The sequence below is a fragment of the Coregonus clupeaformis genome, unplaced genomic scaffold, assembly GCF_020615455.1.
Source record: "Coregonus clupeaformis isolate EN_2021a unplaced genomic scaffold, ASM2061545v1 scaf0180, whole genome shotgun sequence".
Taxonomy (NCBI): domain Eukaryota; kingdom Metazoa; phylum Chordata; class Actinopteri; order Salmoniformes; family Salmonidae; genus Coregonus; species Coregonus clupeaformis.
In genome coordinates this window covers 356149-495104 of record NW_025533635.1, presented here as the reverse complement: position 1 = coordinate 495104, position 138956 = coordinate 356149, and the positions used below count along the sequence as shown (strand labels likewise).

The 138956-nt window shown below is 43.1% G+C and overlaps 1 protein-coding gene and 1 pseudogene across 4 annotated transcripts; one reads left to right on the top strand and one right to left on the bottom strand.

Moving 5' to 3' along the window:
• Positions 1 to 35906: 35906 nt before the first annotated feature.
• On the bottom strand, positions 35907 to 127330 carry LOC121573308 (activating molecule in BECN1-regulated autophagy protein 1). Of its 4 annotated transcripts, XM_045214006.1 has the most exons (20): positions 127089 to 127330; positions 126510 to 126673; positions 126138 to 126335; positions 125961 to 126019; positions 125675 to 125858; positions 124011 to 124183; positions 123774 to 123840; positions 122167 to 123689; positions 118203 to 118289; positions 110418 to 110600; positions 106585 to 106665; positions 105852 to 105955; positions 94113 to 94223; positions 73420 to 73608; positions 64071 to 64225; positions 61425 to 61564; positions 48104 to 48214; positions 47229 to 47431; positions 42221 to 42355; positions 35907 to 40051 (listed from the first exon to the last, which is right to left on the bottom strand). In XM_045214006.1, exons 3-20 carry the CDS (start codon positions 126267 to 126269, stop codon positions 39420 to 39422), a joined length of 4269 nt encoding a protein of 1422 aa, XP_045069941.1. In that variant the 5' UTR covers positions 126270 to 126335; positions 126510 to 126673; positions 127089 to 127330; the 3' UTR covers positions 35907 to 39419. The 4 variants fall into 4 exon arrangements, with proteins under 4 accessions (XP_045069941.1, XP_045069939.1, XP_045069943.1 ...); XM_045214004.1 differs by having other exon boundaries at positions 126138 to 126673; XM_045214008.1 differs by having other exon boundaries at positions 122167 to 123686; positions 126138 to 126673.
• A 4830-nt stretch (positions 127331 to 132160) lies between these two features.
• LOC121574492 lies at positions 132161 to 133299 on the top strand (annotated as a pseudogene).
• The last annotated feature ends 5657 nt before the right edge of the window (positions 133300 to 138956 follow it).

Genomic DNA, 138956 nt, shown 5'->3' with positions numbered 1-138956 from the left:
TGTTGGAAGGTGAACCTTCACTCCAGTCTGAGGTCCTGAGTGCTCTGGAGCAGGTTTTCATCAAGGATCTCTCTGTACTTTGCCCCGCTCATCTTTCCCGACTATTCTCCCAGTCTCTGCCGCTAGAAAACATCCCCACAGCATGATGCTGCCACCACCATGCTTTACCGTAGGGATGGGGCCAGGTTTCCTCCAGATGTGACGCTTAGCATTCAGGCCAAAGAGTTCAATCTTGGTTTCATCAGACCAGGGAATCTTGTTTCTCATGGTCTGAGAGTCTTTAGGTGCCTTTTGGCAAACTACAAGCGGGCTGTCATGGCTTCCGTCTGGCCACTCTACCATAAAGGCCTGATTGGTGGAGTGCTGCAGAGATGGTTGTCCTTCTGGAAGGTTCTCCAATATCCACAGGGAAACTCTGGAGCTCTGTCAGAGTGACCATCGGGTTCTTGGTCACCTCCCTGACCAAGGTCCTTCTCCCCCGATTGCTCAGTTTGGCCGGGCGGCCAGCTCTAGGAAGAGTCTTGGTGGTTCCAAACGTCTTCCATTTAAGAATGATGGCCGGACGGTATTCCAGGGAACGTTCTCAGAGCTTGCGCAGACCAGCTGGCAGGCATCTTCACAGTAATTTCCAACCTCTCCTTGTCCTAGTCTGTAATCCCCACGTCTCAAACTGACCACCATAATTTCTGTTCCCAAGAACTCTAAGGCTACCTGACACAGTGACTACTGCCCTGTAGCACTCACATCTGTAATCATTAAGTGCTTTGAAAGGCTGGTCATGCCACACATCAACTTTATTGTCCAAAACACCCTAGACCCACTCCAATTTTTTTATACCGCCCTCAACAGATCTACAGATGATGAAATCTCAATTGCACTCCACACTTCCCTCTCCCCCCTGGACTAGTGGAATACCTATGTGAGAATGCTGTTCATCGACTACAGCTCAGCGTTCAACACCATAGTGCCCTCCAAGCTCGTCACCAAGCTCGGGACCCTGGGACTGAACACCTCCTTCTGCAACTGGATCCTGGACTTCCTGACGGGCCGACCCCAGGTGATGAGAGTAGGCAACACCTCTGCCACACTGACCCTCAACATGGGGGCCCCCTGGGGTGTGTGCTTAGCCCCTTCCTGTACTCCCTGTTTACCCATGATTGTGTGGCCATGCACGGCTCCAACTCCATCATCAAGTTTGCTAGATGGTGGTAGGCCTGATCACCAAAGGCGATGAGACAGCCTACAGGGAGGTCAGAGACCTGGCAGTGTGGTGCCAGGACAACAACCTCTTCATCAACGTCAGCAACAGGGGTCGGCAGGGGGGGTGCCCACCCCCATCGACAGGACGCAATGGATAGTGTCAAGAGCTTCAAGTTTCTCTGTGTCCACATCACTGAGGACTTTACATGGTCCTCTCACACCAACATAGTCATGAAGGCACGGCAGCGCCTCTTATCCCTCAGGAGGCTGAAACGATTTGGCATGGCCCGTCAGATCCTCAGGAACATTTACAGCTGCACCACCGAGAGCATCCTGACTGGTCGTATCACCATCTGGTATGGCAACTGCATCCCCCTCGACCGGAAGTCCCTACAGAGGGTGGTGCGGACGGCCCAGCCATCCAGAACATACATGTCAGGCGGTGTCTGAGAAAGGCCCGAAAAATTGCCAAAGACTCCAGCCACCCAAGACATGGATTGTTCTCCAAGCTCCCATCAGGCAGGCGGTACCGGTGAATCAACGCTCAGACCAACAGGCTACTAAACAGCTTCTATCCTTGGCCATAAGACTATTAATTGGCTAGCAACTACTGCTCTCCCTCTCCCACAGATTATATGCTCATCCACAGTTCTCTACCACTCAGAGACACACTGTCACTCTTACTCACATACACACACTCACATACACCCTCATTCACACCCTCATTACTGATGCCACACACTTACATCCACACACCCCTTCACACCTAAACTGCTGCTAAAATGATTATTGATTAGATGTATTATTACCATTGCGCTGCTGTTCATTGGTTATTGATTGCCATTACCGTTAGTACCCATCTATTTATCCTGCTACTGGTCGCTATTACGCCTGTTTACATGTATATATTACCATTAGTGTATTACCATAAGTATTTATATATTCCTGATACCAGTCACTTTTCAGCCCTGTTTACATGTACTGTATATCCACCTTTCACGCCTACACTGACACTCTTTCACACACTAACACCCACACATATACTGTACACTCACAAACCCACCCACCACTTATGCTGATGCCATATTATTTATTATTATTAATCCTGCTACCAGTCACTTTCTCCTATTCCATGCCTACATGTACATACAGTACTCAATTACTGCAGTATCCCTGCACATTGTGCTTTTTGTACTGGCACTGACCCTGTATAAAGCTCACATTCTGTTTTTTTCTTCCTCTTATTTCTCGTGTTTTTTAGTTTATACTATTTTGATTTGGAATACTGCACTGTTGGGAAGGGCTTGCAAGTTAAGCATTTCACTGTGCATATGACAACTAAAACTTGAAACATTTTAACCTTAAAATGAGTAACACATCCATGTCCACATTTTGAGTTTACTGTAACTAAAGGTCTTCTGATGCAATCATATAAAGCGTGCATTTTCAAGATAGCATGCAGAGATCGTCGCAGGTCTGTGGAGATCTTCACAATTGCTGAAATCATCTGCGCAGAATCTCAAACGGCATTGCTCACCTGCACCATGTACTTTTAATGTAATCTCAACTGCAATTCAGGTCATTTGATTCTGCTATAAGATAAAGCACAGTGACAACACATTCTGTCGTATAAATGAACAAAATATCTGACATTGTATTCCCATTTGAACTTTGCTGTGCTTTTAAATGGTTGAAAATGCAGTGATAAATATTTGGGTGACAACTAAACCAAAAATGTGACATTGTTTTTCCATTGGAATTTGGCTGTGCTTTTAGATGGTTGAAAGCACAGTGACCTCGACAACTTATTGTTAAAACGAGAGGCTGCCTGGATCTTTAATTTAAAGACCCTTGCTCCCTTCGGTCTCAACGTAGACTTTGATTTGAAGCCATTCTTGTGATTTTGCTATTCCTTGTAAATGTTGTGGGCCTATGTAGCCAAGTATCTATGATCACATGCTATCCATGTTTTTTGTATGTTGTTTTTATCTGTGAATTGGCCAATGCTATTAGGCCACACCCGGCCATGATTACAGACACCTGCGTGTGTCCTTTCACACTATATAAACTAGTGACCCGCAGTGTTTGTCATTATACCCTGATGAAGACAGATTGTCTGTCGAAACGTTGGTTATTAGGATATTAAATTATTGCATCTGAGCTCCTAGAGTGTGCGGCTTTCCATTTCTTTTTGAAAGCACAGTGATAACAGATTGGAAATTCAACTAACTTTTGTCTGTCTTTTTGAGTGGGTAAAATAGGTTGTAAACTTATTGATCAACGTCTCAATCAAATATTACCCAATTATCCACGTTAAAAGTACGTGGTGTGCCCAGTGGGACATGCTTTCAATATACCTTGTATCCCTCAATTACGCAACTGTTTCCTTTATTTTCTCACTTACCTCTACTTTTGTAGTAAACGTTTGGCTTTGACGTCAGACCGGAATTAAACATAACATGCGTTAAACATGAAACTAGTGGGTAAACAAAATATTAATATGACATGCACAGTGGTAGAGTTGGGGGGTAGGCCTACCAGAGGAGGCTGGTGGGAGGAGCTATAGGAGGACAGGCTCATTGTAATGACTAGAATGGAATAAATGGAACGGATATGGTTTCCATATGTTTGATGTTTTTGATACTGTTCCATTATTCCATTCCAGCCATTACAATGAGCTCTTCCCACCAGCCTCCACTGAGGCCTACCTTTTAGTCTTTGACTTCATAGGATTCAGAGGGCATCCTGATTGTATGCAACACTTATTCATCCTCAATTTCTTGGCGGGTATGTTGAGAGCTTTCAACGAATTTCACACTAATCCAAACCCTCCCTGGTAGCGACTGATGAGGTGTTTCATTGCACCTGACCGAGCGAGAGAAGCATTTAGTTTGAGCACTGAGAATAATTATTAACACTGACAACTAGAACTGTAAAAGATTAAAACGTTCACTCAATTACTAATTTAGGTTGATTTTTATTTGTGACACAATAGTGATCAAGTTGAAGAAGAGAGGTTTCAAAACAAATGTGATGAGCCTTGGGTATAGGTGATGTAAATATTATGTATAGGATGACGTAAATATTTTCATGATGGTCTATTGCACAAGGCTCTCTGAACAAAAAGAATGGATGGAAAGCATTCTCTTACTCAAAAGGTACAGCATAATCATTTGAACACTTCATAGACAGAGATGTGAAATTGTGCCACTTGGTTCCTGTGGCTTCCATCACTGAATTTAGCAGTATCCTAATGTAAGATGACAATGTTTTAGCATGGGCCAACCTAAAGTAGATGGGAACCTCTGGATGATCTAACAGTATTAGGCAGGATCTGTGGGGTTCTATCTAACAGACAGAGGAAGGAGAAGGGATTGTTTAGGGGGTTAACACATAGCAACTTAAATACTCGTTTGTTTCTTAGTGAACCAGTGTTCCATTTAGAGGGTCAATGCATGGTTTGACACAAAGCTATACTTTGACAACACAAGAGACACTGTTTGTGTGTTTGATCCATTGAGTGGCTCTGTTAACCCATTTGAAACACTCAAGAGACTGGTCAGGATGTGTCCAGAAGGGATTGTTTCCACACCATTTACAGAGGCTACATGAGAGGAGGACAATGCTGCTTTAATTGGTGGGTGGGTTGTCTTCACACACATACTGGAAACTGCAACTGGATCTGGAAAAGAAAAAAGAAAACCTAATTTATGTCTCTTCTGAAATGACATCCTTTTGTGATTCATGAAATACACAAGGTGCATAATGGAGCTACACATCATTGACATTGTTGCAGAACATTGTTTACACACGCGCGGATGCACTGATCTAGATAGTAAACACCCCTGTAGTCAACACATCCAGTAGACAACATGGATCTCTGCAAATGCTTCTGTTTTCACTCCCATTAACAGTTTGTAGCTCCGATTACTCTAGGGTTACATTAACAGTCTTAGTCATTCTAGGAATACAAATAGGCTATTAATAGATGCAATCAATTTAAGATTCTATTTTTGTAAACCCTAATTGCAGCATGTTTAGAGAGTAAAGATGACAGAGGTTATCATGTTTATTTAATGACCCTTATTTTACCAGGGAAGATGACTGAGAACATATTCTGTTACAGCAACGACCTGGTGAGTTACAGCGGGGAGGAGAGGGGATGAATGAGCCAATTGGAAGCTGGGGATGTTTAGGTGGCCATGATGGTATTTTACCTTTTCCTTGTCTAATAGTAGCAGGAATCTTTGAAGATTTGTCAGAAGTCTTATGACTTATGGGAGCCATACTTGCGAACATTAGAAACAGTTTGAATTTAAACAGTTTCTCTGTCCCAAAACCAGTTGACAGTGATTATTTCCTGGAACAAAATTCTGCATCAGCCAATCAAAGATCTTAAACTTTATATCCACCAACCAATGGAATTTCTTTAAATAGATCAACCCTGGCCACCAGAAATATATTTTATTGTTTCCTTTATATTAAAATGCAAATCCATTTATAACATTTTTGACATGCGTTTTTCTAGATTTTGTTGTTGTTATTCTGTCTCTCACTGTTCAAATAAACCTACCATTAAAATTATAGACTGATCATGTCTTTGTCAGTGGGCAAATGTACAAAATCAGCAGGGGATCAAATACTTTTTTCCCCTCACTGTATTTACAATACATTAGTGCAACAATGTTATCATTATCAGCCAAAGTGATCACACCAACGCACTTTCTCTCCTCAACTATGCTGTAGGCCTGTTTTACGTACAGCAATTAGCAACAGCAAGCCTGCTTGTTTCCTCAAATAGGCTATTAGGCTTAGTATAAAAGACAAATGTCCTCAATCACTCACTTCACAAGGCTTGGCGGGGTGGCACACTGTAGGCTAAGTCTACCATTCAAATCTAGGCCTACATACAGTATTAGGCCTACGCTAATTGTGGTAGTGTGTTGTGAAGAGAAAAAAAGTTGCAGACAACCTTGTAAATTAAGATTAAGAATACATTTTATGAGGAGCTTCTTGTTGCAGTCGCTCTTGCAGACCGACACATAGGCTACTGGCACTGCTACATAAATAATTATAAAATTATATTTCTGGTGGCCAGGGTTGATCTATTTTAAGACATTTCATTGGTTGGTGGATATAAAGTTTAAGATCTTTGATTGGCTGATGCAGAATTTTGTTCCAGGAAATAATCACTGTCAACTGGTTTTGGGACAGAGAAACTGTTAAATAAGTATTTGACCCCTCTGCAAAACATGACTTAGTACTTGGTGGCAAAACCCTTGTTGGCAATCACAGAGGTCAGATGTTTCTTGTAGTTGGCCACCAGGTTTGCACACATCTCAGGAGGGATTCTGTCCCACTCCTCTTTTCAGATCTTCTCCAAGTCATTGAGGTTTCGAGGCTGACGTTTGGCAACTCAAACCTCCAGCTCCCTCCATAGATTTTCTATGGGATTAAGGTCCGGAGACTGGCTTAGGCCACTCCAGGACCTTAATGTGCTTCTTCTTGAGTAACTCCTTTGTTGCCTTGGCCGTGTGTTTTGGGTCATTGTCATGCTAGAATACCCATCTACGACCCATTTTCAATGCCCTGGCTGAGGGAAGGAGCTTCTCACCCAAGATCTGACGGTACATGGCCCCGTCCATCGTCCCTTTGATGCGGTGAATTTGTCCTGTCCCCTTAGCAGAAAAACACCCACAAAGCATAATGTTTCCACCTCCATGTTTGATGGTGGGGATGGTGTTCTTGAGGTCATAGGCAGCATTCCTCCTCCTCCACACACGGCGAGTTGAGTTGATGCCAAAGAGCTCCATTTTGGTCCAATCTGACCACTACACTTTCACCCAGTTCTCCTCTGAATCATTCAGATGTTCATTGGCAAACTTCAGACGGGCCTTTATATGTGCTTTCTTGAGCAGGGGGACCTTGCGGGTGCTGCAGGATTTCAGTCCTTCACGGCGTAGTGTGTTACCAATTGTTGTCTTGGTGACTATGGTCCCAGCTGCCTTGAGATCATTGACAAGATCCTCCCGTGTAGTTCTGGGCTGATTCCTCACTGTTCTCATGATCATTGCAACTCCACGAGGTGAGATCTTGCATGGAGCCCCAGGCCGAGGGAGATTGACAGTTATTTTGTGTTTCTTCCATTTGCGAATTATCGCACCAACTGTTGTCACCTTCTCACCAAGCTGCTTGGCGGTGGTCTTGTAGCCCATTCCAGCCTTGTGTAGGTCTACAATCTTGTCCCTGACATCCTTGGAGAGCTCTTTGGTCTTGGCCATGATGGAGAGTTTGGAATCTGATTGATTAATTGCTTCTGTGGACAGGTGTCTTTTATACAGGTAACAAGCTGAGATTAGGAGCACTCCCTTTAAGAGTGTGCTCCTAATCTCAGCTCATTACCTGTATAAAAGACACCTGGGAGCCAGAAATCTTTCTGATTGAGAGGGGGTCAAATACTTATTTCCCCTCATTAAAATGCAAATCAATTTATAACATTTTTGACATGCGCTTTTCTGGATGTTTTTGTTGTTATTCTGTCTCTCCCTATTCAAATAAACCTACCATTAAAATTATAGACTGATCATGTCTTTGTCAGTGGGAAACGTACAAAATCAGCAGGGGATCAAATACTTTTTTCCCTCACTGTATTAGCTCTGACAAAGTTCCTAGCCTGGAGATAGTGGAAGAAGTGGGATAATGAGAGGAAGCTAGTGACCGGCAGTGGGATAAGATGGAGGGAGATGGATTTTGGCTGACATTCTGCTAATTTTCTCATCGATGAAACATTTGATCTCAATACAGTTCTGTTCCCAAAACTACCATCTGCTACGAACAGAGTGGACTAAGTTTTGTAGACTTTACCCATTGCCAAAGTTTTTAAAAATGGCATTGTTTAGAAGGAGTGCAAGGGCGAATTGAGTTATTGCACACGCGCAATCCACAGAGTAGGCGTTCCCTAACGGAAATATGCAAATACATACAGGAGTGCAGACAGGATCAGGACAGGCAGAAAGGTCAGAACTGGGAAGACTAGGAAAAACTAGAGCACAGGGACCGCGCTGGTAGGACTTGAAGGAACAAGATGAACTGGCAACAGACAAACAGAAAACACTGGTATAAATACACAGGGGATAAATGGGAGACACCTGGTGGGGGGTGGAGACAAGCACAAGACAGGTGAAACAGATCAGGGCGTGACACTCACCAATGAGGGTTCGAGTCCGTACTTGCAATAAACTTCTTAAATAACTAACACTGTTATTGCAATACTGCCATCTGTAGGATGATAACGAAAGTGCTGGACTTTGTTAAGGACGCTCTTATGGAAAAGTGTTTGTTCATGTCCATCTATGTCAGGGATCAGCACCTAGATTCAGCCACAGGCTGATTGTTTCTTGAGAGGATGGTCGGGGGGCTGGAACATAATTACAAATAATTTGTAGACTGCAAATTGACCGCAAGAAGCCCGAACAGATATAATGTTTGACTAATACCTAATCATTTCAAATCTTGCTTACATTTGTATACGATCATGTGTCTCTTTATTATGTGTGGGAATACATAGAAACATATTTATTCAATTAAAATCACTTGGAGCTGATTTCCTGGTGTTTTTACAGTCTTTTATGTGCAATAATAAAAACTTGGGGGTCCAAATAAAACCACCCACGTGCCGCCAGTTGGGGAACCCTGATCTACATCAACATTTGTCATTGGCTGATACAGAACTTGTTCCAGGAAATAATCACTGTCATCTGGTGAGGTTAGTATAGGGTTAAGGTGTGCCAGGTTATCTGATGGGACCAGCTACAATGTAGCGTTCTATCACGTGCAAGTAAGTCAACGATTTTAATTGGCTGATGCGCATTTTGAGAAAGAGAAACTGTTTAATGTATACTGTTTCTAATGTTCTCAAGTATGGCCCCAGTATGTTCAAGTACCCACCTTGCTAATATAAGACACTACACAGTAAATCAAGGATAGTTGAAATCACAGTGTTACATATTTGGGGGTTAAATTGACAATACTTGGAGTTATCATAAACCTCAATAGAGTGATATGCTCCCTGGAGTTAGTGTTGATAACTGGAGTTCATTGGGACAGAGTACTTTTAACTGCATTAAGAGTAACCAGAGACAGTGAGTTCAATCTATGGAGTTATCCACAGATGTGGGAGGGGCCTCATTGTCATATTTCCCAGAATGCTCTGTTGCAGGTTGATTTTTGAAATGACTGTGTACCTGGACAGTCATCTTTTGGAAATGAGCATCATTTTATATGCATAATACACATTTTGACATGCATGGCAACTCATGCTGAAAGTGAAATTTGCTTGTCAAGCCTCTGGGAAGAGTTAGATATACTCTGTTCAGCGGTTGGGAGAAGTATGTCTGAGATACAATGTCAGATCTTATTTCAATTGTCTGCTCATCTAGCACTGACAGTATTTAAATTAACTAAATTATACACAGTAGCATCTCATAAAAACCAGTCATATACACTGGACTGGGTTTGGTTTGTCATGATGAGAAGACAAGATAATCAGACTTTGTTACTGAAAATCAAGTATTTCATAAAAATTCTCACCACCTGCCTTTCACAGTTGGTGGTGACTAAAACATAATGATATTGATCAAACTGAACACTATTTATTCTGTTGAAAAACCAACAGGGTGAATATTTCACCTTTTGTTCAATTTGCTTTTACTCATTATCAAGGGTCACAGCCTGATTGAAATGTGCTATAAAGAACAGCTAATTTCCCTCTGTGTTTTAATGGCATCAGGGATCCATGGGGAGAGGAATTTAGAGTCAACAAACATCAGCTATGCATGACACATTAGAGGGTGAATATCAACACTCTTATGAAATAGCCCTCCATTGTGGGTTCACAGTCATTTTGCAATTAGTTCTTTGTAATTAGCTATACCATTGCTGCACTCAGATGTTATTAATAATTATGTGAGTCAAAGGCCTACTATCAATGATGATGGACATGAAGGGGGAGGATGATTACTGTGGGCAAAGCATTATTATGCAAAAAACTTTCACCATCCAGGTCAAATAAAGTCATTTCACACAGAAAATATGGCAAATATGCATACAACTTTGGTTTCAGCAGTGAAGTCCCTTTGGGTCTTGTAATTCACACTCTTACATAACCTTTATTATATCCTTGACTCTTCAATACATAATACTGTAATTGAAATTCTTAATGTGTGCTCAGTAATACCATAGAGTTTAAATGTCTTTGTTGACCCCCTATTGCATTTTTCATAGGCTTCCATCCCATGCTATATTAAATAGAATTGAATAGACACAGATGAAAAGCCATGACTCAATCTTTTTTTTTTCTCACTCCGGCAAAAGGGCTGATACTTGCTTCAGCAAATCAAAGGGTTTCTGAGCACATTCCCCACCCTTCACTCTCTCAATCTGAACACACACTCTCCTATTGATTAATAAAATATCAAAGACCCTCACCTCCCAGAAAAATCCCACAGGCTTTCTACTGAAAAGGGAGAGAAAAGGAAACTCCCACATGCAAACACACGGTCTGATTGGATAATCCCCAAACAGCATACGTACCTGCTCACTATTTCTATGCCTGCTCAAGCAATATGATCCAACTTCTATTTAATGGATCTAACTTCCAACTTTTTCTGCATTTCTACTGGAGATGATTTTGAACTGTTATCCAAATCAATCTTGGTATCTGTGTTTATGTGTTCGACAAATTGAACAAACCAAAGCATCAATATTGCAGTGTCTTTGTGACAACATAATGAACTCCAAAAGTTGGAGATCAGTCAACCCCTAAGTGTCATTTCTATGGCCATCCACAAATTCCACGTCTCTCCTGGCTTTGATGCGCTCACAGAACAGTTTGCTGCATCCTTTTAGACAGATACTGTAGAGGAATTAGTCTTACGGTCTTATGAGAGCTTTGGAAAAACCCCAAGGTGTTTTGTCTGAATAATAACCACTGTTGTTCTAACCCCCAAAGGGCCCCTCTTATCTAGTCATATGACCAGGCAGACCCAATCAAGAGCAATAGCCGCCTATTACAGATGGCATATGCTTCCTAAAAGTCCACCCTGCCATAATTATACCCGTGCAGGACAGCCTCCTGAGAGGAGGATAATCGGCTCTGATGAGATTATACATTCCCTTGGGGCATGTTGGGAAAGTGAGGGGATGACGGAGACATGAGGCAGTTTACTTTTGGAGGAGAGTAGCTGGGTTTTGTGGAACCACTGCACCACTCGCTGTCTAATGTGGAGTCCTCACAGTTGTTTTTACTAATGACACCTAATTTCATGAGGTTTAATTGTTATTTGCACAGTGTATGACTGTTGGTCAATGATGTTACTCAAAGAAAACACTCACAAACTTCTATACATCTTATAGGGGTTGGTTTGCTTGTTGACATGGATTTTGATGCTGATGATAAAAGAGAATGAAGTTGGTTTTCTGCCCTCATACTTAGCAGCCGTCTCTTTGGCTGCATTTACACAGGCAGCCCAATACTGACATTTTGCCACTAATTTGACTTTTGACCAATCAGATCAGATCTTTTGCCCAATTAGCTCAGATCAGATCTTTTGCCCATAATTGGGCAAAATATCAGAATTGGGCTGTCTGTGTAAATGCAGCCTTTGAGCCAGATGCTGAAAATAAGCAATGTTCTCATTAAATGGTGTGCTGGCAGTTGATTAAACTTTGCATTTCTTGCTGATACAATATTCACAGTATTGTTTTGATTTGTTACCTCACTTCACCAAACAATTGCCTGTTTCAGAGAAACATAATAAAATCTCACATGCTGACACAGCTTCTCACATAAAATGGCAGCAAATTCACAAACAAAAAGCTCTGTAGCTTTTTTCAACAGTCTACAGAACATGATCTTGAAAACCGAGGAAAAAAACAGGTCTCTGTGGTATTGTCCACGTTTAGACTCACACACCACCAGCATTCCTCTCAGAGGCAAGCTATGTTCACCAATCAACTTTGAGTCAAGGTTGCATCAAGCGTTTTGACAGGAAATGTCAAAGTGAGACAAATTAAGCCTGGTCACAGACTGTTGGGCTGGGCGGCCATTGCTTGAACAGGGTTCATATCATTCTATAAATTGAACTTCTGAAGTGATATTATTGTAAATTAATGTTTAATGTTTAATGAATAGAAGGAAATGTCCTGACACAGAATGTGAAATATGTTGGTTAACATGGTTTGTACTGTCCATAAATGTGCTAAACGATCATATGATCTGAATTAGCAAACTGAAAGGAATAATATCATACTAAAAAAATTGGTCCCATACCTACTTTATGAGTCCCTTCAAAGGTACACAATGTGCTGCAATAAATAAATAACAAGTCAGTGAGCTCGACAGCAGTGCATCATTGTATCTGTGTGGAAGAGGTTTAAAAAGGCACACAATCAAAGATATGCCAGGTAGCCTGTCAGCTTTCCTGGGGCTTTTACTGAACACACTCTCTCTCGCCCCCTCTCCCTCCTACCTGCCCCACAACACCCCTCCCTCCCCCATCAGAGGGAAAGGCCACAGTGCTCACGGCAGGGTCAGCTAACCCTGTGTTTATGCTGCCAGGGAAACAGCTTCCTCCCACCTCTAAATTAAAACAGCGTCGGCACCTTCTGAGGCGCTTTACCCAGCTCTCTTCCCTCCACATGCTCTCCGTGACTCCCACCTGCCCCTGAGACAACCAGTCAGATGGGGCCTGGCGCTTAGCGAGCATACGAGACAAGCAGTGCCAGTAGAGGTCTTGCTAATTGATTCCTATACACATGGTAGCTCATTATTTTCTTCACAGAACTCATGGAACAATGTAGTGGCATTCAGGAATAAATCCGCCACAGCGCATGGTATTTTTCTTCCTTCAAACCACATTGTAAATTACTAAAGTTTAGAGTCAAGGTTAATTATGGGTGTAACAGCACTGTAATTATCACTGATGCAAAATAACTGTGTAATATTATTTGTCATTGAATTATCTTCACTTGACAAAAACGCTGGTGGTAACTCGATAAACGAAAACCCAAGGATGCACAACATTGTCACTGCAAGATTTGCTATTTTTTCTTTGAGGTTATCTGTAGTTTTCATGAGCAATGGAGCTGATCACATTGGATCAATGTCTCAACAGTGGAGCTCTACATTGGGATGAATCCCACAGGGGAACACTTGTACTTGAGTCTTTCCTGGCAGAGCTAGCCTGAGGGCTTCTAGGTAACTTAAGGCCTTTCTGACATGCTGTACATCCAAATGAGAAGGCTGCACACCGAGTTGTGATGTTCAAGTTCAAAACTCATGCGCTCCAGACACAAAGTAAAGCTGTCGTAACTGTTAAATAATTCCACATGAGTCGGCCCTCTGGTCATCCATTAGGAGGGGATGGGAGGTTTGTTAGCTAGGCCTAAGGCTCTTAGCTAAGGTAATGAGGAGTGAGAGACTGCCAGTGGACTACTCACAATGATAGCATTTATGTTTCCTTCATTTGGCTTAATCAGTACATAACAGGTTGAAATGTAATAAATCGTTTCATATTACAGGGGGGAGAAGGGCATAAAAATATGTAATCCTTACTGGCACAATTCCAAGGTGCAATAGAATTACATGAAGTATGAGGAGGGAGCTCACTGAGCCCAATAGACTCTTTACAGGAATCCAAAGTCATTTTGTAAGAACTAAACTCCATGACGTCTTCTTTACTTACTCTGTAATGTGTTTCCCAGGCCTAGCAGTGACCGATGTAGGCTCATGAGACATCACTGTACATTGTATCCGCAAGAAGTTTCATCCAGAGTTGACAGTAAATCTACCACAATCCCTACACGATCAATACGGAGTTAAATGGCCAGTACTGGCTGCAGTCTCAGTGATGACAGTGGGGGTGGGGTGGTTATTGAAGCAGGTTCAGAGATGGGGACAGACACAAACTAAAGACCCTGCTGAAATAATAGCTTTCTCCTATAACCACACAGTCTATTCTCTGACTTGCTCTGACTTGTACTGGAGGTTTTTATTTGATCTTGTCCAGTACCTCTTCCGCTGATGTTGGTGGGGTGCAAAGATAATTGGGATTTTGCTGTTATTATCATAAGTCATGTCGAGTGTATGATCTCAAAAGACAGATGAAAGGAGTCTCACTGTGTATACAGATCCTTTGCACTGATATGTGTTATAAGGCAATCTTCACCTTGTTACATATATACTGTAGGCTTGATCAAAACATAACGCAAAGGAAATTAAAGCAGTATTTGTTGTTTAGTTTCAGTAGTAGAATTTCCTTTCAAACCATGTTTTTCATCACATGTACCATCTAATTTACCATGCAATTAAAAATCATATTACATTTGGCATTTTATCGCTTCATAAATGAAAATCATTCATTTTACAGCATTGATGAAAGAGTTTACATCTCATGTTACATACTGTAGGGATGGTACAAATAAGCTCCATGAGAACAGCAGCAGTTTAAATGGATCTGAATGGATTCCTGCTGCCTTTCCGATAAAGACAGAGACCAGACAAAGCAACAACTAAAAATAACAATTAGTGGGAAAATGCTGGACTGTATTACTGCAAAGAGATCAATACAAACTGGTGAAAATACCATGATGTATACCACAATATATTGTATTGTTTGGTCTTAGCTGTGATTACATGCCACTCTGTCCATGTACCCGATGTTGGGAAAGAGATGGAAAAGTTTTGAAGCAAATGCAAAGAGTCAAAAGTTTAAATACAATTAAATAGTCATACTACACAGCGATGCTTTTTGAGATGTGTAACATTACATGTACATACATTATTATTTCATGCAGATGCAGTGTTTATATATTTAAAAAATGATTATGATTGAATACACAACATTAACAAAACTGATACTAGTACCTGTCAACAATCATCCCTGAATTGATGGTTTTGGGAATGTCTAATTGAAATCACTCTAACTCATGAAACAGTGTGTGTCTGATTTGACACTGACACCCTTTTGAAGCTGTATGAACATGTTTAACATGCTGAAACAGATTGCAGGTATGAGATTCTTCAACGAGACAGATGGGCACGGCAGCGGAAAAAGCTCCTTGTAAGGACTACTCCTTGTGAGTGCTTCTTTTTAGGCTACAAAAATGCTTTTTTCACAGGAATCATGCAGAAACGGATTTCACCATTTAATTTCTACCTGAATTACTACTAGGCATACTGAATGTTCAAACCCTTTCAATATCTTTCACCAAACAAGTCCTCATTACATTAATACAGGCCAGTATTCTGCAGGTTTAGGATAAATAAGTAGTGTGTATCTTCCAGGGCAATGAAGTAGCCACTAGCCATCATTGGTCAACAAAACCTCAATCAGAACAAGTGTCACTGTCACGACTTCCGCCGAAGTTGGTGCCTCTCCTTGTGCGGGCGGCTATCGGCGGTCGTCGTCACCGGCTTTCTAGCTGCCACCGATCTACACACCTGGTTCCCATCACGTTAATTTGTTTCCCCATTTAACCCTCTGGTTCCCTCATGGTGTTGTGCGTGATTGTTCCTTGTTTGGTGTTTATACTGCTGTGAGCTGATGTATTTCCCTGCGTGGAAATTAGATTTGTTGTTTTTTCGAGTAACGTTTGTCTATTACTCAGTTCTGTGTCCTGCGCCTGACTCCATCCTACCGCTGCACACTGACACCTGACAGAATCACGCACCTATTATGGAGTCAGCAGGTGCACCCAGTCTTCCGTTACCGGTGGAGGAGCGCGTCCAGCAGCACGTGACGATGCTCCACAATCTGGGCACAGCCATGGATCGCGTGCTGCACACCATGGAACGATGGGAGAGAGAGGGTTTTCAACACAACCCCATTATCTTCACCTCAACCCACACCGCTGTTCACCCCTCCGTCACCTGGACCCAGTGGGATTCGGCTCTCGCTCCCGAAGGCCTATGATGGGACGGCTGCCGGGTGTCAGGGGTTCCTGCTCCAGGTGGAGCTCTACCTGGCAACCATCGACCTGGCTCCCTCGGGATACGAGAGAGTGTCCGCCCTCATCTCCTGTTTGTCTGGGAAAGCGCTGGAGTGGGCCAACGGCGAATGGGGAGGGATAGACGCTACGTTGGTTCGCTAAGAGGATTTCACCCGCCGTTTCCGGCCGGTTTTTGATCATCCGCCTGAGGGGAGAGCGGTGGGGGAACACTTGTTCCATCTCAGACAGGGGAAGAGGAGAGCACAGGACTTCGCACTGGACTTCAGGACCCTGGCTGCCAGCGCGGAATGGAATGAGAGGGCCCTGATTGACCATTACCGGTGTAGTCTACGGGAGGACATTCATCGGGAGCTGGCCTGCAGGGACACCACCCTTACACTCGACCAGCTGGTGGATTTATCCATCCGGCTGGATAACCTGTTGGCTACCCGCGGACGTCCGGATCAGGGTCCGTCCATTCCATCCACCAGCACCTCCGACCCTACCCCTATGGAGCTCAGAGGTGCTGCTCTAAGGGTGACCGGAGGGGGGGCCGTTTCCTGCACCAAGTGTGGCCGCAGAGGGCACACTGCTGGTCGGTGCTGGGGAGGTTCCCCAGGGAGTCGAGGCAGCAGGCAGGGCACTGGTGGATCATCCCAGGTGAGTAGGCACCCGACTAACCCAGAGCTCCCTGTTGCGCACATGTATGTCTGTATAAAGTTTCCTGAGTTTTCCCCGCATTCCCAGCATAAGGCGCTAGTAGATTCCGGCGCAGCTGGGAACTTTATTGACCGTGCATTTGCACTTAGATTAGGGATCCCTATTGTTCCTGTTGATGTGCCCTTTCCTGTACATGCCTTAGATAGTCGTCCTTTAGGGTCGGGCCTGATTAGGGAGGTCACAGCTCCACTATGTATGATAACGCAGGAGGGTCATGAGGAGAGTATTAGTCTCTTCCTGATCGATTCTCCTGCGTTTCCTGTGGTGTTGGGGCTTCCCTGGTTGGCCCATCATGACCCCACTATTTCGTGGCAACAGAGGGCTCTGAAGGGATGGTCACGTCAGTGCTCAGAGAGGTGTGTAGATGTTTCCATAGGTGCAACTTCAGTGGGAAGTTCAAACCAGGTCTCCCCCATGCACATTCCCCCCGAATATGCTGATTTGGCTCTCGCCTTCTGTAAAAAGAAGGCGACTCAATTACCACCCCATCGACGGGGGGATTGTGCGATAAATCTCCAGGTAGACGCAGCACTTCCCAGGAGTCACGTGTATCCTCTGTCACAGGAGGAGACGGCGGCTATGGAAACATATGTCTCCGAATCTCTGGGACAGGGATACTTTTGGCCTTCCACTTCACCTGCCTCCTCAAGGTTCTTTTTTGTGAAGAAGAAGGATGGAGGTTTACGCCCGTGCATTGACTATCGGGGTATAAATCAGATCACGGTGAAGTACAGTTACCTGTTGCCTCTCATAGCCAGTGTGACCGAGTCATTGCACGGTGCGCGCTTCTACACAAAACTGGATCTCAGGAGCGTGTACAACCTGGTGTGTACAACCTGGAGTGGAAGACGGCATTTAGTACCACCTCTGGGCACTATGAGTACCTCGTCATGCCGTACAGGTTGATGAATGCTCCATCAGTCTTCCAATCCTTTGTAGACGAGATCTTCAGGGACCTGCACGGGCAGGGTGTAGTGGTGTATATAGATGACTTTCTCATATACTCCGCTACACGTGCCGAGCATGTGTCCCTGGTGCGCAAGGTGCTTGGTCGACTGTTGGAGCATGACCTGTACGTCAAGGCTGAGAAATGTCTGTTCTTCCAACAGTCCGTCTCCTTCCTAGGGTCCCTCCTGTCCGAGTCAGGGGTGGAGATGGAGAATGACCGCATTTCAGCCGTGCATAATTGGCCGACTCCAACCACGGTAAAGGAAGTGCAGCGGTTCTTAGGGTTTGCCAACTACTACCGGAGGTTTATCTGGGGCTTTGGTCAGGTAGCGGCTCCCATTACCTCCTTGCTGAAGGGGGGACCGGTGCGACTGCAGTGGTCAACTGGGGCGGACAGGGCTTTTGGTCACCTGAAGGCTCTGTTTACCTCGGCTCCCGTGCTGGCTCATCCGGATCCCTCCTTAGCATTCATAGTAGAGGTGGATGCGTCCGAGGCTGGGATAGGAGCTGTGCTGTCTCAGCGCTCGGGTACGCCACCAAAGCTCCGCCCCTGTGCTTTCTTTTCGAAGAAGCTCAGCCCGGCGGAGCGAAATTATGATGTGGGGGACCGGGAGCTGTTGTCAAGGCTCTGAAGGCGTGGAGACATTGGCTTGAGGGGGCTAAACACCCTTTCCTCATTTGGACTGACCACCACAATCTGGAGTACATCCGGGCAGCGAGGAGACTGAACCCTCGCCAGGCAAGGTGGGCCATGTTTTTCACCCGTTTTGTTTTCACCCTATCAATCAATCAATTTTATTTTATATAGCCCTTCTTACATCAGCTAATATCTCGAAGTGCTGTACAGAAACCCAGCCTAAAACCCCAAACAGCTAGTAATGCAGGTGTAGAAGCACGGTGGCTAGGAAAAACTCCCTAGAAAGGCCAAAACCTAGGAAGAAACCTAGAGAGGAACCAGGCTATGAGGGGTGGCCAGTCCCAGAACGCTAAGGCAGAACGCCTACAGACCAGGTTCCCAGAACGCTAAGGCAGATGCTCTGTCCCGGATGTATGACACAGAGGAGCGGTCCACGGATCCCACTCCCATACTTCCGGCTTCTTGCCTGGTGGCACCGGTGGTATGGGAGGTTGATGCAGACATCAAGTGGGCGTTACGTATGGAGCCCACTCCCACCCAGTGTCCAGTTGGGCATCTGTACGTTCCATTTGATGTCCGTGAGCGATTGATCTGTTGGGCTCAAACGTCACCCTCCTCTGGTCATCCTGGCATCGGTCGGACAGTGCGCTGTCTTAGTGGGAAGTACTGGTGGCCCACTTTAGCTAAGGACGTGAGGGTTTATGTTTCCTCCTGCTCGGTGTGCGCCCAGTGCAAGGCACCTAGACACCTACCCAGAGGGAAATTACAACCCCTACCCGTTCCACAATGGCCGTGGTCACACCTATCGGTGGACTTCATGACGGATCTTCCTCCGTCACAAGGTAACACCACGATCCTGGTCATTGTGGATCGGTTTTCTAAGTCCTTCCATCTCCTTCCTTTGCCCGGTCTCCCTACGCCCCTACAGACTGTGTCTTCCGGCACTACGGGGTGCCTGAGGATATAGTGTCTGATCGGGGTCTCCAATTCACATCGAGGTTCTGGAGGGCGTTCATGGAACGTCTGGGGGTCTCGGTCAACCTGACCTCAGGGTTTCACCCCGAGAGTAATGGGCAGGTGGAGAGAGTAAACCAGGATGTGGGTAGGTTTCTGCAGTCCTATTGCCAGGACCGGCCGGGGGAGTGAGCGGCTTTCATCCCCTGGGCAGAGATGGCCCAAAACTCCCTCCGCCACTCCTCCACTAACCTGTCTCCGTTTCAGTGTGTACTAGGTTATCAGCCGGTCCTGGCACCATGGCATCAGAGCCAGATCGAGGCACCTGTGGTGGAGGAATGGTTTTGGCGCTCGGAGGAGACATGGGACGCTGCCCATGTGCGCCTGCAACGGGCCATTAGGCGACAGAAGGCGAGCGCCGACCGCCACCGCAGTGAGGCCCCGGTGTATGCACCGGGGAACCGGGTCTGGCTCTCGACCCAAAACCTGCCCCTTCGCCTGCCCTGCCGGAAGCTGGGTCCGCGGTTTGTGGGGCCATTTAAAGTCCTGAGGAGACTGAACGAGGTATGTTATAGGTTACAGCTCCCCCTGATTACCGTATTAACCCCTCGTTCCATGTGTCTCTCCTCAGGCCGGTGGTGGCTGGTCCGCTCCAGAAGTCTGAGGTACGGGAGGTTCCTCCGCCCCCGCTGGACATCGAGGGGGCCCCGGCGTATACTGTGCGAGCCTTCATGGACATCAAGACGTCGGGCGAGGGGCCTTCAGTACCTCGTGGAGTGGGAGGGGTACGGTCCGGAGGAGAGATGCTGGGTGCCGGTGGAGGACATCCTGGACCCTTCCTTACTGCAGGAATTTCACCGTCTCCTCCCGGATCGTCCTGCGCCTCGTCCTCCGGGTAATCCCTGAGGTCAGTGTCAGCGCGCTGCTGGAGCCGCGCGTCAAGGGGGGGGTACTGTCACGACTTCCGCCGAAGTTGGTGCCTCTCCTTGTGCGGGTGGCTATCGGCGGTCGTCGTCACCGGCTTTCTAGCTGCCACCGATCTACGTTTCTGTTTTCCATTTGTTTTGTCTGTATTGTACACACCTGGTTCCCATCACGTTCACCTGGTTCCCTCATGGTGTTGTGCGTGATTGTTCCTTGTTTGGTGTTTATACTGCTGTGAGCTGATGTATTTCCTTGCGTGGAAATTAGATTTGTTGTTTTTTTGAGTAAAGTTTGTCTATTACTCAGTTCTGTGTCCTGCGCCTGACTCCGTCCTACCGCTGCACACTGACACCTGACAGTCACTCAGCCTTTATCTTCATCTGATCCCTCAGAGGTAAATGTCAGCCCCCCCTCCCCTCCTCCATGGCCACGTCACAGTGTCTACAGTGGTGGACATCAGTCTCACAGCAACAAATGACAACGCTGCCTCAAAAGAACAAGATTATGTTGCCACTAAAGTCAATGACATTCAAGAAAGTCCCCTGTGAAAGGTCACCGCTGTCCTTCCATAGATATTTCCTCTCAATAGAGTCCACTTCATTTGGAAATGATGCATGGACAGTGAAACGAACATGAAATCCATCCTATTGGGCTACTACTGACATGAATCTAGCTAATCACTCCCAAATGTCTGGAACTAAAAAAGAGGACTTGTTTTTTTAATGCGTTTACATTTTAGAGTTGAGTGAATCATGTATTTTAACGTTTCCTTGGGTTTTCACCTAGAAAGGTTCTTCCTAGAGCCAAACTGAGCAATCGGGGGAGAAGGGCCTTTGTCGGAGAAGGTGACCAAAGACCCGATGGTCACTCTGACAGAGCTCTAGTTACTCTGTGGAGATGGGAGAACCTTCCAGAAGGACAACCATCTCTGCAGCACTCCACCAATCAGGCCTTTATGGTAGAGTGGCTAGACGGAAACCACTCCTCAGTAAAAGGCACATGACAGCCCGCTTGGAGTTTGCCAAACGGCACCTAAAGACTCTCAGACCATGAGAAACAAGATTCTCTGGTCTGATGAAACCAAGATTGAACTCTTTGGCCTGAATGCCAAGCGTCACGTCTGAAGGAAACCTGGTACCATCCCTACGATGAAGCATGGTGGTGGCAGCATCATGCTGTGGGGATGTTTTTCAGTGGCAGGGACTGGGAGACTAGTCAGAATCAAGGCAAAGACAAATGGAGCAAAGTACAGAGAGTTCCTTGATGAAAATCTGCTCCAGAGCGCTCAGGACCTCAGACTGTTGCGAAGGTTCACCTTCCAACAGGAAAACGGCACTAAGCACACAGCCAAGACAACGCAGGAGTGGCTTCGGGACAAGTCTCTGAATGTCCTTGAGTGGCCCAGCCAGAGTACGGACTTGAATCCGATCGAACATCTCTGGAGAGACCTGAAAATAGCTGGAGAGGATCTGCAGAGAAGAATGGGAGAAACTCCCCAAATACAGATGTGCCAAGCTTGTGGCGTCATACCCAAGAAGACTCAAGGCTGTAATCACTGTCAAAGGTGCTTCAACAAAGTAAAGGGTAAATTATTTGATTTGATTTGATTTGAGAGGACAATGCAGATGAATATGGGTCTGAGGATGTAGAGATTAAGCCCATTTGGGATGTGGTACATTTCTCAGATATTCACCTCTTGTTACCAAAATCAACTACAAAGAAGTTTTGAAAGACACTTTAAAGATGTATTTATTCAACACATTATCAACAAATGATTACCTTCTCAACTCTCCAGGCAGTTCTGTGTTCATAGGCATTTAAAAAATCTGCAGAAACATTAGAGGAAAAGCCTGTCAGTGAAAAAGGAAACTGAGAAAGATGTTATTTTGATCTAATTGCTCAGAAGCAGGGAGGTAGAGCGATCAGTGCAGAATACAGTTTGTATTTGCTCTGCTTTTTGTGGGCTTCCCACAAGGATTACTGGGTCATTAGCTTCCATAATCCCCCCTGTGTCGACCTTGTCACAAATTGGCCTATTTGAACCGTGACACATCTGACAAACAGAAGGGAAGATGTGAAAACACAGACTCCATTGCCAAACGCTATCAAAACAACTTTTGGTGGGTGTTGGGAGGTTAAGGGCTAGCTTTTTAGGAGCAGATCTGATCTATGAACAGATCTACATTCAACCCAGTCTTCTGTGAACTGTAGTCTGCTAATCACCAAGTCAAGTATCTATGATACAAAGAAACAGACCCCATACCATTGGCTACATTATTAGCCATTGGAAAATGCATTGGAGGTAGTTCTACTGTATGCTGATGATATTCAGAAACCGTAAGCAGTATTAACATCATAGACTAACATGGTACTGTAGAGAAGCTATGCAACAATTAACCTTATCCTCCTAAGCCACAGTATCTCATGATTTCTCTCTACAAACAATACGCCATAGACGTGACCTTTAGAAGGTCTGTTAGATTTTTTGCTGTCAATCAATATTTTGATTAATAATCTAAATTCAATTTTTTTTGCATCCATTTGTCCCCTCACAACACGTGGAGCACTATGGATGTCTTAGTGAATGAGCAAGATGCACAATGGTAATAGCACAATTAGAGTGAAGATGACACACTCAATGTGGGTGATCATGCATGTATTGTGGCATTTAGTCTTTTCAGAGAGTTAATATTTTTTTAATGTGTGTGTATATTGTGTGTTTGCTGCTGTAGTTCTGAAGGTTGTTTCAAACTAAAAGGTTTCCTATGTGAATTAAGATGTCCTGTTGCTTTAAGGGTGTTGGATGTTTCACAACTTATAGTACATCCTCTTCATTGTCTATTACTCAGGCTTAGTGTTGAAAATACAAAATACAGTGGGGAGAACAAATATTTGATACACTGCCGATTTTGCAGGTTTTCCTACTTACAAAGCATGTAGAGGTCAGAAAATCACATTGTATGATTTTTAAGTAATTAATTTGCATTTTATTGCCATAAGTATTTGATCACCTACCAACCAGTAAGAATTCCGGCTCTCACAGAACTGTTTGTTTTTCTTTAAGAAGCCCTCCTGTTCTCCACTCATTACCTGTATTAACTGCACCTGTTTGAACTCGTTACCTGTATAAAAGACACCTGTCCACACACTCAATCAAACAGACTCCAACCTCTCCACAATGGCCAAGACCAGAGAGCTGTGTAAGGACATCAGGAATAAAATTGTAGACCTGCACAAGGCTGGGATGGGCTACAGGACAATAGGCAAGCAGCTTGGTGAGAAGGCAACAACTGTTGGCGCAATTATTAGAAAATGGAAGAAGTTCAAGATGACGGTCAATCACCCTCGGTCTGGGGCTCCATGCAAGATCTCACCTCGTGGGGCATCAATGATCATGAGGAAGGTGAGGGATCAGCCCAGAACTACACGGCAGGACCTGGTCAATGACCTGAAGAGAGCTGGGACCACAGTCTTAAAGAAAACCATTAGTAACACACTACGCCGTCATGGATTAAAATCCTGCAGCGCACGCAAGGTCCCCTGCTCAAGAATGACCATCTGGATGATCCAGAGGAGGAATGGGAGAAGGTCATGTGGTCTGATGAGACAAAAATAGAGCTTTTTGGTCTAAACTCCACTCGCCGTGTTTGGAGGAAGAAGAAGGATGAGTACAACCCCAAGAACACCATCCCAACCGTGAAGCATGGAGGTGGAAACATCATTCTCTGGGGATGCTTTTCTGCAAAGGGGACAGGACGACTGCACTGTATTGAGGGGAGGATGGATGGGGCCATGTATCGTGAGATCTTGGCCAACAACCTCCTTCCCTCAGTAAGAGCATTGAAGATGAAACGTGGCTGGGTCTTCCAGCATGACAACGACCCGAAACACACAGCCAGGGCAACTAAGGAGTGGCTCCGTAAGAAGCATCTCAAGGTCCTGGAGTGGCCTAGCCAGTCTCCAGACCTGAACCCAATAGAAAATCTTTGGAGGGAGCTGAAAGTCCGTATTGCCCAGCGACAGCCCCGAAACCTGAAGGATCTGGAGAAGGTCTGTATGGAGCAACACAGACTCCCTCCAAAGATTTTCTATGGGGTTGAGATCTGGAGACTAGCTAGGCCACTCCAGGACCTTGAAATGCTTCTTACGAAGCCACTCCTTCGTTGCCCGGGCGGTGTGTTTGGGATCATTGTCATGCTGAAAGACCCAGCCACGTTTCATCTTCAATGCCCTTGCTGATGGAAGGAGGTTTTCACTCAAAATCTCAGGATACATGGCCCCATTCATTCTTTCCTTTACACAGATCAGTCGTCCTGGTCCCTTTGCAGAAAAACATCCCCAAAGCATGATGTTTCCACCCCCATGCTTCACAGTAGGATCTGGAGAAGGTCTGTATGGAGGAGTGGGCCAAAATCCCTGCTGCAGTGTATGCAAACCTGGTCAAGACCTACAGGAAACGTATGATCTCTGTAATTGCAAACAAAGGTTTCTGTACCAAATATTAAGTTCTGCTTTTCTGATGTATCAAATATTTATGTCATGCAATAAAATGCAAATTAATTACTTAAAAATCATACAATGTGATTTTCTGGATTTTTGTTTTAGATTCTGTCTCTCACAGTTGAAGTGTACCTATGATAAAAATTACAGACCTCGACATGCTTTGTAAGTAGGAAAACCTGCAAAATCGGCAGTGTATCAAATACTTGTTCTCCCCACTGTATGTGTTTAAAAAAATAAGGGAAGGGAACTGCCGCTACCTCGCTCTCCAACCAAGGTGCATGAATTGAGGAGCAAACTGAAGTGCAGAGGAAATTCAGCAACTCTTGGAAGACATTGGAAGTTGATAAAATAGCTTCTTTATTGTTAAAACTAAAACCAATGTGTTTCGTCCCTTGACCTTAATCAGGGTTTTTCTGAGAAAAAGCAGAATTTCCTCTTGCACAAATAAAAATATCAAGGATAGAGATCGCTTTCACATGATTTAGCGCTAGGAGAAGAGAGAGTGAACAGTGGGAAAATACAAGCTGCAGCATGAAGAGATGGATTAACTAGAGAGGAAAGCACTAGGGCCTTGAGTCTGATCCTAGAAGCAAGCAACCAGGAACCAGTACAGTGAGATAAGCACTGTGATGACAGGAGAGAATTTAGGGATATCACAGACAGCAGCATTCTGAATGATTGGATAATTGACTCAGTGATTTCATGAGAAATAATACTGTAAACATATGTGCTTTATCTAACAAACGGTTCTTGATGTTGAAAATGAAATGTTGATGCCGGTTCAGGGTCTATTTTCCTGTCCCAGAAATAACTGAGCAAATTTTACCAGAGCAGATTCAAACACCAAAGAAATCCCAGTAGCTTGAAAGAAGGCACAAAATGAACCATTATGGCAACATCCTTAAAATAGCTTGCACTGACAAAGTGTGAGCCATTTATTTTTGAAGATTTTGTTTTCTTGCCAATGGTTGTAGTAAAGTACTGTAAAAGAACAGTACTAAAAGAGCATTAGGGGCATCATCTATAACAAAAATACTGAGATAAACAAAATATCGTCAAACCAGTGCTATTCGTGTCCATCGGTTTGAATGAAGGGTAGTATAACATAAAGAACCCTGTGAAAGTCCTTGATATGGATACATGAGTGCCTTAACATTTCCTTACAAAAGATTTCAGCCGGTGTCAGTGTGAAAAGGTGAAAAACACTTCTCTGAAAGGTCTATGAAGCCATAACCACACTTCATAAAGCACACTATTTACTAAACATTTTGATGGTGTTGCAGAAAAGGCCACCAGTATTTCAGTGCCCTTTATACCCTATAACTTTATATCTCTACCTTTTACTCCTTTCTCACCTCCCATGTGTCCTGCACTTTTAGAAAAAGGGTTAAAAAAATGACAGCCAAATAACCCTTTATGGTTCTAGGGGTAGCACCTTTTTTTCTAGTGTGTATGTACAGTGGGGAAAAAAAGTATTTAGTCAGCCACCAATTGTGCAAGTTCTCCCACTTAAAAAGATGAGAGAGGCCTGTAATTTTCATCATAGGTACACGTCATCAGAAAATCACATTGTAGGATTTTTTATGAATTTATTTGCAAATTATGGTGGAAAATAAGTATTTGGTCAATAACAAAAGTTTCTCAATACTTTGTTATATACCCTTTGTTGGCAATGACACAGGTCAAACGTTTTCTGTAAGTCTTCACAAGGTTTTCACACACTGTTGCTGGTATTTTGGCCCATTCCTCCATGCAGATCTCCTCTAGAGCAGTGATGTTTTGGGGCTGTCGCTGGGCAACACGGACTTTCAACTCCCTCCAAAGATTTTCTATGGGGTTGAGATCTGGAGACTGGCTAGGCCACTCCAGGACCTTGAAATGCTTCTTACGAAGCCACTCCTTCGTTGCCCGGGCGGTGTGTTTGGGATCATTGTCATGCTGAAAGACCCAGCCACATTTCATCTTCAATGCCCTTGCTGATGGAAGGAGGTTTTCACTCAAAATCTCACGATACATGGCCCCATTCATTCTTTCCTTTACACAGATCAGTCGTCCTGGTCCCTTTGCAGAAAAACAGCCCCAAAGCATGATGTTTCCACCCCCATGCTTCACAGTAGGTATGGTGTTCTTTGGATGCAACTCAGCATTCTTTGTCCTCCAAACACGACGAGTTGAGTTTTTACCAAAATGTTCTATTTTGGTTTCATCTGACCATATGACATTCTCCCAATCCTCTTCTGGATCATCCAAATGCACTCTAGCAAACTTCAGACGGGCCTGGACATGTACTGGCTTAAGCAGGGGGACACGTCTGGCACTGCAGGATTTGAGTCCCTGGCGGCGTAGTGTGTTACTGATGGTAGGCTTTGTTACTTTGGTCCCAGCTCTCTGCAGGTCATTCACTAGGTCCCCCCGTGTGGTTCTGGGATTTTGGCTCACCGTTCTTGTGATCATTTTGACCCCACGGGGTGAGATCTTGCGTGGAGCCCCAGATCGAGGGAGATTATCAGTGGTCTTGTATGTCTTCCATTTCCTAATAATTGCTCCCACAGTTGATTTCTTCAAACCAAGCTGCTTACCTATTGCAGATTCAGTCTTCCCAGCCTGGTGCAGGTCTACAATTTTGTTTCTGGTGTCCTTTGACAGCTCTTTGGTCTTGGCCATAGTGGAGTTTGGAGTGTGACTGTTTGAGGTTGTGGACAGGTGTCTTTTATACTGATAACAAGTTCAAACAGGTGCCATTAATACAGGTAACGAGTGGAGGACAGAGGAGCCTCTTAAAGAAGAAGTTACAGGTCTGTGAGAGCCAGAAATCTTGCTTGTTTGTAGGTGACCAAATACTTATTTTCCACCATAATTTGCAAATAAATTCATTAAAAATCCTACAATGTGATTTTCTGGAGAAAAAAAAATCTAAATTTGTCTGTCATAGTTGACGTGTACCTATGATGAAAATTACAGGCCTCTCTCATCTTTTTAAGTGGGAGAACTTGCACAATTGGTGGCTGACTAAATACTTTTTCCCCCACTGTAGGTGTACTGTATATGAAATGCAAACTAATTATTATTATAATTACCAGCAATTATTCATATGGTGTCAAAAGGTTTTGGTTCAGTTTCATTTAAATGAGTAGGAAGTTATCAAGGACTTCTTGTTACGTTGACCTTTACCTGTTGTGTGTGGGACTTTGTAACAGTGGGTATCATACATTTTCACCCCCCTTGGATTTCTTCGCATTTTACTGTGTTACAAAGTGGGATTAAAAGTAATGACAAATGAAACATTAATATACCTTGATTAGATAAGTATTCACCCCCCTGTGTCAATACATGTTAGAAACACCTTTGGCAGTGATTACAGCTGTGAGTCTTCTGGGGTTAATCTCTAAGAGCTTTGTACGTCTGGATTGTGCAATATTTGCCCATTATTCTTTTTTAAATTCTTCAAGGTCTGTCAAGGTATTGGGGGTCATGGCTACACAGCAATTTTCAAGTCTTGCCATAGATTTTCAGATTTAAGTCAAAACTGTAACTTGGTCACTCAGGAACATTCACTGGCTTCATGGTAAGCAACTCCGGTGTAGATTTGGCCTGGCGTTATAGGTTATTGTCCTGCTGAAAGGTGAATTTGTCTCCCAGTGTCTAGTAGAAAGCAGACTGAAGCAGGTTTTACTCTATCCTGTTTATTTTTATCCTGAAAAACTGCTCAGTCTTTGCCAATGACAAGCATACCCATACCATGATGCAGCCACCACCATGCTTGAAAATAACGAGGCAGTTAATCAGTGATGTGTTGTGATGGATTTGCCCCAAAGATAAGGCTTTGCATTTAGGCCAAAAAGTGTATTCCTTTGCCGTGTTTTCTCACAGTATAACTTAGTGCCTTGTTTCGTAAAATACTGAACAAAAATATAAATGCAACATGCACAATTTCAACGAGTTTACTAAGTTACAGTTCATATAAGGAAATCAGTCAATTGAAATATATTCATTAGGCCCTAATCTATGGATTTCACATGACCGGGCATAGGCCCATCCACTTGGGAGCCAGGCCCACCCACTTGGGAGCCAGACCCAGCCAATCAGGATGAGATTTTCCCCACAAAATACCTTTATTACAGACAGAAATACTCCTCAGTTTCATCAGCTGTCCGGGTGGCTGGTCTCAGACGATCCCGCTGGTGCAGAAGTCGGATGTGGAGGTCCTGGGCTTGCGTGGTTACAAGTGGTCTGCAGTCGTGAGGCCAGTTGGACGTACTCCCAGGCCCACCCATGGCTGCGCCCCTGCCCAGTCATGTGAAATCCGTAGTTTAGGCCTTAATTGATTTATTTAAATTGACTGATTTCCTTATATGAACTGTAACTCAGAAAAATCGTTGAAATTGTTGCATGTTGCGTTTATATTTTTGTTCAGTATAGTTGAATCTGTGTTTGAAATTCAATACTTGAATGAGGGACCTTACAGATGTATGTATGGGGGAAAGAGGAAGGCGGAGTCATTTAAAATTCATGTCAATCTGTATTATTTCATGTAATTTATTATGTGATTTGTTAAGCCAAATCTGACTCCTGAACTACAGTAATTTAGGCTTGCCTAAACAAATTGGGTGAATCACTTTAAGGGATAAATTATCTACTTAATGCATAAGGTTATCTGACACAGAAAGTTGTAAGTTGACTCAGACACAATGTTGTTTTGTGAAAGTTGTGTTGTGAAAAACATGGATATATTGACATTATACAATTGCTTCACGTCAATATACACTGCTCAAAAAAATAAAGGGAACACTTAAACAACACATCCTAGATCTGAATGAATGAAATAATCTTATTAAATACATTTTTCTTTACATAGTTGAATGTGCTGGCAACAAAATCACACACAAATTATCAATGGAAATCTAATTTATCAACCCATGGTCTGGATTTGGAGTCACCCTCAAAATTAAAGTGGAAAACCACACTACAGGCTGATCCAACTTTGATGTAATGTCCTTAAAACAAGTCAAAATGAGGCTCAGTAGTGTGTGTGGCCTCCACGTGCCTGTATGACCTCCCTACAACGCCTGGGCATGCTCCTGATGAGGTGGCGGATGGTCTCCTGAGGGATCTCCTCCCAGACCTGGACTAAAGCATCCGCCAACTCCTGGACAGTCTGTGGTGCAACGTGGCGTTGGTGGATGGAGCGAGACATGATGTCCCAGATGTGCTCAATTGGATTCAGGTCTGGGGAACGGGCGGGCCAGTCCATAGCATCAATGCCTTCCTCTTGCAGGAACTGCTGACACACTCCAGCCACATGAGCTCTAGCATTGTCTTGCATTAGGAGGAACCCAGGGCCAACCGCACCAGCATATGGTCTCACAAGGGGTCTGAGGATCTCATCTCGGTACCTAATGGCAGTCAGGCTACCTCTGGCGAGCACATGGAGGGCTGTGCGGCCCCCAAAAGAAATGCCACCCCACACCATGACTGACCCACCGCCAAACCGGTCATGCTGGAGGATGTTGCAGGCAGCAGAACGTTCTCCACGGCGTCTCCAGACTCTGTCACGTCTGTCACGTGCTCAGTGTGAACCTGCTTTCATCTGTGAAGAGCACAGGGCGCCAGTGGCGAATTTGCCAATCTTGGTGTTCTCTGGCAAATGCCAAACGTCCTGCACGGTGTTGGGCTGTAAGCACAACCCCCACCTGTGGACGTCGGGCCCTCATACCACCCTCATGGAGTCTGTTTCTGACCGTTTGAGCAGACACATGCACATTTGTGGCCTGCTGGAGGTCATTTTGCAGGGCTCTGGCAGTGCTCCTCCTGCTCCTCCTTGCACAAAGGCGGAGGTAGCGGTCCTGCTGCTGGGTTGTTGCCCTCCTACGGCCTCCTCCACGTCTCCTGATGTACTGGCCTGTCTCCTGGTAGCGCCTCCATGCTCTGGACACTACGCTGACAGACACAGCAAACCTTCTTGCCACAGCTCGCATTGATGTGCCATCCTGGATGAGCTTTACTACCTGAGCCACTTGTGTGGGTTGTAGACTCCGTCTCATGCTACCACTAGAGTGAAAGCACCGCCAGCATTCAAAAGTGACCAAAACATCAGCCAGGAAGCATAGGAACTGAGATGTGGTCCGTGGTCACCACCTGCAGAACCACTTCTTTATTGGGGGTGTCTTGCTAATTGCCTATGATTTCCACCTGTTGTCTATTCCATTTGCACAACAGCATGTGAAATGTATTGTCAATCAGTGTTGCTTCCTAAGTGGACAGTTTGATTTAACAGAAGTGTGATTGACTTGGAGTTACATTGTGTTGTTTAAGTGTTCCCTTTATTTTTTTGAGCAGTGTATGTTGCCGTCTTGGAGTTTTCCACTAAAATGGAAAATCATTATCCTTCAAAGTTCCGAAATAAAATATGACATTCCCAGATGTCTTATAATATTACACGCTTTAGATGGAGGTTTGACCGAAGCTTGAAGAGGCTAAATGGGATGTCTTGTGTTCTCATTCTATAAATCATACCTTCATTTATTAGTGAGAAAAAACCCCAAACATATTTTTCTGAAACATTTTGCACAGCCTTCTATGCTGTATACGTCTCCTACTGGCTGACCATGCCGATGGCCCTTCCACTCTTCACTGATGCCCATCACCACCACAACATAATACAGGTTTGTCGAACTTGATTAGCTCTAAACGTGCTGATAAAATAGGATTTTAATTCCCAATGAATATCCATTAGACATGACTCACTAAAGCAGAATCTGACTGCACATATCAAAAAGTATTATACAGTATGTAAATCTGTCATGTGCGAATGCATCGACACTGGTGAAGATAAATAAATACTAGCTACGGAAGTTACAAGACATTCCTTATGACTTTTTGCAAGGTCCTTTGAGGACTGGTTTTCCTTAGACTGTGCCTCTGATGCAATGCGTCGTTATTTGGAATGCAAAAAAAAAGCCACGCAGCTTAACTGGATTGAGACGGTCTTAAAGGGCCGTGTCCTGTGCCTCGCAGCTTTAAATCATCTCCTCCTTCCCATAAGCACACACAAATACACAGAGGGAATTTATTCTCTCCTCCATGTAAGCATATGGCTTATACAAAATGGTTTCTGGCTGATAATGATAAAAAAATTGTAAACGTATAGTAAAAAAACATAAGCTAATCAACCCAAGAGGAATTTCTACATGTTGTGCCTCTGGAATGCAGTGTTACAAAACCCTATGTCAACAAAATAGAACATCTGATAAAATCAGGTTGTCCAGAAAATCCAAACGTGGTATGGAATGGTCAGTCAAGAGCCTTCGACAGCAGGTTAAAGATAATTAATTATGTATTGATTAAAGCATCAGAATTTTGTCCGAATTCCACTGGAGGTTGACCGCATGGGGCGTTATGGAAGGAGACTAACACCCCGGTGTTAAGCCTGTAAGGAACTGGCGTAAAACTCTAGCTTTATAAAGTCATTCACCCAGAAAAGAGAGAACCATGGCTCAGTTATCTCAGCATGGGGAGATTTCCTGCATCACGACACAGGTCAACAAACACATAAAGATACCACATGGATCAAGGTGGAAACTATGTGAGATGAGCTAGTTAATGTAGCCTGGAGGCCAGTGCCTTTTGTCTATCCATTCTTTAACTACCACTCAACCCTCTATGTCTCAGTCCATTTGTTTTCTCTACCACCCTCTCCTCTCTGTGACCCTGCCCTAGAGCTGTCCTGTCATAGGCTATGTGGGTGAGTGGCAGTGTGGTAGATACGCTACATCTAGCCAATAAAATCCTTTTCCATGTTTATATCCTTGTGTAAATGTTGGAGTTGGCTGGAATCTGAATCCTATAACATCTCTGTAATGTTCAGTAACTGACAAAGGATAGGTAGTCATATTTCAATGCATATTACATGGACTTATTCTTTATTCCCACTATCATTTTATTTATTAATGTTCCTCCTTTCGCAATCCCTTGCAACATAGTGATGTGCCACAACACTGTCATTTTCCTATTCTCTCGTGTTTCACCCAATGATATATCAAATACACCTTTCATGAGGTCCCCTACTCCCCAGCCATTGAGACCTACCCACCTGCTCTGCTACACTTCAGTATATAGCATACTCTACCCCTGTTATCGTTGCACAAGAACCTTCATTTCTTCAGCACAAAATGGTATGTAGTAAATGTAGTACAGTATTATGATTTGTGCGTTGTCCTTTATTATGTACCATAATTCATACAACAATAAAGCACACTTATTACATTAGAATCACACTATTTGAAGCTAGAGGGAAGATTTACACTAATGTAATAAAGCAGATAAGCTTGAATGTATATGAGAGAGAGAATAAGATAATGACCCTTACTCTCAATAGACCATTAACAATGCATCTCACCAAAACCTCAGTCTTCTGCGATAGTTCATGTATTGGAAAGATAACAACGATGATTCATCATTATGAGATGCTTTTGCTCCATCACATTTTGCAGCTCCTAGTTGTGTGAGGACAACGAAACTGTATCAGGAACAATCCCTGACTAGTTCTGCTGCTCAACTTCCCCTGTAGTAGTAGACATTTAGTGTAGCTTTTACAGCATTCATTATTCTACCAGCAACAGCGTGGCTGCAGCAAAGCCAGCTGGTGTGTGTGTGTGTTTGTTTCTAGAACAAACTCCACACCCATTTAAAAAGTCCTAAAGCAGTTTTCTGTCTTCATGTTTACTCTGATAAAAAATGCGCCCCAATTTAACCACAAGGGGAGTATTTAGGAGCTGGGACGGGGCTGATATTTTTTACATCAAGCTTTTTTTGCAACAGTTAATTCATTTAGAGGGGTTCTGAGGCTAAAAGGCAGTCAAGCACTTTGTGGTCTTCCTATGAAATGTGTATGTTGACCTAATTCGCTATTTACTCATTTGCAGGTTGCATGCGTTACTCGAACATGTGGTGATGCATGACTATAAGCAGGAACTCATTGAAGACAAGACACACACGTCGATAACTAAAGTAGTGCAAGTACCTGGTGTCTTTACAGAGTTCACCCGAACGTCCCCAGGCCCCACTTATGGAGTGGCGGAGTATGGGTAATGGCTTCCTTTTCCCATACCACCTCTGAGGACACCCATCATCCACCCTGCTACCCTCTCTCCTGAACGGTAGGTGCCCTCCTAGAACTGCCTCTCACCAAATTGGATTAATTAAAAGCATTTCTTTGAAGTGACAGGGGCTCGAACACTGAAGTGCCAGACTCTTATTCACAGGAGACTGGGCAGGAGGGGCATGCAACAATTATAATGGGAGTGGAGAGACCATGGGTAGGGTGATAAGAGGGGGAGGAAAGAGAGCATCTGTGGAACAGAGTGGGGGGAGATGGGAAGGAAGAGGACGAGTGAGGGAGAAGGAAACCTTGAAAGAGAGCGACAGAGAAAGGTGGCAAACAAAAGGAGGGAGAGGAGATAAAAGTGGGAGGAGGGCTTTGTCTCTTTCTCTCCTCAAAACATCTTACTTTGAGCAGTATTTCCCCAGAGCACCTGGCATACAATTAAACACATCGACTCCCCCACTGAAGCCTCTCCTCGTCAAGAACATGAGCAGCCATTGAAGATGGACCGCAACTCAGTTGGACTCCTGGGAGAAAGTTTTGGGGCTGGAAGATGGCTACTGCAACAAGAGTGGTATAACTTGAGCTCTAGCGTCCAATTAGTTCCGCCACCTATCTTGACTCAATATTCGGATGATTGCGCTGGATCAGAGGCTAGTCTGTGTAGGTGCTGAAGAGGGAGTATCCATTCACAGACGAGCATACTGTAGTTATGTAAGTTCTCTGTTCGGTGCCGCCTCCACCTCAGCAATATTCACAGGGGCAAAGGGAGGGATTCTATGGGCAATCAGACTGGCCCTGTAGCCAACCACTTGCTCAACTATGCCAGGTCTTATCCTCAGTCACTCTCAGCAGCACTTTCCAGGGTAATTTATAAATTGCAACGCTTTCATCAATTTCCCAGTTCTAATTTCCATCCATTTACAGCGTTATGTAATCCCCTCTGTTGATATAGAGGCACGGCTTTGTTTGTTTTCCCTCTACCTCTATGCACCGGTCTGAATCTTCATCTCTAGTATAAACACATACACCCTCAGTTGTACAGGTGGGCCAACACTAGATAAAGCTCGACCTCTTTAAACCCCCAGAGCATCCGTGTGTCGGATCATTGTGGGACCTTTTGGTCAGATCTGATATAGCAGAGCAGTGATTGTGAGGAATCCAATGATTCGGTTGATTTTATATCTCCCCTGAGTAGTTTCATCAAGAAAATATGAATAATTCAGCTGATTAGAAATAGTTATCCTTTTGGGTGAAGTAAAAAACAAATAAGGATGCAGTTTCATGATTAAAAAAACGTCATTTCTCATGGAGCAAATGATTCTGGAAGACATGAAAACCCCCAAGCGGAAAACAATCCTAATATTTGTTCATTTTGATTACTCTCGTTATTTTTGCTCAAGGCCTGGCTTTGCTGGCCAAAAGTGAGTCTTTCTGTAGGAGGGGATGTGGGTTGTTTACCAGAAACATTTGCCATGAATAAACCCACAAAGATGTGATAAGCATAAAGGGAGGAAGCAAAATATCCGTAGAAAGATAAATATTTCTATCCAATGTTACCACTAGGTCCAAGCTCTCAAGAGCAGGTCAGTCTTGAAGATCCTGTGCACAGTATTCTGTACTGTGAACATCACCGCCCAATGATATTGCATTGTTCAAATTACTGAACACAAAATGTTCCAGGTTTATAAACAGCTGGCAGGAGATGTTGCTGTTATGCACTCAATTAATGCATTATTTATATGATAAATTGTCTTGAAATTCTCATACTGTAAAATACCAAGGGAGAGAGACGATGACAAGGTTTCAAACAAGTCATAACAGCTCACCATATAAGAGAACCACTTCTTACTAGCGCGGATGGGAGGAAAATCTATGATATCGTCTTTCACCCTTGAGTGAATATAAAATACAAATCAGAGCCTCAGAATATGTATTGTTTCTTAGTTTTACATTTTTATTTGTATTTGTTTATGATCAACATATATTTTCTAGGATCTTTGGTGTTCCCACAGCACTTAGTTGCACATTGACTACTGTAATATACTGCATTTTGCCTTTTAAAGTAGATAGAAAACCACAATCACAATCTCCTACAAAAAACAGGTACACTGAAGACACTTCCTTGTTGAGTTCACGTACACTCAGCAGATCACATACTGATAAAATGTGAGAAAAAGACACTATGGTGAGTCAGTGACAACAGAACAAATACACTCATGACCTTTAGAATTTTCCTGAAAGCAATCGTATAGGAAGCTCATTATCCTCAATTTATAAACACATTTCAGACTTACAAATACATTAAAAAAACTCCAAAACAGAACTGATCCAAATTTCAATCATATCCAGGTCACATACAGTTTTATTCTGCTGCACAAACATGTGAATATCACCTGTATGAAAATATGGCAGTGTAATGTCTTGACTACAATGATTTTGTGATGATCTGTGAACAGTTGTGCAGTTTGATTATTGTTATGTTATGTGGTCAGTGTAAAGCATTATAACTAAATCTGTTGAGTATGTAATGTGATTACATATTGCCCTTAACTGCACAGAAAATAAAAACCCTGGAAGTCTCAAAACGTCCTGGGCTGTGGAAATTGATCAGCAGAAAAACTGTGGAGACCTGTATGTGGAGATCTCTACTGTATATACTGTAGTTACACTATTTAACTATGGTCTTGATTGAATTGATACACAAGCTGCTGATTATTGTATGTTGGTGAACTGAGTAATAAAGAGCACAGATAGAAGGTGAAAGCTGAAATAGATGAGCATCAAGGTGACCAAATCAACGCTGCGGTTTCGCTTACAGTTTTTCTCCCACTTCAAACCTAGCAGGACTGGAGCCCACAGGGATCAGCATTCAGCTCTACTGCTCCATTTCCATTTCTCTCTTCATCTCACCCAACAGTCACCATGAGGCCACTGTAAGCTCGTGCCTTCTGTTTAGAACACATTTCCATTATCCTCCTGAGCAACAGGACAATAGAATGCAGTCAATCATATCCTCTTCAAATACAACAGAAAACGGTTGAAAGAAAACAGTTAATTCCACAAGTTCAAAAACCAGAGACAACAAAAACATGAGATGAGTGTGCTCAAAAAGAAATAAAAGCAGGAAACAAAAGAAAACAGTGTCAGACGTCTGCTTCAGTTTCCAAAGGGGAGGGGGATCTTTTCAGGAGCAGAGAGTCTGACAGATCTCGGTTATCCTGAACCATTCTGATGCCTGATGGGTCTCTAGGTTTGTATGTCGCAAACACTCTCTCATTCTACCCCTTTCTACACCTACCCAGATCACTCCGGTATCCCAACCCAAGAACTGTAAATGAGCCTCCGGTCTCCTGCTCTTTCCAAGGGTCGTCGGGTAGAAGTTGTTATAAACAGATTATTTTTGTATAAAATCAGAAGGGTATTGTCTTTCATGGATCACGCGCTAACACATCAATGCTTGAACAACAAGCATATATTTGTCCAAAATCTAATTTCACTCAGACCCTGACGCTATGAGGGGTAATCTAGTATTTACCATAACCTTCCTGGAGTCATTACAAGCCATAATGGGACCCCTTAATTGAGGACAAATTAAAACGAAGATCAGCACAGTAGAAGTGAATGGTCAGTCATACAGTATAGGAAAACACTGGGAAGATGAGACAATTTCACAATAAGATAAACAATAAACAAAACATATTTCTCTTTTTGACAATGAAAAATTCTGAAGTTGTTTGGAGTCAGACCAGCATATGAACCGACAAATGGTGCATTGATCTCCTAGAGGTGATCTGAACAACAGAGACAGACAGTGCTGCGACAAGGATCACATGACTATTGTACGTTTATATGAAAAAAGATTACGATCAACCTTACGTTATTGCATAAGTTGGCATATCTTCTTCTATAACCATTCTCTTTCTAAAACATAAATAAACTCAACAGATACAATCACAATATACTTTTGAGAGAGAGACCGAGATAAGCAGTGCCAGTTGGCTGGACCAACAGTGGCAGAGAGACAAAGACCTGTTCGTAATGCAATAACTTTTCACAACGAAAGATAAAAAAAAGTAACCCACTCACCATGGAGCTGCAGTTAGCACTTCCAAATTCATTAACTGAACACAGATTCTTTCACTGCCAAAACCCACCACCTTGCTAGGAAAAACAAATAAAATGTTTTATTTTTTGCAGATTACTGTTAATTGCCAAACCAATTTGAAAAAGGACTAAGACCTGACTAAGGTGTTTGAAGCACACTAAGTCCATTCAACCTAGAGAGCTTTGCCCCTGTGGTGACCCGGAATGCTATACGCATCATCACCACTGTGCACCTCCAACTGCCTCTGTCACAACAACACAACCCTCAAGGCACCGGGGCAGCTAGTGGGAGGCAAACTGGCCATTTTAAAGAGAGCCTTCTGGATGTACAACACATTGTGTAGTATCTCCTTTTCAAATTCCAGTTAGCCTTTGATGACTGGGCTCAACATACCACAGTGGATCTAGAGAAGGAATCATACTATATAAAAGACAACCATCACAAGACATGGGGTGACAGTTTGACAGCGTAGAAGAGTGACACTCTTGTCAAAATGCTTCACTTCAAAGACTTGGGACAGCATTTGGGTGTTTCAAAACAAGTTTGGAAGTTATGAGGCTGCGGATCTAGGGCTCATGATCTACATGCCGGTAGTACATGTGTACTGTACCCGGTTATTATTAAAAATCAACCTTTTAAATACAAAAGTAATCATGATGAATGTTGTTTGTAATCAACCATGACAACTATAACAGAAGAATGAAACATTTTGTAACTACAAAGGGTGACATAGAACAACCTCTCACACAAACATAATTTATAGACGTATAAAAAAATAAAAACAGATAAAGAATCATCCAGTTTCACAATCGAATTGTACCAATGTGATTGGTTAATAAAATGTGCTTCTACTCAGTATATCAGCTTCTTGCTAATAATGAGCAAGGGGAAGAGTCTTAACACGTTTTGAAGAAAGTTACAATTTGATCATGGAATTTGATCCCAGATGGCATTCGAAAACCACCGATCTGAACCCTGATTGTAAAGAGTCCTTCAGGTCCACTTCTCTCCGATGGAATGGTCAAACTGTAGCTTTGGATTCTTGCACTCAATTGGGCAATGACACAAGTCTCAAATTGAGGTCAGGGCACGCAAAGGAACACCACATCCAAGAACGAGACCAAGCCTAATCCTAGGTTGAAGATAGGCCTCACCCAGCCTACTATTGGACAGAAAACAGTACAGGCAATGGAGGAGTGGGATAAAGTTTTAAGTGCATCATTTCATTGTTGGGATTGGAAGCCTCCATAAAAAAAAACAGTAGTCAATGTAATAAGGCTAGAGGAAGGAGAGTCTTCTAGGTAGAGATCAGATGGATATGGAAAGCACATGACCATCTATCGACTGTAGGGGTCTCCATGGTAACTGCCGCTGAAGTTGTTGAGAGGGGAGACAACAGGGGAGAGGGTTGAAGAAGAGGAGGAGGAAGCAGAGGGCGAGTGTAGATCTAGATCATCGACAAGTCCCACACCCTCAAACACATCGTCTGTGTCCATAGGGGTCCCATCGGCCCCCTCCTCCACCCCCATGGGCCCCTGAGGGCTGAGATGAGAAGAGACTGTGATGTACTGGGAGGGGAGAGGTGCTACTGTCCGGCTATGGGCCCCAGAGGGCTCTAACAGGAAGGCTGAGCTCTCCCCCAGCTGTATGCTGGGGTGGGTCAGAATACGGGAGGTGGGCTCTGTGAACGACAGAGTGCCGCGGTGGGGCGGAGAGAGGGACGTCCAACCACCTCCACCATGACCCTGACCCCTGCCCTGAGTGCCTCTGCCCCCATCCTGAGCCTCTGTCCCAGTCTGGGAGCCGCGGTGGATGCGGTGGCTAACAATGATGTTGTTACCGAAGCTGCCCATGGAGGCCATGGTGGTGCTCTGTTCCCTCTGGACCACGGCGGTCATACCACCCTCAGCGATCAGCCTGCGGAGCCGAGAAAGGGCGTCCTCCCCACTGCCCTGGTCTTGAGATTCTCCTGAGGGAAGGAGGGAGAGGAGGAAAAGAGCTTTGTAACACATACAGTAGAAACAGTATCAATAGGTTGTAGTTGGTCACTTAGTTACATTCATTTCCACAATGTTGGATTCACTTCATTATTGAAGCAAACATGTTGATTCGCAAATGTTCTACTTGCTCAACATTTGTTTGCACCTAACTAAAATACACACATGAAAAACGAAAACAATTTCCACTTTTACACAGATGCATGTCCTCTGCTTGGCAGTTGAGAAACTGCTTCCATAAATGTAACCAGACAGTATAAACTATTTGAGAGAAGGTGGAAGTGGCAGGTCTTAGAAATGTAACTGGCAAGCATGACGTGATCAGGGTAGGCCTCTTCTCTGTGATTTGGCATGGCACGGTGATATCTGCGTTAGCCGTAGCGCTAGCCCTAATGAAGCCCACATTACCTGACAGGGAAGAATATAGGTAATTACAAGGCTGGCTAATGTCTTAGTGTCCAACTAGCCTGGATAAATCCACTCCTAAAACAGCATTACCAAATTCTGCTCTAGCATCCAGTCCCTATTGTAATACCACATACTGTAATCATATTAGTCAGACAGCTGCTGTTGGTGCAGAGTTAAACTTAACCCAATCACCTATTGAAAGGAAATCAAATATTGTCCGAGCCTACAAAATATATTAAGCAACATCTCGGAGGAAGTGCAGCCAAATAAATCTTTGAAACTAGACAGCGGTGTACTGTAACATCAGTGAGGTATGAATGGAGTGAGACACGGTGCAACTCAGTGTTACGCCTCTGTCAAGCACACATGGTTATTTGACTTTGCCACAACATGACTGGCTGTTTATACCCATCAATCAATTGTGTATATTCCTCTACAGGCAAAAAAAACTTTATGAAGATTACTGAGCGAACGTCAGCAGCCTAAATGTTTTGCAATCACACTTAATGTGATGCAGAGAAGGAAAATGTGAGAGAGTAGGCTGCCTCTAGCGATGCATGGAGAAGCCAGACTGACAGATCAGAGGACTGTGTGTTATCTGTCAGTCACGAACTCTCCTGGGACTCTGCAAAGAAATTCATAATGTAATTTGAGTCAAAAACAAAGCCACAGTCAGAAGCACACTGAGAGAAAAAACAAGGGCAGTACTGTAAGGTGGAAACACTGCAACTTTAGCATCCAAAACTTCAGGCATTCAGGATATGAACATAGTACTTTTTGATTATTATTATTGTACTTATGGCTGTCCCGCATCTTCATTATGTTGTTTTTGTCATGCACTTAAATTGTTGGAGTACGAAATGGGTCAATTTGGAAGAGTAAGCACAGGCTGTATGTTTTTGTTGTTCATTTGAATTGGGCTCCAAGCAACCATAAAAGTTTATGAACAAATGGTATTATACCATTATCTGCAGAATACCACTGGGTGTGCCAGCAGGACAGTGGCCCTGGCAGTGTCATTATTCTAATGGATGAGGCTACTACTGTACATTGGAAAAACATTCAAAAGAGCTACTGTTTACTATGTACAATATTATATTCACCACCTTCATTTCTTGCACCATGTTTGCTGCCAACAGTCACATCCACTCACAGTTTATGGCTACTAGACTCAATACACAGATAACGATAAGTTGTGGTCTATAGATCATATTCACAAGAGTGTAAGATGTGTGTGCGTCGACAACTAGGCTGTAATAATCCCAGCCGTAATAACGCTCTGCTGCCCCTACAAGGGAGGCCATTAATGGGGAGAATATAAGGAGGGAGGAAGGAGAGGAAGAGGGAGGCCTCCTCCCCCCCGTTTCCTCCATCCCAGAGATAAAGAGACAGTGAGTACTGATAATCTCCTCTGACAAGGACCAAACTCATTTATCACAACCAACCACCAACCAGCCCTGTTGACTGTCTGGTCTTAATGATGTGGTGGTGGAATGGTGTTGAGATCATAGATATAGACCTGAGATGACCTCATGATGTGCGTGTTTTCTCTGACTTACCTGGAGCTACATTATGTCTCCTCTGTTAGCCGTTTCTCTCTCAGGCAAAGATTGTCTTGACTTTTAACCCTATTTTGTGGCATATAATGATCCCACAAATGCCAGTCAAATTGAGATACGATTCTAATTACACTGAGCATCAGATGTGTGAGGAGGAGGACTGGATGGGGTCACCTGGGTTAGCCAAGGTGGTGCTGGCCTCTGTGGAGGCCTCGGCTGACTCGCCATCCTCCTGCAGCGTGGGCGGGGGCGTCTCAGGCGCCATCTCTGTGCTGCTGCCTGGATGAAGGTCCCTTATGTGTCCACCAACTGGGGGAGGAAGGAAATAAACAACAGCACATGTTGAGACCTTGTTCGCTGGGAGAGAAGATAGTTACTTTTCATTTTATACGCTTTAGAAAACATGCGTGCCTTGGTGACACCAACAGGATCTTATGTTCATCATGTAAGAGGAAAACTACATCCAGTCAGATTACAACTGTTTACCCAGGTAAACATTCAAACTCATTAAAATCCTCCAAAAACAAGCTCATTGTGAAGTAAGGGAATTCTTCAAGGTGATCTGTACCAAAAATACATACCTCAAGGAGATACTGTAGATCTGTACTGAGTGTAGTACTCTGTACAATTATATATTTGTAGAAATATAGATTTACTCTGACTGAGTAAATAGAATTTAGGAGAAACCTGTGCTCTGTTGAACCATACCCCTCAAACATGCTTCCTAAAGAACTGTTTAGTCTCAGTGAGGGAGAGAGGAATCGGATTAGAGCAGTATTTTGTTGCTCCATTCGCGAGGTGGAGAGATGAAAGCCTGCATTGGGCGGCTGCAGTCTGCTGATGAGTGGGTGAGGAAAGAAAAATAAAGCTAAACGTCCGTTGTATGTAAAATTGGACTAGGTACAGCTTCTCCTATACATGTTCTCTCATGCCTCCAAAATCGTGGATATCTGATTGTGACATCAAAGGTGAATATTGGCGTGACTATTTTCACCTCTAGATCCAATCAAACCAGAGACTGACAAGGCTAGGGGATTATACTGAAACTCGCATGGCATCAGGGAATTGGATATAAGACCTGTCAGTGGGTGGCATTATTCTATCTGACGGTTTGACACCACGAGGCCAGAGGCTGCGTGAGTAGCACTCTCTGTGTCAGTCACCTGTCCACCTGCTAACTGAACTGCAGAACCTTTTTAGAGTGGAAGTTTTCCCACAATAGCTTGACAGGTACAAATCCATTTAGGATTTCTCCTTAGAAGTGATGACAGGATGTTTTCAGTGATAGATTCCACCCATATATCTTAATGAAGCCTCCTCTTAATAAGTAGATGACAGACAAGCCTTGGTTGGTTAACCACAAAGAAATAAACAATGTACATTACAAAAACTGTACGGCGAAGTTTCGGATCTAAGATGATTCTCATTCAAACCATAGTTCAGTAAAAAGGTAAAGGTAGATTTCAAAAATATACTGTATAACCTATTACAATTACAAGCTTTTCAATAAACTGAAAGTTTCCAGTCATTAAACTGGAGGGGTTTCTTGAGGACCCAGGTAGTAAATGATAAGTCCTGGGTGTCCTCTATTGCTACTGTTGATTAGCGGGAGGCACCATTTAAAATCATCTTTATGTGGAGTAAGAGAGCATCTGCTTTATTGCTCTGCCCTGTGTCATCACCCAAGCGTGGCCCATAAATACAGAAGGTGTTGAGGGAAAGTTCCCTCCGTACCCACACAGCCTCTATTGGCACATCAGAGGACCAGCCGCTGAGCCTTTCCTATTAGTCTCTCTGACTCTTCCTCTATCTCTCCGTGGGATAAATGATCATTTGGCCTAATAATGCAACTCAGGCGCTTCAGCTTTATCACTGTCCTGCTAAATTGATAGCGGCTGATTTACCTGACCCCAGTGGGACATTACGGCTCTCCGAGGTGTGTCGCTGCCTTAATGAAAGCAGGTGGGAAGTGTCACCTTGTATTTAACACTCTCCTCTACACAGAACACAAGGAGTCTGGCTGGCTGGAGGGGACTCAACTCAAACTGAAGCTTGGCTAAAGCCACTTTGCCAGGTGGGTGGGTGTAACAGAGGTGCTGGTTGGCTTCTTTTTGGGGGATCCTTCAATAAAGCGGGCTTTCGGGAATACGATAAATCAGAACTACTTAACTAGAATTACACATTAAGCCTTACACAAAAGTGAAAGTAAGACCCTGGGCAAGAGTCATGGCGTGTGTTCTTTGAGCCAGGTATTCTTTGAAGCACAAAGGCTCGACTGCCAAGGCATAAATACTGTAGGTGTGTAATGATTCTATAATCATAAAATGCGATCATCTTCTCACAACAGTGCTGCTAATCCATTTCAAATGAAAACACATGTCGAGCAATGTTTGAATACAACTTGCTGAACAAGAGTTTGGCCTGGGGAGTGTGCTGCTATGAATTCAATTCGATGTGCGGAGGCGCGTTCCCAACGCCTGCTCTCTCCAACGGCAACACTCCATCAGCCATGCACTGGAGAGGGCGACTGAAGAGTCACTTAAGGCATCACAGCCGTGGAGATGTTGATTAGTCAAACCAGCCAGCCCACAGTATGTGGATGGATGATTCAGATCCGAATGATCCGTAAATATAACTTCCCTTTGCACCAGGCCCTGTAGCTCAGTTGGTAGAGCATGGCGCTTGCAACGCCAGGGTTGTGGGTTCGTTTCCCACGGGGGGCCAGTATGAAAATGTATGCACTCACTAAACTGTAAGTCGCTCTGGATAAGAGCGTCTGCTAAATGACTCAAATGTAAAATATATAACAGCGCAAATGCAATAGCAAAGTCGTCCATTCGTTGGGACTATTTATGATGTAATGATTTTGACCAACAGTCAATTACCACCAACACCAATAATATTATGATTAATAAATTCAGGTTTTAAATCATTAAAAACCTTTCTTTGTGATGAATAATATTTGGCATCCTGATAGTGGTGTTTCATACCTCCATAATTTTAGGGGAACATTTTCAAATACACAATTTGCATACAATACGTGCATCTACCACTCTGAAAACTGCTTGGATAATATATATCAGATAATATTAGATATTATGAAACCTAACTTCAGGTTTGGGTAAGGAAGTAGATATCATGTAAGATTATCTTAGTGTTTCACCTCCAGTGTTTCACCTCCAGTGTTTCTTATATAAGAGGGACTCAGGTGTTTTTATGGGAAGGACAACACTCCACTTCAAGAAATAGGCGATTTTTCACTGGAGAGTAGTGGAGTCTGAGTAGTCAACTTTTGAAGGGCTGCGGCTTGGAGGCAAAGCAATAAACCTTTATTACGGTCTGACTCCTGGACAGCTGTCAGAGAATCCTCTCATAGCTCAATCTGTATGACGAGAACCATGGCAGAATGAACAGAACCACTTTAAATGGAGAAAACTAGTTTCAAGTGAGGTACAATGAGTACACTCCTACATACAGTACAGTGGATCTCTATCCCCTCACTATGCTATATAAGACATTATTCCAGTCATCGTCACATTAACAACAACAACAGGGGAGTAGAAACAGAGACAATTGTAAAGTGCTGTATACGATTGGAGGAAAGGTGGAAGTGCCTTGATTGCAAAGGCTTGGCATGAGAGCTTGTTTTCGATTTCTCGCCAGGTGTTTTATTGTTTTAATCATTCATTTGTGATGAGTATAATGGAAGTGTGCTAATGTCCTCGCAACATAATGCATTGTGTACAACATTCCAGCTGAGCCGAAATGGACTCTTGTGCTCTGTTTATGGATATTGAGTCTTATGAAATTGAGTCTAAACCCCTTTAGATGGTACCTTAAAAGGCCCAGAGACACAAAAGTGGAACATGCAGGTCTCATTTTCTCTGATGGCACTCACGCTCCTAAATGTGCCACTGAGAAACATGAAGATACAGTAATGAAAATTATATTTCAGTGCCCCAAGAGAGGTGTTTTGGATGAGACTCAATATCACAACATCTGTTTCTGTGATCTGTCACTAAGACAGGTAATGCAGAGATAGGGGGTAATTGGTACTGCTATATTACTACTGGGACAAGAGACAAGTAATGATCCACTTCACCTGACTTAGGAACCAAGGGCAATTCAGAGATTTGAGTCTTAAAGGGCAATTTCACTTCATATTGATTTTCTCCAGCACCACCATCAACATATGTGAAAATGGCGCGTTTCTGTTTTGTAGTAAAAAAAGAGAGATAGTATACGTTTTTCCAATTACATAATTGATGAGCATCATGTGATTTTAACCAATTATGAGCAGGCATTCCCTACTAATTGGTTGATGATATCATTGGAAACACTTACTGTATCTTCCTCTATCTTTTTTACCACAAAATATAGAAACACGCCATTTTCACATACAATATGTTGATGTTGGGGTGGTGTTGGAGATGATGAATATGAAGTAGAAAAATTGTGAAATGTCCCTTTAATTATCTAAACAAGTATTTGCTTCCTGTTGCCAGGTACTGTATAAGCCTTTAGTGCATGCCTTTGAGGTCTTTGTTCTGTATGGAATGAGGTCAAGGAGATTGTTAAGACTGATTGCAATTAGGTTAAGTCTTAACTGCCACATTTGTGAAATGAAAAGGATTCCATAAAAAGTTAATTAAATTATGACGCTTCTAATTTGCCAGGTTGTATTTCCTGACAGCAACGAGGAATAAATTCCCCACTAATGAAACAACGCAGCCATTGTAGAAATGCACTGAAACAGAACAGCAGAAATTGTGTTGTGCAGTAAAATGGAACCTAGTTGTGAATTCAGTGATGGGGTGATCATTACCATCACCGACTATCCAAGAGGGTCGCTAGCTGATATGATTAATCAGAGGACCAGAATGGTGATTTCCACAGTTCACTCGCTCAATTGATGACAAATTGCAAATGAGTATCATCCTGAAAATGTGTCAATTACTCATTTGTGAAAGTTCTTACAATATGCCTGAGGGGAGTCTTGGGCTATCTTGCATATTGTGTTTAGAATTTGAAATAGTTCTGTGATTAATTTGATGGTGATTTAACCAGACTTACCTGTTACGACATTACATAGTTGAACAGCTCAGTATTATGAAAAAGATATAGGGTAAATGCTGGAGGGATTGGGGGAGAGAGCGATAGGTATAGATATAGGTAGACGTACTGTCTGTTGCTTGGGAGGCCCGGGAGGTGCTGGGAACCTGTGGATCTCGGTCTGTCTGTGTGCCTCGTTCAGCATTCTGAAGCTGTATGACGGGTGTCTGTGTGCCTTGTGATGTCACAACGGGGGTAGGGTGACGGGGCTGGAGACCGATGGCGTTCATAAGTCCCATGTCCCTTTCAGACCTCAAGGGGGCCCTGCTGCTCCTGCAAAACACAGCCACATGGTCAACGCTGATAAGGGCCATATGGATGTAAGCACACAGCCAGAGAATAAACACTGGGTAAGAGGCAAAAGATGTTAGGTGACCTGAAATGTGTTCAGCAGCTGGATGTGTGTATGTATTCAAGTGTGAGCCTACAGCCTTGTTTTGCTCATGCATGCATTTGTGTGTGGATGAGTGCTGTATGCCAGTTAGTGAGCATGTGGTGTTCATATAGTATGCCGTGAGATGATAAGGGTCAGTTCAGATCGATTTCAAAGCGGACCTGCCTTTCTGTGTTATTGTTAGTGTTCATGAGTGGTGTTTTTGTGTGTGTGTGTGTGTGTGTGTGTGTGTGTGTGTGTGTGTGTGTGTGTGTGTGTGCCTGCTTGTGTGTGTATGACACTTGAGTGTTGGCATTGCATTTTGTTGAAAAACTACTTATTTTTGTGAACAAAAGGGGAGAATCCAATGTCAATACACAGAACTAGCACTGCCTTTCCTTTGACAGAGGTGTAAACACAGTTCAGAGAATGCCTGCTAGACAGAAGACTTTCATATCTCCATTGAAGAAAAAAAACTCTACTTGCACCTCCCCCTTCTCTGAAAGCCACATATACCTAGCTAGTGTTCTCACACACACCACCCTCAAAGGCCCGCCCATGCCAATTCTCACTCTGGTCGCTCTCCGTTGCGGCTCCCACCGGTACCACCGCCTCGATTGTTGTTGACAGCAAATATGGGCTCACTGTGCTCAGAGGGGCCGTCTCCGTCTGACTGGGCATCTCTGGAGGGGAGAGGCGAAGGAGAGAGAGAGAGAAAGAGATAAAAAGAGAGGGAGAGAAAGCAACAAAGAGAAGGAAAGAGAGACGGACATTATACAATGAGTCATTACTGTCATGTCGTCATTAATGTTTCATCATTTGGTCATATTTGTATGTTAAATCAGATAACAAAAAATGTTCAGTTCCAATGTTCCACTCATCATGTCAGACCTATACAGCAGGATATGCTAAAGCTTTCAATAAGTTACAGTATTTAAATCAAAAAAGGATGTGCAAAATGTGTTGCTAGACTTAAGTAGAATGAGCAGTCCATACATTTCCAACAAGTAGATCCCTCACAATGGTCCCCAGCATTAAGATGAAAAATCTATAGTACTGCTTCATTGCATCATAGCTCGAAATGATCCAATGTTGACTGAGGCAGGTTGTCAGACCTGGATGCATCCACAATTATGATTTAATCTGATAAAAATCAATTCAGGGCAAGCACTCCAGCTATCTTTCGGGTAGATTATAAATACAATTTAAATAATTTTACCTTGCAGTGAAACAGTTGAGATTGTTTTCATAATACTGCACTGGTTTGAGAATCTGACCAATAAGTGTCTGTTCAATTGGTGTTGAGCCATAAAATGTGGTGTTGAACCATAAAATAACCATAAGACCTTCAATTAATATCTAAAACATTCCTGTCCAGTAGGATTGGATTACATCTCATGAAGCAGAGACAGAATAGCACTGGAGTTCCATGGTTGCCATGGCACCTAGAGGCATATATTTTAATGCAGAATTATCCATAATTATTTGTTAAGTGTTTTTAAGCAGATTGTTTTTATCAACTAGTTTTTTTGGATAGCTTATCAAGTATAGAACATAGGAATCTCTGGGGTTTTTTAACCATCAACGTTAAATTAGTTAACATATTTGGCTACTTCTCCAACCTCTCCAATCAACTAGCAAATTGTTTGGATTCAAATACCAGCCTAGCTAGATCTTTCTAGATCCTCATCTCCTGGACCAAAGGCTGGATGAAATGATTCTGAAATGGCAGCAACCTTCATTTACTACACAGAAGGATTCCTCAGAAGTTTTGGACAGATTAAAACAACCCTGTGTAAGGACCCTAAGAACAGCCTCTCAATACGGGCTCCAACGGAAAACATGGTGAGGATGACGAGGTGGTAGGAGACTAATTAACAAACTGAAGTCTATTGTATGCACTCGCAATGAGAGTACCGGAGTTAGATGATAAAGGGCCATTTCTGCAAGCTGACCCTCAGGCAAATTACGTCACCCACTCTAAGCCAATACAGTCCATACAGAGAGCAGTGGACCAACCAAAATGTAATGAAAGTGTTTCCACCAATGCCTTCACACGTCGTGCACTCTAAAATCTTCAATCTTTAACAAGTCTCCTCTTTTGTATAAGTTTATCTCAGACAATTATTTTGACATGATCTGCCTCACTGAAAAACGGCAAAGAGAGGGGGACGTTTACCATCTAAATGCAGCAGCTCTGCCGGGATATAAATACATTGAAAAGGCGCGCAGCCACGGCCGTGGTGGAGGCCTTGCTGTTTTATACAGAGTGCTTTATTTTAAACCCAGACTGTTGCTGATTTTCAGTCTGAGTGCCTTGCTTTTAAATGTAAACACCCAAATCCTCTCACTGTTATCCTTGATTACAACCCCCCCTCCAGATAAGCAGTTTTTTTTTTATTCCTGAGTTTTGTGAACTATTAAACTCTGTATGCTCCACCCTCTCCAACAATGTCATTTTGGGTGACTTTAACATCCATGTTGACTCACCCAAGTGCTCTATGGCTGCTGACTTCCTCAACTTGCTGGACTGTCTAAACCATGTGCCACGTGTAAATGTTCCCTACCAACAACCGTCAACACACAATACATTATCACTGGATATGTCCCTGCCTCTGACTTGGATGTCCTCAAACTTGGTGTATCTGACCACAAGCCTGTGACATGGTCTGACTACTCCCACTCCGATCCAACGCCCAAAGGGGGCCATTCAATTCTGCAACCTAAGGAAACTTAACCCATCCCTCTTCCTGGAACACATCCAGCCCACCTTTGAGTCTGACTGCAGTGAGCTGGCTCTCGACGATATGGTCAACCTGTATAACATCACTCTGAGTAACACCCTGAACATCTTTGCTCCCGAAAACCCCCGATAGTAACCTTCCAACAGTCTTCACCCTGGTTCACTGACGAACTGCGCAGAATGAAGACTCATGGCCGTAAGCTTGAGAGGTGTTGGAGGAAGGACGGCTTCACTATCCATCTACTGGCCTACAAAGACCACCAAGCAGCACGATCAGCCTTCTACTCCACCATGATTGACAACAAAGCTAACCTCAGAATCCTGTTCTCAACCATCAAACCGCATTCTCAAGCCTGCAAACTCATGCCCTCCTGCAGCCTCATCTGAGCAGTGCAATCGGAACTTTTAAAACGGGCCTTAAAAACACGATTCTACAGACTCTATCTTATAGTCCTAATCTGGAAAGTCCTTTTAGCACCTAGCCTACTACTGCTATTTCCTGCCTTGATTCTAAATGTATGATGTTTTATTATATATATATATATATATATATATATATATATATATATATATATATATATATATATATATATACACACACAGTGAGGGAAAAAAGTATTTGATCCCTGCTGATTTGGTACGTTTGCCCACTGACAAAGACATGATCAGTCTATAATTTTAATGGTAGGTTTATTTGAACAGTGAGAGATAGAATAATAACAACATTTTCCAGAAAAACGCATGTCAAAAATGTTATAAATTGATTTGCATTTTAATGAGGGAAATAAGTATTTGACCCCTCTGCAAAACATGACTTAGTACTTGGTGGCAAAACCTTTGTTGGCAATCACAGAGGTCAGACGTTTCTTGTAGTTGGCCACCAGGTTTGCATACACCTCAGGAGGGATTTTGTTCCACTCCTCTTTGCAGATCTTCTCCAAGTCATTAAGGTTTCAAGGCTGACGTTTGGCAACTCAAAACTTCAGCTGCCTACACAGATTTTCTATGGGATTAAGGTCTGGAGACTGGCTAGGCCACTCCAGGACCTTAATGTGCCTCTTCTTGAGCCACTCCATTGTTGCCTTGGCCGTGTGTTTTGGGTCATTGTCATGCTGGAATACCCATCCACAACCCATTTTCAATGCCCTGGCTGAGGGAAGGAGGTTCTCACCCAAGATTTGACGGTACATGGCCCCGTCCATCGTCCCTTTGATGCGGTGAAGTTGTCCTGTCCCCTTAGCAGAAAAACACTCCCAAAGCATCATGTTTCCACCTCCATGTTTGACGGTGGGGATGGTGTTCTTGGGGTCATAGGCAGCATTCCTCCTCCTCCAAACAGGGCGAGTTGAGTTGATGCCAAAGAGCTCGATTTTGGTCTCATCTGACCACTACACTTTCACCCAGTTCTCCTCTGAATCATTCAGATGTTCATTGGCAAACTTCAGACGTGTCTGTATATGTGCTTTCTTGAGCAGGGGGACCTTGCGGGCGCTGCAGGATTTCAGTCCTTCACGGCGTAGTGTGTTACCAATTGTTTTCTTGGTGACTATGGTCCCAGCTGCCTTGAGATCATTGACAAGATCCTCCCGTGTAGTTCTGGGCTGATTCCTCACCGTTCTCATGATCATTGCAACTCCACAAGGTGAGATCTTGCATGGAGCCCCAGGCCGAGGGAGATTGACAGTTATTTTGTGTTTCTTCCATTTGCGAAAAATCGCACCAACTGTTGTCACCTTCTCACCAAGCTGCTTGGCGATGGTCTTGTAGCCCATTCCAGCCTTGTGTAGGTCTACAGTCTTTGGCCTGACATCCTTGGAGAGCTCTTTGGTCTTGGCCATGGTGGAGAGTTTGGAATCTGATTGATTGATTGATTGCTTCTGTGGACAGGTGTCTTTTATACAGGTAACAAGCTGAGATTAGGAGCACTCCCTTTAAGAGTGTGCTCCTAATCTCAGCTCGTTACCTGTATAAAAGACACCTGGGAGCCAGACATCTTTCTGATTGAGAGGGGGTCAAATACTTATTTCCCTCATTAAAATGCAAATAAATGTATAACATTTTTGACATGGGTTTTTCTGGATTTTTTTGTTGTTATTCTGTCTCTCACTGTTCAAATAAACCTACCATTCAAATTATAGACTGATCATTTCTTTGTCAGTGGGCAAACGTACAAAATCAGCAGGGGATCAAATTCTTTTTCCCTCACTGTATATGTATATATATATATATATATATATATATATATATATATATATATATATATATATATATATCACACACACACAGTGGGGAGAACAAGTATTTGATACACTGCCGATTTTGCAGGTATTCCTACTTACAAAGCATGTAGAGGTCTGTAATTTTTATCATAGGTACACTTCAACTGTGAGAGACGGAATCTAAAACAAAAATCCAGAAAATCACATTGTATGATTTTAAGTAATTATTTTGCATTTTATTGCATGACATAAGTATTTGATCACCTACCAACCAGTAAGAATTCCGGCTCTCACAGACCTGTTAGTTTTTCTTTAAGAAGCCCTCCTGTTCTCCACTCATTACCTGTATTAACTGCACCTGTTTGAACTCGTTACCTGTGTAAAAGACACCTGTCCACACACTCAATCAAACAGACTCCAACCTCTCCACAATGGCCAAGACCAGAGAGCTGTGTAAGGACATCAGGGATAAAATTGTAGACCTGCACAAGGCTGGGATGGGCTACAGGACAATAGGCAAGCAGCTTGGTGAGAAGGCAACAACTGTTGGCGCAATTATTAGAAAATGGAAGAAGTTCAAGATGACGGTCAATCACCCTCGGTCTGGGGCTCCATGCAAGATCTCACCTCGTGGGGCATCAATGATCATGAGGAAGGTGAGGGATCAGCCCAGAACTACACGGCAGGACCTGGTCAATGACCTGAAGAGAGCTGGGACCACAGTCTCAAAGAAAACCATTAGTAACACACTACGCCGTCATGGATTAAAATCCTGCAGCGCATGCAAGGTCCCCTGCTCAAGTCAGCGCATGTCCAGGCCCGTCTGAAGTTTGCCAATGACCATCTGGATGATCCAGAGGAGGAATGGGAGAAGGTCATGTGGTCTGATGAGACAAAAATAGAGTTTTTTGGTCTAAACTCCACTCGCCGTGTTTGGAGGAAGAAGAAGGATGAGTACAACCCCAAGAACACCATCCCAACCGTGAAGCATGGAAGTGGAAACATCATTCTTTGGGGATGCTTTTCTGCAAAGGGGACAGGACGACTGCACCGTATTGAGGGGAGGATGGATGGGGCCATGTATCGTGAGATCTTGGCCAACAACCTCCTTCCCTCAGTAAGAGCATTGAAGATGGGTCGTGGCTGGGTCTTCCAGCAGGACAACGACCCGAAACACACAGCCAGGGCAACTAAGGAGTGGCTCCGTAAGAAGCATCTCAAGGTCCTGGAGTGGCCTAGCCAGTCTCTAGACCTGAACCCAATAGAAAATCTTTGGAGGGAGCTGAAAGTCCGTATTGCCCAGCGACAGCCCCGAAACCTGAAGGATCTGGAGAAGGTCTGTATGGAGGAGTGGGCCAAAATCCCTGCTGCAGTGTGTGCAAACCTGTTCAAGACCTACAGGAAACGTATGATCTCTGTAATTGCAAACAAAGGTTTCTGTACCAAATATTAAGTTCTGCTTTTCTGATGTATCAAATACTTATGTCATGCAATAAAATGCTAATTAATTACTTAAAAATCATACAATGTGATTTTCTGGATTTTTGCTTTGTAAGTAGGAAACCTGCAAAATCGGCAGTGTATCAGATACTTGTTCTCCCCACTGTACAGTGGGGAAAAAAAGTATTTAGTCAGCCACCAATTGTGCATGTTCTCCCACTTAAAAAGATGAGAGAGGCCTGTAATTTTCATCATAGGTACACGTCAACTATGACAGACAAAATGAGAAAAAAATATTCATAAAATTCAAAAAAAGGGGACCTTGCGTGCGCTGCAGGATTTTAATCCATGACGGCGTAGTGTGTTACTAATGGTTTTCTTTGAGACTGTGGTCCCAGCTCTCTTCAGGTCATTGACCAGGTCCTGCCGTGTAGTTCTGGGCTGATCCCTCACCTTCCTCATGATCATTGATGCCCCACGAGGTGAGATCTTGCATGGAGCCCCAGACCGAGGGTGATTGACCATCATCTTGAACATCTTCCATTTTCTAATAATTGCGCCAACAGTTGTTGCCTTCTCACCAAGCTGCTTGCCTATCGTCCTGTAGCCCATCCCAGCCTTGTGCAGGTCTACAATTTTATCCCTGATGTCCTTACACAGCTCTCTGGTCTTGGCCATTGTGGAGAGGTTGGAGTCTGTTTGATTGAGTGTGTGGACAGGTGTCTTTTACACAGGTAACGAGTTCAAACAGGTGCAGTTAATACAGGTAATGAGTGGAGAACAGGAGGGCTTCTTAAAGAAAAACTAACAGGTCTGTGAGAGCCGGAATTCTTACTGGTTGGTAGGTGATCAAATACTTATGTCATGCAATAAAATGCAAAATAATTACTTAAAAATCATACAATGTGATTTTCTGGATTTTTGTTTTAGATTCCGTCTCTCACAGTTGAAGTGTACCTATGATAAAAATTACAGACCTCTACATGCTTTGTAAGTAGGAAAACCTGCAAAATCGGCAGTGTATCAAATACTTGTTCTCCCCACTGTACAGTGGGGAAAAAAGTATTTAGTCAGCCACCAATTGTGCATGTTCTCCCACTTAAAAAGATGAGAGAGGCCTGTAATTTTCATCATAGGTACACGTCAACTATGACAGACAAAATGAGAAAAAAATATTCATAAAATCACATTGTAGGATTTTTAATGAATTTATTTGCAAATTATGGTGGAAAATAAGTATTTGGTCAATAACAAAAGTTTCTCAATACTTTGTTATATACCCTTTGTTGGCAATGACACAGGTCAAACGTTTTCTGTAAGTCTTCACAAGGTTTTCACACACTGTTGCTGGTATTTTGGCCCATTCCTCCATGCAGATCTCCTCTAGAGCAGTGATGTTTTGGGGCTGTCGCTGGGCAACACGGACTTTCAACTCCCTCCAAAGATTTTCTATGGGGTTGAGATCTGGAGACTGGCTAGGCCACTCCAGGACCTTGAAATGCTTCTTACGAAGCCACTCCTTCGTTGCCCGGGCGGTGTGTTTGGGATCATTGTCATGCTGAAAGACCCAGCCACGTTTCATCTTCAATGCCCTTGCTGATGGAAGGAGGTTTTCACTCAAAATCTCACGATACATGGCCCCATTCATTCTTTCCTTTACACGGATCAGTCGTCCTGGTCCCTTTGCAGAAAAACAGCCCCAAAGCATGATGTTTCCACCCCCATGCTTCACAGTATGTATGGTGTTCTTTGGATGCAACTCAGCATTCTTTGTCCTCCAAACACGACGAGTTGAGTTTTTACCAAAAAGTTATATTTTGGTTTCATCTGACCATATGACATTCTCCCAATCCTCTTCTGGATCATCCAAATGCACTCTAGCAAACTTCAGACGGGCCTGGACATGTACTGGCTTAAGCAGGGGGACACGTCTGGCACTGCAGGATTTGAGTCCCTGGCGGCGTAGTGTGTTACTGATGGTAGGCTTTGTTACTTTGGTCCCAGCTCTCTGCAAGTCATTCACTAGGTCCCCCGTGTGGTTCTGGGATTTTTGCTCACCGTTCTTGTGATCATTTTGACCCCACAGGGTGAGATCTTGCGTGGAGCCCCAGATCGAGGGAGATTATCAGTGGTCTTGTATGTCTTCCATTTCCTAATAATTGCTCCCACAGTTGATTTCTTCAAACCAAGCTGCTTACCTATTGCAGATTCAGTCTTCCCAGCCTGGTGCAGGTCTACAATTTTGTTTCTGGTGTCCTTTGACAGCTCTTTGGTCTTGGCCATAGTGGAGTTTGGAGTGTGACTGTTTGAGGTTGTGGACAGGTGTCTTTTATACTGATAACAAGTTCAAACAGGTGCCATTAATACAGGTAACGAGTGGAGGACAGAGGAGCCTCTTAAAGAAGAAGTTACAGGTCTGTCAGAGCCAGAAATCTTGCTTGTTTGTAGGTGACCAAATACTTATTTTCCACCATAATTTGCAAATATATATATAAAAAATCCTACAATGTGATTTTCTGGAGAAAAAAAATCTCAATTTGTCTGTCATAGATGACGTGTACCTATGATGAAAATTACAGGCCTCTCATCTTTTTAAGTGGGAGAACTTGCACAATTGGTGGCTGACTAAATACTTTTTTCCCCCACTGTATGTATGTATGTATGTATATATATATATATATATTTTTTTCTGAAAGTAGTGCTCTCGAGCCAAAAGTGGTCCCGAAAATTGCGTACTACGTTACATATGTGCAGATATCTGCACCACGTCATTGCTCTCTCTCTTGTTCTGCTGTGTGTGAATCTTGCTAGCTTCCACTCAAATGGCGAGGGGCTGAAGCTCATTGGCTATAACTAATTGCTAGGGGGCTGGGCCACGTGGGGGAAAATGTAGGGAAAAGGGCGCAGCACAGCTTCCAGAAAAACAGTCGCTTTCAAAATAGGGATTCTGTGGCTAATTTAGGTAAAACAGTAATTCTGCTCATAGATTATGCATGTATGAACTACACATTGACACATTCAGCCCAAAGCGGGAGGTTTAAAAAATACTTAGTAGTCGCCAAAGTTTTAAGTTTAAGTCACACCCAAATAGTATTGTGGCCTGAGTGTTGGGAGAATGCAAGCCGCTCCCCATAAAGCCTGGTTACATTGAATAGCTAGAGATAGTCAAGCAGTTGGTTTCTGTGAAGACAGCACCATTCAAATGTGTCTATCAGCTGCATCTTATTAGAAGGAAACGAACAAAATAAGTTTCCATGTTCCATTAATCCCCAGCATCAGTGGACAGGCAGCAGAGTCAGCGAATAAGCAGTCTGTGAGAGACAATGATAAATCATGTACACTTAACGACCCTTCCACTACAACCGTTTATCAAAATAAGTATGATACAGGGAAATGAAATATTTGATAAGAAACTGAACAATGGCTCTCTTTTTGGTGTAGTTACCATGGATCTAGGAAAACTGCTGGCAGGCATTAAACTGGGAAGATATTATTTTCAATAGCACAAAAGTGGATGTCTTATATGGACTATTCTTCTTTCTCACGCCGGGGGTAGATAAACAGTATGTGTATATTTCCAAATACCATATTCTGGTGTGTAAGCCAGTACAGTTGATGGACTGGTGTGCTGAAAGAAAAAATGGATGAGAGAGAGGGAGAAAGAGGGGATATTTTTTTCAATCACTCCCTCAGGCAAAAATAATATATCTGAGAGACAAATTGAGTGCATGACACTTAAATCGCTGAAACGGCAGCCCCTGACATGCTAGTGCTTTCAAATCCTGTCAGAGTGTCTGCTTTACCATGGCTCTTTACAGTAAAGCACACCATGCAGAAGAAGAGACCTGCTCAAATCCCCAAAGGAGGAAGACAATCCATGTCTTCTCTCATTTGCATGAATCCGACACTGATACTTCTTCAGCGTGGCTGATGGCAGGAAGTGAGCCTTGCAACCGGAGGGTTGCTGGCATCAATATCTCAGGTGCCACCTACTGCTGATGTTCCCTTGAGCAAGGAACTTAAACCCCCTAAACTGCTCATCGGGCACTGCACTGCGGCTGCCCTCTGCTCCAGCCTCTCAAACCGAATGTGTGTTTGTGTGCATATTTGTGGGTGGGGTGATCTTAAGATATAATTGAGCTCTGCAAATATCACCAGGATTATTTAACATTAGACACATGCATAAGTTATGCATAAGTTATTTTTACATTAGTTTGGACAGGCCCAACTCAAACGTGTCTGAGCCAGTAATTGGATATTGGCACTGTTTGCCTATTCATCATTGTCTTGGATAATATGTAGCAGATGAGGTTCATTAGTACTATGTCCAGCTGTAGTGAGTGCAGTTTTGCTAGAAACTCCTTTAAAACACTCAGAGCAACACTCTAAGAACTGGAATAGAGACCGTTTGGACAGAGATGTTTAGGACTACAATGAGCCAGAGCTGAAGCCTCAACTGTTTTGCCAATGCTCTTAAAATACCTCCATAAAAGGGATAATGAGAGCTCTTCCTCAGGGCTCCTTTACCCAGAAGTCTCTGGGTGACTGGCCTGTTCTCCTCCAGCTGTTCCAATATCCGGCGGGCACAGAACCGCTCCACTGCTCGCTCTCATGACAGTTAGAGGCTTTTATGGGATATGATGTGTGTGATGATCATACACATACAGTACTATAGACAGCAGGTGCTGGATATCATGAGTGTGCATCTGGGTTTACAAGTCCCTACATGTTCTGCTTCAAAATGTAAGAAGGCCACTGTGTAAAGTGAGAAGCAGGAGTGGGATAATCAATTTGAGGATAGATTTCCTCAGGTACCTGTACATGTGAAAGCCTGGTTCCAGTCGGATAACCAATCAAAGTCTGCGGTTAACCTGACATAGACCCTGTACTAACTAGCAAGGAATTCCTACCTGTACCATTAGAGTATTTGGCCCGTGAAAAGCTTACATTTTAGACCTCCAGCACACTAGCTGTGAATCTGAAAGGAAGTTCAAGTATACAATCCAAGAAAAGCTGCCAAGAACAGAACACACGGTGGGAGTAGGGTCAAACTTTCAGGAGAAATATAAAGATGGAGGAATAATATCGACAGCGTTAGGACCAAGAGGGGGAAAGTTCTTCTTTATGAGACTATTTCCCAAACAAGGCCACTATCTCTCTCTGTCCTGATCTCATTTCAGTTTCATCAGCAACAACACGTCCCTGCTCCGGAGCAAAGCTGCTTAGAGCACAGCATGCTTGATATAAAAAGTCACATTGCATTATTTTTCATGCTGTTATTCTATATAATAAAACAGAAAGGCTACAACAGCCAGGCATGCAAAATTGAATTATGGGGCTGAAAAATCTAAACAACCACCTACATCTGCCAGCGAAATTGGGCAGTAAATACAAAGTGCTACCCAAATCCCCCAAATCTAGGACAATGGAAGACAATGGAATGTGAGATATTTTGGAGAGGGATGACCAATAAACTGAGAAATCAGACAGCCACAGAGATGGTGAGACGTATGTGTAACAGCTTAGTTTGACAGGCTGATAGATTAGGCTTTCCAGGATGGTTGGCCTCTACCCAACTGGTTCCAGTGCCTTCTGTTGCTAAAGAGGTCACTCTGACCACACAATGACCAACAGAACTCTGCTAGACTGGCATTTGGTCAAGGTAAAAAGGTGGCTATCAGTACAAACCTGTATACTGTAGTTGAAACAAATAGGGTTGATTGAATTACTAATCCCCTAAACAGTTGATCACTCAAAAGGGCTGATGATCATTGTTTGCTCTGATTCATGTCAAACTGAACGCAGTGAGCCACCATCAAATCGGCTGTTTTGGATTAAATGTGGATGAAAAAGTACATTTCTTCCAGTTAAACAAGCAGCCTTAAATAGTTTTTCATCCAAGCAGAAAATTAAATATAATGCTTGTAGGAAAAGAAAAACAAATAATTGATTGAAGAAGATTTCAGGGTTCTCGTCAATACGTAGAGAGCGAGGAAACTGACCCTTCATCTGAAAAGCCTGCCTGTGGGCAAATCAGAAAACGCTGCTTCAGACTGCCAACACGTATGAGAAATGCCAGATATAAAAACGCAGCTTCAAATGCAGCTTTCTCAGTAGAGAAGAAGACGTGTGCATCGTTGCTGTTGGTAGTGCTGCTATACGAGGTCTGGCCATATACGAGGTCCTGCCTATAGACCCCTTAGACATGTTTGGTCATATAATTGACACAACACAGGCAATTAAAACAGACCAGAGAATAGAAACACATCCACATCCTGGGGTTCTAGTCATTATTCCCCTCTTTAAATGATTCCTGCTCAACAGTGTAGTAGGAGATGAGCCACTGATTGCAGCACAACTGTTTCTACCATTAGTAAACACACAGGGACATAATAGGCTTTCCCCAATAGGGATGTGGAGTCTATGCTGCAGTGGTGTACTGTACTGTGTGTGTGCCTGTGAGTGAGGCAGTATGTCCATGGGGAGTACAGTGTGTTCTTCCTCTTGTGATGCTTGCTTGATTATTATACACCTGTGGTGCTCTGCGTGTGTAGGAATGCTATTACTGTATTTTACAGACCACAATTAGGGCTTCACGATATAGATGCAGTTTTAAGTCTCTCTTGGATGTACAGTGATATTCTCTGGGTAAAGGTAAGATTATGGTTGGATCATTCAAATTATTGACAAATTAGAGACAATTTTGCTGTTGATTAATTGTCTTTAGGGACGTTTTAGATATAATTCCCACATTTTCCTCTTAAAAATCGCAGAACATTATTTGTCTGGACTTAACTATCGCTGTCAGTAAACTGTTGGTTTGTTAATAAGGTTTGTAATTTGTACGTGTAGAAAATCCTGTTTGGTCATAATGCACATTTTACTGCTGTTGGATGAGATCTAGGCTATAGTTTTTGTTCCCGGAAGTAACAATGCAGGCTCGGGGGCTAGGGAGAACAAATCATCCTTCCCTCAATTTATTTCAGACAGCCAGACATAACGGAGAAAAACATAACTGAGAAACATTTTGAAGAGTGAATGAGAACAAGCTCCTCTGACTTGACTAAGTCAGTGGGCGCTCCATCGATCCAACTCTCCCTGCCCTGCCTGCCGTGGGTGGGTGGGAACTGCTGCCTGCCTTCCCGAATGTCAAAGGCTTTAAAGCCATGAGCACTGGGACTCTAAGGGCCATTACGTAACCACACAAATGAGGGGATTCTTGTCCTCAACAGCAGCAGAAACAGATATTTATCTAAAGTGGGGATAGAAAATGCACTAATTGGCTTTCATTCGTACAAACGTAAAACAAAGACATGACATATAGAGAAAGATGCTTAGGGAGAAATCTAGCCACAGGCCACTCCTGATTTAAAAACACTGTGGTAGTGAGAGAAGAGGTAGTTCTCTAAGCCAGGGGCAGATTGCACTGTGCGAGAGGGAAGGCAAGAATGAGAGAAACAGAGATATAAAGAGTGCGTAGTGCAGACTTACACAGGTCTGCAGATGACTAGGTCTCCCTTGTTGGTACCATAGGCAAGCCCCAGGCCAGGTTCTGGGAGCCAGCGGGCCGAGTTGATGCTGACATGTCTCCGCTGATCAGCGGCCATGGGGTACACCACATCAAACATTCTCTGGAGGGAATGGGGACATAAATGAAATAAATCAATTACAGCCACAGCAAAGAGTACCAACATATTGTCCCAGTATGATACAACCAAAACAAACAACAAATATTTCAAAATATTGTAGAATTATACTGCATTAGCGCCGTCTTCTAATGAGCTTTACCCTTCACATTAGATTAGCCTTAATTTCATGTTAATATATTGGTTATCAATTAACCCGATGATTCAGAACCTGAGACATAATCCGTTACTAGTGTGGGAATAGCAGAACAATGTTAGAACTTTAGTCTATCTGTTGAAGTGCTGATTAGTGTTGCTGAGTCTGCCTTGTCAGAAAGTATAGAGCTGTTTCCTGTCTTAACACCTGGTAGTTCCCTCAATGAATCAAGTTAAGGAGAGACGTTGTTGGAGTGCCCATTTAAGAGCATTCACCTGGGCTTGTCATGCCACTTCTCAATATGACTAGCCAAAACTGCTGCTATGACAACCATATCAGGTGACTGACACGAATACTACTTCCTCGTACCCTGTGAAGCGAAGATGGATGACCACATATGCCTGTCTGTCTACGTCTGCATACAGTTTACACCACTCTGAGACAAAGTAGGGAGAAATAACTTTTTCAAGAACAAAGGAGAGGGGGAAAAAGCTGTTTAATTCATCTCCAAACGTAGGAGCAAGACAGCAAAATTGGGGATCTGCATAAGAGCTGTCAGAACTGGCAGCTCAGAGAGCCTCGGACTGTCTACGCTGCCATAACTTGAGCGGTGTGTCAGATGTGCTTGCACAGAATGCAAAATGTTCAACTTACAAATTCAGAACATATATAACACATTCCCCTTTTGCTATGATGTGTAAGAGTCATCATTTCCATTTTGATAGGAACAAAAAACTAGTTATTAACGTGAGACAAAACACTTTGCGCAAAACGCCTCTTAGTTTCACGCCAAATCAGAGATGAGATTTTATGCACCATGTGGCAGCTTTAAAAACAAAAATAACATTCACAATTTGTTCAATTCGATTTGGCTAATTACGACTCTCTTCAGACCATGTTCAATTAGAAAACTTATTTCACCACTGGCAATGTGAGAAGTTTGGAGTTAGAAGAGTTACTGGTGCCCCCCCACCCGAAAAGTAAAAATGTCATCTCAATTATCATATAGCCTAGTTGCCAGGGCTACATGGCATCTTCAAAAATGGGGAGGGACTGAAAACAGTCACACAAACAGCAAGAGGCAGAGGGAGAGACAGAAAGACAACATCAAAGTGGCACCCTGGTGTTGTTTACCCAGCCAAGTCATCAGAGGCTGCCCAGGCAGTGGGTCCTGCTTCCATCAGGCCCTCTGAGGGCTGGCTCTGAGGTGGCCATGGGACACTGGGCTGTGTTCTGGGTCACCGGGATGTCACAGACGGACCCCCGGCTCTAAGCCCTGAATCATAAACACTTTACCCCTCATCCTTCACACACCACCTCCCACAACCCCTGCTACATTCTGATACATGTACAGCTAAAACAGAGTCACATACTGAGCCACCAAACACAGAACACTTTCAAAGACTCTTCACTACTATTTAAGTGTGGCACATTGTGAAATTGTGTAAACGGTGTGGTACATTCTCTAAACGGTAATCATGATTATAAAAAAATTTATTCTCTTAAAAAAACTAATTCAAAAGGGAGAATGAAATGTTTCATAGTGCTGTTTCACAGTGCTCAAAGATCATCAAGACTGTATCAGCAGACAAGTTCATCTGAAAGAGGAAAGGGAACACACTGTACTGTGGTCTGCCAAAGGGCCATGAGAGCTCCAGGGGTAGATGAAAGATTAAACGAGATCTGCATACCCATAATTCTACTTGGGGTCTAGCATCCTCTGTCAGAGAGGTTTCTCCATTACACTAGCACATTTGCACTGCTGGGATATAAAAGGCTAGAGCCAGCACATGGCGGCATTTGAAAATCCTCTCATTGATTGTAAGCCCACTTTCTATGCCCATCTTGTTGGAGCAAATACATTCTAAAGCAGATCAATAAAGATGTTTGGTACCTTCAGAATCCAGTTAAAGTAGAGTTAATGGAGGCTCTGCCAGCCTTGGTTTGTTTGGAGTTGCTAATCTGGCTGGCCATTGTGAGAGGGCTGGAGCTGCGAGGGTATTATTGAGCTACTGAATTGTAATATCTGTGTCTCACGTTCCTCCTCAGTTGCTTAGAGATAATGGGGGGAGGGAAATCTATTGTTCATCCCCCAATAATTATGGAGTTAATGTAGCTATTTATAAAGAGTCGTACTCTTTGCCAGCCAGAAGAGGTTCATCATTTACAATCTCCTTTACCTCCAGATGTGGGAGGTTTCATTTTGTTACTGTCACCCAGCGGATGCTTACAGATGATTTGGGTCTAGGTTCTTGCTGGCATTCTCAAGTTCAATGCAAATAAATGCTTTGACGAAAGCAGAAATAAAAATGGCATAATACTTTGTTGTTCGTGGTTAACGTTGGCCAAACTCACCCTCATGGAAGTCTCTCCACCATGGGGCTGTTGCAGGCGGAACACTTGCGCTACAATGTGGTCGGTGGTGTGATGGAGAAGGATCCTGCGGGAGGCCAAGCCCACCATCACGTAGTGGCCCATCGGGGACAGGCTGACAGAGATGGCATTAGGACCTAGACAAAGAAGAGATGGTTAGGCTACTTTATGTTGAGCATGGATGTGCTTGGCATTTAAACAGAAAGCAAATATTGAACACCTTCTGTCATGGTTTTACTTGAGGGCCTAAAAACACTCCATACTGTAAATTGCTTTATAGATCATTGGGATTGCATTATGAATGCTTATTGACACAGCAGCTATAAATAACAGACAACAGGAACCATTAAATTAAAATGTCCTGCCTTCTCTGATGCCTTAGATTGATGCATGCTACTGTACAAGCAGGCTAATGCAAGTCAGTTTGATTTCTTAACAAACCGGTGAAGTATTTCTTAATTCATAGTTTTAAATGGTTTTTGACGACAGTTGAATGTTTGTTCCCACTTGAGAAACATACAGTAAAACAAACTCACTCATTAAAGGCAACCATTTGGAAACCGATACTATTATCCAGTTAGGAATCTGGAGTACAGTGGGGAAAAAAAGTATTTAGTCAGCCACCAATTGTGCAAGTTCTCCCACTTAAAAAGATGAGAGAGGCCTGTAATTTTCATCATAGGTACACGTCAACTATGACAGACAAATTGAGATTTTTTTCCTCCAGAAAATCACATTGTAGGATTTTTTTATGAATTGATTTGCAAATTATGGTGGAAAATAAGTATTTGGTCACCTACAAACAAGCAAGATTTCTGGCTCTCACAGACCTGTAACTTCTTCTTTAAGAGGCTCCTCTGTCCTCCACTCGTTACCTGTATTAATGGCACCTGTTTGAACTTGTTATCAGTATAAAAGACACCTGTCCACAACCTCAAACAGTCACACTCCAAACTCCACTATGGCCAAGACCAAAGAGCTGTCAAAGGACACCAGAAACAAAATTGTAGACCTGCACCAGGCTGGGAAGACTGAATCTGCAATAGGTAAGCAGCTTGGTTTGAAGAAATCAACTGTGGGAGCAATTATTAGGAAATGGAAGACATACAAGACCACTGATAATCTCCCTCGATCTGGGGCTCCACGCAAGATCTCACCCCGTGGGGTCAAAATGATCACAAGAACGGTGAGCAAAAATCCCAGAACCACACGGGGGGACCTAGTGAATGACCTGCAGAGAGCTGGGACCAAAGTAACAAAGCCTACCATCAGTAACACACTACGCCGCCAGGGACTCAAATCCTGCAGTGCCAGACGTGTCCCCCTGCTTAAGCCAGTACATGTCCAGGCCCGTCTGAAGTTTGCTAGAGTGCATTTGGATGATCCAGAAGATGATTGGGAGAATGTCATATGGTCAGATGAAACCAAAATAGAACTTTTTGGTAAAAACTCAACTCGTCGTGTTTGGAGGACAAAGAATGCTGAGTTGCATCCAAAGAACACCATTCCTACTGTGAAGCATGGGGGTGGAAACATCATGCTTTGGGGCTGTTTTTCTGCAAAGGGACCAGGACGACTGATCCGTGTAAAGGAAAGAATGAATGGGGCCATGTATCGTGAGATTTTGAGTGAAAACCTCCTTCCATCAGCAAGGGCATTGAAGATGAAACGTGGCTGGGTCTTTCAGCATGACAATGATCCCAAACACACCGCCCGGGCAACGAAGGAGTGGCTTCGTAAGAAGCATTTCAAGGTCCTGGAGTGGCCTAGCCAGTCTCCAGATCTCAACCCCATAGAAAATCTTTGGAGGGAGTTGAAAGTCCGTGTTGCCCAGCGACAGCCCCAAAACATCACTGCTCTAGAGGAGATCTGCATGGAAGAATGGGCCAAAATACCAGCAACAGTGTGTGAAAACCTTGTGCAGACTTACAGAAAACGTTTGACCTGTGTAATTGCCAACAAAGGGTATATAACAAAGTATTGAGAAACTTTTGTTATTGACCAAATACATATTTTCCACCATAATTTGCAAATAATTCATAAAAAATCCTACAATGTGATTTTCTGGAATTTCTTTCCTCATTTTGTCTGTCATAGTTGATGTGTACCTATGATGAAAATTACAAGCCTCTCTCATCTTTTTAAGTGGGAGAACTTGCACAATTGGTGGCTGACTAAATACTTTTTTCCCCCACTGTATATCCAAAATGGTGAGTCCCTCTCTGTTGAATGCAGCCTGCACCTGCTAAAAATCTAAAAAGGTATATTTGTGTACTTGATTAAGCTATTGCCTAGTCTTAAGGACTGGTAAGTGTTTGTACTGCTCACGAGAGTAGTACAAACTATAAATTACTGTAGTTACAGATACTTTGGGACCAGACTTGCTCTACACAATTCATTTTCCATTTATGACTAAGCTAATTAAGTAGGCCTCCCACATTCCCATATCTACTTAACACCAAAAAAGTGTTGCCTATCTAAAGCTTTAATTTACCTTTATCAATCTTCATGCTTAATACACCTTAATTAATATACTAAAACAATACTGCTGAAAAGGGACTTTAAAGATTTAATCTCTAAGATTGTATTGACACCACTGAATGACAGCACAGAACATATATTTCAAAGCGCTCCTTAAAGTCCATGTGCCGGGGGAGGGGGGGGGGGTCGGTCGGGTTCACTTTGATTGACAATGTCGCATAGTGATTTTTTTTGAAGGTCTATGTCCCTACGGTTGGAAAAAGTGTGAGAGCAGTGCAGCAATGGGAGCTTTGTGTGTTATAACTCTTTCATCCCTCCATCCCATAATTTTTCCCTATGACAAACAATGGCAGTATACAACAAGTTATTGCTCACTTATACCCTTTAATCATTTATCATTGGAAAGCTTAGATTCACAGCCTTCCGTCAGAAACATTTTTGAATGTTCAGGTCAAAATACCTTTGATCTCTAGGGTACATACAGTGCCTTCAGAAAGTATTGATAGCCCTTGAATTTCCAAATTTTTGTTGTGTTACAGCCTGAATTCAAAATAGATTAAAATATTTTTTTCCCTCCAATCTACACAAAATGTTTGCATATTTATTGAAAATTAAAGACCGAAATCTAATTTACATAAGTATTCACACCCCTGAGTCAATACATGTTAGAATCCCCTTTCGCAGCGAATACAGCTTCTACATCTGCATTGCTTGTTGTTTGGGGTTTTAGGCTGGGTTTCTGTATATCACTTTGTGACATCTGCTGATGTAAAAAGGGCTTTATAAATACATTTGATTGATTGATTGAATCTTTCTGGGTAAGTCTCTAAGAGCTTTGCACACCTGGATTGTACAATATTTACACATTCTTTTAAAAATTCTTCAAGCTCTGTCAAGTTGGTTGTTGATCATTGCTAGACAGCCATTTTCAAGTCTTGCCATAGATTTTCAAGCCAATTTAAGCCAAAACTGTAACTAGGCCACTCAGGAACATTCAATGTCGTCTTGGTAAGCAACTCCAGTATATATTTGGCCTTGTGTTTTAGGTTATGGTCCTGCTGAAAGATACATTTGTTTCCCAGTGTCTGTTGGAAAGCAGACTGAACCAGGTTTTCCTCTAGGATTTTTCCTGTGCTTACCTCTATTCCGTTTCTTTTGATCCTAAAAAAACTCCCCAGTCCTTGCTGATGACAAGCATATCCATAACATGATGCAGCCACCACCATGCTTGAAAATATGAAGAGTGGTACTCAGTGATGTGTTGTATTTGCCCCAAACATAACGCTTTGAATTCAGGACATAAAGTTAATTTCTTTGCCAAGTTTTTCTTTAGTGCCTTATTGCAAACAGGATGCATGTTTTGGAATATGTTTCATCTGTACAGGCTTCCTTATTTTCACTCCGTCAATTAAGTTAGTATTGTGGAGCAATTGCAATGTTGTTGATCCATTCTCTGGTTTCTCCTATCAGAGCCATTAAACTGTAACTGTTTTAAAGTCACCATTGGCCTCATGGTGAAATCTCTGAGCGGTTTCTTTCCTCTCCAACAACGGAGTTAGGAAGGACGCCTGTATCTTTGTAGTGACTGGGTGTATTGATACAACATCCAAAGTGTAATTAATAACTTCACCATGCTCAAAGGGATATGTCTGCTTTTATATATCAATAGGTGCTCTTCTTTGCGAGGCATTGGAAAACCTCCCTGGTCTTTGTGGTTGAATCTGTGTTTGAAATTCACTGCTCGAATGAGGGAACTTACAGATAATTGTATGTTAAACACTATTATTGCCCACAGAGTGAGTCCATGCAACTTGTTATTTGCTAAGCACATTCTTACTCCTGAATTGATTTACAGTGTATTCAGAAAGTATTCAGACCCCTTTACTTTTTCCAAATTTTGTTACATTACATCCTTATTCTAAAATGGATTAAATAATTGTATTCCCTCATCAATCTACACACAATACCCCATAATGACAACGCAAAAACTGGTTTTGTCTTGGCTGTGCGCTTAGGGTCTTTGTCCTGTTGGAAGGTGAACCTTCGCCCCAGTCTGAGGTCATGAGGCTATGGAGCAGATTATCATCATGTACTTTGCTCCGTTCATCTTTGCCTCGATCCTGACTAGTCTCCCAGTAACTGCCGCTGAAAAACATCCCCACAGCATGATTCTGCCACCACCATGCTTCACCGTAGGAATGGTGCCAGGTTTCCCCCAGACGTGACGCTTGGCATTCAGGCCAAAGAGTTCAACCTTGGTTTCATCATACCAGAGAATCTTGTTTCTCATGGTCTGAGAGTGCTTTAGGTGCCATTTGGCAAACTCCAAGCGGGCTGGCATGTGCCTTTTACTGAGGAGTGGCTTCCGTCTAACCACTCTACCATAAAGGGCTGTTTGGTGGAGTGCTGCAGAGATGGTTGTTCTTCTGGAAGGTTCTCCCATCTCCACAGAGGAACTCTGGAGCTCTGTCAGAGTGACCATTGGGCTCTTGGTCACCTTCCTGACCAAGGCCCTTCTCCCCCATTTGCTCAGTTTGGCCGGGTGGCCAGCTCTAGGAAGAGTCTTGGTGGTTCCAAACTTCTTCCATTTAAGAATGATGGAGGCCACTGTGTTCTTGGCGACCTTCAATGCTGCAGACATTTTTTAGTACTCTTCCCCATATCTGTGCCTTGACACAATCCTGTCTCGGAGCTCTACGGACAATTCATTCAACCTCATGGCTTGGTTTTTGCTCTGACATGCACTGTCAACTCTGGGACCTTATATAGACAGGTGTGTGCCTTTCCAAATCATGTCAAATCAATTGAATGTACCACAGGTGGACTCCAATCAAGTTGTAGAAACATATAGGATGATCAATGAAAACAGGATGCACCTGAGCTCAATTTCGAGTCTCATAGCAAAGGGTCTGAATACTATCTGTTTTTATGTTTAATACATTTGCAAAAATTCATAAAAACCTGCTTTTGCTTTGTCATTATGGGGTATTGTGTATAGATTGAGGAGGGGAAATGTAATCAATTTTAGAATAAGGCTGTAACGTCAACGGGTCTGAATAATGCAGGCTTGCATAACAAAGGGGTTGAATACCTATTGACATTTCCGCTTTTCATTTTTAATTAATCCATTTTAAATTCAGGCTGTAACACAACAAAATGTGGAAAAAGTCAAAAGGGTGTGAATACTTTCTGAAGGCACTGTATGAGAATGACCTGTACAAATGGCTTTAAAAAGGAAATCCTAATACATTTAAAAATTAGTTTGACAAGTAGGTCATGGAATGTTGGAAGCTTAGCCAAAGAATTCAATGTAATGGGGCAGCTATGTTTTTGGATTGTAACTTTGGTGAAAGAGGCACCAAATTGCACACACATAGCTAGAAGATTTGTAGATACAGGGCCTTCACAGAATTCACACATTAGCCCCACAGAAGCCTTTTTCCAATATGGTGCCAAACAACTCAATGGGGTGTTATTGCACGATTTCATATGACCATACCTGTATGAAATACAATTGTAGTATGTCCAAATATTTTCATAGTTATGTAGAGTACACAACCACATGGGCCAGATGTTAAATTATTCACATAATTGTGGTAAGAAGGTGCCCAAAAAGCTGTTTGAATCACTGATTTCTGAAGATGTTATGATCAATAATTGCAATATTTCATCTTCAAAAATGTAAAATGGACATGTACATGTGAATAGTCATGGATGCTTTCAAAGTTGGTTGATCCTACAGCTATTGTATGCAGTAATCATATGCCTATGAAACCGAGTAATACTGTTAGCACTGAGGTGGTGTGCCCTAACAGGAAGTCCACCGTGTGCAGCTCAGCCTGCACTAATAAAAATAACCAGAGTATGTCTACCTTTGCCAAGCTTCCCAGTAAAGCAAGAAAAATACTTAAGCCTCCCAGAAAAGTGTTACAAAATAACCCACGTTAACATATGTAGCTTAAGAAGCAAGGTTCATGAAAATCAATAACAGATGACATTCATATTCTGACAATCTCTGAAACTCACTTAGAAAATACCTTTGATGATACAGTGGTAGCAATACAAGGTTATAACATTTACAGAAAAGACAAATGCCAACAGGGGTGGTGATGAGGTCTATATTCAGAACCACATTCCTGTAAAGCTTAGAGAGGATCTCATATTAAATACTGTTGAAGTAATATGGCTACAGGTTAATCTGCCTCACCTAAAGCCCATTCTGGTGGGAAGCTGCTATAGACCACCAAGTGCTAACAGTCAGTATCTGGATAACGTGTGAAATGCTTGATAATATATGTGATATCAATAGAAAGGTAACTTTCTGGGTGATTTAAATATTGACTGGCTTTCATCGGTCTGCCCACTCAAGAGAAAGCTTCAAACTTTAACTAGTGCCTGCAACCTGGTTCAGGTTATCAAATCAACCTACCAGGCTAGTTACAAATAGTACAGGAATGAAATCATCAACATGTATTGATCACAATATAGTAGCCATATCTAGGAAAACCAAAGTTCCAAAGGCTGGGCCTAATATTGTGTATAAGAGGTCATACAATAGGTTTTGTAGTGATTCCTATGTTGTTGATGTGAAGAATATTTGTTGGTCCGTGGTTTGTAATGACGAGCAACCAGACGCTGCACTTGACACATTTATGAAATTGCTTATCCCAGTTACTAATAAGCATGCACCCATTAAGAAAATGACTAAAAACGGTTAAATCCCCCTGGATTGATGAGGAATAAACATTTTATGGTTGAGAGGGATGAGGCAAAAGAGATGGCAAATAGGTATGGCTGTACAACCAATTGGCAAACGTACTACAAATTGAGAAATCATGTGACTAAACTGAATAAAAAGAAGAAACTATACTATGAAACAAAGATAATGTGGTCCTCTGTAGCTCAGCTGGTAGAGCACGGCGCTTGTAACGCCAAGGTAGTGGGTTCGATCCCCGGGACCACCCATACACAAAAATGTATGCACGCATGACTGTAAGTCGCTTTGGATAAAAGCGTCTGCTAAATGGCATATTATTATATATTATTATAATTGACAAAGAATTATAGAAAAAACTTTGGAGCACCTTAAATGAAATTTTGGGCAAAAAGGCAAACTCCGATCCGTCATTCATTGAATCAGATGGCTTATTCATCACAAAACCCACTGATATTATCAACTACTTTAATGATTTTTTCATTGGCAAGATTAGCAAACATAGGCATGACATGCCAGCAACAAACGCTGACACTACACATCCAAGAATATCTGACCAAATTATGAAAGACAAGCATTGTAATTTTGATTTCCGTAAAATAAGTGTGGAAGAGGTGAAAAAAGTTTTATTTTCAATCAACAATGACAAGCCACCGGGGTCTGACAACTTGGATGGAAAATTACTGAGGATAATAACGGACGATATTGCCACTCCTATTTGCCATATCTTCAATTTAAGCCTACTAGAAAGTGTGTGCCCTCAGGCCTGGAGGGAAGCAAAAGTTATTCCCCTACCTAAGAATAGTAAAGCCCCCTTAAATGGCTCAAAGAGCCGACCAATCAGCCTGTTACCAACCCTTAGTAAGCTTTTTGAAAAAATATTGATGATAAAAAGATTATGGGGGCTGTTTTGTTAGACTTCAGTGCGGCTTTTGACATTATCGATTATAGTCTGTTGCCGCAAAAATGTATGTGTTATGGCTTTACACCCCCTGCTATATTGTGGATAAAGAGTTACCTGTCTAACAGAACACAGAGGGTCCTCTTTAATGGAAGATTCTCCAACAAAATCCAGGTAGAATCAGGAATTCCCCAGGGCAGCTGTCTAGGCCCCTTACTTTTTTGAATCTTTACTAACGACATGCCACTGGCTTTGAGTAAAGCCAGTGTGTCTATGTATGCGGATGACTCAACACGTCAGCTACTACAGCGACTGAAATGACTGCAACACTTAACAAAGAGCTGCAGTTCGTTTCAGAATGGCTGGCAAGGAATAAGTTAGTCATAAATATTTCAAAACTAAAAGCATTGTATTTGGGACAAATCATTCACTAAACCCTAAACCTCAACTAAATCTTGTAATGAATAATGTGGAAATTGAGCAAGTTCAGTAGACTAAATTGCTTGGAGTAACCCTGGATTGTAAACTGTCACGGTCAAAACATATTGATACAACAGCAGCTAGGATGGGGAGAAGTGTGTCTATAATAAAGTGCTGCTCTGCATTCTTAACAGCACTATCAACAAGGCAGGTCCTACAGGCCCTAGTTGTGTCGCACCTGGACTACTGTTCAGTCGTGTGGTCAGGTGCCATTTTAAAACCACTTGTCAAACAAAGTTTCCTTTTTAAAGCCATTTATACAGGTAATTCTGACATGAAAATGCTTCTGATTGGAAAGCTTAGATTCACAGTTGTCTATGATTGAAGGGTATTAACTTGTATACTGACTGTCATGGGGTAAAATCCCTATGGGAAAAAAGAATGGGATGGAGGGATGAAATAAAGAGTGATAACACAGAAAGTTACCATTGCTACACTGCTATCACACATGTTATATCTCTAGGGACACAGATCTTCAAAAAAATCAGATCTTAAAAAAAATCACTATGAGACACATTGTCAGCCCAAGTGAGCCTGATGGCCCAAATTTGGGGGCCTAGCTCATGGACTATTATGGGCCACCATGTTACTTTAGAGCAGTTGTGCCAAACTCATTACATGAAGGGCCTGCTGTCTGCTGGGTTTAGGTTTTTCCTTTAAATTTCAATCAATTACAAGGGAGGAGCGAAAACCCGCAGACACTCGGCCCGCCATAGAATGAGTTTGACACGTGCTTTAGAGAGACAATGACTTACCGAATCTCTTGGAGTAGAGCATCTCTCCCAGGTTGTGAGGCGCCAGAGAGTAGATAGCAAGGATGCCCTCGTCTGGGAAGCCCCGCTGGCTGCTGGGTATGAACACGGCCAGGAGCTGCCCGTCTGCAGAGATGTCACAGCTGGCATCATTGTAGATCTTGCAGTTCTGCACCAGCACGTTGACAGAAGCTGCAGTGGCAGGAGGAGAGGAGACAGACAGATGTGAGCATTCAGTTTCTCCTACTGTGTACATGTCTGGTGCACATCAACTATACAAAGAGGTCACTTTGTAAACAGGTGAATGTCTCAGAAGCTTGGAGGGAGAACGCAAGGAGAAGAAAGGTTGACAGATTAGCATTCAGTCACATTTTTGTTGTTGCTCTCAGACAGTGGGGATAAATGCTTTTTAACAAAACAGGTAATATTACTCACACACTCAACTAAGTCCTAAGCTAGTCTACACTGCATTGACATAGTATATTGCTAATTTACATATCTAGTATGTATGTCTCAGACTGCTGCACCTGTATATATATATAAAAAAATAAAGATAGAATAGTTCCCACTTCCAATAAACAGCATTGCTATGAAAACAAATGCTAATTTCAGTCTGTTCAAAAATATTTACCGAAAGTTAGACTTGAGAAAGGCAAATGACTCTTAATTTTTTTTTTTAATCTATTGATTATTTATTTTGGCATTGATCTTAATGTTACATTCCAACACCCAGCATAATCCCTTCCTGTCTCCCTAGAGGAGAGATCAAAAACATGATTAAGTCATTTCTCAAAGAAGGCTGAGCGCAGCGGCTATATTAACACATAACTCCCCTCCTAGCGTTGAGATACTGTAAGGAGAAGGGAAGTAATACTGGTAATGACTAAATAAAATGCATTCCATTTTTAGAGGGCAAACTATCCACAAGCGCATTGGCAATGTCATGCAATTGATACTGTATTAGGCATTCAACAAAAAAAACGTATTTTCTAAAAGCTGTGTCCCAATAGGAGTATAAAAGTGTTAGAGGTAAAAAGTCGGGCAGTAAACTTTTGTTTGCCTTTTTTTTTTACAAAGAAAGGGTACCCTTATGGCAAGCTGTGTCAAAGCGAACAAATGGGTCACATACAGTAGGCAGTAGAGGGATATCATCAGTTAGCTGCTAGCAGACCATGCTCCAGTTCCTCTAGCTGGTTATCCCCTGCCTACACCTTGGTTGAGGGAGCATAGCTCTCCTTCCAATAACCTAGCCAAAGGATGTCTGTCATGGAACCAATACCAGTGGGTCTACTTGGGTCCAGTGAGGACCATGGTGATGGCTGGTGAGGGAGGGGTAGACACCGTGCATAGTGTATGGCCCATACAAGCAAGGGGTGATCACAGCTGCTTGCAGGGAAGATTTAAGCTGGGCCATTTTAATTAAGTAAAGCAGTGAAGTAGTAGCAATGTAGGGCCAGGGCCTTGGGGGCAGACCCTGTGTTTTCCTCTGTGACAGCTTTATGAGCTCAATCCGTCTAGCACAGCTAAATGGACAGAGTGGGCATGCCACACATACCTAGTGAAGCAGCGACTTGTGTACGTTCATTTGTGCTTTAACAAACAAATACACTTCACTTGTATAGGGTACACTGTATGCAATGTATGAGAATCAAATCAAAAATCAAATCACATTATATTTGTCACATGTGCTGAATACAACAGGTGTAGACCTTACAGTGAAATGCTTACTTACAAGCCCTTAACCAACAATGCAGTTTTAAGAAAGAATACCTAAAAAAAGAAATAAAAGTAACAAATAATTAAAGAGCAGCAGTAAAATAACAATAGCGAGGCTATATACAGGGGGTACCGGTACCGAGTCAATGTGGGGTTAGTTGAGGTAATATGTACATGTAGGTAGAGTTATTATAGTGGCTATGCATAGATAATAAACAGAGAGTAGCAGCAGCGTAAAAGGGAGGGGGGCAATGAAAATAGTCTGGGTAGCCATTTTATTAAATGTTCAGGAGTCTTATGGCTCGGGGGTAGAAGCTGTTTAGAAGCCTCTTGGACCTAGACTTGGCGCTCCGGTACCGCTTGCCATGCGGTAGCAGAGAGAACAGTCTATGAGTAGGGTGGTTGGAGTTCCTCTGACACTGCCTGGTATAGAGGTCCTGGATGGCAGGAAGCTTGGCCCCAGTGATGTACTGGGCCGTACGCACTACCCTCTGTAGTGCTTTGCGGTCGGAGGCCGAGCAGTTGCCATACCAGGCAGTGATGCAACCAGTCAGGATGCTCTCAATAGTGCAGCTGTAGAACATTTTGAGGATCTGAGGACCCATGCAAAATGGGTTCGGTCCTTTTCTTTTTAGTTCACAATCATCTCCTTTGTCTTGATCACGTTGAGGGAGCAGTTGTTGTCCTGGCACCACACGGCCAAGTCTCTGACCCTCCTCCCTATAGGCTGTCTCGTTGTTGTCGGTGATCAGGCCTACCACCGTTGTGTCATCGGCAAACTTAAATGATGGTGTTGAAGTCGTGAATGGCCATGCAGTCATGGGTGAACAGGGAGTACAGGAGGAGACTGAGCACGCACCCCTGAGGGGCCCCAGTGTTGCGGATCAGCGTGGCGGATGTGTTGTTACCTACCCTTACCACCTGGGGGCGGCCCGTCGGGAAGTCCAGGATCCAGTTGCAGAGGGAGGTGTTTAGTCCCAGGGTCCTTAGCTTAGTGATGAGCTTTGAGGGCACTATGGTGTTGAACGCTGAGCTGTAATCAATGAATAGCATTCTCACATAGGTGTTCCTTTTGTCCAGGTGTGAAAGGGTAGTGTGGAGCGCAATAGAGATTGCATCATCTGTGGATCTGTTGGGGTGGTATGCAAATTGGAGTGGGCCTAGAGTTTCAGGGATGTGAGCCATGACCAGCCTTTCAAAGCACTTCATGGCTACAGACGTGAGTGCTACAGGTCGGTAGTCATTTAGGCAGGTTAACTTAGTGTTCTTGGGCACAGGGACTATGGTGGTCTGCTTGAAACATGTTGGGAGAGGTTGAAGAGGTTGAAAATGTCAGTGAAGACACTTGCCAGTTGGTGAGCGCATGCTCGGAGTACACGTCCTGGTAATCTGTCTGCGGCCTTGTTTAAAGGTCTTACTCACATCGGCTACAGAGAGCGTGATCACACAGTCGTCCGGAACAGCTGATGCTCTCATGCATGTTTCAGTGTTACTTGCCTCGAAGCGAGCATTTAAGTAATTTATCTTGTCTGGTAGGCTCGCGTCACTGGGCAGCTCGTGGCTGTGCTTCCCTTTGTAGTCTGTAATAGTTTGCAAGCCCTGCCACATCCGATGAGCGTCGGAGCCGGTGTAGTACGATTCGATCTTAGTCCTGTACTGACGCTTTGCATGTTTGATGGTTCGTCGGAGGGCTTAGCGGGATTTCTTATAAGCTTTCGGGTTAGAGTCCTGCACCGTGAAAGCGGCAGCTCTACCCTTTAGCTCAGTGCGGATGTTGCCTGTAATCCATGGCTCCTGGTTGGGGTATGCACGTACAGTCACTGTGGGGATGACATCATCGATGCACTTATTGATGAAGCCAGTGACTGATGTGGTGTACTCCTCAATGCCATCAGAAGAATCCCAGAACATATTCCAGTCTGTCCTGTAGCTTAACATCTGCTTCATCTGACCACTTTTTTATTGACCGAGTCATTGGTGCTTCCTGCTTTAATTGAGAGAGTTGAGCACAGTTGTCAATTAAAATGTTGAGAAAGTTCACTATCCTCCAGATAACTGAAATCTGGAACCGTGTAGACAAATGTTATCTCCAGTGGCTCCGTATAAGTTAGAAAATGTAGACTAAATTTAAAAACCACTTCAAAAACAACTGCCAAAAAGCAGTACAATTCCCATGACTTAGACTGTCCAAGCATGAAAATGTTTTAACAACAATATCAACAACAGCAAAATACATTAATGTAAGTGGAGTAACCATATTACTGCAGCAAGAAACCATTATTAAAATGTTCCCTTATTGTTAAGTAGCCTAATTAAAATTAAATGGCTGGCTTTTCTGACAAACAAAAATCAAAAGCAACAATAATCAAAATGTTGCGTAAGATGTATTTATTTGTCTCATACACAGAATGTGGGATAAGTGGATACTTTTTATTGTCATGCAATATGCCTTCACATTCAAAATGCCAAACTAATACATTTATTTACTGCGAAATTAAACCTCAAAGCCTTTCAGCAATAAAATTGGCCCAGATTCCTGCCATTGCTGCCAACATACTGTGATTTGCATTTTAAGAGAACAGAGTAATATGCCACTGGGATGAGATGGGGCAAACATCCATAGGATGGATGGCTTTGTCAGGTGCGGGTACTGTGGCATTCTTTCTTAAACTGTTCTAGGCTTAGTGAATATTATAGCTGACCTGGGTTTTTTAAAAAGGCACTCTTGTGCCATATACTGTCATCGATCAAATCGACATCACTCGTCCAGCATGGCCATACCATTTCAACCACTCTCATTACTCAACTCCCAGACTGGTTTGTGTAAAGTGATCCTAAAATCTAATTTTCGTTGAGGACAGAGGATGCCCCTCCTCTGCCAGCTTCCTCTTGCTCCCTCGCCCTCTCTCCAAATATGATCTGGCAGTTTGTGTCACACTACAAATTAGCTTTCCCCTTCAGCCACTCTCAGGCGGGATATTCTGCCAGTAATGGTGCAAAGCTCTAACTAAGTCGGGATGAGAGGAGAACAACTTTTGTGCCCCCACCCTTATGTTTCCTAATCTAGGACAGGTCTGGGAGGAGATGATGGGAGCTTCCTGGCCATTCGGTTTAGTTTTTTTGAGGATGCTGGCTTGTGATCTCTACTCCCCCAGCAGGCATATGGGGTGGATTTGCAAAAGACAGCAGACAATGTGTGTCACAGAACAAATAAGTCTAGGCAAGCAAGGTCAAAAAGTACCAGACAGATTTACACTGAAAACACAAGGTTATAACACTGCATGAAAAGTATGTCTGGTACCAGCTTTGTGATAGAAATGGCACAGGAATAAAATGTCACTTCCGCTGTAACAGTGGAGAGCTGTGCCACCTCTTCCATCCCAAATGTCATTAATAGGTGAAAATAACTACATCGGAGGATGGGCAATGTAATCCCTGCCTTGGGAGTTTGCTATCCCACTTCCTCCATGCCCCCACCGCTCTACAAGTCTGAGGACACATTGGTTTTACACTTTTTCATGAGTCTTGATGTGAACGCACTGTTCCAACAACCAATTAATTTAGCAAGAGAAGAGAGAGTGAAAATGTTCCACGATATCGGCAAGGTTCCACACTTACGCAATCTGCTTGTAACCACCCTCTCCAAGGGTAAAAATATTTCAAGCAATCTTAGCTTGTGAACTAGGTCTGTGACGATACCGGTATCGCAATATTTTTTCCGTGGTGAAAATGAAAACACTAAGTAGACCAAACTCTTTGGTCCTTTAAAAACCTGCTTTATGTAAAATATTGTGTGCTAATAGCTTGGAAAATGACTCAATGACAACATTAGGGCTGTTTTCCTACAGAAGTTAAATCCGCTTAGTGGTTTTTTTCCTTGCCAAGATACTAGCGAGTGTTACTGGTATTGTCCCGGCAGGGTTTCCGTTAGCCGGTAAATGTCGGCTTTTAGCCGATAAAAGAAATGAAAAGCCAATAAATAAAATTGTCGGACAGCATTGACTACCCAACAGCTGCGGCTTACTTTGAGCAGGCCAAGGTCCGCCACACACGCAAGTAAATTAGAGGCAAGATCAAAATATGCTGCCTCTACGTCATGTATAGTATAAAGATTTGGAATGGATTGATAGACTAGAGTAATGATATGTATAATGTGCAATTGATGCATTTCAGTTGATCTTATTCAGTAGCACTTGGAAACAAAACATTGTTGCAAACTATTCACATAGAAGAATTACAATGTTACAATCACTAGGCAGCCAACTGCCTATAGTAGCAAACAGAGTTGTTATCAATAAGCCACGTATATCACACATGACAAGAGTCAGGTCCCCACGATAGTTCAAATTACAATAAACATAACATTTATTAACATCCAATAGAACTGTAAAAAGAGTGAGATATAATTCAAGTTTTGGAAACAAGTGCTTTCATAAATGCATGGCGCGGGCCTCATTTCACAGGAACACTGTAAAATAAGATTTCTCTCAATGAACCAGCCTTAACGAATTTCAATTTAATTGTCCAACATCAGTTTTATAATTTCTTCATTTTGTGGCCGCCTAGATTGTCCTCTTTCCACTGCTGAAGTGCTGAATAGCAGCGGGAATGGGGAGTGGGGAGGACCGGCCCAATCATGGCTAGAAGGCATCCAGCTTTTGTCAAATTAACGTCAAAAGTTCAATTGTTTTGCATTTTATACTGAACAAAAATAAAACGCAACATGCAACAATTTCAAAGATTTTATTGAGTTACAGTTCATATAAAGAAATCAGTAAAATTAAATAAATTAATAAATAAATAAATAAATAAGGCCCTAACCTATGGATTTCACAACTGGGAATACAGACATCTGTTGGTCACGGATACCTTAAAAAGAGGTAGGGTCATGGATCAGAAAACCTGTCAGTGTCTGGTGACCACCATTTGCCTCATGCAGCGCTACACATCTCCTTCGTATAGAGTTGATGAGTCTGTCGATTGTGGCCTGTTGTCCCACTCCTCTTCAATGGCTGTGCGAAGTTGCTGGATATTGGCGGGAACTGGAACACGCTGTCGTACATGTCGATCCAGAGCATCCCAAAAATGCTCAATGGGTGACATGTCTGGTGAGTATGCAGGCCATGGAAGAACTGGGACATTTTCAGCTTCCAGGAATTGTGTACAGAACCTTGTGTCATGGGGGCCGTGCTTTATCATGCTGAAACATGAGGTGATGGCGGTGGATGAATGGCACGACAATGGGCCTCTGGATCTCGTCACGGTATCTCTGTGCATTCAAATTGCCATCGATAAAATGCAATTGTGTTTGTTGTCCGTAGCTTATGCCTGCCCATACCATAACCCCACCACCACGGGGCACTTTGTTCAGAACGTTAACATCAGCAAACCGCTCGACCACACGACAGCATACATGTGGTCTGCGGTTGTGAGGCCGGTGGGATGTACTGTCAAATTCTCTAAAACGACGTTGGAGGCTGCTTATGGTAGAGAAATTAACATTAAATTATCTGGCAACAGCTCTGGTGGACATTCCTGCAGTCAACATGCCAATTACACACTCCCTCAAAACTTGAGACATCTGTGGCATTGTGTTGTGTGACAAAACTGCACACTTTAGAGCATTCTTTTATTGCCCCAGCACAAGGTGCACCTGTGTAATGATCATGCTGTTTAATCAGCTTCTTGATATACCACACCTGTCATTTGATTGTAGTTAGGTATTATAGGTAAGCATCGTGGGCTGTATATTACTAGGTATTATAGGTAGGCATCGTGGGCTGTTGTGGGTAGTTGTTGTATGTAGTTATTGTAGGTTACTTTTGTATTCGGCGGTGCGGGGTGTAGCACGAAGCTAGCTAGCTAACTCACCTCCTGAACTAGCTGGCGAGTAGCTATTAGCAACGGTAGCAACTAAATACAATATCCTTTTAGCCAGCTACATTCGTTCGCAGCGACGCCGTTTTTCAAACAAAGTCAACACAGCAGCCATTGCTAGCTAGCCAACACTACCAGCTAGCTGTACTGTAGTAGCTAAATACAATATATTTGTGCTAGCTAGCCAACGTTTAATTATTGCTGCGTTATGTAAGAACTAGACACGGACACGAATTATCTGTTTAGTGTGTTAACACACTATTGGTAGTTTGTTGTAACCAAGTATTGGTGCTAAACTGTGTGTTATTGGATGCTAGCATGCTAGTTAGCTATGGCATCATAGTTAGCTAGCTGAATAAAATAAGTTGAGTCTATTCCTTGAAACATTGAACCGCTGTAGTTTACAACAATTCTAATTTCTAAAGTGGAAGTTGGGAGAGTTTTATTCGGGTGGCTCAGTGAAACAATTATAGTTTCTGAGGTGGAAGTTGGGAGAGTTATATTTTTTTGGTGAGGGAGGCCCTGCTCTCTCCTTTCCCAGATGTTTAGTTCATTTCATTCCGATCTCCTCTGCATTATTGTAGCCATCTGCTACAGCCTGTCAACTATGCCTCTGCCTACACAAACACCTCACACCGCGTGGCTGCTGCCTCTCTAACCTGGTGGTCCCTGCACGCACCACACACCTGGAGTTCCAGGTCTCAGGCAGCCTCTGGAACTGCCGTTCTGCTGCCAACAAGGATGACTTCATCCCAGCCTATGCTACCCTCCAGTCCCTCGACTTCCTGGCGCTGACGGAAACATGGATTACCACTGAAAACACTGCTACTCCTACTGCTCTCTCCTCGTCTGACCATGTGTTCTCGCATACCCCGAGAGCATCTGGTCAGAGGGGTGGTGGCACAGGAATCCTCATCTCTCCCAAGTGGTCATTCTCAATTCTTCCCCTAACCCATCTGTCTATCTCCTCATTTGAATTCCACGCTGTCACAGTCACTAGCCCATTTAAGCTTAATATCCTTGTCATCTATCGCCCTCCAGGTTCCCTTGGAGAGTTCATCAATGAGCTTGACGCCTTGATAAGTTCCTTTCCTGAGGATGGCTCACCCTTCACAGTTTTGGGGGATTTCAACCTCCCTACGTCTACATTTGACTAATTTCTCTCTGCCTCCTTCTTTCCACTCCTCTCGTCTTTTGACCTCACCCTCTCACCGTCCCCCCCTACTCACAAGGCAGGCAATACGCTTGACTTCATCTTTACTAGATGTTGCTCTTCTACTAATCTTACTGCAACTCCCCTCCATGTCTCCGACCACTACTTTGTATCCTTTTCTCTCTCGCTCTCCTCCAACACTACTCACTCTGCCCCTACACAGATGGTAACGCGCCGCCGCAACCTTCGCTCTCTCTCTCCCACTACTCTCTCCTCTTCCATCCTATCATCTCTTCCCTCTGCTCAATCCTTCTCCCTCCAATCTCCTGATTCTGCCTCCTCAACCCTCCTCTCCTCCCCTTTCTGCATCCTTTGACTCCCTGTGTCCCCTATCCTCCCGGCCGGCTCGGTCCTCCCCTCCAGCTCCGTGGCTTGATGACTCATTGCGAGCTCACAGAACAGAGCTCCGGGCAGCTGAGCGGAAATGGAAGAAAACTAAACTCCCTGCCGACCTGGCATCTTTTCCTCCCTCCTCTCTACATTTTCTTCATCTGTTTCTGCTGCTAAGGCCACTTTCTACCACTCTAAATTCCAAGCATCTGCCTCTAACCCTAGGAAGCTCTTTGCCACATTCTCCTCACTGCTGAATCCCCCTCCTCCCTCTCTCTGTGGATGACTTCGTCAACCACTTTGAAAAGAAGGTTGACGACATCCGATCCTCGTTTGTTAAGTCTAATGACACTGCTGGTCCTGCTCACACTGCCCTACCCTATGCTTTGACTTCTTTCTCCCTCTCTCTCCAGATAAAATCCTGCGACTAGTGACTGCAGGCCGCCCAACAACCTGCCCGCTTGACCCCATCCCCTCCTCTCTTCTCCAGACCATCTCCGGTGACCTTCTCCCCTACCTCACCTCGCTGATCAACTCATCCTTGACCGCTGGCTATGTCCCTTCCGTCTTCAAGAGAGCGAGAGTTGCACCCCTTCTCAAAAAAACCAACACTCGATCCCACTGATGTCAACAACTACAGACCAGTATCCCTTCTTTCTTTTCTTTCCAAAACTATTGAGCGTGCCGTCTTTAGCCAACTCTCTTGCTATCTCTCTCAGAATGACCTTCTTGATCCAAACCAGTCAGGTTTCAGGACTGGTCATTCAACTGAGACTGCTCTTCTCTGTGTCACGGAGGCTCTCCGCACTGCTAAAGCTAACTCTCTCTCCTCTGCTCTTCTAGACCTGTCTGCTGCCTTTGATACTGTGAACCATCAGATCCTCCTCTCCACCCTCTCCGAGCTGGGCATCTCCGGCGCGGCTCACTCCTGGATTGCGTCCTACCTGACCGGTCGCTCTTACCAAGTGGCGTGGCGAGAAGCTGTCTCCGCACCACGTGCTCTCACCACTGGTGTCCCCCAGGGCTCAGTTCTAGGCCCTCTCCTTTTCTCCCTATACACCAAGTCACTTGGCTCTGTCATATCCTCACATGGCCTCTCCTATCATTGCTACGCTGACGATACACAACTAATCTTCTCCTTTCCCCCTTCTGATAACCAGGTGGCGAATCGCATCTCTGCATGTCTGGCAGACATATCAGTATGGATGACGGATCACCACCTCAAGCTGAACCCCGGCAAGACGGAGCTGCTCTTCCTCCCGGGGAAGGACTGCCCGTTCCATGATCTCGCCATCACGGTTGACAACTCCGTTGTGTCCTCCTCCCAGAGTGCGAAGAGCCTTGGCGTGACCCTGGACAACACCCTGTCGTTCTCCGCTAACATCAAGGCGGTGACCCGATCCTGCAGGTTCATGCTCTACAACATTCGGAGAGTACGACCCTGCCTTACACAGGAAGCGGCACAGGTCCTAATCCAGGCACTTGTCATCTCCCGTCTGGATTACTGCAACTCGCTGTTGGCTGGGCTCCCTGCCTGTGCCATTAAACCCCTACAACTCATCCAGAATGCCGCAGCCCGTCTGGTGTTCAACCTTCCCAAGTTCTCTCACGTCACCCCCCTCCTCCGCACACTCCACTGGCTTCCAGTTGAAGCTCGCATCCGTTACAAGACCATGGTGCTTGCCTATGGAGCAGTGAGGGGAACGGCACCTCCGTACCCTTCAGGCTCTGATCAGTCCCTACACCCAAACGAGGGCATTGCGTTCATCCACCTCTGGCCTGCTGGCTCCCCTTCCTCTGCGGAAGCATAGTTCCCGCTCAGCCCAGTCAAAACTGTTCGCTGCTCTGGCACCCCAATGGTGGAACAAGCTCCCTCACGACGCCAGGACAGCGGAGTCACTCACCACCTTCCGGAGACATTTGAAACCCCACCTCTTTAAGGAATACCTGGGATAGGATAAAGTAATCCTTCTACCCCCCCCCAAAAAAAAAAAAAAAAAAAAAAAAATTTTATTGTAAAGTGGTTATCCCACTGGCTATAGGGTGAATGCACCAATTTGTAAGTCGCTCTGGATAAGAGCGTCTGCTAAATGACGTAAATGTAAGGTGGATGGATTATCTTGGCAAAGGAAAATGCTCACTAAAAGGGATGTAAACAAATTTGTGCACAACATTTGAGCGTAATAAGCTTTTTGTGCGTATGGACCATTTCTGGGATCTCTTATTTCAGCTCATGAAACATGGGACCAACACTTTACATGTTGCGTTTATATTTTTGTTCAGTGTAGTGAATCCTAACCCTAAACCTTTAACTAACCTTAACCTAATTTTCCTAACTTGCTAGGTTAATTCTCCAAATCTGCTGTGTAAATTGTCCTAACCTGCTACGAAAAGTCAAATCTGACATTAATTTGACAAAAGCTGGATCCCTTCAAGCCATGACAGGCTGGCTGTGTTCGTAGACAGCCATTTTTTGTTATTTTTTAAGCCTGGATTGTATTTGAGAGGCCTAGATTGTATTTGAAAAGAGCTGTGTTTCGTTATTTATTAATTAAAATGTTCATACAAATAGCCTATAGGCCAGGTCGTTCGCAAATTATACTATACAAGATTTGCAGCAGGGATGTTTTGCTTTTCAATAAAAACCTGTCATGTTGGTATAGGAACATCATTCTACTTTATTACAACTTTAAAGGCTAATTTCTATTCTGTTAAGATGAATTACAATAATCGAAATGTGATTTTGAGCACCGTGGGTGGACGCCCTAATGTGATTTTGAGCACCGTGGGTGGACGCCCTAATGCGTTACGCACCCAATGCATATGGATGTCCGGTAAATTAAAAAATCTTGCCGTCACGTTGTCCAGCGCCAAACGGAAACCCTGATGTGCATGCCTAACCATCGCACACTAATGACCCCTTCTGCTGCAGATGTACTAGTGGGCTAGTCAAAACAGCAGAGTCCGCCAAGAAAGTGGGATTCATAATAAGACGTCACCATAAATTAGGAAGACCTAGGTGAGCCTATAAATTGTTCAATCACTAATAATATAGAGAACCAATAGTCTACCTAAGCACTTTTTTAAAACCAACCTATTGTCGGCTCTAGAAGATAAAGATTCAGGATAGGGACTCAATTATGCAGCAACGCACACACTTATGTTCAACTTAACTCTAATATCAAGGAATTCAAATTTCAACATCCCACACTGTTGGTAATTGCACAACTTTTTCTTTGCAATATGTCTCACTAAATATGTGCATTAGAATATCAGCCAGTCTGCATTTGGCATGAACTTCTAGATCAAGATGGGGTCTAGATAATTTGCATTGACTGCGATTGTATTTCAGACCCTCTGCTTTTAATCATTGCTGAGAAGCTCCACACACACACACACACACACCGGTTAACGCATCTCTTCCTCTTTCCCAAACAGCTGTTACAGTTCATTGTTAAAGGCACCACCCACATCAATTATATATGAGCAGCATTTCGGAGTGGGCCCATAGCCCAGTCTGTCTGTGGAGCTTAGTGGAGAGCTATACTCACCACACTGAGTTCACAACTTATGCTCACAGAGAAGAGGAACCGGGAACATCTGCTGTGTTTGCGTTCTGAAATGAAGTTCTTATCAGGAGGCAAAGTTATCATTATTGCTTTTAAATTATTTACATTCATTCATTTTTTCCATAATATAAGTGTTGAGCTATTGTTAGAAAATGCATAGGTCAGATGAATTCAAAATTGTTTTAATTTTACACGTTTTAACTATTGACTTCAGTTCAGGGCATCCCTGCTCGAGTTCTATAACACATCAGTATTAATAAATAAATAATTTTTCAGATCACATGTCAATACCATAGTGCCCTATAAGCTCATTACATGGCTCACGGCCCTGGGTCTGAACTCCTCCCTATGCAACTGGGTCCTGGACTTCCTGACGGGCCGCCCCCAGGTGGTGAAGGTAGGCAACATTACCTCCGCGACACTGATTCTCAACACGGGGGCCCCACAAGGGTGAATCCTCAGTCCCATCCTGTACTCCCTGTATACCCACCACTGCGTGGCCTCACACAGTTCCAACTCCATCATCAAGTTCGCTGACGACACAACAGTAGTAGGCCTGATTACCAACAACGACGAGACCGCCTCCAGGGAGGAGGTAGGCACTCTGACAACGTGGTGCCAGGTAAACAACCTCTCCCTCATAGCCAGCAAAACAAAGGAGCTGACTGTGGACTTCAGGAGGACCCAGGCTGGACACGCCCCCATCCTCATCAATGGGGCTGCCGTGGAGACGGTCAACAACTTCAACATTTCTCGGCGTACACATCTCAGAGAAGCTGAAATGGTCTAACCAAACGGACATCGTAGTAAAGGCACGACAGTGACTCTTCAACCTCAGGATATTGAAGAAATTTGGCCTGTCCCAAACGGCACTCCCAGTGCTCTACAGGAGCACCATCGTGAGTATACTGTCGGGCTGCATCACAGCCTGGTTCGGCAACTCCACCGCCGCGGACCGCAAGGCTCTTCAGAGGGTGATACGTGCAGCCGAAAGCACCATTGGGTGCACACTGCCTGCCTTACAGGAAACCTACAACACCAGGTGTCGCAGGAAGGCCAAGAAGATAATCAGGGACTCCAGCCACCCCAGCCATGCCCTGTTCTCTCCGCTTCAATCACTCAGACGCAGGCAGTACAGGAGCATCATGGCAAAAACTGAAAGACTGGCCAATAGTTTCTACCCTCAGACCATCAGGCTGCAGAAGACAGCACTAGCCAGCTACCTGCTCCCCCCTCACCCCTGCTACTCCCCCTATGGACATCCTCCCCACTCCCCCTATGGACATCCAAGTATTCAGACACCTTGACTTTTTCCACATTTTGTTACGTTACAGCCTTATACACTGCTCAAAAAAAATAAAGGGAACACTAAAAAAACATCCTAGATCTGAATGAGTGAAATAATCTTATTAAATACTTTTTTATTTACATAGTTGAATGTGCTGACAACAAAATCACACAAAAATTATCAATGGAAATCAAATGTATCAACACATGGAGGTCTGGATTTGGAGTCACCCTCAAAATTAAAGTGGAAAACCACACTTTAATTTGATGTAATGTCCTTAAAACAAGTCAAAATGAGGCTCAGTAGTGTGTGTGGCCTCCACGTGCCTGTATGACCTCCCTACAACGCCTGGGCATGCTCCTGATGAGGTGGCGGATGGTCTCCTGAGGGATCTCCTCCCAGACCTGGACTAAAGCATCCGCCAACTCCTGGACAGTCTGTGGTGCAACGTGGCGTTGGTGGATGGAGCGAGACATGATGTCCCAGATGTGCTCAATTGGATTCAGGTCTGGGGAACGGGCAGGCCAGTCCATAGCATCAATGCCTTCCTCTTGCAGGAACTGCTGACACACTCCAGCCACATGAGGTCTAGCATTGTCTTGCATTAGGAGGAACCCAGGGCCAACCGCACCAGCATATGGTCTCACAAGGGGTCTGAGGATCTCATCTCGGTACCTAATGGCAGTCAGGCTACCTCTGGCGAGCACATGGAGGGCTGTGCGGCCCCCCAAAGAAATGCCACCCCACACCATGACTGACCCACCGCCAAACCGGTCATGCTGGAGGATGTTGCAGGCAGCAGAACGTTCTCCACGGCGTCTCCAGACTCTGTCACGTCTGTCACATGTGCTCAGTGTGAACCTGCTTTCATCTGTGAAGAGCACAGGGCGCCAGTGGCGAATTTGCCAATCTTGGTGTTCTCTGGCAAATGCCAACGTCCTGCACGGTGTTGGGCTGTAAGCACAACCCCCACCTGTGGACGTCGGGCCCTCATACCACCCTCATGGAGTCTGTTTCTGACCGTTTGAGCAGACACATGCACATTTGTGGCCTGCTGGAAGTCATTTTGCAGGGCTCTGGCAGTGCTCCTCCTGCTCCTCCTTGCACAAAGGCGGAGGTAGCAGTCCTGCTGCTGGGTTGTTGCCCTCCTACGGCCTCCTCCACGTCTCCTGATGTACTGGCCTGTCTCCTGGCAGTGCCTCCATGCTCTGGACACTACGCTGACAGACACAGCAAACCTTCTTGCCACAGTTCGCAATGATGTGCCATCCTGGATGAGCTGCACTACCGGAGCCACTTGTGTGGGTTGTACACTCCGTCTCATGCTACCACTAGAGTGAAAGCACCGCCAGCATTCAAAAGTGACCAAAACATCAGCCAGGAAGCATAGGAACTGAGAAGTGGTCTGTGATCACCACCTGCAAAACCAGTCCTTTATTGGGGGGTGTCTTGCTAATTGCCTATAATTTCCACCTGTTGTCTATTCCATTTGCACAACAGCATGTGAAATGTATTGTCAATCAGTGTTGCTTCCTAAGTGGACAGTTTGATTTCACAGAAGTGTGATTGACTTGGAGTTACATTGTGTTGTTTAAGTGTTCCCTGTATTTTTTTGAGCAGTGTATTAAAATGGATTACATTTTTTTCCCCTCATCAATCTACACACAATACCCCATAATGACAAAGCAAAAACAGGTTATTAGAAATCTTAGCAAATTTAAAATAAAATAAAAAATACCTTATTTACATAAGTATTCAGATCTTTCGCTATGAGACTCTAAATTGAGCTCAGGTGATATGTTTAAATAAAAAATACATTTGCAAATAATTCTATACCTGTTTTTGCTTTGTCATTATGGGGTAGTGTGTGTAGATTGAGGGGGAAAAAACAATTTAATTAATTTTAGAATAGCGCTGTAACATAACAAAATGTGGAAAAAGTCAATGGGTCAGAATACTTTCCAAATGCACTGTACATATTATCAACTGCAACAGTGATGAATGTCGTTGGGGTGGGGAAGAGTTTATTATTATTATAAGAGTAAAAGTTCATTGGGGGGTGGTGAGGTGGGAAATGTCCACAGGGGGAGCAGCAGGTAAGGTAACTGACCATTTGGGGGATGTCCATAGGGGGAGTGGGGAGGATGTGCATAGGGGGAGTAGCAGGGGAGGAGAAGGTAGTTTTCTCAAATTGAATAAATTGTTTTTTCCCCCCTCAATCTACACACAACACCCCATAATGACAAAGCAAAAACTGGTTTAGAATTTTTTGCAAATGTATTTAAATAACTGAAATATCACATTTTCATAAGTATTCAGACCCTTTACTCAGTACTTTGTTGAAGCACCTTTGGCAGCGATTATAGCCTCAAGTCTTCTTGGGCATGACACTACAAGCTTGGCACACCTCTATTTCAGGAGTTTCTCCCATTCTTCTCTGCAGATCCTATCAAGCTCTGTCAGGTGGGATGGGGAGTGTCGCTGCACAGCTATTTTCAGGTCTCTCCAGAGACCCGAAGCCACTGCTGCGTTGTCTTGGCTGTGTGCATATGGTTGTTGTCCTGTTGGAAGGTGAACCTTCGCCCCAGTCGGAGGTCCTGCGCGCTCCGGAGCAGGTTTTCGTCCAGGATCTCTCTGTACTTTGCTCCGTTCATCTTTCCCTCGATCCTGACTAGTCTCCCAGCCCCTGCCGCTGAAAAACATCCCCACAGCATGATGCTGCCAACACCATGATTCACTGTAGGGATGATGCCTGGTTTCCTCCAGACGTGACACTTGGCATTCAGGCCAAAGAGTTCAATCTTGGTTTCATCAGAGCAGAGAATCTTGTTTCTCATGGTCTGAGAGTCCTTTAGGTGCCTTTTGGCTGTCATATGCCTTTTACTGAGGAGTGGCTTCCGTCTGGCCACTCTACCATAAAGGCCTGATTGGTGGAGTGCTGCAGAGATGGTTGTCCTTTTGGAAGGTTCTCCCATATCCACAGAGGAACTCTGGAGCTCTGTCAGAGTGACCATCTGGTTCTTGGTCACCTCCCTGACCAAGGCCCTCCCCCCTGATTGCTCAGATTGGTCGGGCAGCCAGCTATAGGAAGATTCTTGGTGGTTCCAAACTAATTCCATTTAAGAGTAATGGAGGCCACTGTGTTCTTGGGGACCTTCAATGCTGCAGAAATTTTTTGGTACCCTTCCCCAGATCTGTTACTCGACACAATCCTGTCGTCTCGGAGCTCTATTGACAATTCCTTCGACCTCATAGCTTGGTTTTTCCTCTGACATGCACTGTCAACTGTGGGACCTTATATAGACAGGTGTGTGCCTTTCCAAATAATTTCCAATCAATGGCATTTACCACAGGTGGACTCCAGTCAAGTTGTAGAAACATCTCAAGGATGATCAATGGAAACAGGATGCACCTGAGCTCAATTTAGAGTCTCATAGTAAAAGGTCTGAATACTTATGTAAATAAGGTATTTCAGTTTTTTATTACATTTGCTAAGATTTCTAATAACCTGTTTTTGCTTTGTCATAAGGGAGTATTGTGTGTAGATTGATGAGGGAAAAATAAATGTAATCCATTTTAGATTAAGGCTGTAACATAACAAAATGTGGAAAAAGTCAAGGGGTCTGAATACTTTCCAAATGCTATTATAGTACTATTTTCTATTTATATTATTGTTGTTTTTTATTACTATTTTCATTATTTTATTTCACATAGTCCTGCATGCTGGAGCTCGGATCCTAAGATTTTCACTGTACCCTGCAATCACTCCTGCAACCCTGTACATGTGACTACTAAACACTGATGAATCATCCATATAAAGATTCAATAACAGGCTTTGCAGGCTCAAAATACTAACAGAAACGCCAGATATTGATTAACTAGCATAGAAACCAAAACTGTTTACTTCGTCAATTCAAATCATTGGTAAATGGAGACAAGAGTTGCGAGCCATCCGATATCGCCATACAAACCCACACAGTGGAGCTAAAATCACGTTGCTGGGAGTGGGTGAGTCACCTCACCAACCTGAGGTACATTGTTGGGCAGGGTTCCCCAACAATTTTTTATTTTTTATTGTTGGACATAAAAATAAAAATAAACTGTAAAAACACCAGAAAATCAGCTCCAAGTGATTTTAATTTAGGAAATCTGTTCCAAAGTATTCCCACACATAATAGAGATACAGTGCCTTCAGAAAGTATTCACACCCCTTTACTTTTTCCACATTTTGTTGTGTTACAGCCTGAATTCTAAATGTATTAAATTTAGATGTTGTCACTGGCCTTCACACAATACCCCATAATATCAAAGTGGAATTTTTTTCTCTCAACATTTTTTAAATGAAAAGCTGAAATGTCTTGAGTCAATAAGTATTTGCAAGGACTCTGTGTGCAATAATAGTGTTTAACATGATTTTTGAATGACTACCTCATCTCTGTACCCCACAAATACAATTATCTGTAAGGCCCCCTAGTCGAGCAGTGCATTTCTTACACAGATTCAACCACAAAGACAAGGGAGCTTTTCCAATGCCTCGCAAAGAAGGGAACCTATTGGTAGATGGGTAAAAAAATAAAAAATGTGCAGTTATTGAATATCCCTTTGAGCATGGTGTTTATTGTTTACACTTTGGATGGTCTATCAATACACCCAGTCACTACAAATATACAGGTGTCCTTCCTAACTCAGTTGCCAGAGAGGAAGGAAACCATGAGGCCAATGGTGACTTTAAAACAGTTACAGAGTTTAATGGCTGTGATAGGAGAAAACTGAGGATGGATCAACAACATTGTAGTTACTCCACAATACTAACCTAATTGACAGAATGAAAAGAAGGAAGCCTGTGCTAAATAAAAAATATTCCAAAAATGTGGCAAAGCAATTCACTTTTTGTGAATTTGTGAAGTGTTATGTTTGGGGCAAATCCAACACAACACATTACTAAGTACCACTCTCCATAATTTCAATCATAGCATCATGTTATGGGTATGCTTGTCATCGTTAAGGACTGGGGAGTTTTTCAGGATAAAAAAATAAATGGAACGGAGCTAAGCACAGGCAAAATCCTAAAGGAAAACCTGGTTCAGTCTGCCTTCCACCAGACACTGGGATATGAATTCACCTTTCAGCTGGACAATAACCTAAAACACAAGGCCAAATCTACACTGGAGTTGCTTAGCAAGAAGACAGTGAATGTTCCTGAGTGGCCTAGTTACTGTTTTGACTTAAAATCTACTTGAAAATCTATGGCAAGACCTGAAAATGGTTGTCTAGCAAAGATCAATAACCAATTTGACAGAGCTTGAAACATTTTGAAAATAATACATGGGCAAATGTTGCACAATCCAGGTGTGGAAAGCTCTTAAAGACTTAACCAGAAAAACTCACAGCTGTAATCGCTGTCAAAGTTGCTTCTACAAAGTATTGTCTCAGTGGTGTGAATACTTATGTAAATTTGATATTTCTGTATTGCATTTCCAAAACATTTGCAAATGTTTCACTTTGTCATTATGGGGTATTGTCTGTAGATGGATGATAAAAATATATATTTAATACATTTTTAATTCAGGCTGTAACACAACAAAACTGGGAATAAGTGAAGGCGTATGAATACTTTCTGAAGCCACTGTATATGTGACTGTAAGCAAGGTTTAAATGTATTATTATTTAGTCAAATATTATATCTGTTTGGGCTTCTTGCGGTCAATTTGCAGTCTACAAATAATTTCTAATTATGTTCCGGCCCCATGACTATCCGCTCAAGAAAATAATCATCCCACGGCTGAATTTAGTTGATGATCCCTGGTCTAGGGAATACTATAGGCTTCTGCTTCCTATATTATGGGATGAGCTTCTTGTTTCTAGGATTCTTATTTGATTACCCCCACATTAACAATCTTTTAACATTGCCCAAGTTTGGACAATTAGCATGGGGACCCAAGACTCAAAAGTTACTGACCTTCGGGTACGTACAGAGGTGAATTAAAAGTGAAATCCCCTATAAAAGCCATGGCGTAGTTTGAGGATAATGTCCTTCCCCAATGTCTATTGTAGGTAATGGGAATAATGACGCATTGAACCACTAGGAGTACACTACAGTAACTGCAGCTGGCCCCTACAAAAACAAGTACTTAAAATAGACACTGTTACATAACATCTTACAACCTTTAAAAAGAACAGTTCGTCAACAAAACCCTCAAAACACAGTATGTTTAAAGAAAACTAAACCCAGAAAAAGTGCTTGGTTGGGCACTGAATGCATTAGAGCAGAATAACTCAGTGTGTTTTATATTTAGAGGTGGTGCTCTAAGCAGCAGGGCTTTGCTCTCTGTCCTGTGACCTGACGTCGGGAATAACCAGACCAGGACACTATGTGAGCCTGATGATAAACAGAGCCACTGAATCTCCCATACCCTTAGGCACGGGACAAAAGTAGAATGCACTCAGCATGGTCCTGCAGGGAGAGTACTGTGAAATGAACCGGACCAATTAAGACCAGCGGCGGGCAAGACAGAGAGAGAGAAGGCATTATAGAATAGCAGTCAGTGCTGGGCTTGGATCTTAAACAATTCCCACATTAGAGGAATGAAAGATGGAGAGAAAGGTAGGACAGATCTTTATGAGTAGTCCTAGGTGTATTGTTCCAAGCCAACAAATCACCATACCAACCAATTCACAACTTCAACAATGTTGGTCCACTCACAGTTGCTGATTTCAGGTAGGTCGAACTTGGTGAAGTCCCACCACTGGAGGCGGTAGGTGGTGTTGGCGATGTTACTGGCCACAGCTGACTGACCGTCGCCAATAACCGCACCTAGGAGAAGAAAACAGAGAATGTCATGTAGCTTTATCTCACTGAGCAAAAACTAAAACTAAAAAACTGCACGAGTCACTTCATTCCTATAATATCTATATAGGTCATGGAAAAAAGTGTTTTCTATTTTACAGTTTTGTAATTCAGTCAAGCCTTTGTTGAGCGGTCATCCAACATGAGGGAAAACAGCAGCGGTCCAGTCCCAGGTTGCCCAGTCATTATTCTCAGTAAACAACATACTGTCAACCAGAAGACTACATGCTTTAAAAAAAAAGTCAATTATGTTGACGCTCGCTCATGATCAAACCACCAGTTTTGATTTCCTGGAGTGTTATGTTAATAGGATGTACATTAACGTGGCTGATAATGGAATCCTGACCAGGTGCACTTATGTCAGTGTAGGACTAATGGCAAATCAAAAAGGTACTGGTAAAAAACTATAGTACACTAAAACCCTTTAATAGCCATCCAAAGTGGGTACTGGCGTCTGTATGCCGTTATACCAAATAGGGCCATCTAGTACACATATTATTCATAAGAATGTTTAAACCTAAGAGGCAAAGAACTGCTCTAAAAGTCTGTAAAATGTATGAAAATGAATGCATTAATAATACTGCAATATCATCAACTGCAAGGTCCTAATGAATAATGAGGTATAGGCCTAAATCATAAATACAAATGAATTTACTGGTTCTGATTTGATGTCAGAACAAACTTCCATCAGTCAGTACATAGTAAATGTGTGTAGTAACTGCCCCAGAGGCAGCAACATCAATAGGAACTGCCCTTCTACTACAGTAAACGCCCCAAGTCATCACACACACTTATGACACATTTTCTATCTGTGACAGTATGTGTCCATGTCACTCCCCAAGTCGGAGTCTAGGACACTTACAAACAGCAACTGTCTGCAACTGCAATCATTTTCACAGTTAATTTGAAATGGAGATAAAGGCCTCAGGCTTGTGAGACAAAAACAAGTTGTTGTACTGACTTGACTGCAAAATAAACTATGATAAAGACAAGAGACAATGGCTGTTTATACTGAGTGTTTCATCTACTTTCAAGGTGTTTAAAATGCAAAATAGATTAAAAACCAATCGAGTTTGCCATAATTAGCTACGCTTACATGACACAATTTTATCAAAAATATTACAGAAACTGCAGTGTGAGGGATTAAGTGCTTAATGTTTTTATCTGCTGCACCATGGTAATGGCTAAACATCTTTCAAGGCTGCACTTTTCCTTCTTACAGGAATACATCAAGTTTGCTGAGCAACTGCTACATTTTCGGGAAAGTTAACAATAATAACCCTCTTTGTAATGTGGCAAATTTAGATTGGTTAGCTTAAATGTTAACATTTTGTACATACACACAGTTGCAATTTGCCTCTATGGTATGTGGTCAACAATTTACATTTACATTTTAGTAATTTAGCAGACGCTCTTATCCAGAGCGACTTACAGTTAAGTGAGTGCATACATTTTCATACTGGCCCCCCGTGGGAAACGAACCCACAACCCTGGCGTTGCAAGCGCCATGCTCTACCAACTGAGCTACCAACATTGCAACCATACAGAACTATGATGGACTTCACATATGGTACGCTGTCTGCTCTCTGCTCTTAGTTAAGTAATTAAGAGAACATTATTCATGACTTCAGTTCCTTTTTTTTGTGAGCAAATTACATGTAGAGGGACACTTGAAGAGTGTTGCATTCATTTCTGACAGACCAATCATGACGCGTCAGTGGGGGGGGAGAGAGGAGGCCTAGACTCATGCAGGCTTAGAACATAGTCAGCTGCATACGTAGACAAACCATCAGCAATGAAAATAAATGACTTTTAAATGAAAAACCTACCCATTTAAAGGGCCCAATGCAAATGACATTTGATTATGTATAATCTGGGAAGTTATCTGCCCTTATGCCCTATTCACCCCATTTAGTTTTGTATAAAAATCAAATTAGCCATCGTCTCACAGTATTTCCATTCATCACTGTCTGCAATGCCCAAAAACCTCATGGCAGAATGATCTTATCTACGACGGATGATTGCTAGATTGAGGAAAATAAATAGAGTGAATTACCTATTCTCTGAGGAAGAGGGGAGCTATAACTAAAGATACCATCTGTAGTGCGCTGACTGAAACAGAGTGGAAGGGCTGTAGATCTTTAAAGAGTGGATTTCACATGTACTAGGCCTATACACCAGAAATACAAAGTGCATGATCGACCACCCCTTACATGTTTTATGAGAAATGTAACATTTGAAAGCAGACAGCGCTCAATAAGCTAAACATTTCTAATAATTTCAGGGTTTAAAATTCTTTGGAAAATCACGCTTCTCAGAATCAGTATGCTGGAGGTGGTACAGGGTATGGGGACAATGGACAAAAAAGGGAGTGGGCAAACAAGGGATGGAGAGAGCATAAGTGGTAGTACTTGAAGCATATTACTCATAGGCTGCATTTTATTTCCCCCTGGTCTCTCAGTTCAGATTTAAAACCAGACACATTTTCACAGCTCACCCTTATATAGGTAGAGAAGGGGTCAGGGGATCACAGCTAAGTGGAGTCACTGGTCCTAAGCCCATGGCCATGCAGACTACACCACTGTCACCATGGATGAGAGAGGACCCTCATTCTCTCACATGGGAGCTCTGCTCATAATAGTACCACATGGTGGGTTTGGAGATTACAACTCACAGACTTACTGCGCTCAAACATAAAATGAGAGGACTGATATAACACCACAAGGAGAAGACCCATGTTACAGTCACAAATGCAAATGCAGCCACTGGCCTTACATGAGTATCTGCAAATTCAGAGAAAAACTAGTACATGAATGCATATTTGAAAACACACAAATTCTTTATTCCGCACTATTAGCAGAGTAAGATCAGACTAGTCCGAATAAGGACAGTCATTTTCCAACATCACTTAAGAATTGCTCTGCTGGGGTTGGTTGCACTTTAAAAGGGAGAGGGAGGCACAAGTCTCAGAGAAAGACCCTTGTTGCTTTTCCCCCACAGCCATTTTTATACCAGTTGTGGTCTGAATGGCTGCTACTGCTGGTATTTGGTTCACATAGGGAGGTCTGAAACATCTGAATAATGGCCCCTTCCTGGCCACTCATATCCCCACATGGGTTGACCTCCCATAAACCAGATAACCTCTACTGCACATCTTGTTCTGTACATGAAAATGACATTTCTCCAGCAAGCTTGCTTGCTAGATGCTTATGGCTTTCTTTGTCAGGATACAGCTAGTGGTGTCTGTTTATGGCTGAGTTACAAATGTTCAGTAGGTGCTTCAAGCTACCCAGTGTGAATGCATCTGTTCAACAGAAGGCAGAGAAATGGGATGCAGCGCTTAAAATACATGAAAATAAACTAACAGTGGGTCCACTAACACATAAAACATATAATGTAGTGCTGCAGCAGCATGTAAAGTGGAGCTATATAGTTTGAGGTGTGACAACTGCCCAATAGCAGAGTAGGGAGTAATCACCATCTTATCAAAGTTACATGAAATCACAGCGGATTTGGTTGCTGTGGTTACATCAACAGTGCATTGAGGCATAGACTGATGAAATGTAGAGAGGAGAAAATCAACAAGGCGTGGTAATGGCCAAGATGATTTGTTGAATATAAAATAATTTACATAATGTTTAAGGCTGATAACAGGATTGAAATACTTAATTTAAATAAAAAAAAAAAAAAAAAACCAGGGAATATTCATGACAGCCTAGTACAAGAGCAATGCTGATCTCATTTGCCACACTATGAAATAATGTAAGGAATGCAACAAGGGCATTATATAAATGGAATCAGACTGACAATCAGTCTGTGTTCTGACAGTTTAAACTGTTTACATTTTGCCAGTAGAAAGTCAATCACGTCTAACTTCAACCACATACATTCCTGACAGAATCCGAAAGAAATCGATGTTAAAATAGTCAAAACTAGCCCAATGTGGTTTAGATCTGCAGAGTATTGCAAAGTGTATGTGTGCATGATTTTGAGTCAGTGTGTGAGTGAACGTGTCTAAAAGAGTAGCTCCATTACAAACTATTAGGTCTATACCCATTTTTCATGCTCTGAAAGTCCATAGAGGCTGTAACTGGCCTTTAGATGGAATGTAGCACAGCCTGCAAAGAGATCTGCTTTCGGGCTCGTCCAAGTACACATTTTGAAGGTACCATAAACAGCAGAAAGATGAATGAATTATGCAGAGGCCATAATAACTGGACAGGGAATAACTTTTTGGCAGATGAGGTGTAGCTTTTAGAGTCAAGTGTCCAACTACTGCTTGACCGTTCTTCATTTTGTGGGATGCCGCCAAGGAAAGGTTTGACTGAGCCAGCATTACTTGTGTTTTGCAAATCAACAAAACCATTCATCTACTAGAAAAAAATTATAATCTGCCACTCACCACACTGCCAGTGTGCTTTACTCAAAAGTGGAATTGAGCCTAAAGCACAGCAGAGTGATTACCAACGCCTTCCTTAAACCCATTTTTCATTTCCAAGAGCAGCGAGGAGATGGAGTCTCTGTAGAGTGAATTTTTCTAAAAGGGATCGTATACGGTTACTTTATCTCTGAACAATAACTTAATATAATGGACACTCTCTATTCTACCCACCGGGCCTCTGATGACGCTTAGCACTTACTTACTTAATAAAATAATACTTCATGGAGTAAGTAGGTAAGGTTTTTTTATCGTTTGGTGATGAGAAAGCTGCTGTCAGCCACAGCTCTCAGGAAAGTACTACAAAATCCAAATGCATATCCTTTGGGAATTTCCAGGCAACATTTTAAAGAGCCCATAACAGTATGAGGGCGCACTGGTGAGTTCCTGCCATAGACCCCGACTCAGCTCATCCTGAATTATCCCCATAAATGTCCGTCCATCATAAGATCTAGGAGGGGGGGGGGAGAAACATCTTCAAGTAATGGCCACCATCACTGGCTCCACAGCCACAGCTCAACACTACCCACTAGCTGGGGCTAGACAACATGCACAACACTCCATAGCCTCTAAAGCAGGGGTATTCAACTGGGAGTCCACGGACCCATAGGTAGTGCAGGGGGTCCGAGAAATAAATAAATAAATAAATATATATATAAAAATAAATGTATATTTCTATGTTTTTTTGAATATTGCTAGCAACAACAGAATAAACACATTTTGAATTACATACCTACAGTAGAAAAGAGGAGAATATAATTTCTAATGACGCCAACTTTCTTTCTCAACTCCTAATATTGAGCAAATTACACTCATTGGAGCTAATTGCACTCACTGGAGTATCTGACATAGGCTTTAAAAAAGCACTCACGAGTACCAGTCGCGGCAAGTGCCGCTGGCTGCTGGTAAGCTTTCTTGACTGCTGCCATTAGTGAAAATGTGTTTGGAGTTCCGTTTCTATCTAATAGGCTGTGTTAGAGTTTACACTTCCTCCTCCAATTATAATGTGGGGAGGTCAAAATAAAAAAACGATGTACCAAATCTATTAATATTTAAACGTTCATTACTTCTCCTTGCCATTCACCTGATAAGAAAAGGCGAGAACATTTGTTTTGTGCTAACATATGATGGGGGTCCCTGGGTCGCCGGTGCGAAGTCCCTGGGCAAGAAAAGGTTCAAGACCCCTGCTCTAAAGTCTTGCTTTATTGCATCCTGATGAAACATTGACAATAAATGATAGTCTCATAATATCCCAGATATTTTAGGCTTATTTTAGAGGGTACAACTTCTTTACGTGTTTATTGTAATAATGCAGTCCCTGTGCACACAGAATTCAGCTGGGTACACTTCCTGGGATATGACACACTGCACAACGGAAAATCTGTTGCCCGTCAAGCAATGGAGAAATGAGTCCAAAAGCAGGAAACTGCCTAAATCCCCAATGTATTGAGCTTAATGCTGACAGCTGGAAACTTCCACTTTTCTATGGTGAGTGCACATAACAAGCATTCATTGGTGACAACCGAGCAGCAGACAGCAGGCCGTCAGTATCCAGTCAGCATTTAGGCTAGTTACAGCCCGATCTGCAGTCTGATGACAGAAAATTCAGATATTCTAACATTGTTATCATAATGTCACATAACCCTCCCTGATCGTAGTCGGAACATCATTATCAGACAACCACTGCACAACTTCAATGTACACAACCAACCAACAGACAAATTCAGCAAAACCCAAGAGCATTGGTATTGAAAATGGTATTGTTAAGGGGAAACAAGACTACATAGCAAGCAGAATGCATTTCATACTTTCTATATCTGCTGAAAGTTACCCAAACAGGAAACGCAAAAAGAGGAGAAAAATATCAGGAGTGGGGATGCAATCAGCCACACTGGAGATCTCTGCTCAACACCATGACAATCCACTCCACTCTTATAAAAGGGGGTTCAACAGTTACACCTATTAATGACAGGTATGATGTTGGCAGGCTCTCCCACACTAAAACCACTACACTTTTCTGTCTGAGTGTCCATCAACCACAGCATCAAACGCCTCCAAGAGAGCTCCCATTCCGGAGATAAAAGGCTGTTGCTCTTCCATCTATAAAGAGAGATTACTGCATTACTGAGTCAGGAACCTCTAAGATATTCTAATGCAGCCACTCACAGACTCAGTAACCCCGGCCGGGACGCTTTGATTCAAACCATTTACAGTAACGGATCGTTTTTGTTATTTTGAAGAGCAAATACATCTGAAAAATGCAAATGACAAAAACTAAATTTTATATGAAAAAACAGTTTGGTTTACTCTTCGCTAATGCATTTCAACAGGAAACTTCTCTGAGGCTCGGTTTTCCATTGGGCTTTGGGGGATAGCCTAAGCACACACAGATTTCTGGAGGGCTAACAACGTGCAGGCATTGCATATTCAACAGCTTTCCCAATACAAAGTACATGGAGATGACTGTCAGACTTATTACATTTACATTTTAGTCATTTAACAGACGCTCTTATCCAGAGCGACTTACAGGAGCAATTAGGGTTAAGTGCCTTGCTCAAGGGCACATCGACAGTTTTTCACCTAGTCGGCTTGGGGATTAGAACCAGCGACCTTTCGGTTACTGGCACAACGGACAGAGTCTGAGCCAACTGGGTGATGGTGTACTTCGAACAGGGATGGGCAATTTAAGATGAGGGTGGGGGCCACAAAAAAAATAAAAAATCTGCACTCCCGATGAGGGGCCGCAGTGGTTTGTGGTTTCGGGGATACAGCAAAACATGCAATTCTACACATTTTGCCATTGGACGTATGGAAAATTAGCAGTTTTAAAGCAAGTTTGCTGCAATTCTACACATTTTGAAATGGGGCAGAGATAAGATTTTGTAGTTTTGAATATGATATGAGTGAGAGTGACCAACAACCTTTATGGGGGCCACCTCAGTCGGTAATTTGACCATTATTCCTAGATGTTTAGATAACTGGCTGCTAGACTAACTTACTAATCAATCTGAAAAAATGTAGCTGACATGGGCTAATTGAGTGACAGTCAGTGACTGACATAAGAGAAAACCTGCTGATGCACAACCAAATTTCGAAATTGCACATAGTGTATTCTACCATTTTAACTCTCAACATTAAGTTGATACCCTGACTAAGTTCCTAGAAAAATTTAATTGTGGCGGGAATGAATTGATCCACGGGCCTATGAAGGGGGGGGGGTCGCCAGTTTCAAAGCCCTGACAGAGGGTTGCAGTAAAGGTGAAAGGACAACAATGACATAGGATATTCAATTGCACAGCTAAAGAAAATAGCTTGAGCAGAAAAACAATTGAAGCAGTGATCAGGAAGAGATGTTGGAAATGAGGAGGTGGTACACTATACACACTCATCAGTTTGGGACTTGCTCATGTACATATGTTACTCCTCAACATATGCCTTCTGTTACACATATTTACTTTCGCCAGGAATGTATCAAAGAAAAACATGAAGTGCTCTTTAACATGCATAATGCTGTTCTCAACCCTCCCACCTGTTATCAGCATGGGAGCTGCTACTGCAAATTCCAAGGTACATGAGAATAAATTATATGACTTATCAAAGGGTGAACCTTAAAGGAGGGAATTGTTTTCTTCTATACATCATCAAGGAAGTAGCTCCTTATACGAGTTAAGCCCAAGAGATTTACTTTGGAGGAGAGGTGGATTTAGGATGGAGGGACAGAAAAGAAACAGAACATAGGAAAGCTGGAAAGACAACAATGGAGGGTTGGAGGAGAGAGAAGAGGGGTGAAGAGAAGGCGAAAAGAGTGAGAGAAAATGACTTATCAGAGACCGAAGGTGAATGAGGTTATAGGCGACTGAAGCAGGGCAAAGTGACAAGAGAGTGACAAGACCCTCTTTTCACAGTATGTCAGAGAGTTGGAGCCCCACATAATAAAATACACCTGGCATATCCTCTCTCCACTTGGCTGCACATGTGAGATTACCCTGAAGTTCATATTTTTTGTTTGGCGGCAGTCCCAAGACAAAGCCCAAGTTGGGGAAGAGGAACATTGGGCCCCTTGCTGTTCAACTTCTGGGAAAGAGCCAACATGACCGACGGACTGTCTTTGAGCTAGCTGCCTTAATGAATTACGACTTCCTGTCTCACTGATACAACATGCCTCCAGATACACTTACTGCCACATCTGAACATGCACTTAGAGACTGATACTAAATATTGAATTAAAACAGTATGGATTAAAGCACAAACCATTCTATATTGCATCATACACATGCCAAATGGTTTGACCTCTGGTTAATGTAGTGCACTACATTACTCAATGATGAGAATACAAGTTCTGGGCTAAATCCACTGCCCTATTGCTGACGACATTGTGCTTTTTAATTTCATAAAACATAAGAGCAGCCAATAGATTATGGTCACAGGCCATCAAACAAAAACTCACAATATCACAAAGTTTCACAGGACTATAAGCTGTGGCCTGTGACAATAAACTGAAGAAAATAAAAGCTTTTTGATGTAATATTTCCTTAATGTTTCATTAGGTTATGATTAACAAAATACTTAGAGCAACTGATATCATTTTATATCAAACCAACAGTAGATGGGGTCATGCAGACCAAAGACCTGATTAGGTGACAATAGGCTAAGTGAACCATTAATTAATAAATGGGAGCAAAGAAGAGATTGCAAAGTATCTGAGCAATGGGACCTTGCACAGGAACAACAAATCCAGAATGTTTTTAGTCAACTTCACAAGTGGAATGGCCCTTTATGGAAAACAAAGCAGAATGAAAAAAGGATAATGCACAACAAGATTAGCTTACATGTGATTTAAAACACTATGTGTGCCATCAATGGTTTTGAGCTGTTCCATTTATGATACATTCTGTTTTGACTTGAAACCCTTACTTTGCCATGGATGTATCGAAAAGGGAAGAACAGAGGCACTAAAATAGCAGCCACTGAAATAGAAGTGTACAGACCTGAAGTATTGTGTGTTATGCATTAAAAGCTGTACGGCTGAGGGCCTTTATGTAAGGGTGTCATCAGTTCCAGCAATATCGATGTTGCTGGCATATCTGTGAACTGATATACATGCCCCAACCAACATGTCAATGCACAGAGGGGTGAAAGGCTGACACATCTGCCACCAGCCCAGTCAAAGGAGAAAACCCCCAGAGGGGGACAAGAGAGAGAGAGCAGAACTAAAAGCAACTTCTCTATAGTCATGCATTGCAATACAACACAGTACTTGCTACTTGGTTATATGGTTAATATCATATGAGTCTCTGGCATCGAAAATATGGTGCTAATTAAAAAAATTTAAGAAAGTTGGACAAAGATGGGAGATGGTAGATGCTACTAAGTGCAGTTAATGTCCTTAAATAGAAATATGGATTAATGATGTATGATTTCCTGGTACGATGGAAATAGTGGGGAACTGAGCCAAAAATATTCAGAACAACCATTGTCTGTGTTTCTATCAGATCATTTCCATTTTGTGTGGTGCCTGAACCTGCAACCCTCTCTGTCCACTCCATTACTGTCCCTCTCCACTGGGATTGGTAATTGCAGTGGGTTCACTCAGGGTTAGAGACTGAGCAGATAATATCACCCTGCCTGTTCCCTTCTCTCCTGACCTCTGGGGTGACAATGAGATGTCATCGCAGGTCACCTTCTCCATTTACAAATTCTCTTTCTGCTCAGACACTGATTGGCCATCAAGATGAGAAGGGACACAGCCTCGACTCGGTTTAGCTGCTCAACTGTCTCTTAAACTCTGAATGACATGTGCACTGTACCTCATGTCTTTATGCAAGTTTAAATTAAAATGCACTTTTTGTATCACCAAAATGAACAGTGAACCCCTAAAAGACAAAACCCTTTCATTGAAAAAAGATAACTGCCAGTTATATAAATGTGCACCAGCATTATTTATTTTTGGAATGATTAAAGATTTGCATTTCTATCTCTTACATAAAGAAACATTTACATATACAAGTATATGGTCACTACTGTCCTCTGCTGGTGAAAATGATAAATATGTATATATTTTTAAATATGAATATATAAAAAAGCCAGTTCTCAATTTTCACTACATTTACACAGCATACAAAAACAAAAGAAGACTAGGCCATCTATGAACAAGCTATGCTGAATGGCTGTGAAAGGTAATTTAAAGTCAAACAACCCGTACGCTGCTGTGGCATTCCAAGAGCAACATTACAAACCATCATCAACACAGGTGGCACAGTAATCAGCGTAGGAAGCAACTGGAGGGCTGGGCGGAGAACATCTCTCCTGACTCAATAGGCACAAAACCGGATGTAATTTCTCTGTTTATTAACTAGACGTCACAAACACACACACACAGGCACACACAAATGTAGGAACTTTTCATTCAAATTGAAAGGAAACACTAATTGTAAAACATTTGGTATTGGTAGGAGGTTTCAGCAGTGGGCAAGACACAATGACGGTGATACAGTACAATGACAAACAACACTAAACAACACTGTGCAGTCACAGCAGCACTCTCCTCTAATTTCTCGCAGTGACTATCGGTCATTGTCAGACAATGAAAGCAAAGGGTGAGCGGGACTATTTGGCTTGGCATGAGCTGTGAATATGTGTTCTACCTTTGGGTATGTGGAGTCAGAAACCATTAATAATGCCAAAGCATGCTTGAGACGGGACTTCAGAGAAACTCACATTTCTACACATGAATCATGTCGGGGGGGGGGGAATAGTTTGATAAGTTTGCTCTTTGGAGCTGGTGTGGGCGTTCCAGCATTTTTGCAAGAGTGTGGGCGGCAGGGGAAAGAGGTTCTGAAGCACTCTCGTCGACGAATTCATTATCTGCAACGTCCACATCAATACCACTGGAGCATGTGGATTGTGCTCAAAAAGCGTGGGTGGAGAGCACAGGGCAGTCATTACGCAGAGGCCCTCTTCGCAAACACTTACCTGTGCTTCTGCACTAATACTCATGAGTGGCTGAACTGCTCATCCATCTGAAATGGCACATTGTGGGCAACAAGGTCCTAAAGCACCAACGTGATCTGAAATATTATAGGAATGCCAGCTCTGCTAGCAACCTAGTTTCCAAAACAGAAACACGAGACAAAAACACGAGGGATATCTCTGCCTACCTGCTAGGACCCTGTTGACGGAGGAATGGGTGGCCAGGCCAGGCTGGCCCCTCTCATGGTGGAAGATCCCAGCATATGGCAGATACTCAGGCAGTAGGAACCTCCTTGAAGAAACACACAACTGACAGAGTTTACTCACCCCATAATTAAGATGACATGAGAAAATTGGAGACCATCTCTGTTGCGTAATAGGGGACTAAAAAGCACAGGCACGTTTTTATAATAGCCTTACTTGACTCTACATTGGTGCCCAAACTGATGATTGTGCTAATGCTCAGCACTGGTTTTGGGTAGACAGATTCAATTCAAACTTGAGAATATGTCAAACATTTCCTGTATATTAATCCTCGGGACACAGAGTCCTGTTATGTCATTGGCTGCTCATATCATTGGCCAAAAAACATCCATTGGAATATGGAGAGCCAATCAGTATAATCTATTCAGAGTCCAGGAGGACAAATGATGAGATTAGGATAAATTGACCATCTTCTGTTTTCCTGTATCTTTTCTTTTTTAGCTATGTATTTACAGTATTTATTGTATGCTGTGTGATGCTGTTTTTTTATTGTTGGGATTGCTGTTGTTTTTGTTTGTTTTCTTTGTATTGTGTTCCATCAGGGACCACGTTGGAAACAAGTGGAATCGCTTTAACGTGTTATCCTTTGGGTTGTACTCCGTGCATCTTTTTCCCAATAAATAAATCAATAAAATAATCAAAATCAGGGCCACCCACCGGGGAACAAATCTGCCAAGCGAGGGGGCAGACATACGAGCGTTGCGTGGAGCTCTGTATCTGGCGCGATCACCGTTATCCCTGTGAAGACAGACAGACAGTCAGACAGACAGAGAGAGGGAGATAACAGACAAACACATACAAGGAGTACCTCAAATTAAAAGCCTCAGCTTAACTGAGAGACCGTAGCTGGCCTCACTATATAGTGGAGGCTCACTTAAAAGTTTGACGTTAGCCTAACTTATTATTGGCTTGAGCTTGAGACCCAGACCAAATAGAGAAAGTTGCAGTACTGCTTGTGATCATCCAGCAGCCTCAAAAAACCAAGCAACCAAACAGAAACTCCAGAGAAGATTTGCAAAAGTTTGAAATGCTGCAATGCATAAAGATGGTTATTTAAAGGTAAAGATGGTTATTTATGGCACCAATGGTTCTTCTCACAGGTTTGAAAGACTGCTAGTAAGTGGGCCCCTTTTTAACAACACATTCAAAAGGAGGAAAAACAAAGGCAAAAGATTTCCAGGCTGAGGAGACACTGTATAGAATCAGGACGGCATGTGGCCTAGCGGTTAAGAGCGTTGGACCAGTAACCGAAAGGTAGCTCATTCAAATCCCTGAGCAGACTAGGTGAAAAATCTGTCGATGTGCCCTTGAGCAAGGCAGTTAACCCGAATTGCTCCTGTTAGTCGCTCTGGATAAGAGTGTCTGCTAAAATGACTAAAATGTAAATATCTGACCTTGCAAAGGAAGACTGTGCCATTACAGCAACATTGGTTCCTGTAATTTATTCGCTGACCCCAGGAGGAACTAAATATGCATAATATTTCCATCAGAGTAGAGTATCAGCTGAGAGGACAAGGCCTCTGTGATCCACTGGACATTTCATTTTCAGAATTTGCTTTACACTTCTTGAACACTGTGACAATGTGAAGGATGCGAGAGAGCGGAAATCTGACGAACGTGGAGCCTCTGAAAGTATTCTAATCGGAAAGCAGGTGGAAATAGAGATGCTTTCATAAATATACATTTCAATAACTGATATGAAATGTGCCAACACTCGTATACCCTCAGCAATGAATTTTAAGTCGGGCAGTCAGGTTGGCGGAATAATTCATGAACCAAATCGGTGAGGTCATATTGTGTCTTTGAAGATGCCCCATCTCACATCAGTCACCCAGAACTGCATTTTAATCCCGGCAAAATGTTGTTCGCTTCGACTGCAATGATACTCTGTGGCTGACTGGCTGTATAACTTCATTCTATGTATGAGGCTCAAGTCGAATGTAAACCTATTTTGCTGACCATGTTATAAATGTCTAGTTAACTGGCCTAGGAGGACTTCATAGTCTGTTTGCAAGTTTAAAAACTAAAAATGGGGACAAGACGCACCCGCAGGTAAGTTAAAGAAATGTCCAGCCTCATTCTTCGCAAGCGTAGAAAACTAACTCATTTAGATTAATCCACAAGTCCTTTGGGCAAGGAGATGAGCAGAAATGAGAGCTAATAAGTGGCCTAGTGATAGCTGCTTTCTGAGGAAACCGGCCACAGCGCCATTTGAATTGTCAATATTAAACCGCTGTTCTCTTCTCTCTCTCTGATCAGCATGTTACGAAACAGGCTGAGGGTTTGGAAGAGAATTAGGCTACAGCTCTAGAATGATTTCAGTGGCGGAGGACCTGAAGAAAGAGAATGGGCCAGACTGGGGAAATGTGCCGTTCTCAAGGGGAGTATAATCCTGATTCATCTATAGTCTGAGCCTGCTGCTGTATATGTTTTCACAGCACTGTAATCTAGGTTTACTTTCACTGTTTGCTGGTTCCATTACAATGAGTGAATCCTTACATCATTCCAAAAGCGCCATAGGGTTTTGCTGGCTATAAGGGCATGTATATACATTGTGCAACAGGCACATCGTGACCAGTTTAAAGAAAAAGGGAAAATCTGTTCTCAGTTATTCTGCGAGAATTTTCACAAAATATATGATTTTGTGAAAATCTAACAAAACACCTATCAATTGTGTGTATTGTGTTAAGAATTAATTGGTTTTTAATTACTTAAAATCACCAGTAGCATCCTTCTCCAGAAAGACATAGCTCAGACAGGGCTCCAGGCTAACGTTTTACCTGGTGGTACTGGTTCCACTAACTTTTTTAGTTGGTGGCACCAGCCCATGATTTGGTCGCACCAACATTTTGTGTAACGCAATAGAAAAAATACTCATCATCTTATAAAGTCCTTCGCAGTGCTTATGTTTTTTGTATTTTTTTACATTTCCAAGCAGGAATGCATGATTCAAGTAATTTTGATGTGCAACCAACAGTAAACCAGTTTTGGTCATTAATTTTGGGTTAACAATTAGGCTATTGTTGCTATATTTTACTGTCACAATAGGGCTCCAGACATTTCATATTTTTTTGCTCAATAGAGATCCATTTGCCTACATGATTTTGTGTACTAGCTAATAGGCTAATTCATTTGGGGCTAATTCACCACCCGAGGAAGTGAAAACACAAAACACATTAGCTAGATCGCTAATTGTAAATATTGCTCATAGTTAGCCGTGTAATTGATCAATCTAACTGTACATTTAACGTCCTAAAAACTTTCCAGTGGTACTAGCACGGACTGCAAAATGGCCAACGTGCACGAGGCTCCGCATCTCAAAGACATACTGTACCACAAACTTTGGGTTTTAAAACGGTGCCAATCACTCATTGAGAGTTGAGAAACGTCACACCCCAAGAAATCTGAGACCCCCCTCTCTTCAACGAACAACAGCGTTGTGTCTGTGATGCATGGACCCATCCCCCATACTGTTAATTGCCCTCACTATGGCTGCAAAGTTCTGATCCACGCCAATCATCTAAAACAATTGGGAAGGAGAAGCCTAAATCTGGAATGGGGGATAAGGGGATGTCGTCTTGTTATAATTCCCTAAATCCCACCAGGCTCAATAATGAACGACAGGGTGGCAGCACATGTCTAATCTTGTCTGAAGAGAACAGACACGGTCTCACACTGATGAGGAGCTGACGCCACACCATGCAATGACCCAGTTATAACTAGCAACATGGAGATTGGACCGTTTACATACTGTAGGAAAATGTCCTAGCTGGTTTGATGTAACTCTGAATCCAACCCAATGGACAATAACTGGCATTCTAAAATAGTTGATAGAGTGACAAAATAACTTCGTTGTTCATTCTGACAAACAGTTCTTATCATTATATAAAAGATGTCCTTAATTGCTGGAGAGAAATAGCGCCAGGGGAATTCCTTTGACCTCATTCGGCCAAAGATGCTACAGTACAAAGTATAAGTCCTGGGAGCGTTTGAGTGTTCCAAACCACTGACCCTGGAGTATCATGGCCCTGCAAGCAACACCATCCCCCTGCACCTTTATCATAGCCAGGACAGAGGCAATTAACATGTACACATTAAAGGGGAAAGAAAACTCAGGCATTCGATATGCAAGTTATTTTGGTAGGAGTGTTTTTCTACTGCGGCTTTGTTAGTCAGTCATTATGCATTCCAGATCATACCGAGGGCGTGTGGAGGCATAATGCAGGGAATTCATTTCTCTCAACCATTGGCAATGGTGCCTCCCCTCTGACACCAACTTCACAGCAAAATCCACTGACAGAAAATCACAGCATTCTGCTATGGTATGGTTTTATGCTAATTATTCCATTGATAGTGCTTTTTGTGGAATAAATCCCAAAGCTCTCGACAATTATAGGATGTTTTATCATAATGGGTTCTGTAAATGTCTTCATGAACAATAGTCAAGGGATACAAAAGGCATTGGATGTTGTAGGTAGAAGACAACTCACTCAAACTCCTCAAAGTCCACCTCATTGTTCTCAATGGAGGGGGAGGAGTTGTTTCCTGGGCTGTCCAAGGTGGATGAGAGAGGCCGCAGTCGGCTCTGGTAGCGCAGTGATCGTTGGCGAATGCTGTCCCGCCGAGATAAGTACTGAATCATCCGCTGGGCGTAATATGCAGCAGGGGACAACCTGTGAACACAGCAAGGACACACAACTAAAATCAATGGTGATCAGATAACCCAAAGGCAATATTTTACATTTACATTTTAGTCATTTAGCAGACGCTCTTATCCAGAGCGACTTACAGGAGCAATTAGGGTTAAGTGCCTTGCTTAAGGGCACATCGACAGATTTTTCACCTAGTCGGCTCGGGGATTAGAACCAGCGACCTTTTGGTTACTGGCACAACGCTCTTACCCACTAAGCTACCTGCAATAGACCACAATGGAAATAAGCCTGACTTTATTGTGCTATCCCAGTCACGTTTTTTTTTTGTATGCACTGTGTAGATATGTATTTGTTTGAACTGACAAATAAAATCAAGCAAACCAAGCAGAAAGCAGTGCTAATACCAGAAAAAACTGAACAAACCCAAGACCATGTATTGTCAAGAGCCCACATATGGTAAAGATGGAGCAGGCTTCTCTAAAAAACAAAGTAAACTTCCCTCTCTTCCATGCTTCAACTCTCAGGGCCATAGTTACAATGTGGTTCAATTACTGACTGATCCAAGTGGATAAGCCTTGAGCTGCACTCCGGTACCACAGCACTAAACCTACACAGGGAGGGCAGCTCGGAAGCTAACTGAACACAGAGTGCTCCCCATGTAAACAGAGCTCAGAGTATATAGGCAGCTGAGATCCAGTGAGTTACACCACATTGGAAGACTATAGACCAGGGCTGGGAAACTGATGGGGGTAGGGGCCACAAAAAAATCTGAACTCATCACGAGGGGCCGCATTGGCTCACGGGTCTGTGTACCCACATCCATAACCACACACACGCAGTCAGAGCCGGCCCTAGCCTTTTGGGAGCCCTAATTGAAATTTGGCGTATTTCTAACTAATTTCAACAAATTCTACTCATTTTGTCATAAAAAAAAAATATATATATATATATATATATATATATATTATAATTTGACTCAATTAGTCGGGGCATGAACTCTACAAGGTGTCAAAAGCATTCCACAGGGATGCTGGCCCATGTTGACTCCAATTCTTTCCACTGTTGTGTCAAGTTGGCTGGATGTCCTTTGGGTGGTGGACCATTCTTGATACACACGGGAAACAGTTGAGCGTGAAAAACCCAGCAGCATTGCAGTTCTTGACACACTCAAACCAGTGTGCCTGGCACCTACTACCGTACCCTGTTCAAAGGCACTTAAATATTTTGTCTTGCCCATTCACCCTCTGAATGGCACATATACAATCCATGTCTCAATTGTCTCAAGGCTTAAAAATCAGTCTCCTCCCCTTTATCTACACTGATTAAAGTGGATTTAACAAGTGACATCAAGTGATTAACCTGGTCAGTCTACGTCACGGAAAGAGCAGGTGTTCCTAATGTTTTGTACACTCAGTCATGGTCAAAAGTTTGAGAATGACAAATATTAATTTTCACAAAGTCTGCTGCCTCAGTTTTTATGATGGCAATTTACATATACTCCAGAATGTTATGAAGAGTGAACAGATGAATTGCAAAGTCCCTCTTTGCCATGAAAATGAATTTAATCCCAAAAAAACATTTCCACTGCATTCCAGCCCTGCCACAAAAGGACCAGCTGACATCATGTCAGTGATTATCTCGTTAACACAGGTGAGAGTGTTGACGAGGACAAGGCTGGAGATCACTTGGTCATGCTGATTGAGTTAGAACAACAGACTGGAAGCTTTAAAAGGAGGGTGGTGCTTGAAATCATTGTTCTTCCTCTGTTAACCATGGTTACCTGCAAGGAAAAACGTGCCGTCATCATTGCTTTGCACAAAAAGGGCTTCACAGGCAAGGATATTGCTGCTAGTAAGATTGCACCTAAATCAACCAATTATTCATTTTCTCTGATGAATCCCCTTTCCGATTGTTTGGGGCATCCGGAAAAAAGCTTGTCCGGAGAAGACAAGGTGAGCGCTACCATAAGTCCTGTGTCATGCCAACAGTAAAGCATCCTGAGACCATTCATGTGTGGGGTTGCTTCTCAGCCAAGGGAGTGGGCTCACTCACAATTTTGCCTAAGAACACAGCCATGAATAAAGAATGGTACCAACACATCCTCCGAGAGCAACTTCTCCCAACCATCCAAGAACAGGTGACGACCAATGCGGTTGGTGACGACCAATGCCTTTTCCAGCATGATGGAGCACCTTGCCATAAGGCAAAAGTGATAACTAAGTGGCTCGGGGAACAAAACATCAAAATTTTGGGTCCATGGCCAGGAAACTCCCCAGACCTTAATCCCATTGAGAACTTGTGGTCGATCCTCAAGAGGCGGGTGGACAAACAAAAACCCACAAATTCTGACAAACTCCAAGCATTGATTATGCAAGAATGGGCTGCCATCAGTCAGGATGTGGCCCAGAAGTTAATTGACAGCATGCCAGGGCGGATTGCAGAGGTCTTGAAAAAGAAGGGTCAACACTGACTCTTTGCATAAACTTCATGTAATTGTCAATAAAAGCCTTTGACACTTATGGAATGCTTGTAATTATACTTCAGTATACCATAGCAACATCTGACAAAAATATCTAAAAACACTGAAGCAGCAAACTTTGTGAAGACCAATACTTGTGTCATTCTCAAAACGTTTGACCACGACTGTATATGTCTGCAATTAAAGCATGCTGGACAGTTTTTTTAATACAATGAACAAAAATATAAACGCAACATGTAAAGTGTTGGTCCCATGTTTCATGAGCTAAAATAAAAGATTCCATACATTTTCCATACGCACAAAAAGCTTATTTCTCTCAAATTGTGTGCACAAATTTGTTTACATCCCTATTAGTGAGCATTTCTCCTTTACCAAGATAATCCATCCACTTGACAGGTGTGGCATATCAAGAAGCTGATTAAACAGCATGATCATTACACAGATACACCTTGTGCTGGGGACAAAAGGTCACTCTAAAATGTGCAGTTGTGTCACACAACACAATGCCACAGATGTTTTGAGGAGCGTGCAATTGGCATGCTGACTGCAGGAATGTCCATCAGAGCTGTTGCCAGAGACTTGAATGTTAATTTCTCTACCATAAGCCGCCTCCAATGTCGTTTGACAGAATTTGGCAGTACGTCCAACCAGCCTCACAACCGCAGACTACCTGTAACCACGCCAGCCCCGGACCTCCATACCCGGCTTTTTCACCTGCAGGATCGTTGAATTTCTGCACACACTGTCAGAAACCGTCTAAGGGAAGCTCATCTGCGTGCTCGTCGTCCTCACCAGGGTCTTGACCTGACTGCATTTCGGCGTCATAACCGACTTCAGTGGGCAAATGTTCACCTTCGATGGCCACTGGCACGCTGGAGTGTGCTCTTGACGGGTGAATCCCGGTTTCAACTGTACCGGGCAGATAGCAGACATAATTCCTGGAAGCTGAAAATGTCCCAGTTCTTTCATGGCCTGTTTGGGATGCTCTGGATCGACGTGTACGACAGCGTATTCCAGTTCCAGATAATATCCAGCAACTTCGCACAGCCATTGAAGAGGAGTGGGACAACATTCCACAATCAACAGCCTGATCAACTCTATGCGAAGGAGATGTGTCGCGCTGCATGAAGCAAATGGTGGTCACACCAGATACTGACTGGTTTTCTGATCCACGGCCGTAACTTTTTTTAAATTAAGGTATACAGATGCATATCTGTATTCCCAGGTCATGTGAAATCCATAGATTAGGGCCTAATGAATGTATTTAAATTGACTGAGTTCCTTACATGAAATGTAATTGAGTAAAATCTATTTTTGTTCAGTGTAAATACTAAAACTATAAATTGTCTTCATCAGGATTCGCTAAACTGAGAACATTGTGTAGAAATTGTTTTGGAATCTGAAAGCTTGTATGGTATATCTACAGCCTAGTCGGAGTACCCAGATCGAGGAAAATGGATGTTGTTAGATACTGTAAATAATAGCCTAAACTGGGAAGTTATGGGCTAGGGCCACAGACTACAGTATTAAGATTTAATTCAATGTGTTCAAGAGTCAGAAGAGGTGAAGGAAGAGATATAGCCAAATCATGTTAGTTTGTGCTGCTGACAGCAGACAAGGTGGTCTGGGACAGTCAATGTTGACACTCCACAGACATAAATAGATAAGTCCATCCAAATGACATAACTAGTAGAAGATTGGGATTTTTTACAAAACCAACACCCATCCATGCAATTATCACAAGTCAAGTTGTGTGCACACCTCAGTCTAGCTTTCCCATTGATTGTATTACCAGGACTCAATGAGCATGCAATACTTTGGTATTAAGATAATGTTTCTTGAAATTAGTGTACCCTGCTATGCCATCCCTGCATAGCTGTTCATGTCACAAATGAGTTAATCTGCCTGGACAATTATTTGAATAGGTGGAAAAACCTGAGTAACATTAATCAAAAAGTTATTGCATGGCATTCAACCATGTAACCAATATGCCCAGAGAGTCAGCAATTGGATTACAACGAAGATACTGGATTGGAAATGAAAACGAGTACGGGAAAATAAATCAACACCTGGCAAGTATTAAAAGTGATACTAAATTGACTCTACAAATTAGTTTGTCACATCTACCATCAATTCCACTGAAGCTTTATGAATCTGATGTGACAGACCTGTCAAACCTGTTCAAAATGGCCAAAATAAAGGAATCAGGTTCCATTACAGGACAGCATCTTTTGATAACTGGATATCCTAGAAACTAAATCATAAATCTCTACTCTGGAGTTTAGAATGCACTGGGAAGAGATAGTGTTATTTTCTACAGAGTTTCCAATACTCCAGAGGTGAGAAGGAACAGCAGTGGCCATGTATATCTATGAGGTCTGCCCACGAGGAAACACTATCAAAGACACTGTCAAGCTCTGAAACAGGTTAACAGCAGAGATTATGCGAGTTTGGACACCATTTACTCTTAAATGTAGTTATTTCCTGGCTGCAAGTCATACTGGCAAATTACACATGACAAGGCACCTACAAAGCCCCACTGGCTTTCTCACAATGTTCAATGGAAATGATTTGTGGAATTCCCTAGAAAAGGCTTTCTAGGAACTGGCCATAAAAGGACCCATTTTCACTTCAGATACTTTAGCTGTCTCAATGCATTGTATTGGAGGGTTGCCAGCATGTAAGAAAATGTTCATGGCCAGAACATAATGGGAAATGTTTCCATGTGGGAACTATTTGTAACTGTTACTCTTGCAGATAGGCCTCGGCTGCGTCTTACTCTTGAATGTTTGAGGATATTAAATGGAAGAGGAACTAGATTTGGATTTTCAAAGTAGAAAAACTTTAACTGATCCTTATATTCAGTCTGAATATGCCTTTTGCCTTTGGGAAATTCTGATTGTTGGTTGAGGACCTCTTTTTACTGAGGAATGTGGTTGTTGTTTATGATTGTGTTTGGTACTTTCTGTATTTTCTATGATCCTATGCTGCCTTGATTGTGTAAGTGTTTGTCATGCATGGCGCCCATGTAAAAGACGTTGGTCTTAACAGGACTCCACCCTGCCTAAATAAAGTTTAAATACATTTAAGTGACAGAATAACGAGGTGAGAGGGAAGTGTTGCCGCTATCCTCACCACTAGATAGGGTGTTAGGCTTAATATCACAGGTCAAAGAAAATGACGACAGAGTGAGAAGTCAATTGTCAAGTGTCCACTCTCTCCCAAAAGTTGGTTGTACTGATCATTTTGTCCCTGCCCTGGGTCACAAGTTGATTTTCAATATTGCACCTTGGTTCCTGAGCGGAGCAGCTCTGTCCCTAGATGAATGTGTTTTTACTGAGAGGACTAGGCCCTACTCTCCACCTCACAAGGTCACCACCTTGGAGGTCTGCTGGCAGTCAATCCCAGACACTAAATTCAGAACCACCAGGCTCAGAGCAGACCCGGTGTAATTCATCACTCTTCAGCAAGGCAGTATTAGAAAGGTAGGACACTTTGCTCAAAGGTCTAAGAAACATCACAACCTGTGTAGGCCTGCAATGTATAAAAATGTATTACCATGAAAATACCATGTCCTAGCTCCATTTATATTTAATGACGACCAGGTCCAATTCCATTTATAACAGTGATAATGTATTTCAAAGAACTGCGTGCATTAGAAAAAGTCAATATATGCTACACGGCTAGCCAACTGGCAGATGTTAAGGGAAGTGACCTTTGACAATACTTAATGTAAGCATCATATGCTTGAGGCTATAAAGTCTAGTTTGTCTTACAGTATATAATGTTCAATGCTATCACATATTGTTGCCTGAGAACCACAGAGACAAGTGTGCACAGGTTGGTGAAATGGTAGTCTCGCGTAGCCATTCTTCCAAAAACGTTGTCACGCCTCCTTTTGAGGTCTGAAGAATTTTGTATTAGCCGAAACGGTTTGAATGGTCCGCTGGAATGGTCCCCCACGACTGTTGAAGGAGAGCTGCGTCTTAAGCTCCGCCCAAGCAAGGCATTTGATTGGTTTGACGTGTTGTGAGTATAGGATTATTTTATGTATCATTATGGCACATGTAGGGAGATGCCAAAGGTAAAATATAATAAACATGTTTGATATTTTATAATCCAGATACATGCTTAAATAAGGAATATAGACATGAAGTATATGCTGTGTTTTAAATGAATGCATGTGTTCTTTCACAGAGGCTCTCAAACAGTGTGCATTACATTCGTTTTTTTAAGAAGGGGCCTAAGCCACGCAGCCAATAGAATGATAGAATGAGAGGCTTCATATTGAAAAAAGCATTCATGACATTTTGGAGTGGACAATGTGTAACAGCTGGATGTTGAGAAAGAAGGGTGGGGCAGAACTAAAATAAGTTAGGAATGTATGCATGTTTTTTTCATATGTGTGTATATAAGAGATCTCTAAGCCAGAGAGAGACAGTTGTTCCATGGAGCAAGCTCAGGCTTTGTTATGCAATAAAGTCTAATTCTTGAATTCACAAGCTCCGGTGTCTTGAGAGATATTTTTGAGTTGATTATCTCTTAGTCAAATATTTCTACGACATGAAGCATCAGATTTAGACCAGGTCTCCACCCCTTTTTAGCTAATTTAGGCCAGACTTCACCAGGCTTCCAGCCTGGTTCTCTACGCAGCTACTGAAATGATTATGTTTACAGTGGGAACATTTGTCATTTGTTTGCTGGCTTGTCTGCACCTGTTAGAGCACTACACGAGGTCCGAAGGGCCGAACTGAAAATGTGTTATATTTCCTTGCCATCAAAATTTGCCAAAAATGGTGCTCTATCCATTGTTTTTAGAATTGTCAATGCTCCTGACTGTCTCCCTTATGTTCAATGATTGATAGACAGACAGTGTAGAGACTGTCTAAAGGTAGGTCCAATATCATTTCTGCACAGTTTCGATTTGGTTTTAGTCATGTTATTTTATTTATTTTTACTCAAACCACCTGAGGGCGAATCTATGTTTGAGACCCCCATTTATCGAAGTGGCAATTTATTGTTGGTCCTTGTAGTGTATGCTACATGCTAATCTAGTATGCTTGGTTGAAAAATGTGAATATTCTCATGAATTACATACTTCAAGTAAAACATCAATAGCCCTGACCACTTGCCACAAGACTCACCTGGCAGGATCTGGATAAATAGGATGGTCCCGGGAGACAGATATGTCATATCGAGACTGCGACATATGAGATGACTCCAAAAGCCTCCTATGAAAGAGAAACAGAGCAAAGGGCATGGTTAGATGTTTATTTCCACTAAGGAAAACACCACAAACAAAGTTGTTGTACCCGTTGTTTAATGATCAGCCCATATTCATTACCACCAACTAGTCTAAACCGCTTTCCAGTGAAAAAAAGGAGCCATTTCTGTGACTGATGCATCCAAACAATGTTTCTCTCCTATCTCGTTAATTTTCAGAGGTATAATGAAGAGAATGGATACCTCCACAATTAACACAAACACACCAGAGAACCTACATATCAGGTGCTTCCTTTTGCGTGACAATCAACTCAGTTTTGAGTTTGGATGTTTCATAGAGAAAGACTGGCTTTAGGTTATGTTATTCAGGCCATTCATCTGAAACGTTTAAAATAGAGTCAGATTCCTGACAAAACAAACATATTGAAGTTGGCAGCGTCTTAAAGGAGACTATAGAGAGAAGCTCAGGGATGTGTGTGTGGCAAGGAGAGACACGACGTGACAATTTCAATCTTGAATTTGACATTTTAGGGCCCCAAAAGACACAATTGTTGTATTCAAAACTTGTTTTAAAATAGCACATATGCAGTGCAGACTACTTCAAGTCATTAGCCAGCCAGCTAGCCCAACATTGTCAACATTAAAACCAGTTAGAATAATTTACAATGTGGCTGACATGCTAATGAGACTGAACATGCAGTTCCCACCCTCCTGCCATAATCCTTACCTCAAAGTCACAAAACAAGGTGCTCATTACTGTGAGGGCTACAATAGCCAAATTAATGGAATAACTCAAAGCATTCCCTTCCTTGAGATTCACATTTATCTACATCCTCGCTAGCCTGCTCATTGGATCATAGTCTTTTTAACCACCATTTTAGTCATTAAAAAGTCTCATTAAATTCCTAAGGGACATTCATTTGCCCATTATCGACAGCACATAAAGTAAGAAATGATAGCGATATGAAATGTCACAGCCCTGTGTAACAACCCATTAAATTGGTCCAGTCTTTTACTGAGCCGGGACTTTAATGCCATTTCTATACAGAGGATGGTGAGGCAACTATTAAAACAATGGCCTTTATACTTTAGTGGCTTTGGGGAAAGTTTGGTTAGCCAAAAATTGTTCAATTATAACTTTTTTTTAAATTATACCTCAACTGCTCTAGTCATTTGGGCTCGAAACAAGTCCGAAAATGTCTAAGAATATAGTAGCCAACACCTCTCCTTGAAAAAGCATTTACTGCAATAAATAGAGCCTAATACAAGCCTTATTCATTTTGTTAAATCACTTTTAATATGCTATATCAATGCTTTGCCTAAAGAAGGTTGACTTCAGAATGTGGACACAAAAGAAAGAACCCATTGAATGCTTAAAGCAAGCCATTGTGCCCATGTAGGCTCAACAACACAAAGTAGCCTAAAGCTCTAAAATCATTATTATAGTCACATAAAACCTTGAACATATTTCATTTAGGGTGACCTGCAGCTGTGAGTCTATGAGGTAGACTGGAATCTAAATCAAACTTCAGTTTGGTCATTTGCTTTCCAGACGCTTCTTGGCGTTCTACAGATTTGACCCAATGCATTGGCCTTGTGTCAGACAAAGTAGAGCAGCACCCTGGGGATGCAGGAGAGCTCTCCACGCACCAAGCCCCAACATTAGGCTAGATAATGAGGGGTTGGGCAGGAAGGGCAACTTCACATGGTTAAAGTTCACAACATTGCCCTTGAAACAGAGGCTAATTGCAACCTTCCAGGGCACAGGGGATGGATTGGGATTGAGGCGAGACGGAAAATGAGAGAGGGAAAAAAACAATGACCATGTGTGTTTTCAATGACTGTAGCTAAATGTTATGCAAATATTAGGATATTTCACTTTTTCCATTTCCATTACTTTCTTGCCTGGCTACCCAAACTCTTTGCTCTAGCCAAATGCTACGCCACGCCCAAACACGTTAGTTACTTCTCCGCAAGGAGTCTGGATCTGAGTGCCTTCCCGACGATTTGTAGAATGGAAATCCATTCTAGACCATCTGATTGGTCCCAGATACTGGGTTGGGCTAGAGCCAGAACACACGTGGGGTAAAGTGGCATTTTGAAAATCCGTCATTGTCTTTGAGACTCCGATTGGTTTTAGATTACCCAATCGCTGATGACTTTGTTTTGTACAACACCCCTCATTTTGACGTCAGCACAAACGACAGCACATTGATGGCAGTCTCAGACTGAATTATGTAGCGAACAATAGACCAGTGGAAGAATTCAGTTTGAGTCATCAGGCAAATTACCTTCTAAGCCTATGTAAAATAGATGTCATCCTTTTGTTCTGTAGCTGCCATTGGTCAAGCAGACATGTTGTGCAGAGCCCATCATATCCTCCTACTTTGTGGGAATACTAATAAGATGGCTTGTTCTTTAAATTGATTTTCTAAGTGTTCACAGCAAATACCTATGCTAATTCCATAACCAATCTAACTATGCCTATTCTAGAAACTAGTAAATTGTCAATGGTAGTTGCCACAGGAGAGGCAGAGCTGTCCTGGCAATCATCTCTAAATATCTAGTCAGTACCATACTGCCACCAAGTGGAAAACTGAGGAGCAACACGGAGACAGCCCTGCTTCTACAGGTCCATCACAAATTAGCTTGTCTCCGCCCTTTGATTGGAAGGTTGGGAATTCGATCCCCGGCCGAGTCATACCAAAGACTCAAAAAATGGGTCCCGATGTGTCTCTGCTTGGAACTCAGCATTAATGAGATTGGGGGTAATGCTGCGCTCAATACAACTCTGAAATTTCCGACTTGGAAACTTGTAGAAGATGAGGTCCGAGTTCCCCACTTGGAAAGTATTAGAATCAGCCAATAGAAAGCTCTACTACTGTATGAAAAGGCACAATCAAAAGATTAGGGGACAGGACACGGAAGTATGACGTAAGACGACATCACTGGGCACATTGTATAGACTAGCGTCCTGTCCAGGGGAGTCCTTGTACATCAAGCTGTCTCAAGCTACAGAAACAAGGTCCTGCTCCTATGAGCCATTCCAGCACACACAAGCCAAGACTCATGCAAGACTACTTACTTACTTAAAACAATTCAAGTGTTTTGTGATGCTTAGTCCATCTATGCGTTATACTCATGACATTGGATTCAGTCTCTGTCAGACTCAGGAGGGCCAACCTAAGATGGTCAGGAAGGCCGGGAAGGCCGAAGCCTAATCATTCCACTGACTGTAGCCAGTGGGGCAGTTGACAGACAGTCAGGCCAAGTAAGGCCCACTACTGTCGAGGCAAAGCAAACTGCAAAGGAGGCATTACAAAACCCTCCAGAAGACACATCTGCCAAGCAGCTAATGAGCAAGAAGAGGAAGCCATGGAGGCAGAGCATTGTCTCAAAACTTAACTAAATGTATACTTTAATTGTCAGACATCCTAACCAAAAAAATAGCCCTAATGACTGCACAAGTTTATAAAACGCCTTTTATCAACAAAAATAAAAATGAATTTAAATAGCGGGGAAATATTACCATATTATGGGATATCTTTTTTTTTTCTGGGATACTGATGTGAGATGCACCTTTGAATGAGCACAAAAGCAAGACATTCAAAGTCTGCCTGTATGATTAAACTAATAACACAAGCATGGGGTGACTTGGGGTGGTGTGTAGGTGTTGTGGTAGGGCAGACTTGGCAGCTTATAGGATATAAGTGTTGAATGTTGCATCTTGCCTCCATCTGGTACTGCCTCAAAGTCAGAGTTCAGCCATCAGGCCATTCATGCTACTTCCAGCATATTGGAAAAAGCTATGCATCAATAATGTTTTTCATTTAACAAATTGCACAAAATATAGATAACACAGAACTTAACACCCGATTCTCTCACCTTCTCAGGTAATCGTCATCAGGGCTTTCGTCAGGCATTTCTTGGTTTAAGGCCTCTTGTGGTACATTCACTGCTGGACTTGGACTTGCAGACTGTCTGTAAACCCTCTCCCACTGGCCTGTCTCTTGGTTATACACCAACCCCACCGCCTGTTCTCTCTGTGGGCTGGGGGTTCCCCGGTGAGGGAAGGTCGTGTCCCCTCCAGGTTCATCAGCACTGGGCTGTGTCTGTGCCGACTGTCTCCTGTCAGAGGACTGGGGCTCCTGTAGCACAGTCTGCCTCATCGTGTGAAAGGCAGGGTTGGGGCTTGGGGGCTGCCATGAGGGGCTCCCCTCCTCTTGTGATGGGGTCTGGCCGGTGCGCTCCCAGCGCTGCGTACCTTGGTTAAACGTGAACAGGTTGTGGCAGACCCTGCAGCGGTTCATATGGCCGCGGGAGGGACCAGAACCACCATCACTGCTGTCGGGGGGCAGATAATGAGGGGTGACAGGTCGCTCAGAGTCTATGTTATTATTGAGCATCTCCCGCGTCTGTTGCTCTTGGCTGCTCTCTCCATCAGCACCACCTGACTGCTCCATTTCCTGCATGCGATCATACTCCAAGAAGTAGCGATTCAAGTTGCACTGCAGCACGTTACGGATAGAGGTGGGGCTGTTGCTCCCTCCCTCCCCAAGAGAGTGGTGTCCACTACTAGTGCTGGGTCCATCTACAGAGCTGTTTCCACTGGTGTGGGGGCTCACTACTGTTGAGAGAAAGCTTCCTCCCTCTGTGGCAGAGGTGTAGACAGGCGACTGAAAGGAGCCCTCCTGTTGCCTCAGCACAGACAGCAGGCTGACAGAGGACGCACTAGTCCTGGGTGGAGATACCCCAACACCTCCACTACGCTCAGGCCGCATGTTGAGCATGCTGCCCATCCAGTCTGCCCCCGCCAGTCGCCCAGAGCACTCCCGGACTGGCTGCTGGTGGCCCTGGGCCTGGTTGGTTATAAGGCCTGTGATGCTGCGCTGGCCAGGGCCTGAAGATGGAGTGCGTAAAGAGTGTCCTCTAGCACTGCCGTACACACTGCTGAAGGCAGAGGGCCGGTGTGAGGAGCGAGGCTCAGATGGCTGCCGGGGCTCAGTGCGAGCAGAGGAGAAGGTGGAGGCATGGGACTGGGCCTCCAGGCTCTCAGGGTCAGAGGGGTCCTCTCCAGTTGGTGAAGGGGCTCGGGTGGCAGAGCACCGACTGCAGAAGCAAACCATACCAAGGTGTTGCACACAACCCTGGTAGGGGGGTCGGGAACGATTACGCAGGGCGGAATAACGTCCAGAGGGAAGACTAGGAGAGTCAGCAGCACTATCGGCAGCGGGCGCAGGAGGATGCTGCTCCTCAGACTGTGAGCCTGAGTTCCTCGATGACAGGATGTGCAGGAAGTTGTGGAGAATGGGGGTACGGCGGACCGGTTGGGACTGTAGGAAGGATCGATGGCGAAAGTGGGGCATCTCCACGCTATCCATGGGAACCTCAGAATCATCATCACTCTGCTGACAAGCACACAACAGGAACACAATGTTCTTGATATGATGTAACTGACCTTAAATAATGTAAAGTATTAGACAGAGTCTCACCTGTTGGTTAGAGGGATTCACTATAGCGGTCAACAGGTAATGACCCAGTGGGTCAAACCTCACCAGTCTGCAACAGAGCATTCGCATGTGTCATTATGTATATTTTGCTATAAATACATTTTGAGATTATCTTGACTGTTTCCAAATTCAGATATTGCAGCAAAGTTTCAACAAGTCAACTAATCGAACATTGTGGAAATTATAGGGAGATCGAGAAGGTTGAGCTTTCTGTCAGACCTGACTCTCTCTGTCTCGCTGGCAGTCTTGACCAGGGCAAATGGCTCCCTCCTACTCCAGTCCCAGAAGTGAACCTCATTGTTTGTTGCTATGAGAAGGAGCTGGGCAGTAGGGTGAAAGGCCAGGGAGGCAATGGCCGCATTGCTCTCAGTGAACCAGCTCTCACTGCCACCCTTGGATTCAGTGGGGCCACACAATGTACAAAAGAAGAAGATTAGTGACAATATTATGCACAAGCGAGTGCAAGGAAATCGGTTGGTAAAGAGTAAAACTTGTGATGACGCAAGAGAGTACATGGACACCTACACCAGCACCACACACAGAGATAGTTGGAGATCTCTAGTTGGATATAACCCGTTTTTGCATGGATACTGCCATAGAGCCCCACAATGGAGGTGTCATAGTACCCATAAAACCTAGTAGTCAAACAGGGAATTGGTTCCTATAGTTTTTCCACCATTCATTTTTCCCCATAGGGGATTTTAGAAACACTTAAAGGGCTGTGTTTCGTGTAGGCTTACCCTGGTGTGACGTTTTGATAACCGTGTAAATCTCTCTCGGACAAGGTGACTTTTATCAATATACTCTGCTTCATTTACGCTCAGATTCAAAAATGCTAATTAGCATCAAAGTACACATCATGCAAAACTACAAATCCCTGCAAGCTCCTGCACATAATCTCTAGCTGACACCTTTGCTAACAGGTATTATGACAACTTAAAAATTGCACAAGACAGTTCACAGAATTGTCAATTTAAAGAAATGTTAACAATTTATTAATTACTACATTTAGCTAACATTAGATAGTTAATCCAGAGATTCTTACCTTTGCCTAGATTCGGCAGTCTCGTCCAGATCATCATGGCATTTGTAGTTCTTTATGATGGCCACATCAGCAGCTAATTAGCATTTAATTTTGGGGGGATAAATACAGGCGTATATATTGATAAGTCACTTTGTCCTTGAGAGATTTACACGGTTATCAAAACGTCATGCCAGGGTAAGCCTACACGAAACACAGACCTTATTTTAAAAAAATTGACTACTTCAAAATAGAGATGGCCTCACTGGCGCTGCCCGTGCTCTTGAAGATGGGACAGATAAAAATGGAGAATCTCAATTGGTTTTGCTAAACTCCTCGTGTCCTCTCCTTTGTCCTGCTTTTGAAAAAGTTCAAAGGTAATCGAGGAGCGGAGGCGAGTAGAGGGAACAAATGAGCTTGTGTGAAATGAGACTCCCCACTCCATAAGGCAAATTACATTTACAGGGATGGAATCACAAAATAAATGTGTAAAGTGATAAAAACAAATATAAATAGTTGTGCAAGACATTTTATAGTTAATAAGAATAAGAAATAATAAGTGCCGTATTCTTATTAAATGTGTGCATGCTTTTCTCCTTCGAGAAAACAACAGCTGATTCAAAGGGGGTGTGGCGGATTTTAAAACACTTCCGCTCTAGCCTCTGAGTGGAATACTCTATTGCATCAAGGAAGTGCGCAAACTCTTCCATTCGCCTACTAATTAATTGACACCGTCCTCAACCACTTATCGGTTTCCAGGTCACGGAGGAGAGGAGGAGGAGTCGAGGAGAATCTCCAAAAGATGAGTCATCTAATTAAGTCTATGGTGGCTCCTTTGCATGAGAAGATGACAGCCACTCACGTGCAGGTCCCAGATGCGAACCTCTCCATCCAGACATCCCGAAGCCACCAAACCAGGGATGGTAGGGTGAAAGGTCAGACACCAAGGAGTGCGGCGATGGCCCAACAGAGAGTGAACACACTTCCCTGTCTTAACCTCTGTGATATAAATGTTGTGGTTGACATGAGTTGAGGCCATTAAGGTCCTATATGAAAGGAAAACATTAACAGTTAACATACAATCTTCCAGTCTTGGTGTCTTTCTACCTCCTCCAGACAAAAAATATTTTAAGGGACGTCATTCTGACCTGTCCGGGCTAAAAGCCAACAGGAAGGTAGAACGAGGGCTGTCCGGCAACTCCACTTTCTGAGGAAAATCAAATAAAAAGAGAACATAAAAAAAGTCCCCACTCATTTCAGTTAAACTTGTTACATTGCACAATTTCCATGATTTCCATCCATGCCTCACCAAGGATGCTCCTTACCTGACTCTGCCATTTCATCCGCCGGGTCTTCTCTTCAACAAGCTGCTGCAGGAGGCGCTGGGAGCCAAGGCCGCGGGCCCCACACTCCCGGGCAGATAAGATCTGCACCGAATTCTTTGGGTAGACAGTCATCTCAAAGATCAGGCCTTCCTCCCGCTCCTTCACACTGGTGTTTGTTGGTCTCAGTCACCAAAGGGTCTAAGCAAAGGCCATATGAAAGTGTGTCTGTGGCCAGCCTGTAGTCTAGAGGGGAGTCTAGCTTGTAGTCTACACCTTTACCTTGACATGGCATAATGAAATCCAGCTGTTGATGACAGAACCATGTTTGTAGCTAAGTAGCTAACTAAATTGTATGTATGTATTATTAGTTACCTTATCACTGCAGTTCTCATTTGTTAACAGCCATGAACTGCTGATGACAATGTTGCCATTGGTGGCATGAATAATGAAAATCTGTTCGTTTTACAGAATTAACGTTACAACATAACATAACGTTAATGGCAAAACAACTGGTGGTGTGGGTTCAGACATTAAAACTGAAACACAGAGAAACAAAACGAAAACAGGCTGTCATGAAACTTTGAAATGCTAGTTAACTACCTGTCTCCTAACTCCAGATTGTTAAACCAGATAATGTGATTTAACCCAACAAATGTGGGCCATTACTGGAAGACGAAGATAGTATCGCCAATATAACAGGTTAAAGTTGTTAGTTGAAAAATCTCTGACGACATTTTGTACACCCAGGCCTGTAACTACCAGTATACTATTTTGGGTTAAATCACATTATCTTGTGTTACAATCTGTAACTACCGGTCTCCCAATAAACTAGCTAGCTAACGTGCCAGCGTTTGTCCAACTCAAGCAAGAGCTAGCGTTGACAACCATCCCCAACAAGGCATTGCATTGGCCTAACTAGCTAACATTAGCGATACTCGACCATGTCCCTACCTTTTCCCACTGCTTCGGTTGGATTTTCTCGTCGACTTAGCTATTTACATATATTCGACTTTTACTAGCACCTGAAACTGTCTCGTATAATGGTGTTTTATTTTCTCCGATGTTTTTATATTGTGTTGACCGACTGTGGTTAGCAAGCTAGCAGTGTAGCTAGGCTAGCTATTAGCTATGTTCTTCAAAACATTAGCCAGCTGGCCAGACCAGACCTGCCACAGCTCATCAGGCCTTACTAGTTGAACACAGGAACATAGGTGGGCGCCACAAAACCGGGAGCTTTTTTTGCAGTTCAAGAAATATCTAGCTTACAAAGGTTAACTTTTGCTTTAAAGTAAGCAATGTATTGTTCATCTACATTTATCGCTATTTCTAAATGTTTTACAGAAAACATGTATACACAGAGGTTCATGATTATACAACGTAGACTTTTCCAAACTGGGTCTGAGCCATAGGATCCAGGTCCTCGTCCAAACGGTTTATAAAATACACAATAATGGACCTTATGGTTGTCATATGTGGTATAATGGTTAATAAAAAGCTTTCATCTCAAAGAGAACAAGTTTTCTACTAAAACACTGGATGCTGATCAAGCATAACCTTTTGGCCGCTTCACAGTTTGGATTGATTTTATTTGTCAGTAAAAAAAATACATATACACAAAGATTTGTAAAAGTGACCGGGATTGCACAATAAAGTCGGGGACTTATTTCCATTGTGGTCCCTATTTTTAAAAAACATAAATACATATATAATTACATAGATACAGACAAATTACAGAGATAGAGACGAAAACATGCTCAACCTCCACATGAGTATTTGGGGGGAGTTTAAGTACAATTCTTACAAGCTTGTTTGGCTGGTAGCTTTATCTAGACGTTTGGGGCTGCTGGTGAACCATCATGATGTGCAGGCATAATCAAAGTGACACTGGACTAGCGCACTAGCTAGGTTTCCATCCAATTGGCGACAGATTTTCATGCGAATATTCTAACATTTTCATAAAAACAATATGCCATTTCAGAGTTTCCTTTAGGACATTTTAGCGCCGGACAACATGATAGGGAAGAATTTAATTTACCGGACTTTTGAGAAATTTACCGGACCTCCATATGCATTCAGATCCGACCTGTATCCCTCATCAATAAACGAGGGATATTGGGCAAATGAGCTACATTTACGTGTCGTTAAAAACAGCCTATAACAAATGACAAAAATACTATTCCTTGTGTTTCGATGTGTAGCATATGCAAAACTTTATAGCCAATTTTTTATTGTTTTGTAGGCTACTTTCCTAAAACAGTAATTGTCCACCTCACAGTTCAGCTGTCAGAGATTTGAGCACTGCATGTATTACGGCGTTGCATGCATAGCTCTATAGGCTTACGTGTCCACTGTATGATATTAACATTTTAATAAATATACACTACCAGTCAAAAGTTTGGACACATCTACTCATTCAAGGATTGTTCTTTATTTTTACTATTTTTTACATTGTAGAATAATAGTGAAGATATCAAAACTATGAAATAACACATATGGAATCATGTAGTAACCAAAAAAAGTGTTAAACAATTCAAAATATATTTTATATTTGAGATTCTTCAAATAGCCACCCTTTGCCTTGATGATAGCTTTGCACACTCTTGGCATTCTCTCAACCAGCTTCATGAGGTAGTCACCTGGAATGCATTTCAATTAACAGGTGTGCCTTCTTAAAAGTTAATTTGTGGAATTTCTTTCCTTAATGTGTTTGAGCCAATCAGTTGTGTTGTGACAAGAAGGGGGGGTATACAGAAGATAGCCCTATTTGGTAAAAGACCAAGTCCATATTATGGCAAGAACAGCTCAAATAAGCAAAGATAAATGACAGTCCATCGTTACTTTAAGTCATGAAGGTCAGTCAATATGGAACATTTCAAGAACTTTGAACGTTTCTTCAAGTGCAGTCGCAAAAACCATCAAGCGCTATGATAAAACTGGCTCTCATGAGGACCACCACAGGAATGGAAGACCCAGAGTTACCTTTGCTGTAGAGGATAAGTTCATTAGAGTTACCAGCCTCAGAAACTGCAGCCCAAATAAATGCTTCACTGAGTTCAAGCAACAGACACATCTTAACATCAACTGTTCAGAGGGGACTGTGTGAATCAGGCCTTCATGGTCGAAATGCTGCAAAGAAACCACTACTAAAGGACACCAATAAGAAGAAGAGACCTGCTTGGGCCAAGAAACACGAGCAATGGACATTAGACCGGTGGAAATTTGTCCTTTGGTCTGGAGTCCAAATTGGAGATTTTTGGTTCCAACCGCCGTGTCTTTGTGAGATGCGGTGTGGGTGAACGGATTATCTCCGCATGTGTAGTTTTCACCGTAAAGCATTGAGGAGGAGGTGTTATGGTGTGGGGGTGCTTTGCTCGTGACACTGTCTGTGATTTATTTATAATTCAAGGCACACTTAACCAGCATGGCTACCACAGCATTCTGCAGCGATCCGCCATCCCATCTGGTTTGTGCTTCGTGGGACTATCATTTGTTTTTCAACAGGACAATGGCCCAACACACCTCCAGGCTGTGTAAGGGCTATTTTACCAAGAAGGAGAGTGATGGAGTGCTGCATCAGATGACCTGGCCTCCACAATCCCCCGACCTCAACCCAATTGAGATGGTTTGGGATGAGTCGGACGGCAGAGTGAAGGAAAAGCAGCCAACAAGTGCTAAGCATATGTGGGAACTCCTTCAAGACTGTTGGAATAGCATTCCAGGTGAAGCTGGTTGAGAGAATGCCAAGAGTGTGCAAAGCTGTCATCAAGGCAAATGGTGGCTATTGGAAGAATCTCAAATATAAAATATATTTTGATTTGATTAACACTTTTTTGGTTACTACATTATTCCATATGTGTTATTTCATAGTTTTGGTGTCTTCACTATCATTCTACAATGTAGAAAATAGTAAAAATGAAGAAAAACACTTGAATGAGAAGGTGTGTCCAAACTTTTGACTGGTACTGTATATATATAGCCTATATAAAGGAAGAGAAGCTTAAGCCTAACCCCAGAAAGATAGAGAGAGATAGAGATGTGCCGGTGGCATGCTATTACACCAACATGCATTTTTTTGCCATATGGCTACTGCGTCTGCTATACAGATATAGACATACAGAAGGAGTCTAATTAGTTCATTTTCTATCATAATATTTTGTATAAAGATAAGCAATGTATTGTTAGATTATAGGAGTAACTCTGGTAGGCCTGATATAGTCTTCCTCATCACAAATTCAACTGTCGGGGTCAGTTGGAGCGCCGGGGCGCACTGTCTTCATATCATACAGATATGTGCCTCAGCGTCTCTCTCTCTCTCTCTCTCTCTCTCTCTCTCTCTCTCTCTCTCTCTCTCTCTCTCTCTCTCTCTCTCTCTCTCTCTCTCTCTCTCTCTCTCTCTCTCTCTCTCTCTCTCTCTCTCTCTCTCTCTCTCTCTCTCTCTCTCTCTCTCTCCTCTCTCTTCAATGGGCTTTACTGGCATGGGAAACATATGTTTACATTGCCAAAGCAAGTGAAATGGATAAACAAAAGTGAGAATTGACAATAAAAAGTGAACATTAAATATTACACTTACAACAAGTTCCAAAAGAATAAAGACATTTCAAATGTCATATTATGTCTATGTACAGTGTTGTAACGATGTGCAAATTGTTAAAGTAAAAAAGTAAAAATAAATATGGGTTATATTTACAGTGGTGTTTGTTCTTCACTGGTTGCCCTTTTCTTGTGGCAACAGGTCACATATCTTGCTGCTGTGATTGCACACTGTGGTAGTTCACCCAATAGATATGGGAGTTGATCAATGTTTTCAAATTCTTTGTGGGTCTGTGTAATCTAAGGGAAATATGTGTCTCTAATATTATCATACATTTGGCAAGAGGTTAGGAAGTGCAGCTCAGTTTCCACCTCATTTTGTGGGCAGTGTGCACATAGCCTGTCTTCTCTTGAGAGCCAGGTCTGCCTACGGCAACCTTTCTCAATAGCAAGGCTATGCTCACTGAGTCTGTACATCGTCAAAGCTTTCCCTAATTTTGGGTCAGTCACAGTGGTCAGGTATTCTGCCGCTGTGTACACTCTGTTTAGGGCCAAATACCATTTTAGTTTGCTCCGTTTTTTTGTTAATTCTTTCCAATGTGCCAAGTAATTATCTTTTTGTTTTCTCATGATTTGGTTGGGTCTAATTGTGTTGCTGTCCTGGGGCTCTGTGGGGTCTGTTTGTGTTTGTGAACAGAGCCCCAGGACCAGCTTGCTGAGGGGAATCTTCTCTAGGTTCATCTCTCTGTAGGTGATGGCTTTGTTATGGAAGGTTTGGGAATCGCTTCCTTTTAGGTGGTTGTAGACTTTAACGGCTCTGGATTTTGATCATTAGCAGGTGTCGGCCTAATTCTGCTCTGCATGCATTATTTGGTGTTTTACATTGTACATGGAGGATATCTTTGCAGAATTCTGCATGCATAGTCTCAATTTGGTGTTTGTCCCATTTTGTGAATTCTTGGTTGGTGAGCGGACGCCAGACGTCCCAACCATAAAGGGCAATGGGTTCCATAACTGATTCAAATATTTTTAGCCAGATCAAATTGTATGTTCCTTTTGATGGCATAGAAGGCCCTTCTTGCCTTGTCTCTAAGATCGTTCACAGTTTTGTGGAAGTTACCTGTGGCGCTGACGTTTAGTCCGAGGTATGTATCGTTTTTTGTGTGCTCTAGGGCAACGGTGTCTAGATGGAATTTGTAATTGTGGTCCTGGCAACTGGACCTTTTTTGGAACACCATTATTTTTGTCTTATTGAGATTTACTGTCAGGGCCTAGGTCTGACAGAATCTGTGCAGAAGATCTAGGTGCTGCTGTAGGCCCTCCTTGGTTGGGGACAGAAGCACCAGATCATCAGCAAACAGTAGACATTTGACTTCAGATTCTAGTAGGGTGAGGCCGACGTGTTCAGTGACTGTTACCAGAGCAGTGAGAACCCCTCTTTCCCCCTCCTTATAAGGAAGTCTCCCGTGTGGGGCGGAGCTACCTGTCTGCAGATGGCCACCGCAGCAGACACCCGCCTCTTTGTCAGTCACGACGGCATGCAGGTCAGAACTAAACACAGGGGTCAGAGGTCACGGTGTGTGTGCGCGTGTGTATGTGTGTGGTTTGTCATTCATCTTTATAAAACTAAACACACCCTTGATTTCCAGAGTTTGTGTGTTGGAACATGGAGGGTGGTTAATTTAAATTTCTCAGGACTAACTCTGCTACATTTTTCTTGCAATGTTTGTAGAACAATAGATATGAAATGTGAAATGTTTTGTGTTGTACTGTTCAAGCAACAACAAAAAAACAACGGATACAATAAAGTCCTTATCAACCATTCTCAACAGTGCATTATTTTACCGTCAGGTTTGAGAAGCGTATCTACATCCCTCACCCAGAGGAGTCCGCTAGGTCCCAGATGTTCCGGCTGCACCTGGGCAACACGACCCACAGCCTGAGTGACGCAGACCTGCGTTAGCTCACCAAAAAGACAGAAGGCTACTCTGGGGCTGACATTAGCATCATCGTACGAGATGCCCTCATGCAGCCTGTCGGGAAAGTGCAGTCAACCACACACCTGAAAAAGGTCATTTATACACATGATATAGTAACTCTATTGCAGTCGACTCTTGTACATCACACTAAAGGTGTATTGCTTTCTCTACTGTTGAGGAGATTCAAGATAGTTTATTGTTTTGTGATGGTACTCTAAGTGCGAGGGCCATCCCGTGCCAACAGTCAATTGATGGTGGATGACCGACCCCGTGCTCGCCTGGGGACCCGGCTGCCATAGAATTGACCTGGTTGGATGTGCCTAACGACAAGCTGCTGATGCCCATTATCGGCATGGTGAGAAACACACATTCACAGCACAGACACACTCACTATGTTCACTGACATTCACATTCACTTCTCACAAACATACTGGAACATGCTGTTTCAACATACACGTCCAGGCATTGTAAACTGACTCTCACATTTGTGTAATTGCTGAACCATGCTTATGATTTTGTTCGTCCTCTCGGTGTGTCCCTCTGCCCTCCAGACTGACATGCTGCGCTCACTATCCTCCACGAGACCCAAAGTCAACACGGAGGACTTGTTCAAGGTCAGGAAGTTCATGGAGGACTTTGGACAGGAGGGCTGAGAGGTCCTGGTCAGCCTAGTTTCACTACTTACCATGTCTCTCCTCTAAAGCCCCATTCGTACAACCTTCTGTCAAATAGTTGCTACAGTATTACAACACTAAAAACTCAGACTTGTTCGACTAATCTGCATTGGCAAGAATGATGGAGCATCTTAACTTAAATCATATTCTTTCCCTACACTATTGGACAGTCCTGAAGACTGAAATACTGTATTTCTTTTATTGCCATCCTACACTTTTACAGTGAGTACAGAGCTCATCATTGAGTGGGGAAGGTGTTTACATCTGAGTTATTTTCTGTATTTCTCTGTATTTTTCAGTAGAAGAGCCCTTTTCTATTTCTGGTTTTGAACATTGAAAATAATAGTTCCACGACAGACATTGTTCCAATACTGTTGCCATAATAGTATTGCTGTGTCTCTTTATATAGTGCATTCTGAAAGTATTCAGACCCCTTGACTTTTTCCACATTTTGTGACGTTACAGCCTTATTCTAAAATTGATTAAATAAAAAATGTTCCTCATCAATCTACACACAATACCCCATAATGACAAAGCGAAAACATGTTTTTAGAAAAAAGTTAAAATGTATACATAAGTATACAGACCCTTTGCTATGAGACTCGAAATTCAGCTCAGGTGCAACCTGTTTCCATTGATCATCCTTGAGATGTTTCTACAACTTGATTGGAGTCCACCTGTAGTAAATTCAATTGATTGGACATGATTTGGAAAGGCACACACCTGTCTATATAAGGTCCCACAGTTGACAGTGCATGTCCGTAGAGCACCGAGACAGGATTGTGTTGAGGCACAGATCTGGGAAGGGTACCAAAAAATGTCTGCAGCATTGAAGTTTGCCAAAAGGCACCTAAATGACTCTCAGACCATGAGAAACAAGATTCTCTGGTCTGATGAAACCAAGATTGAACTCTTTGGCCTGAATGCCAAGCATTACGTCTGAAGGAAACCTGGCACCATCCCTACGGTGAAGCATGGTGGTGGTAGCATCACGCTGTGGTGATGTTTTTCAGTGGCAGGGACTGGGAGACTAGTCAGGATCGAGGGAAAGATTAATGGAGCAAAGTACAGAGAGATCCTTGATGAAAACCTGCTCCAGAGCGCTAAGGACCTCAGACAACAGGACAACGACTCTAAGCACACAGCCAAGACAATGCAGGAGTGGCTTCGGGACAAGTCTCTGAATGTTCTTGAGTGGCCTGCCCAGAGCCCAGACTTGAACCCGATCGAACATCTCTGGAGAGACCTGAAAATAGCTGTGCAGCCTGACAGAGCTTGAGAGGATCTGCAGAGAAGAATGGGAGAAACTCCGCAAATACAGGTGTGCCAAGTTTGTAGCGTCATACCCAAGAAGACTCCAGGCTGTAATCGCTGCCAAAGGCTTAAAATCAGTGTGTGATGACGAAGAGCACACAATGTACTTTTTCACTTACGTTTTCATGTACTGAATAAAAATCAATAGTTCAGTGTGTTCCCAATGCATTTTCAACTCTACCGATAGTTTTGTCACAAAAACTGTTGCATTAAATAGCAAATGTGCCTACTCTGGTCTTGGCACCTGCGCTCTAGCCAACAGCTCGCAGATACAGTACAGGTAGGCTGTGCAGGTTGGCTAGTCTACAGATGAGTTTATTATGGATAAGAGCGAGAATAATTTGATATGTCAAACAACAGTCAAGCAGCGATTATCATGTCACCAGAATAAGACCCTTGATATTTATTGGAAAGCAGCATCAAGCTCATCACATTTACATTTACATTTACGTCATTTAGCAGACGCTCTTATCCAGAGCAACTTACACCTTATAGCCAGTGGGATAACCACTTTACAAATTTTGGGTTGGAGTAAAGGGGGGGGGGTAGAAGGATCACTTTATCCTATCCCAGGTATTCCTTAAAGAGGTGGGGTTTCAAATGTCTCCGGAAGGTGGTGAGTGACTCCGCTGTCCTGGCGTCGTGAGGGAGCTTGTTCCACCATTGGGGTGCCAGAGCAGCGAACAGTTTTGACTGGGCTGAGCGGGAACCATGCTTCCGCAGAGGTAGGGGAGCCAGTAGGCCAGAGGTGGATGAACACAGTGCCCTCGTTTGGGTGTAGGGACTGATCAGAGCCTGAAGGTACGGAGGTGCCGTTCCCCTCACAGCTCTGTAGGCAAGCACCATGGTCTTGTAGCAGATGCGAGCTTCAACTGGAAGCCAGTGGAGTGTGCGGAGGAGCGGGGTGACGTGAGAGAACTTGGGAAGGTTGAACACCAGACGGGCTGCGGCATTCTGGATGAGTTGTAGGGGTTTAATGGCACAGGCAGGGAGCCCAGCCAACAGCGAGTTGCAGTAATCCAGACGGGAGATGACAAGTGCCTGGATTAGGACCTGTGCCGCTTCCTGTGTAAGGCAGGGTCGTACTCTCCGAATGTTGTAGAGCATGAACCTACAGGATCGGGTCACCGCCTTGATGTTAGCGGAGAACGACAGGGTGTTGTCCAGGGTCACGCCAAGGCTCTTCGCACTCTGGGAGGAGGACACAACGGAGTTGTCAACCGTGATGGCGAGATCATGGAACGGGCAGTCCTTCCCCGGGAGGAAGAGCAGCTCCGTCTTGCCGAGGTTCAGCTTGAGGTGGTGATCCGTCATCCATACTGATATGTCTGCCAGACATGCAGAGATGCGATTCGCCACCTGGTTATCAGAAGGGGGAAAGGAGAAGATTAGTTGTGTGTCGTCAGCATAGCAATGATAGGAGAGGCCATGTGAGGATATGACAGAGCCAAGTGACTTGGTGTATAGCGAGAATAGGAGAGGGCCTAGAACTGAGCCCTGGGGGACACCAGTGGTGAGACCACGTGGTGCGGAGACAGCTTCTCGCCATGCCACTTGGTAGGAGCGACCGGTCAGGTAGGACGCAATCCAAGAGTGAGCCGCGCCGGAGATGCCCAGCTCGGAGAGGGTGGAGAGGAGGATCTGATGGTTCACAGTATCAAAGGCAGTAGACAGGTCTAGAAGGACAAGAGCAGAGGAGAGAGAGTTAGCTTTAGCAGTGCGGAGAGCCTCTGTGACACAGAGAAGAGCAGTCTCAGTTGAATGACCAGTCTTGAAACCTGACTGGTTTGGATCAAGAAGGTCATTCTGAGAGAGATAGCAAGAGAGTTGGCTAAAGACGGCACGCTCAATAGTTTTGGAGAGAAAAGAAAGAAGGGATACTGGTCTGTAGTTGTTGACATCAGAGGGATCGAGTGTTGGTTTTTGAGAAGGGGTGCAACTCTCGCTCTCTTGAAGACGGAAGGGACATAGCCAGCGGTCAAGGATGAGTTGATCAGCGAGGTGAGGTAAGGGAGAAGGTCACCGGAGATGGTCTGGAGAAGAGAGGAGGGGATAGGGTCAAGCGGGCAGGTTGTTGGGTGGCCTGCCATCACAAGTCGCAAGATTTTATCTGGAGAGAGAGGGGAGAAAGAAGTCAAAGCATAGGGTAGGGCAGTGTGAGCAGGACCAGCAGTGTCATTTGACTTAACAAACGAGGATCGGATGTCGTCAACCTTCTTTTCAAAATGGTTGACGAAGTCATCCACAGAGAGGGAGGAGGGGATTCAGCAGGGAGGAGAATGTGGCAAAGAGCTTCCTAGGGTTAGAGGCGGATGCTTGGAATTTAGAATGGTAGAAAGTGGCCTTAGCAGCAGAAACAGATGAAGAAAATGTAGAGAGGAGGGAGTGAAAAGATGCCAGGTCTGCAGGGAGTCTAGTTTTCTTCCATTTCCGCTCAGCTGCCCGGAGCTCTGTTCTGTGAGCTCGCAATGAGTCTTCAAGCCACGGAGCTGGAGGGGAGGACCGAGCCGGCCGGGAGGATAGGGGACATAGAGAGTCAAAGGATGCAGAAAGGGAGGAGAGGAGGGTTGAGGAGGCAGAATCAGGAGATTGGAGGGAGAAGGATTGAGCAGAGGGAAGAGATGATAGGATGGAAGAGGAGAGAGTAGAGGGAGAGAGAGAGCGAAGGTTGCGACGGCGCATTACCATCTGTGTAGGGGCAGAGTGAGTAGTGTTGGAGGAGAGGGAGAGAGAAAAAGGATACAAAGTAGTGGTCGGAGACTTGGAGGAGTTGCAGTGAGATTAGTAGAAGAACAGCATCTAGTAAAGATGAGGTCAAGCGTATTGCCTGCCTTGTGAGTAGGGGGGGACGGTGAGAGGGTGAGGTCAAAAGAGGAGAGGAGTGGAAAGAAGGAGGCAGAGAGAAATGAGTCAAATGTTTGAGTTTAAGTTTATTTTTACAGGGACAGTGCACATTAATCAACGTTTCAATAAAAGTGCCGGTTTTAGCCAGCCGGCTAATTTTCAACCGCAGTCCCTGGGCAGGTTATTAAAAACAATTACAATATAGACAATAACAACATAGAACAAGACATATCATACAGACATAGCAACATAGGACAAGCAAGACGTAGCATACAGACAGAGCAACATAGAACAAAAAGCAGCAAGACAAAATTCATAAAAGCAACAAAGTGTTTCCACACCTCACAAGTTACAGACAACAGACATGGAAAGCGGCAACACACAGCTAGGGACCATGTTCACAAATCTGATTGACCTTTAGCCATGTCTTCAAGCATTTTGTGAAAGTGTGATATGTGGTGCAGTTATGTGTGTCTGATGGCAGTGTATTCCAGACATGTGAAGCTCTCACAGAAAAAGCGGATTTACTAAAGGTGCTTTTCCTTAGGGGAACTACACAGTCACCTCTCATGGCAGACCTTGTGGATCTGCTGCCATATGTTTGGGTTTTCTGTTTAACAAAAATACTGAGTGGAGGGGGAGCCAAGCCATTTAGGATCTTGAATACAAGACATGTATCCAAGATGGCGAAGTAGTGTAGTCCTGTTTCTGTCGTGTGTCTGTAAATAGCCTGTAAATAGTTTTTTTGTATTTTTCGTACATATTTCCCTATCAGACTTTTCATCCTTCTACAAAATATACTTTCCTGCAACCCGCCTCACTCAATGTGGAACGGATTCTATTTTTGACTTACCTTTATCTAGAATCTAGAATCTCCAGTTGAAACTAGCTAGCCAGCTAACTAGCTACTTGCTATTAGCCACAGCTAGCGGTGTTTTACCCAAAACATTGGATTTTTTCCCGCGGGATTAATTTTAATCATTGGACATTGATCACCGGATATTCGGCCAGTCTGCACAGCGCGTTATCGACCCAGATCATATCAGTTTTTCCGCCGGAATCACTGAATCACTGGACCTTTAACTCCGGATTCATCGCTACCAGCTGGCTACAACAAAACGGACGCTGTGGTCTGGCTAATCATCCTGAGCTAGGCCCATCTCCCGGCTATCTACCTCTCTGTCAACCGGACGGGACCACCTAGTGTTGACACGAAGCCCCGCCGATCCTACACGACTGGTCTGCCGACGAAATCGTCTGATGTGGTTACGACGTTAACCACGAAGATTCCATCCATCTGCTAGCCCTGGCCCGCTAGCACACGCTATCCGTGGCCTCTTACTCACAAGTGCTTCACCACCGGACCTTATGATAACTCAGCTATACAGCTGATATCTGCTGGACTGTTCCTTTTTACGGTACTACATCCTGTTTATGTTTAGCCTCAGCCCAAACATGGTTAGTTTATTGTTGTTTCG

Bases quoted from the DNA above. Each gene is read 5' to 3' on its own strand.
- LOC121573308 (XM_045214004.1), bottom strand. From the start codon at position 126,269: ATGACTGTCTACCCAAAGAATTCGGTGCAGATCTTATCTGCCCGGGAG. The intron at 123,841-124,010 runs GTCTGACAGAAA...GCTCTGTTGCAG, and splicing joins AGCGAGACAGAGAGAGTCAG to ACTGGTGAGGTTTGACCCAC. The intron at 110,601-118,202 runs GTGAGTCTTGTG...CTGTGTTCACAG, and splicing joins ATTTATCCAGATCCTGCCAG to GTTGTCCCCTGCTGCATATT.